Genomic DNA, 133,632 nt, shown 5'->3' on the forward strand with positions numbered 1-133,632 from the left:
TTATTTGTATTTTGGTCGTTTTTGCCTTTTTTTTTTTTTAGTCATGGCGTTGACGGTTTGTTTTCGACTTCTGAGATTAAATAACCCTTTGGTATGTTTTGCCTATCTTTCTATGTTTTCTACTATAGTAAAACAGCATACTGAATGAGTGACACTATTTCAATTGTTATATTATGAAACAAAATTCACGGCTACTTGAGAGGAATGAATTTTCAGAGAAGAATTAAGCGGCATGAAATTTAAAGCAGTATGAACAATTTGATTTTGAAAACCTTAGGACATGGCTACGACTAACTTGGTGAGTGAGGGCACTGTGCAAATCGTATATATCCATGTAGGCTACCAATTGTTCGCCAATTTTTGTACATCAATTCGTATCTATTGATTTAAATTCTAGGAGATATAATGCTTTTCCTATGCAAATATCAAACAGCAAACATCAGTATTGCAAGGATTTAATATACAAATCCTTGAATATTGTAAAAGGGTGAGAAAGTATATACAAGTTTCTATTGTAGTTCCCTGGTTTCCATATCGGATATTGTCCATACACAATAATTATTGATCTATTATGTTTCTTATATACGTTTTCTTTCCGTTATATAAGAAAAGATACAACGAAAATGACCAATACAGAACAACGCAACAAGATACACCACATCATTAATTTTGTTTTTTAAGGCAATTAAAAAAGAAACAAAGAAGAAAAATGATGCAAAGGATTTCCCCAAAAGTGTATTACTTCACAACCTATTTATAGAATCGCGGCCGATGTCAATCTTTTATTGGCCCATAGAGATTTTTTGTGTTGTTGGGTTGCTATCTTTTTGACATTGATCAAACTTTTTTTGTAAGAAAAGTCAAAGAGACTATCCTGAATCAAGAAAGTAATACACTTGACCATATAAAATATTTCAAAAACATAGTCTCAATATCTCTTGGTAATTATTTCAATACTTCATGCTTTAAAATCTTTTATTTTAAATTCATTTCTCTGGGTTTTTTTCTTGTGAACATGTGTAATACTATATAAAACATGACTATGTAGATAAAATAACCAAAAAGAAAAGATGTTAATTCTTTCTGTTTCCGTTTTCCGTTTCCGTTCCGTTTTCCGTTTCCGCCGTTTAGCAACACCCGATAATTGCTTACTGTAATGTTTACTATAGTAACAATTTTTAAAGTTAATAGAAAAACATAAAACGACAATTTTCTTCTCAATTACGAAGTGTTTTATTTTAAAAACATCATTTGCATAAGTTTTCAATTTACCTATTACATAGTTAGGCAGAACAATTAAATATCAAGTCGATGACATGGATACCTATCAAATTGGATGTAGAAAATGCATAACCTCCGATTTTTTTTATCAATCTATTAGTTTAGTAATTTTCGTGTCTGCCCTTCCATTTTGTGACTCAAGAAAAAATTCCCAAAGATGGGTAACAATTGTATCGAAAAGAGAAAATCGAGTGCACCTTTTTATTTTAGGGCGTGTTTGAGTTGAATATTTTGTCTTGAAAACGTACAAAGCAAGAATATTTGATACATCATCTCAATCAGATTCTATCATTTTTATATATCAAAGCTACAGGTTGCCTTTATAACATAAAAATCACAGTACTAAAAGATGAAATATATGGGTCAAGTGAAATACCCATCTAATGAATCACAAAAACAGAAACAGTATAGGCGTGTTCGAATAGCTATTATTTTTTTTTAAATAAAAGTACTTGACGACAGTCTTTCAAGTATCTAGCCAAGCAGCAATCTGTATAGTTATTATAGCCAAGCGGCAATCGGTATATTGTTATTCTAGCCATGCGTCATATTTTAAGCGTTACTCTTCCCAAGCGGCTATCGGTATTCTTATTTTAGCCAAGCGGCAATCTTTTTTGTTTTTTTTAGCCAAGCGACAATCTATATTGTTATTTTAGCCAAGCGGCAATCTGTGTTGTCATTCTAGCCAAACGGCATGTATATATTGTTATTCTAGCCAAGCGGCATATCTTAATCGTTACTCTAGCCAAGCGGCATATCTATAATGTTATACTAGACAAGTTGAGTAGGAAATACCTAAACCATAACCAACTACACAAAACAAAGAAGATTGTTTGTAATGCATTTTTATCATTATTCAAAATCCAATCAATTATATCAATAATAGGTCACAATACGTACAGTAAGTACAGTCCCTTTAAAATCATCTAAACCAAACGTTAGAACCATGAATATAACTGTCTTTAGCATCATTGAATTCTAAATGTATAGGGGGGACCAATTGTTGTCCTCCTTCCAGTCAAACTAAAAAGCAATTACACCTGATGAACCTGGTATATAACATCTAGAATTAAATATTTCAATTTTCTTGTTATTTCTGTCAGCACATTTATCAACTGAATGAGTTCCATGCATGTAATCTATATATTCAAAAAACGTACTCAACACTGACGCCCCAATCGTCAAAATCAAAAACCTTGCTTATAGCATCTGCTTTAACATTTTTATCTCTAGGTATCCATTCAATATCTATATTGATAGAATTCATTACATAACTAGTAAATATTGAAATCGCCAAACTGTAATTGCGGTTAACCACTACCTGACTTCACTACCAACACAATTCTTACAGTCCGTAACCCACTTCAAGACTTTCTCTGATAACTGACTTTGAAAAGAACTGTATCTATACATAATTATATAGCTTTATATTCTCTCCATGTCAAACTTAATCCTGTCCCTCTATGCACCAGTCCACATTTTATTGAAAAATTTGATTATCTAATAGACAAGAAAGAATAAGCTCGATTAGCAAAACTGATAGCATCCGAATACACAATTATAGATAGAACCTTCTACTAGCAAATGTATCTCCCCTTGACCACTGACCCTTTTCTCATGCATTTGAACTATTATTTTATGTTTCTTTAATCACTGTAATGTTTATGGCATGTTGTTATTAATATTATGCTCTTTATGGGCCCTTTAATTTGGAAAAATAAAATATTGTATTGTAATGTATTGTATACTCTGAAAAGCATTTAGAATTTAAAGCGGAAATTTCATGTTTCCAAAACTGTAACTCACCTATGACTTCTTGATCCCTCAAGTTTAAACTATAGTCCCATGAAAAACGTGACTCAATAAATCTATACAAAGAACTAGGAACGATAAGGCCTGCCCCCCCCCCCCCCCCCCTATTTTCTCATTTTCTAAATTTTGCTTAGGAAAGCTACTTATCACGTTAAAATATTTCTTTAGGTTCGAAGTTTGTTTGGATGAACTTAAAAACCATTAATTTCAGAAAATGGGTGAGGTTAGGGGATAAAAGGGCATCAAAAACGCCATAAGAAGAAAAAATAACGATTTTGGAATAAAAAAAATCCTGGGTCACGTTGGCGCAGGCACGAAAAAAATAACAATTTGTTGTAAAATCATCTGCAAAATGAATAATAATTACAATATTTGAATATAAACAGAAAGTGAACCCCCTCACCTAACCCAGTTACAAAAATTAGTGGTTTTGAAGTTCATTCAAACAAACTTCAAACATCAGGAATGTTTTAACATAATAAGCTTACCAAAACAGAATTTGAAAAATTAGAAAATAGAGGGGCCAAAAACAGGCCTTATCGTACCTTGTCCTTTCTAGTCATTAATCTGGTTACATTAAAGTCATATGAAACGAGTGAGTGGTGAAAAATAATGTTTATCTAATTCTTGAACCAATGCATACAACTACAACTACATATATATCATAAACTTAGTCCTCTGTGCACGAATTTCTCATTTTTTACGCAAATGTATCGTTTAATCGTATGTTTATTTGTTTTAACAAATATGGCTGCTCATTAAATGCCGTGTTTTGAAGCTGCAGTTTACCGATTGTCACCTTATAGTACAAAATAACAAAAAGCCAGGGTATTGAGCACGTGTTTAACATGTACAATCAGATAATTGTTTATTTTAATGACAGATCCATGCGTATTGAGATCACCGGATTTTTACGAGGAGGGTTACGCTCAGGTCACTATGCATACGGAAAATATGTCGGCGAATTGCTTCCTGGAAGGAAGCAATAAAAAATAAGTAAACTTCTTCTAAATGTGAACAAATTAAAGAATTTTCCTCAGAAAAAAGTATATGTTCATAAGTTGTATAATGAAAACTATGTATTTAGTTATAAAAAACATATGAATAATTTTTTTTTAATTTGAGGTTTCCTATGACTAACTATTACAGGCGATATAGAAGTTACTCTGCCGGTAACCCCTGCTTAAAGCGTGCACTAACAAAAGGCAAAGAATGTGTCGAAATTGTTAACGGATTTATAACAAGAGGTCTGGTCTTACCTTCTTCAATACAATCATTCTCTACGGGTATTAGGAATAGTCTCTTCACTTTCAGAATTTTCCATACTAGGTTGAATGTATTAGTTGTAAGAATTCGAAAAAAAGCATCTAGAGCACTTGACTGCAATGACTCGAATGACTTAACTACTATCAAACCACCCGTGCATGAAATTCTACCCGCATACTTTATATATCCAATCCAACAGACCTTTCTATAAATAGCGTAAACACGTGTAATTTACCAAACATAACAATATATGTACAACTTTGATAAATACAAATATCATTGTATCAGATGTAAGAATTTGAGTTATTATTGCGATACTCAACCATCAGTCGCATTAATAAAAACTTTGCTATACTAATTTTTGAATTGACAGCAATATATTCAAAAGTAATAGAAAAGTATTGTTGTTGGTCCTTATTCACAGATGATAGCGGATATAATCCTATTAATGACGTAACTATAATCCCAACCCCTTTACCCGAAAGTGTCCTACCGAAATCGACTTACTACCGGGTTTGTAAGTATCATGAGCAACACGACGGGTGTGGCATGTGGAGTAGGATCTGGCTTATCCTGCCAGGGCACCCGAGTACACGCCCAGTTGTCCGTGGAGTTCGTGTTGCTCAGTCTTAAGTTTTCTATGGTGTGTTTTGTGTACTAATGTGTGTCTTTTTCTTTTTTAACCATGGCATTGTCAGTTTAATTTCGACTTGTGAGTTTGAATGTCCCTTTGGTATCTTTCGCCTCTCAAAGAGATCCATTCACTGACTTATTATAAAGTTATCTGGAAACCAAATGTCTTAAATTTTGACGACGACGCAGACAACGCATCGTCATACCATTATACGGCAAAAAAAAATCGGTCGTATAAAAATACTGTATAGTATATTAAGTCGATAATTGACAAAAAAACACTTTCATGTAAGAAATCCTGTTTCGGGGCGGCTGTATTGAGTATACATGAAACTCATAAAGCGTCATAGTGTTAAACTTTGAGCAGTTCTATATTTGTAAGATTATTTTCAGTCAAAAGCTATCTAAGTTATAGTTCTGCAAGTTCACCTGGGGCCCCCTTATGAGAATTTCTAGATCCGCCACTTCTTATCAAATGGCAAAATAAAAAGCTCAAATACATCAAACGAATTGAAAACTTACAACTTTCATATATGCCTGACTTAATACAGGCATTTCCTTAAGTAGACTGATGATGGGATGAACCTGAGTGTCCTCGTTTTATTTTTTTACAAAGAAATACCTTCTTAAAAGGATATATCATAGGGTAACAAAACAGTATTCCGATGGGAAAAAATGTTTGACTGAAAAAAAATAACTTTTTTTTGCTATTTGTGTTGTTGTTCGTCATTGCTCCTATTATAGACATGCGTCAAAGTCACCGAAAGGAAATTTGTGTAACGTGCAGAGAAGAGAGTTGTGATTTATAATCGAACCGAAACTACGTCCATGCCTGGCATGCCTTTCTCTAAGTTATATGAGGTTGCAATTGCTGCAAGGAATAGCATGGTACTATTTAGTCCAAATAATTATGACGTCTGGTAAGGCTATTTTATTTTATTTTCTTGGACGCTTTACTACGATTTGTCTTTTTCTGACATTTCAGTTATGCCGATAGGCGAGACATATCTCTGTGTCAACAGTTTATAGAATTTAACTTGGAGTTCGGTGTTTTTTGTAATTCTTTATTAATTTGGTAAATGTTTTTTTTTTTAATTTCCAGTGGCAGATATTTAATCGGAATATTCATAACGAACTTCTATTCTTTAAATGCTATTTGCTGATGACGGGACATTATCCCACAATGTTTTTATAATTCCAGGAATGGTAAAGCAATCTATAAAAATATAATGTTTCTTTTATTATCCAATTTTATAACACGCAATGATGTAATTAAGCCTTTTATGTTTATTTTTTTCTCCCGTATTCTCACATTTAAAGTGTGCTGGTTGTTGTTTTTGTTGCTAGACAATGAACGTTATTTGTTGGATTTCAGTTGTTCTAGTAATTGGTTGTTATTGTCATAAGGCGGATTCAGGATCGGTATGTATGTTATCTTAAAGGTTGATAGTCCTTTGTTATATATATGTTCATTTTGTCATTTTGCTAAGTTTCTACAGTTACTTTAATCTTACATCGGACACGGAATTCGTTTTAACCGAGTTTTACTGTGTGTATTGCTGTTTTTATGCCCCACCTACGATAGTAGAGGGCATTATGTTTTCTGGTCTGTGCGTCCGTTCGTCCGTCTGTCCCGCTTCAGGTTAAAGTTTTTGGTCAAGGTAGTTTTTGATGAATTTGAGGTCCAATCAACTTGAAACTTAGTACACATGTGCCCAATGATATGATCTTTCTAATTTAAATGCCAAATTATAGTTTTTACCTCAATTTCACGGTCCACTATACATAGAAAATGATAGTGCGAGTGGGCATCCGTGTTCTATGGACACATTTTTTTTATTTAACATTGGCTAGAGGTATAGAGGAGTGTTGAGATCTCACAAAACATAATTAACCCGACCGCCCGCATTGTTTACGCCTTACTAGTAAACCTTTTTTGATAATTTCTTTTTGCTGCAGCCCGCCTTTGGGTGTAGGATCTTATAGCTGTGTTGAAGACCTAATGATGGCCATCGGTTGTTTACTGCTCTTTGGTCGGGTTGTTTTCTCTTTGACACATTCCCCGTTTCCATTCTCAATTTATCATGCTCTACAAGCAATCACAGATAGCTTTAGCTATAGTTTCGACATAATGTTTTGAAATTTTGGGTTTGCACTGGCTTTCCAGTAATTTTAGTCGAGTGCCACTAATGAGTCTTATGAAACCGAAAATCACGTATGGGATACCAAAGTTAAAGCCTAAGTACCTTCTGTGCATTTATTTTATGAAATTCATATAATTTTAGAAAAAGAAAAAAAAAATATTTGCATGATATACTAATCTAAAGAGGTACAAATTAAAGTGGAGCCGAATCAAGAAAAGGAGCCGAATAAAGAAAATAATAATGAAAATGATTAAGTACATTTAAATAAATTATCTAAACACGATTGAGATCATGAGCAATCGAGTTAAGATCTCTAATTTGTTTATGATCATTTAATGTTCGAGCATGCGATTTAAAATAGGTCTGAATTTTAATCTGATTTGATCATAAAGAGATGCGAAAGATACCAAAAAGGATATTCAAGCTTAGGAGTCGAAACAAAATGACAATATCATAGAGAAAAACACGAACCCCACCAAAAACATGAGTGATCTCAAGTACTCCGGACGGAAGGGTTAGTCCTGTTCCACATATGGCACCCGACCTGTGATTCATGCAAGTATACACACGGTGATAAGTCTTATTCGGTAGGTCACATTTTAGGAAAGAGGACGGGATTGTGGTTACGATAAATGGGACATATCCGTCATCTAATGTTAAACAAATATTCTATATCACGTTCAACCAACTCATAATGGCGTCCATCATTGAAAAGTTAACTTAACCACTTGGAACTCTTGGTTTTGATTGCTTCCTTGTTTTTTTTAGATAATTTTAGATACCATACAATACCATATTTTAGAACTGATAAGAATGATTAAGTTTGATATGTATTATATACCCTGATATTCTAATATTTATTATTGTGTTTTTTCTTTAATTTCTTGTTTGACCTTTCATGTGATTTTTGTTAAACAGAAAATGCCAGTTTTGAAGATCTTCATCTAGGTAACTCATATACAGGCTGCATATACAAACATTTTTATTGTTTTATGATGACACTGAAGTAATGTGTAACTATTATTTAATTTATTTGGTACACCTTTTTTGAAATAGGGATAAACCGATGAACATGCTTTATTTACAATTAAACTGTGTTCGGCTGTGTTTTTATGCCCCATCTACGATAGCAGAAGGGCACTATGTTTTCTTGTCTGTGCGTCCCTTCGTCCGTCCGTCTATCCCGCTTTAGGTTTAAGTTTTTGGTCAAGGTAGTTTTTGATGTAGTTAAAGTCCAGTCAACTTGAAACTTAGTTCACATGTTCCCTATGATATGATCTTTCTAATTTAAATGCCAAATTAGATTTTTGATTCCAATTTACATAGAAAATGATAGTGGAAGTAGGGCATCTGTGAACTATGGACACATTCTTTGTTCAATATAATCTATAAGTGCAACTCTAATAAAATAATTTCATAATAGATTAGCGGTGTCCTACCTCTCCGAATAATAATTTGCTTCATGTCCTTTGAATGTTAACTATGTTTTTTTTCCAATTCTTTCATGTCACAAATATGACTATCATAAAAAAGTATATGAGATTTTCAATATTTTTTCTGTACAGGTTTGAGTCAACATGACAAAGTATTTTCAGCCTTTGCAGCTTCTTTAACTGCGTCAAAAACTTTTTTTTTGAAAATAAATAACTCAGCCTTGATAATCACAAAAATAAATGGTTTGTTCTGTGATAGTTTGAAAATAAATTACCTGACTTGCAATGTATTGAAAATAAATAACTCAGCAGTTAAAGTATGAGATAGCACCAGATTCTTCATAAATTCATCTTTTTTTCCCCAAAAAATCGTGAAACACTTCCCATTTTTTTTAATAATAAAAGTATAAATATTATTTAATATACTTAAAATGTCTGAAAATTGGTTTCATTTAACTTGAGGTATATTGTCTCAGGAAACCTTACCTCACTTTTATTTTAACAGGGCCATAATTTCAAAACCAAACGCTTGTCTCCATATAAAATCGTGTTCATGGCAAGTGCCTTGCAAGAAGCAAGTTCTGTTTTCCCTCAGACGTAGCCCTGATTTTTCAGGATCAATGTTTCTTATTTATTTCTCTTTTGTTCAATGATTGCCCTTCTGTATTCTGTTAGTGTTGCATTCCTTATGTAATCTAGTAATTTTGTTATGAACTTGATCACGAGTTTAAAAAAATACAGCAGACACAGACTTAACTATGTGAATTCCATTTTTGCTTAATAATGCACATTGGTCTTTTGATGTTGTCCCTAGAAACTTACACTGAATTTATACATTTTGCTTTAAGACCAAAATATTGTCAAAAAATTATTCAAACAAAACTTGCATTTTCAGATTAAGAAAGGGTCTTTGGAACACCCAGCAAGCATGATTCTGCATCATTTGTTCTATAGCTTCTTGGGCTTTCAGTGGCTCCAAAACCCTTCATAAAAAATATTGCCTCGCTCCGCTCGGCGAAATAGGTTTGCCAATTGAATACTTTTATAAAGAGGCTAGTTACAACCAAACTTTAATACTATATATGTAAGCAGTCACATGTATATGCAGTTGGGAATATAAAAGATTCATTTCTGCAGAGGAGGCGGATTAATTCTGATTAAATAGTACATAATGACTTGACTATACATGTATTATTTATAATAAGCAAATCATTTAAAAATTGTGTTTTCGAATATCATAAATATAGTTGTGAAAATGAATAATCAGTCCCTTGCTTTAATGAAAATAAAAAATCTTGCTTCAAAAGTGCAGAAAATGAATAATCTGTACTCTTAGTTTACAAAAAAAAATAACCGATCAAAAACAAATCCTCCTGCCCCCCCCCCCCCCCCCAGAATATCAAATGGTCGTCCCCTTAGTTTATTTATAAATCACAATTTCATGTTTTTAATTATGATGTTTTCCTTGTAAGTACGTTTTGGATATTGTGTTATGTATTATCGATAGTAGATTTAATTCTGTATTTTGGATACAGATATCACATATGCCTTATTTGTCTGAAACTCGTGGAACTTCTACACTGTTTATGTTGTTTGATTTGCAAGTGTTTTAATGTTTGTTCTTACATCATCTTGCCTTATATTTCAGTCATTACTTTTTTTGTCTATATGCATGTAATAGTTAAGATAAAACATCAGCTATTTCATCTCTATCATTTAAGTTTAAAGCAACTATATATGCACTGGGTTTTATTTTGTTTATAGACGTCTAGATATGATTTATAAAAAAAACCGACATGATGAGAAAATACAAATTATAACACCATTACAAACACAATTCCATCTAAATACTCTTTTCATGGTTAGAAAATACGTAAAATAACTCCATTACAAACTTAATTCAAATTTAGTATTCTTGTACGTGTCTTAGATTAAACAAATCTATGATGTGTTGTTAGAAATTTACTTGTCCCAAAAATACGTCACTTTTTTGTGGCGTTGGTACATTCATGTGACGCACAGTTTATTTCTCGTTTATGGTGTCCTTGTATGCTGTCGTAAATTCATGAGGGGTATCGGTTGTTAATCTGCAGTTTACGTGTTGTAGTGTACTATTATTATATTATGTATTTATGTATTTCTCTGTGATGAGTGTTCTTTCGTTTGTTTGTTCTGTATTTCTGTCTCATAGTAATGTCCATTCAGCAATATTTTTTACATTGCCACATGATCGGGAGGTTTGGCTAGCCATAAACCAGGTTCAACGAAAACCATGTCATGAATATGTCAGTTGCTATATAAAAAAAATCATTTCTTTATGTATGTTGGCGTTCGTATTTGTTGCAGATTAGTGTTTCTATTGTTTCCTTGATTTCCTTTTATAGTTGATGTGTTTTCTTCGGTTTTAGTTTGTTAACCGAATTTGTTTTCGCTTAATCGATTTATGACTTTTGAACAGCGGCACACTACTGTTGCATTTATTCAGCACTATTGGCTATTTCGTTATCCTAGTCAATAAAGCTCCGAACTATTGGATTCGAACTCACAACCTCAGTGTTGACATGATTGTGATACAGAAGACCTTTGTCAATGACGAATGAAAGCCACTAATGAATAAAAGACCTACTAACAGATTCTTGACTCTTGACAGACATGCGTGTTTATAACCTTGATAGAGTTTGAACGAGTTGCTATAAATTATCAAACCCACATGACCTTGACCATGACACGAGCTTGAAAACTGATCAAATAATACATGTCACTAAAATTAATAGAGAAACATTTAACAGTTGTTTCAAAAAGTAATTGAGTGTATCTCTTCAAATCTAAATGCTACATTGATAATTTTCTTATATCTAGTTGGATATCAAATATAGTTATGTCTAAAGCAACTTGCGAATTATAATAATTCAATAAATACATATTAGTAACATATTTTTTTGTGCTTTTTATCTCTAACATAATTTATGTATTATACACTACAATTGAACATCGAACTTAAAATTAGATATCAGATAAAATCTTATTTTACTGTATTGGTTTACCATGATCTGTGGTGAGGTATTATCTAGAGTACACTCACTGTTTGTATTTTTAAGTGTGCATGAGTTTGAGAGTGCATGGCTACAAAAGAAAAAAGACAAACAGACAAACAATAGTACAAAAAAAAAAAAAAAACACAACATAGAAAAATAAAAACTTACTAACACGAACCCCACTAAAGACTGGGTATGATCTCAGATGCTCCGGAAGGGTAAGCAGACCCTGATACACATGTGGCACCCGTCGTATTACTAATGATATTATTCACCAAATAAATAATATAATTTAGTAGGTCAAATTCGAGAAAAGTGGATAGGATTGTAGTTTCGACATGAAGAACATATCCGATATCATCTGTGAAACGGATACTAGTATTTCTTAACGGTCAACCAACTCGTGATGGCGTCCATAAAATTAACATAAGGATGATTTCAACTTCATCATTTGAAACTCTTGGTTTAATAGCTTCCTTTTGAGCAGCAACCATCTAGCAAGGAAATCATGACAGGAAATACACGCCCGGGAATATCGTATCAATTGGGAAATATATACTCCCTATGCATGCTCTGCTGGAAAATGTTGCTACATAGAAATGGAAAGTTAACAATTGGGAAGCTAAAATCATCTCTTTTGTCGTAAAGTTTTGTTTTCAACCGACTCTTATTGTCAATTTCTAGATGTAAGTCAAGATATGAGGCAGATTTAACTGTATCTGTTGTATACCCTTTATCTCTAGTTCGTTGGGATAGAAGCTTTCAATATAGTCACCGAATGTTGTATTATGAAATGAGCGAACATCATCTTTATGGCGGAAAGTAAAGTAAAAGGATATTGCTAACTTCTTTTGTTTCTTCTTGAGAAGTTGGGGCCTCGGTGGCCGAGTGGTCTAAGTAGTTACTACTGTAATCACTAGCCAGTCAACACTGAGGTTGTGAGTTCGAACACCGCTCGTGCAGGTGCACTCGACTCCAATCTTAATTGACTAGGAATGTCAGTTTTCCTATCGAAGGTCGGTGGTTTTCTCCGGGCACTCCGGCTTCCTCCACAAATAAAAACTGGCCGCCACGAAATAGTCTAAATGCGGTGCTTTAGAGTGGCGTTAAAACACCATAAATCTAATATAATCTTAAGAAGTTCCTGTATGAATCCAACCTCAAAAGAATAAAGGAACTTATTAAGTCGGCAAGAAGAGGGCAATTGGTTCCAATGTCAATAGTATGTTGAAAAACACGTCCTCTAAACTGAGGAAGGACAGTGTTTTGCAACATTTACGTTTTTAAGATTGACGTAGTATGGGTATTGATAGACCCATTCAGTTTCTGAATTCTGATTTTTATCAACGACCTTACAGCCTTAACCCATTCGGGAAGACTATCCACGTCTTTTTTTGCGCGCGCGTTTAACTCGATTACCTGGCAAAATCCTCGACTGAATTCTTCAGTATTTTGAAATTGTGTTTCCAATTAATGGATTTAGGCTCACAATATTTCGGACCTTTGGATAACACCTGTTTTAGGGGAGTGTAATGGACTATGTTGATGTCACCGGTTGTAACGTGACCAGTCGGATTATATATGAGTGGGGAACTAGCACAAGTACAATCAGGAGGTCAAGACTTGAAGTCGTCAATATTGAGATCCTGCAAAACGTGTTTGTAATTGAAAATTTTAGTTGCAATTGGTTTGGTAAGATATAAGAAATGATTGGTACAGACTGATCTTTAAAGTAGGAAGTTATTTTCGATGGAAATAGTTTATGATGAAAAAGATTGCCAAAGTATAGATTTGTACGTTCCGCCTCTGTCATGCACTCCACCAAACGGTGTGTTTTAGATTTGCTAAAAACACACTCGAACTTTGTCATTATATAGGGATTGCCACTACTAAATGAAACCAATGACAAAAAAAGTGTCTAAAAGTATTTTCCCTTTGTAGTAAAAACCCGCGGAACGGATTCAAGCAGAAATATTTTGTAAGCAGAGAAAAACGTGCACCTTATAATCAGCATGAATTTGTCATATTCAAGTTACAATACGAATACTTCAAATCCAGGCTGAACTTAAGGCGTAGGAACTTTAATTCAGTCACGGACCCATGTCACGGGTGTGTTCTAGTTTTTAACTATACTAACTTGCTAACAGACTTTAACACCACATAATTCTTATATTACTTGTAGATCTACAAATACTTGAAAGTTATTGGTCCGTTCGAATTTTGACTATTGTTTGCTATTTGGTTGACCTTTTTGCCGAACCCACTTTCTTAGAATTTCACTAAAGATACCGAGCTCATAACTTGTACGCCAGACGTTCGTAATCTTTGAAAACATGTCGATTTGACTGCGATCTATTCATAAGCAATACATAGTAAATGTTTGGGTTGAGGATTAAAACATATTGTTTTTGAATTTTACTTATGTGTGCGTAGTCTGGACAGCTAGCTCACGAAATTTACATAATTTACGGCAAGCGGGACGACTATTCCTTTCTAAAAGAAAAAAAACCCTTTTTTTATGTTACTTGTCGTTGTCTATTTAATACGGAATGTTAATTTCTCAGTTTATAGTTCGATATACGAAGTTTTGCAGTAACGTCTCTTATTAAAATAAAACAGGGGCATATGTGTTCCTCTAGTGATAAAATTACATCATGAATTAAGCAAGTAGTCATTTTGATCTAAAAAAAAAAAACCCAGAAGGTTGGAAAGGAAAAAAAAAACTCTTTTTATCCAACCATCTCATTGTCCCCCATGTAGGGGTCTGCGTTGATAAGTGGTTATTCTTTTGATTGTTATATCTGATTGTTTTTTTGTTGTTTGTTTTTTGATATTTTTTTGTTTTTTGTTTGTTTTTTTTTGTGTGTGTAAGGAATCTAGTCTTTTTGAAAGATGGTGAATTGGATAATTCATTGCATGTTTTAGACTCGGGGCGTTGTTTTGCATATACACTGGACTACTGTTGATTTTGTATATTGACCAATATATGAAGGTTATCTTTTACGGTGACCGTAAAATTGTATTGCTGCTTCACTGAACTATACGGTAACCATACATACCCTTCATAACATACAAATGTTTTATCATACAGATTTAAAAGCTGTATTTACTTATAATCGTACCTATTTTTATTTGGTGATAATTTCATGATTTTTTTTTAATTATGATAAGAATTAGTAAACAAGATATAGAAAAAAGACAGTGGTACGTGAACACTAACTGTCGTTGCATTATCTAGTACAGTCACCTTTTGGTAAATTTGTCTTCCTGTTTCATTTGAAGATTTTGTATCGATTATGGAAAAAAATTATAGTCTGTTGAAAAGTAAAGATGCATATCCTCTGTTGTGTATCGATATGATTAAGGAACCAATCTTATACATAGTAATTTACAACACCATCTGAAAGAACTGTCTGGGGCCATTGAAATCACTGTTTTCATTCCACGATTCCTTCTTCTGACTACATATAATGACCAGCATGGTAAAAAGTGCAAACAGTTGTTATACCTTTATGTCGCCTTTTTAAAGTTTTAAATGTTTGCCGTCTAAAAAAAATATTGGTTTACTGAAACTAGTTATATACTCTCATTACAACTCCGATGTGCACAAAGCATGACAGAATTCAGTAATATCTAATCACGTCAATTAAAAATATTTCTAAGAGATTTAGAAATTCACAAAGCACAATTTATATAGGAGCACGTTACGTATTTATTACAGTCACAATCAAAATAATACGCATAACTGTTGACCGCAATAAATAAAGACAAAAGTAGTAAAACTGCTGTTCAAAAGTCATAAATCGAATGAGAGAAAACAAATCCGGGTTACAAACTAAAACCGAAAACACATCAACGATACGAGGAAAACAACAGAACAACAGAAACACTGAATTGCAACAAAAAAAGAACACAAAAACAAACGCAAACATACATAGGAATGGACAACAACTGACAAATCATGACTTGGTACAGGACATTTTTTGGAAAAATGATAGATTAAACCTGGTTTTATGGCAAGCCTTGCCACCGGCTTATATATCAATGTGAGAAGAGATTTAAAAGACGCTGTTATTTGCAAAAACATTATGGAGGATTATTAAACTTGTGTAGGGCAACAATTACATGCCCATTACCTAGCACGAATGTGACCTACCGAATTAGATTTATTACCGGGTTTGTACTAACATAAGCAACATGAAGAGTGCCACATGTGGGGCAGGATCTACTTACACTTCCGGAACACCTGAGATCAGCCCCAGTAATTGGTGGGGTTCGTGTTGTATAGTCTTTATTTTTCTATGTTGTGTTACTGCATGTGTGCTAATAATTGTTTGTTTGTCTTTTTTTCAGCCATGTCGTTGTGAGTTTATTTTCGATTTACGAGTTTGAATGTCCCTCTGGTATCTTTCGCCACTGTTTTACACAAAGTGTGTAAAATCATTTGTTTATTTAAAGCGATTGTTTCAATGATTTTTTTTATTCATTATGTTTATTTCATATGCAAACACAAAAAACATCAATGAATAGCGTAAAACTGAATTATTTTCCTGTCTTGATTTATCAAAAGAAGCTCCCTCTTTTCCCGATTATAAGCCATCCCTCTTGGATATTTTATACCGTCCTCCTCCTCCGTTAGAATAATTGATAATAGTGTTCCGTCTTGACTTAGTTGATGAACATTATTAGAACTTAGTCCTGCTACGTACACATGTCCGTGCGTATCCACTGCAACTCCTGTTGGGCCAATAAGTTTTGGGTGATTGTAAGAAAATATGTTTTTACCGTCCAGGTTGATACAATGAAGAACATCGTCATCATCAGAAAAGTCGGAGTAGTATATTTTGCCATTAAAGACTGCAGAAAGAGACCAAACCAACCCAGGGTGATCTATATGACGAATAAGTGTGCCATCTATTGTGATTAACTTCAGCTTATCATCAACTGCAACAATAACCTTTTTATTGTCACGAGTAACAGCAGTACATTTACCTCCAAGGTTGATAACTTTCCCAAGAGGACGTAGTGATACGATGTTTAACGATTGTATTCCATCCTTTCCCAGAGCCACTATGAGTCGTGTTTTGTCGTAAACCGAAATGTCAAGAGGTTCTTGTGTTAAAGGCACCTTTTTCAACTGTCGACCTTTTTCGTTACATGACATAACCAATTTACCGGTAGTATCAATTAACACAAGTTTTCCATCTGGTAAGTAACAACATTCTGTACACGTTACATTAGAACCTAGTACAGATAGTTGGAGTATGTGAGTAAGGGAAGCTTTTGCTGGTCTTCGTTCTACATTCATCTCAGTGCTTTTCTTTCTGTCGTTCTGTGAATTCTGGTCCCCTGATATCGAAGTTTTTTTCAATTTTTCACTGCTGCCTTTGTAAGTGTTTTTCTTTTCTTTGTCATTTGAAGTCGTTTCACATTTTGTATCACACCCAGTTTTGTCCATCGAGTCAGATTGGAGGCTTTTTCTATCATAGATTATTTCATTTGTCTTTTGGCACGGAATTTGGTTATCTGAAACGTGACGTACATCACTTATCTGGGTGATGCATATTTCTCCTAAAGACTTCACATTTGTTTCTAATACAGACATTACGTCCACTGGTTTAAACAAGAATTGGAAGGCTTGTTTGGTTGAACTCGAAAATTTGTTATAATGATTTTGTAATTGCTTTATCATTTCATTTCGAAACTGAAACGAAATTTCAATCGGTATGTCATCAGATAGTACACCCATAAGTTCTTTCATAATTTTAATTTCATGGCAACATTCCTCAACACTATAATTTTCTTGGTGAACTAACTTTAAATATGATTCATGCTGAACTACCAAATTTTTCTTCACCTCTTCTTCTAAATTATCAAAATATTTGTCAATTTCTTTTCGCATCTGCTGAACCTTCTGTACAACTTCTTCACCTTGACTTACGAGACTTTTTCGTATGGTTTCTGTTTTGATTTCCAACAATTGCTCCAATGACTTGATTTTCTCCGCAACATCATCGTTGGTTGTGGTAGTGACGGCCTCGGTCAATGTTATCACTTGTTTGCAGTCCGCATGAGACGTATTTACACACAACTTACAACAAAGATCGCGATGTGTTGCACAAAATAACACTAGTGATTGGTTGTTGTGCATAGGACAACTAGTGTGGATATAACTCAGTAGCACATCAAAATTGGGAATGTTGTTAAAAACAACAATTTTGTGATGTCTGGATGGTTTTTGTTTTCTATGGTATTTTGCACACTCTGTACAAAGACCTTCCATACAGTTCCAACACCATTCTGATGATGATACGTTCTCATCCTCTTGAAGACAAGATGCGCATATTTTGAAATGAGTTTCCATTTCACCTATGTGACTTGTGAACTGAAAGTGAAAGTACGATAATGGGTATTTGGATAGTATAAAATCAATATGAAAACAACAACATTAAAGTGTTTTCTGAAACATTCAATAACATTATACCCCTAGATCATAGGTTCCTTACTCCGGAACAATATTAGTCATAACCCACCCATACCTCATAGTCAGCTATAATGACCAGTAAAACAATTCAAACGGAAAACGAACTGACTGCCATACTTATATAAAAAAAAAAAGAACAAAAAACAAAGTGTTAACACATCAACAAACAACGTGTTTATCGATATTCAGTAAAAAATCTCTTCAAATACGAGCACACCTTGACACTTGAGGATTTTTTTTCAGATACAAATCCTATCAGTAGATAAATCAGTAGGTAAATAATAAAATATGAAGCATTATAATGTTAAAAATATTTTCTACTAACACGAAAAAACTAAGACATGGTCAACGCAATGTTCAGTAAAAAATATCCTTTTCATATTCTATGGATCTACCTCAGGGTGCACTGGGATACTTCAGGGAGTTAAAATATCCATATCTACTGATATAAACGTAGAAAACTTATATTATAATGCTAAAAAAATATTGGGTACGACTTAGTAGAAGTACGAGTTGGTAGAAGTACGAGTTGCCGAAAGTACGAGTTGGCTGAGTACGAGTTGCCGAAAGTACGAGTTGACATGTATCCTTTTCATATTCTATGACTTTTCTAATCTTAAAAAAGTGTCCCCCATTCCAAACTAAAAGACAAATTGGGCTTGTCCTGCTATATTTCTTAAAAAAAGAACAGCCAAGTAGATATACATATCTTATCATAGGGAGGGATAAATGTTGGTATTAAAAGTAACTCTTCAATAAAAATGTCCCCCATACATTTTAAGACTAGTTGATGAACGAATACTTGAGACTTTGGTGTCGATATGTCACACAGTAGCAACCCAGAAAAACAATAACATAAGGTGTTTTATCAGTAAACAAATGCCATTTAGGCGAAGTTAAAACGAACTACATGGTTATGAAATACTCACCGTTTTAGTTCTATGGACTTCCTTAATAGTGGGGGTATTTAAATATTACACTGATAATTACATAACCTTGTACAGCAAAAACAATTAAAGCTGCACTTTGCACCTATATGATAATATTTTATCAAATTGGGTAAGTCTGTGGGGGTAAAGAATAAGACAGAGATAACATTATTTTATCATCTCTCTTCGTCCTTAGACAACTATGACACATGTGTTAAAGTTAAAGAATTCTGATCTCCGTCTTTCAACACAATTTACATACAAACTAGAAAATCATATAATCACAAGAATCCTTACGTGGAAACCTCTTTCGTTTTAATGAAGATCTGATATCTAAAACTTGTTCATCGTGCAATAGTATGAACATATTTGACTTTTCTAATCTTAAAAAAAGTGTCCCCCATTCCAAACTAAAAGACAAATTGGGCTTGTCCTGCTATATTTCTTAAAAAAAGAACAGCCAAGTAGATATACATATCTTATCATAGGGAGGGATAACCGTACTTTGTCAAACATCACTGAATCAAACAAAGCAATCTCTGAAACTGACAATATCAAGATGCTTCATTTATTGGTTGATAACATATTTGTTCCGCTTGGAGTACATATATTTCAACAAACAATCGGTTTTATCATGGTAACGTACCGTGCTCCTCGTTTTGTCGTCTTTATTCAAATATGGCTGACTTCATACAAGAAACTCGTTAAGAAGAAAGCAAAGAAGTTAGCAGTATTCTATAACTTTACTTTCCGTTATAAAGATGATGTTTTCTCACTAAACAGTTCATAATTTTGTGACTATGTCAAAAGTATCTATCCCATCGACCTTAAGATAAAGGCTACAAATACAGTTAAATCTGCCCTCACATCTTGAATAACATCTAGAAATAGACATAATGGGCCGCTTGAAAACATAATTATACGACAAAAGAGATAATATAAGCTTCCCATTTCTATGGAGTTAATTATCCGTCATGTTATATCTACAACAGAGACATCTTCAGAGTTTGAATGTCCATCGTGTATTTTTCGCCTTTCATTTATCAGTTTGGAAGGCTATTATTTACTGTTAATTGAAAAAGTAAAAATCACAAAAATACTTAACTCTGATGAAAATTCAAAACGGAAAGTCCCTGATGAAATGGCAAAACCAAAAGCTCAAACACATAAAAACGACTGCTCTGTTTTAATTAATTGGAAGGAAAAATATTTAAAATCACAAATGGTAACACATTTGTTCATATACATTTACATTTCAAAGCTATGAGACACAAGTTTTGTGAGTCATGCCACATGGGAAAATGATGAAATGTATTTTTGCAATGTTGATTTTAGTAATTATTATGTTGATGAGATGCCATTCTTGTGTGTGTATAAAGGATTGTATGCACTTGTTGTATCACACAGGTTAAAAATGAAAATTGCACTTCTATTTGTACTATCCACGGTTTCATTGAAAGTTTAATAATTGTTTTTGCCTATTTTGTACTTTGTTTAACTACATTCAGATAGGGAAATATCTGTGACTTGAAAGTATTTTATGTTGTTTCTATTTCACCTGGCATGCATGTGAATTGCATCTATTGTCAATATCAGTGACAAAATCTGTATTAATAGTTGCATGGTCTTCAACCACTAAAATATTTTGATATCCATGGGTATATCACACATATAAATGGTAGAATCTTCCATCAAATTCTATATTCCATTGCTAAAGAAAGATATTATTCAATTCATTTGAAGTATGTCTTATGCACAACACTACTACACATTCAGTAAAAGGAATGTTAAATTACAAAAACAAATCAACTTGCATGACATTGGAATGAGACTGACATGTTAACTTGCATGACATTGAATGAAGACTGAACAGATATTTTATCTGAGATGTTGCAAGTAGGGAGGAAAAAATTAACACCAGAAATAAATGTAATATTACTGTTTAATTATTTTATTTACAATTAATGATAACAATACTATAACATAACATCTTTATAAGGAAATGTAGTAGGAGGAGGTAACTCTGTCATGAATCACAGACATTCTAAAACACATATCACATTTACAACAAATAATTCCATTCATACATGTGTATCTTGTTAGGTTAACAGAACTGTAAGGGAAGTTATTGTAGCACATGAATGGTGTGATAAGTAAACAGTTGGCTCTTTAGAATGAGCTTCTCTCAATATCTGTATGTTACAATGTTAACAATACAAGTATTTATAAGAGTTCACAAAATAATTTCATTTGGAAAAGAATGACATTCAACAGCTTGAATGAATCAGTTTTATCAACAACACTATTTATATATTTTGACAAAGAGATCATTGTGTATCCATTTCATTTAAAATATCTAACTTCTAAAATTCAGTTTAAAAAATAAGCCAATATATAGTAAATGAAATTGATTTCTGTTTTAAAAATATCAAATATCTCATATAGTATTACATATCTTGCACAGATTACGTCTTTTGTAGCCAGAAATTAGATGAGAAGTCTTAGTTATTAAACCTACTTTTCGCATCCTATACATATTTACCTAAAGATTGTTCCTATCACATTTCTAAGTACCTAGTACTTTAAAATATATGTTTTTATCATACTGTGTCTAGATCATCTAAAATAACATTTTGATTTTGCATCATGTTGTCTAATACTACATATAAAAATGTCTGTAGTTTGTAAATATATAGTGAACATCAACATATTACATGTACCATACAAACTTTCACCCTATTGCTTATTCAAGAAATCCCACATATGATGTTCAACACTGGATCCAGCCTTTTTTAAAAGGAATAGGGACCTAGAACAAAAAGGGGTTCCAACTATATGTCCCCATTCAAATGCATTGATCGTCAAAAAAAGGGGGGAGTTCTAACCCCCAGAACCCTCCCACCTAGATCCGCCACTGGGACATATTTTATCCAAGGTTTGATTTACAACATGCTAACTTACTAACAGTATTTATGAAGATTAGTAGTGTTCAGAAATAAACTTTAAGAACTATACATTGTCTTTTACTCTTAAAGTTGTCAATATTTTTCACTAAAAATATGTTGGATATGATCAATACTCTGCAGTGATAATAAGTATACAAATAAACAGAATAATGGTTGAAATCGTGTGTCTATATGCTATGATGTTGAATGACATCTAACTAAACAAGAAAATGAAGGTACAATTTTGTGCCAAATAAGCCCTAAATTTAATGAACTTCAAACTGAATCTGATTTGAATAAAGAATGTTGAATATATGTACATTGCAGTTGGAGTTTAACATATACCTTTTAATGAGTAAAGACAGCCACATATTGATGTGAATTCAGTTAAATGACAAAATCTCATAGTCTTGACTAGCACATACTTACGAAATAACAAAGAATTAAAATCATTGTTCAACAGTACATATTCACAAGTAACTGGAATTTTGTTTTTATCTATTGACTGACAAAAAATTATTGTAGATGAGGTCACTTTAACTTAGCTAGATTGTCCAGACAGTGGACTTTTTTGGCTAATAACCTATAAAAATAAAGATCTTGCAAGACAGCATTTGTCAAGTCTAATTATGTCAGCAACACTAGACTTATATTCACTTTCTAAAAAGCTTTCCTCTAAAGTAAAAAAAAATTGATAACAAATGAAATTTTTATTTGATATGGTGAAATTATGGAGCAAGAAAAAGCCACATAATGTTCCTTCAAATGTAATATCTTCATACTTGATGTCTTTAAGTGGCAAGAAACTCAACATAAAAATACAATTATATGACTACAAAATTTAAATGAATCTGACCCTAATTTGATATAATATTTATGGGAAAAAATGTGCTAAAAGTTCATAGTAAAAGTTACAATATATATATGTTAATATAAACAGCACCAGTGCTTGTGATTATTGGTCTAGAATACATGTATTTAATCATACTAGGGATATTTCTTTTAAAAAAAGTTTCAAATGGGGGTGTTTTTAGTTATATGGCCATAAGTGGTTTTATTCTACTACTACATTGTTCGAATGAGTATATATGTGCTTTATATGAATTTTATCTCATTTTATATAATAATGAATTTCAAAATTCAGGTCAAAACCTCTCATAGGGGATATTCCCTATAAATCAGAATATAACTGGTTGTTTTCCCCCCCAAAAAAAATGTACTAATATTTGAGCTTTTCAGCTATGATAAAAAGCTGGCAATTTCACTTTATGATGAATTATGGAAAATGATTATAATTTATGAAATATTAAACCTTACTGCGATTCATTAGGGCCAGAAATACTTATTTTACTTTTCTTAAATAACCTTAAAGACTTAATGGCTTTTCTAATTAAAAAATTGCAACAAAACTTAACTTACATGAACTGATTACTATAGAATATAGTAAGCTAATGTCATGAAAACAAGACATTTCGTTGAAATTCAAATTTATATACTTAAGGATATAAAAGCCTACAAGTCAATGCAACTTGCAACAATTAAACATTTAAAGAAAAATAAATAATGAATATCAAGAATCTCATTCTGGCCAAATGTTCTTGTTATATCTAAAGTAGTAAGCTTCCTACATTTAAGCTAAGTTTAGATGAAAAATGTTTTTATTTAAGAATTGAATGCTTCTTTTTGTTAATATATTGGGTTGTAAACGTGTTGTATGAAGCGTGGAAAAAATGTGTGCACATAAAAAACTTTTACAACTCTATAAAATTACTGAAAGAAGCTAAGCATTCAATACTTAAAATTACATTTTTTTTTTTGCTAGGATCATGAAAACACAATGACACAAGATTGATGTTAGCCAATAAAAATAAAGTGTTAAAATGAAACATACATTTAATGTCGTTATTGATATGTATTTAAATGTTTTTAGGGTCTGATACCATTGGTCCTCCCAGAGACTCATGTATAAACTATAATTAATAAGTGTATTACGAGTAGCCTAACATTATCCATGTATGTGAAATGAAAATCATACCAAAATATTTGACATTCATTAACCAAATTCAGCTGAGGACTTGTAGACTAATATAAATGTAAAATTCTGAAAAAGGGGGATAGTTTGAGCAAGTTCTGAACTTAATTGGAATTCAGATTAATGCCTTAACATTCTTAATACTTTAATGTTCCATCTGGATTAAGTACAGTCACATAAAAATTATACAAGAATACACAAAAATACATAGAAGCTAATTGAAGTAATGTTATTTTTTACAAATTAATATGGCATGCCAAATGTATTGCACTTTTATTGTACAACATATGGTACATCTACTACATACAAACTAACAAAGAAGAAATTCATAGCACTTTTATTTTCTGTGTAATTAATCATAGTGTGCACACCAAAATAACTAATGTATCATACTGCAGCAATGTTAACAATCATAACAAATTACAAACAATTCAACTTCCTTGTTATCCATCTTATTAAGTAATATCAATAATATATATTGCTCATTTGGCTTATGTTCAATTGCACATTATTTCAATAAGATAGAAAAACCTTATTAGAAATTAAATCCTCTGCATAAATTAATCAAATTATAGGGAAGATTTAACAATTTTTCAATCTATAATGTAAATCATCAATTTTGACTTACAACTATTTGTAACAGTATGTTTTCACATTAACACAGAAACTATTCAAAATGTTGAAAGATAAATGCTACTTCTCTTATGAATGTGGCATGTTATCTATTTCTTGTATGAATAGATATTTCTTGTATCACTGCATGGAGCGTGATACGAAAAAGTCACACTAAAAAAATATTAAAGGCCGGTTTATTACAATATTGAAATTAGATAACTTTAGTTGATATCAAGTGATATCCCATTCTCACTCGTTATGAAACCTATAATTTAACAATAAAGACAACAAGATTTTAGTACTAAGAAATCTGTAATATGAATATCAACCATGTTATCCAATTTTCTCAGTTCATTTCATCTTAAAACTTTTATTGCTGAGAACAAGCGCCCATTTTGTTTGGGACTTCATTGTCATATACAATAGATGTAAACAATAACATATCATTCTTGAAATATCAAAGCACTTATTCTCTATTTGTGAAACAATTATATTATAAATTATACAAAACTAATTGTATTTTACATTCTGCAAAAAATAATTTACATGAAGCTTAATAAACAAAGTTTTCTTTGATATAATTTCTGAAGCAAAAAAACAAAACTCATTACATTAATGTTAAAAGACACAATAAATAATTCATGAATTCAACTAGAAGAGTAGAGTCTCAATCACACATTTGCAAAGATGAACAAACATATTTTGCATTAAACAGGATGTAAAAAATGGCAGTAAATATCAAAACCTTCTTCCAAAACTTCAATAAAATTTAACAAGTGCAAATAAAAATGATGTGGGGTTTACACTTACGAGTTAACAACTCAACACAAAAAAATAGACATTTAGAGATGAACATATGTTAAACATACTGGACAAGTATCCATATAATATGTGTAACTTTAAAATGTCCTGTGTTGTGGATAAGTGTTTATCAAATAAGAAACAAGATTCTTACTCCCTTTTGTAAATAAGAATTAATGTGGTGAAACCTAAAATTCATTTGGATCAATAAATAGAGTTCCATATATTGGAAATTCAATTTTTTAAAAGTTTGAATGAAATCTTGTAACATAGAAAGGTGGAACAGATGAATGAACATAAGGATAGACATAAGGATGGACAAATGAAAAACAGTTATTACATTTTACTATACCATATAAGCTCAAGATATACAAATCTGCTTCAGTAAATGGATATATCATATTACATGTTTCTCTTGCAATCCCACATACATAAAAATCTCAAAAGTTATAGTATAAACAAGAAATGAAGAGAAACAATAATATTTTTTACATTAATTGATAAATGTTACAGAAAATATGTAGTAATGAAAATGGTTGAGTTTCAAATTTGACCTCAAATAATAAATATTCAATTTTGTGACAATTGCAAGTAGAAATAGCTGTACTGTACAGATATCTGGGTTAAGTTCAAGTCCTTACTTAAAATCTTTCGAGAAGATTCAACAATTTTATAAGCCATATTTCACTCTACAAGCCGTGATCAATAAATAAATAATTTACAATAATAATAAATCCTTAGAACCTGACTTGTTTCTATGCATAAATAACAAATCACATATAAGGAAACTTAACAAAACAACACAACAATCACTACAATCCTCAATTTACATTTAAACTTTTCTAATCTTGAATCACAATTGGCCTTTTTAGAATCTAAAGGACTATGGGTAATCTCATTGTTTGTATACCAAAATGAAAATAACGTCGCATCGTTTCGGTGCACACTTTTTTGAAAATATTACCCAGAATGCATTAGATTCTGAAACAGCAAAAAATTGTTATTAAAAAAATACTTGCTTTATACCCAATTTGTTTTTTATTGCCCTATGCCCTCGTCCTCACAATTTTCATACAATAAATGAGTTGTTGTTGGACTACCTAAATCATGAAGATAATTAAATTAAATGAAAACAACATCTTATAGATTTCATGTGCAGTACTTTTCTGGTTTTGCCTTCCTTTATCAGGACTGCTCAAACCCCCTAACATGTAATTACTTAAGTGATCACAATACCTTGCCTTGTTTCCTGTTTATAATTAAAATTTCAACATTTAAGCGTAGATGTGTTTTTATAAAAAACATGCAATACCAAAGATGTAAATAACATTGTAATCTGAATTAATGAAAAGGTAAACAGTACTTCAAGTATATGGAAAATGATTAAAGGGACATGTGGGGTAAATGTCAATGAGACAGACACCAACAAACACATGTTAGACCAGAAAGACACTATGGTTCTTTGGCATAATATGATTTGAATATATTTCCAGATGATGTTGTTCCTTTTAAAGCAGGAAGGTTATTTTAACATATGTCATATACTGGAACAACTAATAAATCTATAAATACTATGACACAGGTGAATAATTTATTGTTCATCTGGTCCCCTGTTTGACCTTTGTTTAGATAGCCTGGTTAGTTTCTGTAACCAAGACTTACTATTAATAATAATAAGTCGATTGAAGTTGTGAGTATGCAGCAGAATTTTTTTTACAGAAAAGTTGACCAAAACAAGCATACATAAAGAAACATTTGATTAGCTGTAGATAAAGTGACTTAAACATGAACAAATTTTTCTCCTAACATCTAACACTATGCCAGGTTTGGTTTTCTTGGTAGCTTGATATATCTCTGGAAGAACCTTGATGTCTTATGTGATGACTCACAAAAGAATATTGTGTAACCAATGAAATGACAGATGACATCTTAGTCTAGTTTTCTATCCAATGAGACATCAGATGACTTGTTAAGCTGCTAGATATTGGTCCTTCACATGTAATAGCTGTGTGCCCTTGACTGAATGTGCCATAACCATGATAACACATTAACTAGATATACACTGATGAAACATTTACTCATCTGCAAAAGTAATATAACAAATTTAACAATCATTAAAACAGTTTTTATAAGAGTTAATCATATATTTGGCTTTCATTTATCACAAATCAGTCGAAGCTTAATTTGGAGTTGTTGGTTGAATTTTAATTTTAGTTCAAATATTGAAATTAAAGACAAGAATTTTTTAAAGAACCCATCCTGATCTCTAAATCTGTTTTTCTCACCTACAAAGGTAAAGTAAAGTAATTTATACAAACCCAAACATTTCTTTACAAGTGTTTAAACAATACAAATATCAATATTACAGTTGATTGATGATTGTTGATTGCTTAATGTCCAGTAACAAATAGTTCATACATGTTCAGGATGAGAACAAATTTACAGTAACTATAACTATTTTATGAAATTTTCCTTTGATTTTACTGACTGATAACTTCCTTTCTCAGCACAGTAGAGTGATATGAAAAATTATAGATAGAAACTAAGGGCACACTTGCCATTGTCAATGAAATTAACAAAGCCGTAAAATAGCGATAAACAGATTATCATTGGTCATCTCAGCATCTATTGCTTTTGTTACTTTTGCCATAGCTGCTCAAGCAAGAAAATCATTCTCGTTGAGATGACCAAGGTAACTTATAAATATGATAGGTAGGTCCTGTAATAGAAGCTGTTCCAGATGAAGGTTGGGAAAATTTAGACTGCCACTGGAAAATGAGGGTATATTGGATAGGGATAGAAATTTGACCTTGCAACATGCCATCAATGGATCCCCCAAAGAGTTGTTGGGTTGGTTCTTAATATGCATAAAGGATAGCACTTTCTTTACACAATATATCAGATTTAACTTCCCATTTGTAGCTGAATCCACTTTTATGCTTTTATCACTAAGGAAATAAACTGCATTGCAAAACATTAATATTTCAATTTCATTTTCATTTCCGATCAATAAAGAAGCTTTCACACCTGAATACACACAGTACAGGTAGCTGTAAGCAGAAGACCAACAGTTTTATTACCTAGTAATTATCATTCTTCCATTTCTTTTTCTTCATGTATGCGATCAAAACAATCTTTCATATATATATACTGCAAAAAACAAATAAAAAATTCTGTCAATGCATGCAATAGACATGTTAAAAATATAAATCAAAACACAAGATTTTTTAAAATTCAAAATTTAATGTTGTATGTGAGAAACTTTCAGATTGATTGGTTGTAAATTTTTTCTTTATGTTATAACCTTTGAATCTTGAAATAGAAAAGTTGTATCAATTAAAAAATCATTTCATTTTTAAACATTGATTTGAAATTAAGTTAATTGTTTTATTAATTGAATTTCTAAGCTTCTAAAGGAAGAGATATATTGCATTTAGCTGCATCTCCTCTGAAAGGATAAAGTTGAAAATATTTGTGATATGACGTATAAATGTAGTGTTATGTTCTTCTTAAATTTGTCTTTGAATCAATCTTTTTTTCCACAGAAAATGTCAATTATTGAGAAACTAACTCAATTTCCGAAACCATTATCCATCCAGGTCTTAAACACTTTTGCGCATGCTCAGTCAACATACTGCCAGTGAAATTTAAAAACTCTTTTTTTTAACACTTGCCCAATTCTACTGCAATTTCGTGGGCATCTTCTAGTAAAATTTTAAATAAACTACTATTATCTTACATAAGGAGTTAATATCTGAACAACTCGTGATTTCTTCCCTGGTCTTTCATACTCAAAACTAAACGTCATTCCTTCTTCTTCAACATCATAACCTTTTATATCATTCCACTGAAACTCAATGCATTGTGACTGAAACATAAATATCATATATATTATCATATAATTTAATACATTGTAACTGAAACATAAACATCATATACATTATTATAAAATTTAAAACATTGTAACCGAAACATAAATATCATATATATTATCATATAATTTAAAACATTGTAACTGAAACATAAATATCATATATATTATCATATAATTTCATGCATTGTAACTGGAACATAAATATCGTATACATTATCATATAATTTAATACATTGTAACTGAAACATAAATATCATATATATTATCATATAATTTAATACATTGTAACTGAAACATAAATATCATACATCTCAATACATTGTGACTGTTGAGTTATATTCAACCAGGCCAATAGATAAGGCAAATATCAGATCTTTAGGTTGTATCAACTTTTATCAAAAGTCAACAATTGTTTCATTATTTGACTTTTCAACCCATCTCCAATTGTCTGGAATTTGCTCAAGATATTTAGTTTCTCCTTGTTTTTGTAGCTAACTTTTATACTACAGATTTTTTTAAATTTTTGTTGAAATATATAGTACATTGTACTATGTTTTTAAGAGTTATGTTTATCTTTTTCCTGGTAACCTATAAGTCTACATCTCGTTTGTAAAATTGTTAATTTCATAAAAAAAGCTTTAGTTGTTGGTGTCATATTAATATTTATAAACAATAGGAAAGTATGAATGTATTTCCCCTCTAATTAAAGATATAATCCTTTTTAAAAATCTTAAATGTGATTATAAAACAATCATTTGAAGTCTGATCAGTATTCTACATGAAGGTAGTAATGCCCTTTACCGTCAGATGTCAAACAGTGAATTTCGGTTACTGTTAGCGTCAAATTGTTTGAAATTTTACAGTGATTAATCAAAATATCCTTATTGTGATTCGTCAGACATGTCAGATGTCTCAAATTATTATTGTTAGCTTCATTTTTGGGAAAATGTGATGCCACAAAATCAGTAAGTTTTTATTGTCTAAAAGAAAGTGTACACATTGTCAGGCACCAAAAATTACCTTTAATGTATTTTAAAGAATTTTTACCGTTATTCATGAAGGTATCCCCATTAATACCCTTAAATATAAACTTTCATTCCTCACCTCTAATGTACCATCAGCTTTACAGGCTTGTAATTTGAAACAACTGGTTCCTACTATAGCAATCACATGACCATCCTTCCTGGAGTCACATGCACAGTGGGGAAACATCACTTCACCATAACCGTCTAAATGCCGTGCAATTTTTAAATACTGAAAAATAAGACAGAAAAAAAAAATTAACAATATTTTACTATACATGAATTGTTGATTATTATTCTTAATATTTTTTTTTCTTTTCTTTTTTATTATATAAATTCGCCACTTAGTTATAAAAAACATATGCATCAATCTTTTTTTAGTTTGAATTTCATTTGAGTTTAATGTAAATGGTCATCAAATATCCTATTTACCATAGGAACTTTATCCTAAATAAATGGATTTAAAACATACCAGTGTAACAAATCCAAAATAAGCAGGACTGAAGGAGAAAATACTCATATTCTGATTGTTAATGAAATATGATTGCTTTTGTAACAGCAAATAATACTTCAATGGCCTAAGTTTTATAAACACTCTTTGTGAACACAACATTAAAAGCAATTGTTTATACATCATTGAACTGCAAAACTGAAGGACAGGGCTTCATATTCAACATTTGAAATGTATGTTACAGCAACTTTAGATCAATGATCAATTATCTATCATTAATACTTAATCTGAGTTTGATCTTAGCAGAGAACATAACATTGGATTTTGATGAATAGTATGACATATATATTTGATGCATTTGAGACCCAAAAAAATAGAAAAACCAATAAGTATGTAATTATCACAAGAGGAGTATTTTGTATGGGAGTATGACATTTGCGCCGATTTTAAAAAATTTCAGCTGATGGTCTGACTACTGTCAAACCACAGAACGATTATAACCATTATGGCAGATGATCAAAAGACAGAGGCTAAAGAACTACGGGTACGGTCAAGGAAAAAGTCTGGAGATGTATCTAGTAGGCATTCTTCCACCTCCCCGTGGTGAGCAGGGGACAACAGTTATTACATGTTATGATTGACAATTCATAACATTTGTACAACTGGATAACGGAAGAGGTCTATAATGATAAATGAAAAATAACATGACTTGGATAGTCAGTTGTCTCATTAGCACTCATACCTCATCTTCTTATATCTATTCACCTGTAATTTAACTGTAAAAATATCGGCGCAAATGAAGAAAATTTTCAGCGCAAATGAAAGAAGTAATCGGCGCAAATGAAATGCAGATTGGCACAAATGCAAAACACTGTTTGGTATTGCTGTTTTATTTGTAGACAGTAACAAACTAGAGGCTCTAAAAAGCCTGTGTCGCTCACCTTGGTATATGTGAATATTAAACAAAAGAAGCAGATAGATTCATGACAAAATTGTGTTTTGGTGATGGTGACGTGTTTGTACATCTTACTTTACTGAACATTCTTGCTGCTTACAATTATCTCTATCTATAGTGAACTTGGCCCAGTAGTTTCAGTGGAAAATGTTAGTAAAAATTTACAAATTTTATGAAAATTGTTAAAAATTGACTATAAAGGACAATAACTCCTTAGGGGGTCAATTGACCATTTCAGTGATGTTGACTTATTTGTAAATCTTACTTTGCTGAACATTATTTCTGTTTACAGGTTATCTCTATCTATAATAGTATTCAAGATAATAACCAAAAACAGCAAAATTTCCTTAAAATTACCAATTTAGTGGGAGCAACCCAACAACGGGTTGTCCGATTCATCTGAAAATTTAAGGGCAGATAGATCTTGACCTGATAAACAATTTTACTCCAGTCAGATTTGCTCTAAATGCTTTGGTTTTTGAGTTATAAGCCAAAAACTGCATTTTACCCCTATGTTCTATTTTTATCCCTGGCGGCCATTTTGGTTGGATGACCGGGTCACTGGACCCATTTTTTAAACTAGATACCCCAAAGATGATTGTGGCCAAGTTTGGATTAATTTGGCCCAGTAGTTTCAGAGGAGAAGATTTTTGATTACAAAAATTTACCAAAAATTGGTAAAAAATGACTATAAAGGGCAATACCTCCTTAAGGGGTCAACTGACCATTTTGGTCATGTTGACTTATTTGTAGATCTTACTTTGCTGAACATTCTGATGTTGATAGTTTATCTCTATCTATAATAATATTCAAAATAATAACCAAAAACTGCAAAATTTTCTTAAAATTACCAATTTAGTGGTAGCAACCCAACAACAGGTTGTCAGATTCATCTGAAAATTTCAGGGCAGATAGATCTTGACCTGATAAACAATTTTACCCCTATCAGATTTGCTCTTAATACTTTGGTTTCAGAGATATAAGCCAAAATCTACATTTTACCCCTATGTTCTATTTTTAGCCATGGTGGCCATCTTGGTTGGTTGGCCGTGTCACGGGACACATTTTTTAAACTAGATACCCTAATGATGATTGTGGCCAAGTTTGGTTAAATTTGACCCTGTAGTTTCAAAGGAGAAGATTTTTGTAAAAGATTACTAAGATTTACGAAAAATGGTTAAAAATTGACTATAAAGGGCAATAACTCCTAAAGGGGTCAACTGACCATTTCGGTCATGTTGACTTATTTGTAAATCTTACTTTGCTAAACATTATTGCTGTTTACAGTTCATCTCTATCTATAATAATATTCAAGATAATAACCAACAAGAGGCTATCACAACGACAGCAAACCGGATTTATTTACATTTATTTGTGTCCTGGCAATATCACAAGAACCATTACTGATGAATGGTGAAAGTGAAAATCATCAATATCAAATTTGACCTCCATTTTGTCATCAGTATCAACATTTTGAAATAATAATATTTGAAAAGCTTAGATTGAATGGTTCATGAGTAAATGCAACAACGTGAATGGAAACATCATTTTACGATCTTTCAAGAACCATAACTCCTGAACAGTAAAAGTCAAAATCGTCATTATAGAACTTGACCTCTATTTTGTCATCAGTAACAACATATTAAAATTTCAAAAGCTTTGGTTGAATGGTTCATGAGAAAATGCACGGACACGACGGGAAACACCATTTTTCAATCTTTCAAGAACCATAACTCCTGAACTGTAAAAGTCAAAATCGTCATTATTGAACTTGACCTCCATTTTGTCATCAGTAACAGCATATTATAATTTCGTAAGCTTTGGTAGAACAGTTCATGCATAAATGCACAGACACGACTGGAAACTCCATTTTTCAATCTTTCAAGAACCATAACTCCTGAACGGTAAAAGTCAAAATCGTCATTATTGAACTTGACCTCCATTCTGTCATCAGTAACAACATATTAAAATTTGGGAAGCTTTGGTAGAACAGTTCATGAGTAAATGCACGGACACGACTGAAAACTCCATTTTTCAATCTTTCAAGAACCATAACTCCTGAACGGTAAAAGTCAAAATCGCCATTATTGAACTTGACCTTCATTTAGTTGTCAGTAACAACATATTAAAATTTTAAAAGCTTTGGTTGAACGGTTCATGAGTTAATGCACGGACAACATTTGATTGCCGCCTTTCAAGAACCATAACTCCTGAACGGTAAAAGTCAAAATCGCCATTATTGAACTTGACCTTCGTATAGTTGTCAGTAATAACATATTAAAATTTTAAAAGCTTTGGTTGAACGGTTCATGAGTTAATGCACGGACAACATTTGATTGCCGCCCGCCCGCCCGACCGCCCATCCCCCGCCCACCGTACATCCCCAAATCAATAACCGACATTTTTGTCACAAAAATCTGATTAAAAACAGCAAAATTTCCTTAAAATTACCAATTCAGGGTCAGCAACCCAACAACAGATTGTGCGATTCATCTGAAAATTTCAAGGCAGGTAGATCCTGACCTGATAAACAATTTTATCCCTGTAAAATTTGCTCTTAATGCTTTGGTTTGTAAGTTATAAGCCAAAAACTGCATTTTACCCCTTTGTTCTATTTTTAGCCATGGTGGCCATCTTGGTTGGTTGGCCGGGTCACCGGACACATTTTTTAAACTAGATACCCCAATGATGATTGTGGCCAAGTTTGGTTTAATTTGGCCCAGTAGTTTCAGAGGAGAATATTTTTGTAAAAGTTAACGACTAAAAATGTCTAATTGGTCAAAATCTGGTCAAGTCTTGCTTTAGATGCGTTCATTCATAGTCAATAACCAAAATAATAATCTATGTGTAAGCAAAAGAGAATTTATTTTTAAGTATCATTGATATATTTTTTTCCTTTCAGCACTAACTGCAGTTTTTTCTGTTTTGTAGTTCCTAAAAAATGCCTATTCAGCATATTTTCATATCATTAATAACAATACTGGTATTTAGCAAATGAACTTTCATACAACTTTTATTTATATTATTTAATATTAAAAATATCAAAACAACTTTTAATTTTATTTTGTTAAATGACTTACAGAAAGCACTTTTGCTTAGAATATAAGTGTAACTTTAAATCTGTTTACTTATCTATTTAATATCAATAATGATTACATACCTCTACTTTTTTATTAGATTCTTGTAATGATTTGAGCTCATATAATTTATCATCTGCTTTGATCTGACCAGTATTTACTTTGTCCAGTGCCTATAAAAACAAAATTTTCATCAAAGTTATAGGTCAAACAAGGTTAACAAGTAAAAAAGTTGGCACATCTTCCTGTGCTACCCAAAATGCACATGATTTGATGTTCACTTACATACCAAATGATATTGAAGCACAATAACATAAATGGGTAATGTGTCCATGGGACACAGAAGATGCCCCTGCTTGCATATCATATACATGTATAAATGAACACATTTGTACTTGATCTGAGTTTTGAGGTATTAAGCATTGTGTATAAGGTTTATAACCATTAGTTGAGGCAAACTAAAGTTATAGAACAGAAACGAAAAATTCAGCAACTTTTCTATTTGTAAATGGGCATAAACCTAGAGCAGTAAAAATGACGATACCAAAATTCAAACTTGATCTGTGTTTTGTGGTAATGAGCATTGTGTATAAGTTTCATACGATTAAGTATAGACAAACTAAAGTTAAGAGAACAGAAATGAAAAATTCAGCAATTTTTTCAATTTGTAAAGGGGCATATCTCTAGAATGGTGAAAGTGACGTCATCAAAATTCAACCTTGACCTCAGTTTTGTGGTAATAAACATTGTGTATAAGTTTCATAACATTTAGTTGAGGTAAACTAAAGTTAGAGAAAGGAAACCAATTTTGGGACATATGGATGGATGTACAGAAATACAGATGGACACAGTTAAAACTTAATGTCCCCTCCACATGTACAACTGCGAGGGCATAAGAAAAATTATGGTCCAAGCAAGCAAAATTTTCTAAAATAAAATTCACAAGACATCAGCTTAAATTTTAAATGATATAGATTGTTTTTACATGAAATATTGAATATTTCACTGATTTCGGCTGAAATAAACAAAAACAATTGATCTTTTCACTTTATATGCACTGCTTTAGTGTATAAATAGTTGATTGACATATCATAAAATAAAGAAATAATGTAAACATCCACACTGCGTTCCTTACCTCCCAATATAAAAAGTTGATTGCCAGATCATCAGAATTAAGAAAGGACTCTTGTGTTAATGTGAAAACCCATTTTCGTAACGTTATACATGTTGCTGTGGCAGTGCTATAGTTCTGGATATAAATATTATGAGGAAATTCTGTTGGTTGCAATTTTCTGTCTGTAAAAGAAAATTCATGTTATATTTAAAAATTTGATAGTCCTAATGTGTATTATACTATGCTCCAAATCTACAATGTACCTCTCATTCTGAAACTATCAAATATTATGCTCAACTAACCTTTGCAATATGTTGTGATCGTTCTAACTTTGCAGTCAGAATGCTACAATCTATTAGCAAAATAAAGGCAGAAGATATGATAAATTTCTTGCATTTTATTTCTTTATTGCATGTTAGAATTTACCTTTAGTTCACATTTAGTTTGAATCCAGAATAAAATCTTGAAATGACCACATTCCTATCTGTAGCAAAGACAGACAAATATATTATATTACATGATTTTCGTATTATCAGAATTTTTTTAACAATAATCTTTTTTCAAATAAAAGAAATTTACATGTAAGTCCGCAATTTTTAATCTTTGTATGAATTATTGTTAATTTTTTTGTTGTTTGTTTGGTGTGTCTTTGATAATCATCTCCCATCATTCATAACTCCAAGACAAATGTGTTATAAATTGTTTTTAGTCTTTGCAGCTATATCTGATTCAATTACAACTGAAATCCAGCATATGTTTTAACTGATTAGTTCTTGTCATTTTCAAATCTCTGATGCTATTAGAAGCAATTTATTTCACCACTTCTAAAAATAACATTGAAGACCTACAAACATTATATAACACTTTAATATAAATTACATAATGTTTTTCTGAAGCTTCACAGGATTATAACTGATCACTCAATTGCCTTGTTCAATCAGTCTCAAATTTGCACTAACCATTGATTTCTAATGTCTAAACTGCAGACAAAATTTGTTACTATCAGGGTTTCTAAATCATACAAAATTCAAGCAAGTCCAGAATGCTGATTTGTAAACTATTAGGATATATTCATCATATGAAGAAAAGAAGATGTTTATTTGTTAATTAAACTTTAACAAGACAATATTTAGAAACCTCTCAATTACATCAGACAAAAAAAAGACGTCTAAATATCATTTTTACAGACAAGCCAGTCCTGATGAAAAAGCTTCAAGTTCTAGGATGTAGGATGACATTCATTTGTTATAACTTAAAGATATGGGTCTATTTATAGCCTGATATAGTGTATGGACCCCATGTTGAACACTGTATATTGACCTCTACTCTAGATGTGTTTTTTTTTTTTTATTGTTGTTGGATTGCTGTCTCATAGATGTATTTTCACATCACCTTTCATACAAATGCCACAATAATAATCTCTGTGTTTGTGTAATGAAGTGAGACAGAATGAATTATTTCTGTTTCAATGCAGCCTTGAAGGGGCACTAGCTACAAGATATATAAAAAATCTAAAGTTTGATTTTTTTTTGTTCAATCAATAATGAAAGTGAAATAGTGAAATAACAATTCATTTTTTGCAGCCAAAAAGGGTCAATTTTGTCAAATTACGCTAAGAAACATTGATAATTAGTTATTCACTTGCAAGTGAATGAGTCGACCTCTTCAAATCCGTATTCATGTGAACTTCAATTTGACCCCTAGCTAGAAATTGACAATGCATGCATTGTATGTGTACTGATTATTTAAAGAAAAAAAATGTCAACAATGAAAGTGAAACTACGGTAAATCATTTGATTACTAATTCGATGCACATAAAATCATTCTTATACGGTTAAAAGCAATGAGAAACATCTATTTTTAATCTATAAAATAAAATCAAACAGACCTATGAAAATCCAATTGCACGTGTTGGTTTAATCTATTCATATCTTTATTTATGTTTACATCGTTTATATGGTCATCTGAGGCCAAATCGATAGTTAATTAGATGGCGTCTGGACTAAAATACACACCAAACAAACCTATATATTATCTACCCCATGCTCTGTAAACTGTTTATTTTAGACTTTTGATAAATTGGATAAATGTTTTACATTGTTATAAATCAAATATGAGAATTTAAGTCAAATCAGTGACCATGAATTTGACAGCTAGTGCCCCTTTAAGTTTATCTACATAAATGATCATACTAAAAATGTTGCACCTTACATATTGAAGAAAACGTAACATTTATTCCAAGACAAAATTTCATTATCATGTAAACTTACCAAAATTATATTCTACAGTTTCAAATAAATAAAAACAACAAGCAGCCTTATCTGACATATTCAACTTCACAACCACAGCCTGAAAATACAAATATAGAAAATAATTCACTGCTTTAGAATCTAATGCATCATGGCCAATATTTAATTTTCAAAAGTGTACACCAAAAAGTCATAATTGGTTACAGATGTCATAAGCAATGTAAATTCAATGTGACTTCATTTTCATTTTGGGGTACAAACTATGAAATTACCCATGATTCTTTAGATTCTGACACGGCCAATTCACCACAGAGATATCACTTTTTGTAGTTTGGTTGTGTAGTTAGATTCTAGATATTTACATTGTAGTTTAACAGAGCTATCATATATATATATATAAAAGATTTGTTTTCTAGGGTATCAGTTCTTATGGACTTATGGTGACCTGTAATTGTTTACATCTTTGTCCTCTGGTTTTTAATGAGTAACTGTCTCCTTATTTTAATATTCATGGCCAACTTATTAGGATTAAACACTGCATGATAAACAAGTTCTTTCCTATGTTACAAATAAAACATTTTACTAAAATGCCTGAAGATACCATTCATGTATAGAAATCAAATTTCATTTTTTTTTTATATTATCTTAAAACAGTTTACTGGAAAAAGAGAGGAGATAAAAAGTGGGAAACCTAAAACTAAAACACCATGGCCAAAGGAAAAAAGATAAGCAGACAATCAATAGACAGTCAAAGAAAACACAGGAGACTTGATTTAGCAATAAGAACTCCAACAGAAATTAATGGTAAACTCAGATGATATAGAAGGGGCAATCATTAGAGTTTTCAGAGGACACACAAAATTTACAATGTGTAAAAACATACCATAGTAGTAGATTTAAGGGTAGCAATTTATATTGACAATCACTTATATTTCAGTAAAATTTTCAGCTTTATGTTTAGGGTTTAAAAAAAACTTTTCCCTAACACATGAACAATTTGTTAAACAAAACATTGTGCTTTTTTTAAAAAAAAGAATGATTCTCATAAAAATAGATCAGTTTATCTAAAAATAAACAAAAAGAATAATCATTTTGATCCATCCTGTCTTGATTGTATCTATATATACATGATAAAGTCAAATAAGTTTATTTCTATATAAAAAAATATAAAAAATAAAGTACTTGAATACTCTTCCTGGAAAACAATATAACAACATAACTACAAATAAACTCTTCCTGATAAAGGTAGTTTACCGCACAAATTGCCATCTGTATTACTATTTTTTCTACATTTATTTACTAAATATCTGCTTAATTTTTACAGGGATAGTGTTTTTCTACATAAGAAAATGCCTGTACCAAGTAAGGGATATGACAGTTATTATCCATTCGTTTGATGCATTTGTCTTTGAGCTTAGGTTAGGGGATGGGAGGGGTAACCCGCTTACATTTTTAACCCGCCACATTCTGTATGTATGTGCCTGTCTCAAAGTCAGAAGCCTACAATTCACTGAGTGGTTGTAGTTTGTTGATGTGTTTCAAATATTTTGTTTTTGTTTTTTGTATATTTTTTAGACTGTTAATTTTCTCATTTGAATTGTTTTGCATTTGTGATTTAGGGACCTTTCATAGCTGACTATGTTGGCCTTGTTCATCGTTAAAGGCCGTATGGTGATTTATAGCTGTTAATTTCTGTGTCATTTGGTCTCTTGTGGTGAGTTGTCTCATTGGCAATCATACCACATCTTCTTTTTTATATGTCAAACCACTGAAAAAACAAAGGACAGTCAAATGGAGACCAGTCAAGTGAATGACACACTCAAAAACAATCAAATGGAGACCAGTCAAGTGAATGACACACTCAAAAACAATCAAATGGAGACCAGTCAAGTGAATGACACACTCAAAAACAATCAAATGGAGACCAGTCAAGTGGATGACACACTTAAAAACAATCAAATGGAGACCAATCAAGTGAATGACACACTCAAAAACAATCAAATGGAGAGCAGTCAAGTGAATGACACACTCAAAAACAATCAAATGGAGACCAGTCAAGTGAATGACACTCAAAAACAATCAAATGGAGACCAGTCAAGTGAATGACACACTCAAAAACAATCAAATGGAGACCAGTCAAGTGAATGACACACTCAAAAACAATCAAATGGAGACCAGTCAAGTGAATGACACACTCAAAAACCATCAAATGGAAACAAGTAAAATGAAACACAATTAACTTTGGTCCTAAGAAGAAAAGTCCATGTTCTGTGAACCATGAAATCTAGGTCAAAATCCTAATTTGGCATACATATTAAACAGTTCACTTCATAAAGAACATGTGTACTTAGTTTCAAGTTGATGTGAAAACAATCTACCTTAAACAAAAAATTTAATCAACCTTAAAAAATAACTTAAATCAGAAAAGGAATTGACGGACACATGAACTGGAAAACATACTAGTATATATTGCACATCCGGTACGTCTAAACACTGCTAAGGACTCCTTAGTGCACTAAGGACTATGCAATGCCACTAAGGACTAGAAGGACTACTGTTATACGTGTTATTTTTACATATTATGTTAGAGATTGATATTTAATGCATAAATTTCAAATTTTATAGAAAAATAATCATAAATGAAAAAGATATTCAACATTTTCTAGGCACGTGCCTATTTTTCTTTGATATACCGAAAATCAATGAACCGATTGACACGTGCCAAAAAATATAACAACTGATTAAACAATCATATTCTTTAATTTAAGTAATAAACAATTATATCGAAAAGATTAATACTTGATTATCATAATAAAATGTGTTGTTTTTATTTAAAATTATTAAAAGGACAAATAATTTTGCTTTTGTTTCATTTATTTCCCGACAAAGTTATTTGCCATAGGTTTTATCCTTGATGTGCGCCAAGTAATAAGAAAGAGTGTGGTCGGCTTGGTAAAATGTTTATGTAAGAGACATGAAGACAAAATGGATATATATATTTATAACTTTTTTGTTTTTATTTTAGTTCCGACAAAGATGCGTGTATATACACAAATGGTTTCACTAAAACATGAGTAAATTCCGAAAAAAAACTATAAATAATGATTTTTATTTTTCCACTTTCTAATACTGCTTTATACGTTCTAGTACGATGAACGATTGAATTGAAAAAAAAAATCATATGGCGTCCTCGGGGTTTATCAAAATCACCAGTTTTCAACCAGTTTGATATCAGTTTACAAAGGCTTCATACGGTACTTATTTATTTGAAATTGTTTGACATTTTTTTTTAGTTTTCAACCAGTTTGATATTAGTTTACAAAGGCTTCATACGGTACTTATTTATTTGAAATTATTTGACATTTTTTTTGAAGAAGTTGAAAATAATCATTTAACGAATTTTAGTCAGATTAGGTTTTATTTCAAATATATAAATATGAAAGCAATAAATGTTTTTTCAAAATGTTCCACCAGAGACATATATACACAGAGATTGGCAACTCCGTGAAATCCCGGGGCACCCAGGGCAAAAGGGGGGGGGGGTGCAAAACATATGTCCCGATACAAATGCATTGATCGGCAAAAATAAAGGGGGGGGGGGGTGCGCACCCCCGGAACCCCCCCCCCCCCCCCTGGATCCGCCACTGGAACATATTATAATTTCTTTTCTAAAAAAAAACTACTTGAAATCGTTATATTCATTTAGAGTTAAAGATATAATGTTGACAGAAAAAGAGAATGCTTTGTACAAATGCCTTGAAAATATGCCTTAACCACATGATTTGAAAATTAAAAAAAAAGAAAAAGACCAACAGAAATATTTTCAAATAATATTTCTTTAATTCAGTTTTCTTTAAGAAGATCTTGTTTGTTAGAAGGGAATCCAAAGTGTATTCTTTTTTATTACAAAATTATTTGTTTAACATATTGTAAGAAATAATTTATGAAATAACGACTATGTGGTATGTGCATTATTCACTGTTGAAGGCCGTAGGGTAACTTATAGTTATTAATTTCTGTGTCATTTTGGTTCCAACGACAAAGAACGCTACGAAGTATTAAATCCAATTTTCGGTGCTACTGGACTTATCACAGCCCAAGATCATGATGAGTTCAACGAAAAAAAGCAGCAAACATATCTGTCTCTTACCCAAATTTCGACACGTACTTTCAAAAACTTAAAGAGCGATTGTACGAATATGTATTAAAACCACGTAATCAGCTTCAGCATTGTGATTTATGGACAAATAACAATTGTGAATCAATAAATCATGTGTTCAAAACGGCGATTAACTGGAAACCAAAAAGCACACCAGAACTTGTTAAAATTCTCCACGAACTAGTCAAGCCGGAGTTTGCCGACTTAAGACGAGCACTGTACAGCCAAGGCAATTACCTGCTGTTTGGATACTATAAGCGCCACCAATTATTGTATCAATGCTGGCTTACAAAATCAGCTGACCAAAAAGATCGTCTTTTTCATAAACTTATGAAAGACAGTGACAAGTCAAGATTGACTGCAGAAAAAGAAAAAACTGTGACAAGTACTCTGTATGACTTTACTATGCCATTACCCCAAAGACTTGCCAAGAAACTATGCCAGACAAAAAGACCTAGGGTTGCCCGAACACAGCCGCGATTTTGAACATTTAACATATATATAAATGTGAATTAAAATATTTAAAAGAAATATATATATTCTGTCATTTATTAATATGAACATAAAATTAAACAACCTTCATTAGATATAATATGTTGCTCTGGAGACAAATTTATTATTTACAAAAAATAATTACAAAATACACTTGAGAAAAAATACTTCTTCATTCTGAAAAAAACCTCACATTAATAGTATTTCAACAACAATTCATTTATTAGTATCCAACTTTACCAATCTTGTCCATTAAACACAACAAATAGCATGATTCCCGTGTAATCAGTTATGTAATTTGACACGTGTCAAACGGTTCATTGATTTTCGGCACATCAAAGAAATACAGGCACGTGTCTAAATAATGTTGAATATCTTATTTATCTATGATTATTTTTCAACAAAAATTGAAATTTATGCATTAAATATCATTCTCTACCATAATATGAAAAGAAATTACATGTAACAGCACCCCATCTAGTCCTTAGTGGCATGTTATAAGTCCTTAGTGCACTAAGGACTCCTTAGCAGTGTTTAGACGCACATCTACTGTCAAAGGGGGGCATAAAAATGCATGAAAGGTTTCAAACTGTTTTGTTAAAATTACCTCATATACTTGATCAGCTGTATCATTCCGTCGTATCGTCACTGTCGAAACTTTTCTGTCTGGCAACAGTACTTTTAATTCTACACCAGAATTTGAACTATCCTGTAAAATTGTAAAGATTTTTTTATCTAAATTCATTCATTTGTAAAAAACATGTCTAAAAATTTCCTGTTAAAATAATAGGAATGCTGCGGTGAGCAGCATGATATGGTTGCATATGTTTAATCTGCACCAATAGCAACTACATTTGTACCTGTAGTCTGATGCACCAGTCTAGTAACTTTCATTCAGGCTAGTAAGTATTTCCAAAACTATGTCTAGTAACATAAGAAAAGTGTAGGAATATGGGTCTTCTATTTAGTAGTTGGAAAAGATTTTGGTGCAGACTGTCAGTTTTATCTGACAAGGTCATTGTCATAGTTACAAGTTTCCTTTTAAGAATTGTAAATATATAGTTAAGAATTATATATATGTAGTTCAAAATTAAATTCAAAAAGATATATATGGTTAAAAAGAACATTAATTCGTATTCTGCATATAACAGATCCACAAAGCAATATAAATAGATGAATACTGAATTTATAAAGGCTAAATCATAAAATTCTCTAAAGCACTATACCAAATAGGCAACAGAGAGTATAGAGTGTCCCATATACAGGAGCTGAAGTTTCAAAGAATCAACAGTAGTTATAAAATATTAAAAAATAAATGTGGAATGCATCCATGGAACACAGATGATGTACACCCTTGTCTATCAAATAAAATTTTAAAGGGACATAACTGAAAAACCATAATAGTGACACCATTCAAATTTGTACTTGATCTGGAGTTAAGTGATAATAATAATTGTGTATGAGTTTCATAACATTTGATAGAGGTAAACTTAAATAAGAAAACGGAAATGAAAAAAATCCTTTGTAAAGGGGCATAACTCTAAAACAACTTAAATGAATTCCACAAAAATCAGACTTGATCTGTATTTTTTTGTGATAATAAGCATTGTGTATAAGTTTCATAGCACTTGGTTCAGGCAATTTCAAGTTAGAGAATGGTAAACAACTTTGAGCATACGGAAGGACAGACATACATACAGACGGACATGGGTAAAACATAATGCCCCCTCAGCAGCGGCTGGGGCATAATAAATATAACAACTTCATTCAGAACATAATCCACGTCTATAAAAGGTCACGAGAAGGTTGGTTTAATTTGCATAGCAGGCTTATAGGGTAATGTAATTAGGTATTGGTTAGGTTTTTGAAAATAACATAAGGTTGGTGATATTTTGTACCTAGATATAATGTGAAGGCATGTAGACAGTGGAGGATTTGAGAGGGTGATTGTCCTAAACATGCAAAATGATAGTATTCAGAAATAATGTGTGTAGCTTATCACTTGTCTGGTTTTACTCTTTTTTTATGAGCATGCTTGGAAAATAAATACCAGGTATCTAAATCTCAAGGACTTATAACTTGATTATAAGAAAATCCTAAAGTAGTACAAGTGCCAAATCTATAAAATATGTGACTGATTCTACAGTGTGTTAACTAAGTAACACATAAAACAAAAAATGTGACAAGTTCATGCTGCTACCATGTAACGACTGATTGTACAATGTGTTAACTAAGTTACACATAAAATACATAAAATGTTAACACAGAGATATGTCTAGCCTATTTGTTTATTTGAAAATGCAAACAATGAATTTAAAATAGCAATACTTTATTATGGAAGTTATGCCTATATTCGAAAGTCAATGAACCATGACTGAAGGTAATGGGCTAAACAATCTCCATGGAAATGAGGTGTGCCAATACTAATACAACTGTATACCAAATATCATTAACTTATCATAAGTCGTTCCCTTTAAACAAACCTAAACACAAACATTAATTGTAAACTATGTAAAAATTTCAAAGTCAATGAACTATAAGGAGGGTGTGGGGTTATATAATATAATGGAAATGTTCATCTTAAACTGACCTAATCACACACTAATTGTAAACTACATGTAAACTAAGCAAAAGTTTGACTGAGGGGTAGGATCAAATAAACTCCATGGAAATGAGATATGCCAATGCTTATTCAACTGCATACCAAGTATCACTGACCTACCACTAAAGGTTCCCCATAAACTGACCTAATCACAAACTATTGCATGTAAACTAAGCAAAAGTTTCAAAGTCAAAAGACCATGACAGAGGGGTTTGGACCAAATAATTTCCATGTGAATGAGATATGCCAATGTTTATACAACTTCATACCAAATATCATTGACCCATCATTAGTGGTTCTGCATAAACTAGACCTAATCACAAACTAATACATGTAAACTAAGCAAAGTTTCAAAGTCAATTGATCAGGACTAAGGGTGCGGGGCCAAATAATCTCCATGGTAATGAGATGTGCTAATTCTAATACAACTGCATATCAAAGGTTCACAATAACCTAGACCTTATCAAAAACTAAAACATTGTTGCTGCCACTGCCAGCGGAAACAGCATACATATGTCTCCCTTTTTGACTCCATCAAGGCGAGACAAAAATGAGAATTTACCATGATGGTACCATGTAAAATGAAAACTATTTTTAAAGTTATTGCACATTTTTCCCTTTTTTTTTTGCATTTAGCTAATTAAGTGCTCAAATATCTAAAAATACTATGTTTATAATTTGTAGAGACAACTTTGACAAGGAGAAAACTGCAGATTTTATTTGTAGGAATGAAGCAGTTTATACTATAAAGGAGCCAGGGTTGTATATATATACATACTTCTTCTTGGTCTACAGAAAGATTCTAAAAACAATATGTATATACATCAATGTTCAAGGATTTCCAGGAAATATTAATATTTATCTCCTACATTGTGAAAGGACAGTAATAAATCTTCTCTTTAACATTTCGCTGTAATGTCTAAGGCATTGCTGGTTTTCTTATACAAACATTAATACCGGCGTCACACATCAGTGTATAGTCCCGACATACGCCGGGCGTGTTAAAAAATTATGTACGCTGCCAATACGCTAGTAATTTTGGATGCATTCCACCTGTCAATCATATCTGTAACGTGTGCACAACGAGCTTTAAGAGTGTATTGGGCGTACAAGAAGAGTACCTAAGCGTTATTCGGGTGTTCAAGAAACGTATGGTTGCATATGCCTGGCGTTTGTCTAACGTAGATGGAATGCACGCTACAAAGGAAAAAACTTTCTTGAACGTATTTGAGACGCGTCTCGGTCGTATCTTGGACGTTCTATTATGGGGTGTTTGTTACAAAAACACCTGCATACGTTTTAGTTAAAGTAGGACGATCTCGAGCGTATATAACTTGCCCAAAACATATCTCAAACTTATCTGTAGCGTGTTAAACGTGCTTGTAGTGTATGTATAACGTGCGTGTAGTTGGGCGAAAATTTTTATGCATTGAGTTGTAGCGTTCACCAAGCGTATATCTTTGTACTTCGACATACTTCAAACTTATGAACCGGTGTTTAACGATTGCTAAGCGTTCCTCTGGCGTTCAACTAACGTATACTGACTTTGTCAATTTTCTCTGTATGTTTGGTGCACGCCGGTGTTTGCACCAAGGTGTGACGCCAGCATTAGCAATGTTAATAATTTGTACATGTATCAAACATTCTTAGGGCACTTTTCATTAATTTTCTTTCATATTCTCATATCCTTTGACTAATAAATTTTGATTTCCCCTTTGGTGTCTTTATTATTTTTTTTTTCTCAAATACCAGAAAAGCAATTTTTATCTAAATATAGATATAGACAGAGTGTAAATGTAGTAAATATATCTTAACCTTAGTTCTCAATAGTAGACCAGGGTAAGTTTCCTGCATTTTTGTAATAATAATTAGTGATATTTCAACCTAAAACCATATTTTGAAAATTCAAAAAACAAAAAATTATTTAGTATGGCTGAAAATTAAATATGCTTTCCCAATCATGTGCAGAATATTACCTTCAAATCTTATATCTTTGCTAAAAAATGCCTTTAATTGTCTTTTTTTTTAAATTATTTAAAACTACTACATTTGTACTAGGATGAACCTTTCCAAGGTTAAAAGGTACTATGTAATGTACAAAACCTTTTTTCATAAATTTTAATATTGTCCAATAGTACAATGTACCAAAACAACTTACAGAGTCAACTTCTGGAGATGCTAAAAATTCCTGCATAATATCACTTTCTCCTAGCACTCTTACAGCACATACTGAAAAAAAAATCAACAAATTATTGTTAAAATTCCAATATAACATATTTTTTTTCTAAACACTAATAAAGCATCAACTACAACAGAAATATCAACTAATCATTGCTAATTCCATATATATATATATATATTACCGGAACATATTTTTTACATCTTCATAGTTAAAACTGAAAGAATTTAAGAGAAATGTATTGCTGTTAATCCAAATTTCTTCATTTTTTTCACTCTTCATTGGACTACTTTTTAGTCAGCTGGTCCGAGACCACAATTATTTCGTAGTGCATTTCTTTTAGAACATAAATGAAAATAAAAAAAATCCCACTTGCGCTTTCTCAAAGAAACTTTTACAGTGTGTTGTACTACTCTTGGGACAAATTATATCAAAATTATAGAAAACGTCATCGCCTCTAACTCAAAATATGGATAATTTTATGTTTAGGGCGTCTTGAAATCTTTTGACAGCTTCCAAAGTGCTAATTTTAAACCTTTTTCAGCTGGACCAAATCACTTTTTTCCATTAAAATTCTGGACCCAAATTTTTTACAGTGTAATTTCACCCCCTACTTGCAATTTGAGGCATTAAACATGGAGAAATAAATTTGGAAGGGGTATAAAAATTAATGGCAAGTAACCCACTGTCAACACTAGGGACTATATTTGTGAACAACGAAAATCAAGGGACGACAATGGTGGTCTCGGACCAGCTGGACAAACTGAAATAACAGATAACTTTAACACAATATAAGTATTAAAAGCTGTTGCGAATACATCAATGAAACAGCATACTAGCAACACTAAAAGACATCTAAAGCACACAAAATCTCAAACCTGAACTAACAAGTAATATTGCTGATTCCAACCTTTAACCAACTTTATGAAAAAGAAGATGTGGTATGATTGCTAATGAGACAACTCTTCACATGAGAACAAATGACACAGAAAGTAACACTTATAGGTCACTGTACAGCCTTCAATAATGAGCAAAGCCCATACTGCATAGTCAGCTATAAAAGATCCCGAAATGACAAATGTAAAACAATTAAAATGAGAAAACCTGGGCCTAATTAATGTACAACAAAAATGAACGAAAAAATAAATATAACTATTATGAATTTAACTTGCGTTTTCATGGATATAAGATTCCCGGTTTTGCCCATCACTGCATACAAAGGCTAGTATTCATTGAACATTTGAATACTTGGTTCATCTGTTTTCACAAAAAAATTGGAATCCAACGCAAAATAAGGAATCCACAGTATGTATTTCAGATATGAGAATGTTAATTCTTATTATTGCAAGAATTTCTGCATATACAGTATAAAATATCCTTACTATAATAACTATGATAAAAAAAAATCAAGAATAAAACGATTTCTTTTTCTCACAAAACATGCACTCATTAGTCTAACTAAGTAGTGAGCTAATAATAAATAATAACTTATATCAAATCACAATTTCTTAAAAAGGCAGTCAAGGTATTTCAGCAAAATGTTACTCCATTAGTGAAAATGTCTGATGCCAAAAGCTGAGGTTGAAAATATGAATTGGTCAAGTGAAAGTGACACACTATAAATATGGTCAGAATCTTTCTTCTATTCATTTAATCATACTTTAAATGCAACGTACCAATGAGTGGATTCGTTTTTTTTTTTTTTAGAAATAACCTATTTGTACCAAAAAAAGATTGGGTGTTTAATCAAAAACAGTGAGTGAAATCAAATACCTTTCAAAGTATGTTACACTAAAGGAATGAAAACAATAAAATATTACAGAGCATTTAACATTTGAAAAACATAGCTGAAATGATTAGAAAAGAAGCATTAAACTTATTTCTACAAGGAATAGAAGTTATTTTATATGTCTTACAGTCTATCACATTATGCCTTTGTCACAATCGTTACATCCTTAAGGAATTGTCAACAGATGTGTTCCGTGATAAATTAATATCATCAATGTCATAACACTGGGGTCAAGTGACTTATGCTCTGTATAGCAGAGTAATAGAGATTAGTAATGGGAAGATAAGTGGGGCTCTATTAGAGTACATCTTAAGTGTCAAGGACACATTTAAAATTTCCTCGCGTCACTAGGTCACTTTAAAAGCATATTTGAAAGCAACATCAATCCACATAACAAATTATAAAAAAAATAAATGGGAAATGTGTCCATGGGATACAGATGTTGCCCCTACTTGCAAATCATATAAAGTTATAAAAGGATATAACTGATGAACGGTAATAGTTGACACATCAAAAATGTGTAGTTGATGTGTGTTTAGTAGTTATAAGCATTGTGTAAAAATTTCATAACATTTGGTAGAGGAAAACAAAAGTTAGAGAACCTAAAATAAAAATTCAGCAATTTTTTCATTTATAAAGGGGTATCAATTTAGAATGGTTAAAGTGACACTACCGAAATTCTAACTTGATCTGCATTTTGTGCCCATAAGCATTGTGTATAAGTTTAATAACATTTGGTTGATGCAAACTAAAGTTAGAGAATGGAAACCAACTTTGGGAGGTATATACTAATGTACAGACGGAAAAGGGTAAAACTAAAAGCCCCCTTCCTACAGCAGGGGCATATACTAATGTACAGACGGACAAGGGTAAAACTTAAAGCCCCCTTCCTACAGCAGGGGCATATTTAAAATTTGCAAGTCCTTAAAAATGAAAGGCCAGGTTGCAAGGTTGTAGGTCGTTAATGTAACAGGTTGTATCATGAGACTGTTCCTTCCATGCAGGTCATGGGGTCCAATCATAGTCATATTGGAGTCCTTCCATGTGACTGTTCCTTTTCTGTGAACATTCAGTACCTTTTCTATCATGTGACCCCTACTAACATGTTAACATTCAGTACACATCCTATCATGTGATTCATGTTTCCTGTTTAACATTCAGTACACACTCTATCGTGCGACTCCTGCTCGACTTTAACATGCAGAACACATCCTATCATGTGACTCATGCTTCCTTGTTCACAGTACCGGTACACATCCTATAATGTGACTCCTACTTCCTTGTTAATATTCAGTACAATTTCTATAATGTGACTCCTGCCTCACTGTTAACATTCAGTACACATCCTATAATGGGACTCCTGCCTCAATGTTAACATTCAGCACACATTCTATCATGTGATTCCTGCCTCACTGTTAACATTTAGTACACATCCTACTATGGGGCTACTGCCCCATTGTTAACATTTAGAACACATTCTATCATGTGACTCCTGCTATCTAGTTAATATTCAGTAAATTCATATCATGTCACTCCTGCTTCCATGTTAACATTCAGCACACATCCTAGCATGTGACTCTTGCCTCATTCTTAACATTTAGTAATCCCATCATGTAACTCTTACTTCCATGTAATCATTTAGAACACAGTCTATCATGTGACTACTGTGTTCCTGTTAACATTTTGTACACATCCTACCATGTGACTCCTGTTTCCTTGTTAACATTTTGTAAACATCCTATCATGTGAATCCTGTGTTCTTGTTATCATTTAGAACACATCCTTTCATGTGACTCCTGCCTTATTGTTATCATTTAGTACACCTCCTATCATGTGACTCCTGCTTCCTTGTTAACATTCAGTATAGATATATCATGTGACTCTTGTTCCTTGTTAACATTCAGTATAGATATATCATGTGACTCTTGTTCCTTGTTAACATTTAGTACACATCCTATCATGTGACTCCTGCTTCCTTGGTAACAGTTAAGTATAGATCTATCATGTGACTCCTGCCTCATTGTTAACATTCAGTACGCATCCTACCATGTGACTCTTGTTTCCCTGGTAATGTTGAGTATAGATCCTATCATGTGACTAGTGATTCAGTAACATACAACAAATTTAATATGTCTCAAAGATGTAAAGTTATTTACATTGTCTCCAAATTAACTTTCATTACTAGGTTATAGACATTTTATTGTGATTCTTGATTAAGAGTCTGACGATCATAGTAATGTTCCGTATCATCTTGGCAGTTGATAAATGGTAATACTGTCTAGATACAATTGATCTGTTCAAACCACTGTTGTGAATCAAACCATTTATTACAAACAATTAATTATATCTCATGGTATAGGATATTTAAGGAAAAATGTTTAAACATGTCTTTAGGAAAAAACATAACTCTTCCTTGTTCTTTAGAAATGAAGAAGATATTGTGAATTCAGTGTTATCTCTGATAATGTAGCAAACTCGTTCCATACAATTCATCAAAATGTCTCAGAATTGCACAATCAATGTTCAAATGTGAAAAAGATGCAGTTTTGAAGTTTATTTCTGTATGTCTTAAAAGCTTGGACAGTGAAAAATGTAACTAGAGGCTCTTAAGAGCCTGTGTCGCTCACCTTGGTCTATGTGCATACTAAACAAAGGACACAGATGGATTATGACAAAATTATGTTTTGGTGATGGTGATGTGTTTGTAGAACTTACTTGACTGAACAATCTTGCTGCTTACAATTATATCTATCTATTTAACTTTGCCCTTTAGTTACAGAGGAAAATATTTTGTTAAAATTTACCAAATTTATGAAAATTGCTAAAAATTGACTATGAAGGGCAATAACTCATTAAGGGGTCAACTGACCATTTTGGTCATGTTGAATTATTTGCAGATTTTATTTTGCTGCACATTATTGCTGTTTACAGTTTATCTCTATCTATAATAATATTCAAGATAGTAACCAAAAACGACAAAATTTCCTTGAAAATTACCAATTCAGGGGCAGCAACCCAACAACCAGTTGTCCAATTGATCTGAAAATTTCAGGGCAGACAGATCTTGACCTTATAAACAATTTAACCCATGTGTCAGATTTGCCCTATATGCTTTGGTTTCAGAGTTATAAGCCAAAATCTACATTTTACCCCGGACGACGGACAATGACGACAACAGACAAAGGACGACAAGTGATGAGAAAAGCTCACTTGGCCCTATGGGCCAGGTGAGCTAAAAAAGTGTTAGTTGTAGAAAGAAATTTGGTCTAGCAAATAATTAATTCACTATCATGTAAAAATTGTTGTTAACAGAAACATTAAAATCGCCTTTTTATTAGGATATTTCATTTATCACTGAAAATCTTCTTACAATAATTACTATTCTTAGAAAAGATTGGATTAATATTAGAGCTATGATTACATCTCTGTACATTAACAGTATGGATGTTATAACGGTATATCTCTTACATATATACACAATATCATGATGACTGACACTTTCTGTGTTTTTCTCTAAGATTGAACTAAATTAGCCCATACCACAGTCAGCTATAAAAGGCCCCCAAAGACAAAAGTAAAACAAGATTGGATTTAATTCGCTATGATAATCAACATGAATATTTTAATAAATATATAACAACACTCGTTATTGGGGTCATATTATAAACTAAGTTCATGTAAAATGAGTTGTGGTAAGTGTTTGTCATCTCAGCTGATCAAGGTCTAATTCAATAAAATCATGAGCATATCTGTCAGAAACAAAGATGGACATCCTTGGACCGTAGTATAGTTGAGGCAGGGCATAATTCCCTCACACATTGTGAAGCTATCAGTGTGACCTCTAGAGAGGCAGGGATAAAATCGATATTTTCAAATTGTATTGAGGATTTGCAGTAAAAAATTACAATTTTTCATAAACAAAATGTTTAAACTCATTATAAATGTTTATGCATCAACTTGAAACATTGTTACTGTTAAATAATGGACTTAATATTGGGGACAAAAAAGAGCCCTAAGTGCAACTACTCATTTTTAATCAAACTCAAAATCAGTCCTGGACAATTTTACTTACAGACATTTGTTTGTACATGTACATAATTTATTCAAAAACAATATTTAAAAATTTAAAATGTCAAATAAACCATTTCATAGGTAAAGATCAATTTGTAAAAAAATAGTTATAACAAATTTTATATAAACAGAACTCCAAGGTGAATTTAAAAAAAGTTTTACATTATTAAAATAAAAAAAGTACAAAATTAAGAATTGTGTATTATATATTCTCAGCGAAAGATTCTTACAACAATGCTTTAGAAATAATGCTTGTTTTATTGTGACCATTACTAGAGAAGTTCTGTCAATTCTGGTTATAAATAGGCATAGCATGCAGGAAGTCAATTAGTTATATGATATTTTACTACATTAATGAAGCTACTTTCTCTTCTGTCGGCTTTATAGTCTAAGACTCAATAATTACTGTCAAAGGCAAATCATACAAGACTTATGTTACAATGTTTACAATGTTAAAAGACAGAAAATCTATGGAGAATTCTTACTTGATACAAAAGTAAAACTACTTAACATGGTATATTATTGAATTATATAATTACTGCATGTTTACAAAGGTATTCCCTTTGATATCTTCTTTACAATAAAACAAATTTCACAGTAATTAATAATAATTAGGTTGGTCTCAACAATATAAACTGCTCCAGAAGTATTGAGTAATGACATGATCTCTTTAGAAAACAAAACCTTACAAGAAATAAGCCTTATAAGTCATAAGCATTTCAATGTAACCTAAAAAGTTTTTTGAAAAAGTAAGATTTTTGTAAAAAGTTCACAGTTCACCAAATTTCTGTTCAGGATTTTGTGGAAAAAATATAAAACCCGTAGTAATAGTTTTGTTAGAAGTTATGTACAATCATTTAATTTATTTTAGAAATTCTACTGAAGCAGTTTATATATGTTCTTCAGGTTAGGGTGTATATCTCTTTATAAGTACATTTCAAGATTATCAGATCATTGTTCTTAGATTTGATCAGGTTATCTTGACATTAAACAATATAAAATCATTTCAATTTTTTGTATACATTTTTTTTTCTATTAGTATATATGGATTAAAAGATACATCTCCAAAAACGGGTTTCAGAAATATTTTTGGTCAGACAATTTCATTAATGTGAAAATTAAGTAGTGTTATATGAAGCTCTTGAGAAAAATATTAAGCATTCAGAGTATTATTTGGTGAAAATTTTAGTTCGCAGATCATTCAGCCAAATTAAATAAAAGAAATCTCCTGACAATATACAATCATTTTAATGGTCTATCTAACAACCAACATTGAATGGCTTAACAAAAATGAGACAAATCATCCTCTAGTTTAAAATGCACTCTTTTGGACCATTCCAAAGCAATTCTTGATTACAGTAAAACCTATTGACTGTGTTAAGAAAAGCATAGCTCCGACATCTGATATATTAGTTATCAATATTTCATGAAGAAATATAAATATATGATCTAATTCTTCTACTATTATTTAGTTTATAAATTCATTATGTGTCTGAGGTCGGGGATATAATTATGACAAACAGAAATAGAAAATTTAATATAAAGAAAAAAATGTGGACACTAATAGTATTAAGGCTGAATTTATTGGACATTTATTATATCTATTGTATACGGCAGTTGAATACACTGTGAAACAATTCACAGCAGTTATAAATAAAGAAAAACTCCCAGCACAACATGTACATCACCAGAACTTGGATCTTGTGTTTATCACAAAGGTTTTGATTTTTTCATGTTTAAATGCCACTTTAAAGCACTGCTTTTTTAGCTATTTCGTGTGGCCAGTTTTTATTGGTGGAGGAAGCCGGAGTGCCAAAAGAAAACCACCAATCTTTGATAGGAAAACTGACAATTAAGATTGGAGTCAAACGAGCAGGATTCAAACTCACAACCTCAGTGTTGACTGGCTAGTGATTTCAGACAACTAGGCCACTGAGGCCCCTTGATACCAAGAGATGCTGGGTCCGTTTACTCTGATATTGGACAATGTGGGGAGAAGCAGTTGACTATGAGGGATCAATTCAAATTGGTAAAGTGGTGGTACTTATGTAGTTTTAAATTTCAATGACACCATAACTCAGTATCCTTAATATATATAATCAATTGATTCTTATATTACAATATAAAGTGCAAAAAACTGATAAAGCAATATTCTGTCTTAGGACCACAACGTTCACAAAATTTAATCACCCAGAACATAACTCAAGTTACTCAACCTTAATCTGTAAGTTTTAAGGATATGAAATATATAATTACTTTCTAATCAATTGACCTTTATTGGCATTACAGGAAAATGTAAGAAAAACTAAATAATGGTCAATTACCATAAGCTACAATTAATGCAAAAATCCCTCAATCAGACAAAACATTAACTTGAACTGAACCATCTTAAAAAAAGATGACATTATACAAATATCTTATAAATTGACACCATAAGAAAAACATAATATATATATAAAAGAAGATATGGTATGATTGCCAATGAGACAACTCTCCACAAGAGACAAAATGACACAGAAATTAACAACTATAGGTCACTGTATGGCCTTCAACAATGAGCAACCAGATGCTCAGCAGGGCACAGCTTTATACAACCGTAGAGGTCAAACCCTGAACAGTTGGGGCAAGTATGGACACTACATTCAAGCTTGATATATAGCTCTGAATTTGGATTGTGATTAAATAGTGGACACAGCATAGGTTTCTAACACAGAATGAATGTGGTCTAATAAACTTAACAATTTTTTTTTGGCTTTTGAGCAATATACTATGCTGTTGAATATTAATCTCCTGAAAACAAATATTTGAAGAAATTTTCTTTTTAATTTCTAAAATCTGAAATGAGACAAATTGTAACCCTTTTGGCCCTTTATTCCTTGACTGTTTGCCCCATAACCCTTAAAATAAATCCCAACCTTCTACTTATAATATCAAACATTGTGGTACAGAGCAATTGAAATACTTATACAAAACTTATTGTCCTGAAACTAGATAAATGCTTGTTTTGGGCCCCTTTGGGCCCCTTATTTCAAAACCTTAGGGACCATAACCCCCAAAATCAATCCCAAGCTTCCATTTGTGGTTATAAACATTGTGTTAAAATTTTATTCATTTCTATTTACTTATACTAAAGTTATTATCTGGAAACCATTCATCTTCAGACGAAGCTGATGACACACTGACGACATGATACCAATATATGACCTCAAAAATTTTGCAGTCGTATAAAAGTAACGCTATATATATCAGAAAAAAATAATAAGGCCTTGATATAGTCATTCTGCATACAATAAGATTGACTAAAGTAAAACCTCTAGTTACTTAGTAAGAGAGTGTTTAATGGTCTTGAATGGGTGTTTTAAGGTGGTACATAACACCTTTACTAAAATTAATTTGGCTCGTTTAATTTTCTTAAAATTTTGATAAAGTATTTACTTTGAACCTTTGACAAAAATATAAAAATTTCAAAAAATTTGAACCAACCGTTTAATCAGAAAAAATACACTGGTTATATAGCAGTTTGACAAAATCTTGTTTTGATCATTGAGAAGCTTAATATTCCTTTGAGAACAATATGTCATTAAAACGTTCTGCTGGTTTTACAGAGTTGTCTCCCTGTAGTGTTAGGTACCACCTTAAAGCCCTTTTTCAAAAATTTTGCAAACCAAAATAGTTGATTTCCAAACTACAGCTGATTTGATTATACCTTTGAACTATGGCCAAGTTTTTAAAAGAAATGTAAGAGACAAATTTGAACAACAGAAGAGATTATTGGATGATGGCATTATGTCGCATATAATAAGTTAAAGGTGGCAATTATCAAACATGAGATTAGTGACCAATGAATTCCTTAGTGCTCCATCATGTTGGCCTTTAATATAAGGGGTTGCAACCTTATTGACAACCACACATTATCGTTATTCAAAACAGTTAAACTAAATTGCTTTACTGTTTAACCTTACACTCAGTGAAGAGTTTAAAGTGCAAACTCTTAACCAGGGTGTTCTTGTTGAAATTATTTATCAAGTGGACATATGCTGTTAAAAAATCAATAAATATAGTGGATTTTATATTTGGTAAACTTCAAAAACTGGTTTCTGTTTTGAAAAAAAAACAGACCCAGCTAAGTCTTGTATTCAATATTGCTTTACATCTAGAAGGTTGAGGCTCATTTATTAATTTTTTATTATTATTATATACAGTCCTTTAACCCAAATACATTTTGTGCCTGTATCAAGACGACGCTATCTGGACCAAGTGTTGGTCATTGTTGTTTGTTTTTGTTAGGAGTCAGGTGTTGGTCATTTGTGTGGTCTGTTGTACCATCCAATTAATTTTTGTTATTTACCATCATCTTTATTAGGTAGTACTTAATTTTGTAGAAGACTTAAGAGGCATCCTTTAGCTATAAGGATTGGGGATTTGTCAGTACGGCCTAGCCAAGATCAGATGTGCATTTCATATTGGGTCTATGTTATAGGCTTGTAAAGACAAGAAGATAAATTTTACATAAGTAATACATCTTTGAACTGAAGAAGAGAATGTAGGGCTTCACAATGAATATCAAATATCATGTATAGGTGTTACCGTTTTGAAAAAAAACACTAAAATACACGCTGAAAATGGGCAAAATTTCACGTTATGTTGTTTCATTTAAAATTTCGCTGTTTTTATCAATTGATAGTTAATAAGTGAACTTAATCTGAACTACATTATTGTTTCATTGCTATAGACAATTTATTCATCTTTCTTTTACTGTTTGTTGCAACAAAAAATCTTCAGTGGTTACAAAGTTATGATAAAAAGTTGAATACTATGCGCTTGTTATGAAATTTTGTACTTTTGTTTTTAGCTTGCTCAGTGTAGTGATAAAAGAGAAAAATAAATCAAATTTATGCTATTATGTGTTTTGTTTTCTCTTCTAGTATATACATTATCAAAAACTACCTCATTTATCAAAATTGCAGTACCCTAGCTGGAGATATATGCCATCAAAGTTGGATATACAAATAAAGTGAAAAAATGTCTTGTCCGTAGACATGCATTCCCTAGTAAACTGGAAGCATAATTACAATAATGTTGCATTGCTAAGTTCCTGTTCTTTTGTAGATATGTAAACACTACTAACATTTTTTTCTACCATCTATTAATAGAGGAAAAAATTCAAAAATATGTCAGAATGTCTTGTCCGTAGACACATGTCTTGTCCGTAGACATGTCTTTTTATCAATATTGCTTGGCTTTATGGGTCTTAATTAGTCCTGTGTGTTGTTTAAACTTAGAAATATCTTATTTTTAATAAATAAATGGTAATTTAAGTGTTCTCAATTTTTGTAAAATTACTTTACAGGAGTGGATTTTAAAAAGTGTCAGATTATCAGTCATAAAAAGCATACCTTATTTTACTTCAATATTGTTTATTCCAGTTGCTGCATACCTTAAAAGATTAACTAAATCAAATGAAGACAAAATATTTCTCTCTCTCTAACTTTCTCTTTTGCATTTCAGTATTAACAGCATATGAGGAAGTGTCTACGGACAAGACACTTGTACATAACAAGTATTAAATTCCATTATTTGTCTGCTATGGAACTTAAATCTTATTTATAGGTGATGAAAGTTATCTATTCAAATTAAAACTCAGTATTTTCGACATAAATATAGTCACAATTAATTCTAACAGATTTTTTTTTAACTGAAATTGTCTTGTCCGTAGACATTACCACAATATATTTGTATCCAATTTCCTTGAGTTCAGCCTAATTTGATAGGTAAAATGTATGTTATTTTTTCAAGAGAACACATTCAACTATGTCAAAATTGAGTTTTAATGATAGTTTGATTGTTTTAAACAGTCAAATATATGGATTTCAGTTAAAAGAATGTGTCTTCATTTTGGCTTAATCAATAAATTATTGAGATATGTAAAGAATTATGGGTACATTTTTATATTTTCCAAAATTAAAAAACACCGCTTAAAACTTAATTAGTAACTTTTAATCTTAACTTTAACAATCATCTTTGAAAGCATTTAATTGAATATCAATAAAATGTCTTGTCGGTAGACATTATCAAAATGTATTTGTTTCCATTTTCCTCGAAGTTAAGCATCATTTGATAGATAAACCTGATAAAATGTTGTTTTTTTTTCAAGATAACACTTTCAGGCTCAGCTATATCAAAATTAGGTTTTAATAATGCATTTAATTAAATATGAATACATTTGTCTTGTCCGTAGACAAAACATATAAATTGTATTGCTAAGTTTGATTGTTTATTGTAAGAATATGCATTAAGTTATTTTAATGTTCTATACACCAAAAGAAAGGGTTCTTTTGGAAGTTTTGTTATTTATAAATAATTTTAGATACAGTTTTATCAGATAAGATTAATGATCAAAGAAAGCTACTGTTGTTTGAAATAACTGTGAGTCAAACATGTTCTTGTTATTTTTTTTTTCAATTAAAATGTTTGATATTCAATAGTTCTAAACATATTTTGTTGTCTTTGTCATTGACCAAAAATCTGTCACGAGTGACCATGTCTTGAAGGCAACCATTAAAGAAAATTATACAGTTTTTAAATACCATTTATTTAATAAAAATATTAAATATTTCTTTCAAAAACTGCATGTAATTATATAAATGCTTCCAGTGTTAGCCTAACGCTGGCAATTTTTCATAATTTAAACCATTTTTGAACCAAAATATCAAAAGAGTTTTTCCCTGAGGTGATACCCATTTTTGACTTCATGTGAAACACAAAATGCACATCTGATTGTGGCTAGGCCGAGTAGTATTTCATTTTGTAGAAGAATTATGAGGCATCCTTTAGCTATAAGGATTGGGGATTTGTCAGTAGTATTTCATTTTGTAGAAGAATTAAGAGGCATCCTTTAGTTATAAGGATTGGGGATTTGTCAGTAGTATTTCATTTTGTAGAAGAATTAAGAGGCATCCTTTAGCTATAAGGATTGGGGATTTGTCAGTAGTATTTCATTTTGTAGAAGAATTAAGAGGCATCCTTTAGCTATAAGGATTGGGGATTTGTCAGTAGTATTTCATTTTGTAGAAGAATTAAGAGGCATCCTTTAGCTATAAGGATTGTGGATTTGTCAGTAGTATTTCATTTTGTAGAAGAATTAAGAGGCATCCTTTAGCTATAAGGATTGGGGATTTGTCAGTAGTATTTCATTCTTTAGAAGAATTAAGAGGCATCCTTTAGCTATAAGGATTGGGGATTTGTCTTTGAGATGCTGTGTCTTTTTTCTAAAATGTACATTAACCTTATCACTCAGTGGCGGATGCAGGAATTTTCGAAAGGGGGGGTGCTAGCCCAGGGCAAAGGGGGGGTGCAGGGGGGGTGCAAACATATGTCCCGATTCAAATGCATTGATCGGCCAAAATAAAGGGGGGTGCGGACCCCCGGAACCCCCCCTCTGGATCCGCCACTGTCACTACCCATTTAATAAGCTAAACCAAGGCTATCACCACATTATATTGTAACAATGTCCTATTAACTATATTTAGTATAAGAAGTCTTATATCACTAATAAATCCTACAGAGATCTTAGTAATTATATTCTATACTGATAATGATACAATTTTCTACTGATAATGATACTAATAAGATAACAAAATGTGGTTAATGCAGAAAACTTGTTATTGTTCTCTAAGATCAATATTTTTCAATAAGGAAGAGTATAAATTAAACTGCTGTGAAAAGTATTATAACGTACATTTTCTTATCCTTTTACGGTTTAATGCAGTAATTGGATAGCTATGCAATCTATCTTCTTTACCTGTTTAAGTACATATGACTTTCAGTTATAAATATTCCCCCAGGAAAATTTTACATCCAAGCATGATATGATCAGATACCTGGATTCTTAGTCAATTAAATTTTTAACTTGTAAGTTATGATACTGAATCATTCTTCATAAAAACAATACATTAATTTCAAGTTATTTACATATTTCGGAGTTTAGTATGAGGTCCATTATCACTAAACAAGTACACATTTTTGTTTGGGGCCAGCTGAAGAGGGGGGATAGGACCTTTATCGGGACTCCGGAATCGGGTGTTTTTAAGCTCGGGATTTCGGGATTGATCCTTTCGGGATCCAGGAATCCTTTTTTTCGGATTTCGGGATGTCGGGATTTGCTTTATTTAAATTCGGGACCTCAGGATTTCGTTTTTTCAAGTCCGGGATTTCGGGATCAAGACCCCTCCTATCCCCCCTCAGCTGAAGCATTCCTCTGTGTGCTTGATTTTCTGGCTGTATTGAAGACCCATTGATGGCTTTCAGTTGTTTTATTCTCTTTGGTTGGGTTGTTGTCTTTTTGACAAATTCCCCATTTCCATTCTCAATTTTATAAAATACATCAAGCAAGGTAGCTATTTGACAACCTACCTTTTTCTAAATACTGTTCCAATCCACGTCGTCTAGCATCTAACTGTTGCTCTGACAACTGAAATAACTTTTTCCCAGGTATTTTAGGAAAATTAAAGTCTGGAAATTCTCTTTTTAATTTATTATGTAAACAATCAAATTCTCTGTATCTTCGTGAACACAAATGTCTGCCAGCCATGTATATATTGAACACCTAAAAGAAAACACAAATGGTAGCAGTTAATTATAACAATTTTATAATGATCAATGAAATATGGCAGAGTCAAAAATCATCTATGATACACTATAAGACATTCTCTTAAGGGGGCTCGCGGGTCTAAATGAAATTTTTTTTTTAATATAGGATTTCTCTATATTTTTCTATAAATGAACTTTATCTTATACTTGATAGAAAAATGAAATAAAAAAATGGGGTCACCGTTCATTTACGCTCACAATCTACCTTCGAAAGGAGCATACATTTTTATTAATGTCCTTTTTTCCTGTTGAACTAATAGGAGAAATAGCGGCAATATCGAAATAAAAAAAGAACTAAATTACAGAAATCGCTACAATTTTACAATTATTTAGTCTATGTACAGCTTATTCGAAAACAACAATAAAAAATATAGGTCACCGATGAGTTAAAAAAGATATTTCAAGTTTTATGCCAAAAAATGGCATTTTTGCACCAAAGGGAGATAATTTGAAGCTTTTTCAATGACATCTACATTTTAAAAGTCCGCTGGGGCCAACACAAATTGAGTTTTTGGAATGATTTTTGTACCATATGATAAAGTAACAGCTACTTAAGGTAATCAATAAAATTTGTAATGAAAAATTAATGTTTAATTTTTTTCTGAAAATCCTTTACCCGCGAGCCTCCTTAAAGTTAATTTTTTTTTCTTCTTGTTGTTGGGTTGCTGTTTCCAACTATATTTGAATGTTTTTTACTGACCGACCTTTGTAAATGACATTAGTCTATTATAAACACCTATTTTGGATTCATGGCGGTTGAAGTAGCATTAAATTTATTTTTCCTATTCTTTTTATCTAATTTTCAAACTGTCCACATGACTTTGGAACGTAGGCAAATTAGAAACATGGTATATGTAATGGAGTGGGATACATAGATCATCAGTTTTGTTTTGATCTGAAATGTATTTTATGTAAAATGTAAGATAATATGTGACAGACTGATGAAATAAGACTGATAAATCTTGTATCTTTAGTATTGTGACACATAAACATGTAGTTCCCTATATTAATGATTTACAGAAAACTTTCTATCAGACAATTTACATTTTTAACAAATAAATTGCTATATTTTCAACAACCAACAGGATATTTGAAACTTTTTCTTATGTCATCCATTATAAGAATGGTAGGTTGTTTAATTAAACAAAACCTATGAAATATGAGGGCCTTCAGTCCTTCTACCTGATTTGATTTCAGATTGTCAATATTTGTTGTCTGAAGCAATAAGAGTCCTTTCAATATTGGTAGCAAACCTACCCATTTGTTTTAGATATGCATTAAAATGATCAGAGAATGAAAGCATCACAAACAAGCTAAACAACAACAAACAAAAAGTTTTCTTTGCTATTTATTTCATTTTTTTATGACAAGGAGTTTGTGATCATGTTGCAATTGATGGTTGTTGAACAATAACATATACCTACTCAGTTAATTTTTATTAGCAATATTAATGAGGTAACAGGAATTTCGGTACCCAATATTTCCAAAAAATTAACAACACTATCTCTTGGCCTGGGGTCTTGATAATATCTGTTATAATTTGATAAAAAGTCATCCTATATCATTTATAAAACATTCCTGATTGCACCATAAAAAAAGAGTTTTTTTAAAAACATAAATAATTTCATTATAAATAGCTAACATGATCAACAGTAATACATAATGATCAATGTAAACACTGGAAATCAAATTTACCAAGTTTATTCTAACAAAGTAACTAAATATGGATATAATTTTATCTCTTTCCCTGAATAATATCATCATTCAAATTCAATATTCTAGGCACATTTACATGATAAATCATGTAATCCGATTCTTGATAGAAACTTGATTAAATTGTTGATCTTTGTAGAAGTGTTTCACATAGTTGTCAAATGGAAAAAGAAATGGGTAAATTATTTAAGGAGATTGAGGTACTTTTGCACCATTAATACTGACAATGCAACAGAAAACCTGAGAATTAACAGTTGATACAAAAAAGTTGCAACCCTCATTATATCGTGTAAGAGAGCTGTAGGGATATATAATATTATAGCGATTGATCACAATTAGGGTAAAAATCGTAACTAATCAAAGTTGTGAAAGTTTTAAATGATGATTAAGGTCAAATGAATATGCCATGACACTTAAAAATGAGACCAATATCAATGAAATTAAAACTGAGACTCTTTTGAAGAAATCAGAATATAATTTAGTGAAATTGGAAAAATGACATTTGACAATCGGAAACTGAGACAACTATTAATGACAATTGGAAACTGAGACCATTATCTGAAATTGTGTGTTAAGGTACTAAACATTGTAAATTAGCTTAAGCTTCATAACATTTGGTTGAGGCAAACTTGTTTAGAGACCACTCTTCCTTTTGTTAGTCTTGCATGATTTTTAATTTTAGTTAGTTTATAAGTTTCAGAGTTAATTATCATGTCCATTATCACTGAACAAGAAAACATTTTTATTTAGGAGCCAGATGAAGCACGCCTTTGGGAGCTACATTTTCTCGTTGTGCTGGAGGCCTTTGGCTGTTTTCTGCTCTTTGGTCGGGTTGTTATCTCTTTGACACATTCCCATTTTCATTTTTAATCTTATTTTAAAGTGAGAGATCTTAAACTAATTTTTGGGAATACGTATATACAGATGCACAGACAAATAAGTTGCATCAACTCAAAAACCACAAAACTAAATTTTACAAAAAACTTTTGATCTAATGCTAACCAGATGCTCTGCAGGGCACAGCTATATACGACCGCAGAGGTTGAACCCTGAACAGTTGGGGCAAGTATGGACACAACATTTAAGCTGGATTCAGCTCTAAATTTGGATTGTGATTAAATAGTTGACACAGCATAGGTTTCTGACACAGAATGAATGTGGTCTAATGAACTTAAAATATTTTTTTTGCCTTTGAGCAATTCACTATGCTGTTGAATATTAATCCTCTCAAAAAAATGTTTGAAGAAATTTTCTTTTTATTTATGAAATCTGAAATGAGAAAAATTTAACCCCCCCCCCCCATTTTTTTTCACATCCCCTTTCCCTTTTTCCAAAACTGATCTCAATTCAAATTCCTAATGGAGTTTGCAACAATAACTACTCATTTAAATACATCATAAAATATTAAAATGTAAAATAAAGTGCTTGTTATCACTGAATGGTAAAGATTGTTTTAATTTATCAGTTGGTAGTAAAAGTGAATATACATTGTATATTGTATAAAACAATGATTTAAGTTGATTCAACTACTATTCTGGACAAAGAAAGATAACTCCAATCAATTGAAAATTTCTTGCTATTGCACAATATTGTGCAATTAGATATTTCTTGCTATTGTGCAATACTGTGCAATTGAAAATATTTGCTATTGCACAATACTGTGCAATTGAAGATTTCTTGCTATTGTGCAATACTGTGCAATTGAAAATTGCTTGCTATTGCACAATACTGTGCAATTGAAGATTTCTTGCTAATGCTGAATACTGTGCAATTGAAAATTTCTTGCTATTGCACAATACTTAATATAATAATTTTGGATTCTGATTTGAACCAACTTGAAAACTGGGCCCATAATCAAAAATCTAAGTATACATGTATATGTTTAGATTCAGCATATCAAAAAAGCCCAAGAATTCAATTTTTGTTAAAATCAAACTAAGTTTAATTTTGGACCCTTTGGACCTTAATGTAGACCAATTTGAAAACTGGACCAAAAATTAAGATTCTACATACATTTTACACAGTTAGATTCGGCATATCAAAGAACTCCAATTATTCAATTTTTGATGAAATCAAACAAAGTTCAATTTTGGACCCTTTGGGCCCCTTATTCCTAAACTTGTGGGACCAAACCTCCAAAAATGAAACCCAACCTTTCTTTTATGGTCATAAACCTTGTGTTTAAATTTCATAGATTTCTATTTACTTATACTAAAGTTATGGTGCGAAAACCAAGAATAATGCTTATTTGGGCCCCTTTTTGGCCCCTAATTTCTAAACTGTTGGGACCAAAACTCCCAAAATCAATCCCAACCTTCATTTTGTGTTCATAAAACTTGTGTTTAAATTTCATTGATTTCTATTTATTTATACTATTAAAGTTATTGTACGAAAACCAAGAATAATGCTTATTTGGGCCCTTTTTTGGCCCCTAATTCCTAAACTGTTGGAACCAAAACTCCCAAAATCAATCCCAACCTTCATTTTGTGGTCATAAACCTTGTGTCAAAATTTCATAGATTTCAATTTACTTAAACTAAAGTTATAGTGCGAAAACCAAGAAAATGCTTATTTGGGCCCTTTTTGGCCCCTAATTCCTAAAATGTTGGGACCAAAACTCCCAAAATCAATCCCAACCTTCCTTTTGTGGTAATAAACCTTGTGTTAGAATTTCATAGATTTCTATTCACTTTTACAAAAGTTAGAGTGCGAAAACTAAAAGTATTCGGATGACGATGACGACGACGGAGACGACGTAGGACGACGACGGAGACGACGTAGGACGACGACGCCAACGTAAAAGCAATATACGACGAAAAATTAAAATTTTTGCGGTCGTATAAAAACCTGTTTGTAAACTTGCAAAGTACTGTTGAATAATTATTTAAAAAAATGAGATGAAACTTACCACAAATTTGTCTCCAGCATGCTCTATGGTTTGATAATCTGGTATTGAGATTGGTAGTGAGCGTCTTTCAGAATAATCTATGTATGAAGGACCAGAAGAATCATCACTGGGTTCCAGTCTTTCTGCAACTTGATCTGGTACTGATATTACTGGAAAGAATTGGACATAAATGAGTGCAAATATTGAAGAAAGTTGGCAAAGCAACAGATTCTCACTGAATTCCAACTTTCATTAGAAAATTAAAAACCTAAATAAAAAATACATTTATCTGATGATGAGCAGACTCGGAGCAGTAATGTACCAAAATAAGAAAGGTAATACGTGTACTGAAGTTACAATCAAGCAATCAATAATTTTCATGCTGCAATTCCAATAAATCCAGGTGTGAAATAAATTGAGTCTCTGAGCACATGAGGATACAACAGCAGAGGATCAACCCTGAGCAGTTGGGGCAAAAATGGACACAATATTAGCACTTGATACAGGTTTAAATTTGGATAGTAATTTGACAAATAATAGGTTTCTGACAAAGAATAACTGTAGTCAAAGAACTTAGAATTGGTTATATGGTTTAAATTTATATTCAATGTTTTTCTTTAGTGCAATACACTACATGTATGCTGTTGTAAATTGACCTTGTCCCCCCCTCCTTTTCACCTTTTATTGCAAAAAAAACAACAAAAACATTTAAAGAAAATTTCTTTTTAATATCTGAATTCTGAAATGAGAAAAAATTATCTCCTCCCTCAATTTCTTATCTCCACCCCCCCCCCTTTCCCCCAAAACAATCTTTCCCTCAAAATATGGTCATAATCTTAACTAAAATTTCTAATGGAGTTTGCAACCATAATTACCCACTTAAATACATTGTTCTTTAAATGTGATTAGATTACCTCCCTTACAAACTCTAATTCAAAAAAAAAAAATTCTCTGAATCTGACATTATGAAGATGCTTGATTTCTTGATTGACAACATATTTGTAACATTCGGGGGGGGGGGGGGGGTTTCAACAGATTGTCAGCATTCCAATGGGAACCAATTGTGCCCCTCTTCTTGCCGACTTGTTTCTTTATTATTATAAGGCTGAGTTCATACAGGAACTTCTTAGGAAGAAAGATAAGAAGTTAGCAATATCCTTTAACTTTACTTTCCGCTATATCATGTATATAGATGATGTTCTCTCACTAAATAATTCAAAATTTGGTGACTGTGTTGAATTCATCTATCCAATCGAACTAGAGATAAAGGATACAACAGATACAGTTAAGTCGGCCTCATATCTTGACTTACATCTAGAAATTGACAATGAGGGTCGGTTGAAAACTAAACTTTACGACAAAAGAGATGATTTCAGCTTTCCAATTGTGAACTTTTCTACATGTTCTAAGTAGCAACATACCAGCAGCACCTGTATACGGGGTATATATCTCCCAAATGATACAATATTCCTGTGCTTGTATTTCCTATCATGATTTTCTTGATAGAGGGTTGCTGCTCACAAGGAAGGTATTAAATCAAGAGTTCCAAATGGCGAAGTTGAAATCATCCCTTTGCAAATTTTACGGACGCCATCACGAGTTGGTTGACTGTTATATGGGATAACTGTTTCACAGATGATATCGGATATGTTCCTTACGTCATAACTACAATCCTCTTCCCTTTCATGAATGTGACCTATCGAATAAGACTATTTACCAGATTTGTTATAACATGAGCAACACGACGGGTGCCACATGTGGAGCAGGATCTGCTTTAAATACCCTTCCAGAGCACCTGAGATCACCCCCAGTTTTTGTGGGGTTTGTGTTGCTTATTCTTTAGTTTTCTATGTTGTGTTATGTGTACTATTGTTTGTCTGTTTGTCTTTTTCATTTTTAGCCATGGTGTTGTCAGTTTATTTTCGATTTATGAGTTTGACTGTCTCTCTGGTATCTTTTGTCCCTCTTTTAATTTTACACTGCTTTAAATTTGTCTTAATTGTCCATTAACCAGGAAACCCTTGTTTTTCCCCCTTTTAGTCCCCAATTCCTAAATGGTTTTGTGTCATAACCCCCCAAAGTCAATCCTATAATAACCATCCTTTTCTAAACACAAGTTGTTGTCTGGAATCTATTAAAATGCTTATTTGGGCCTTTTTTGGACCCCTTATTCCTAAACTGTTTGGATCATATCCCCTAAAATCAATCCCAACCTCCCTTTTGAAGTTATAAACCTTGTGAATAAATTTCATAGATTTCTATTTACTTATACTAAAGTTATTGTCAGGAAACCAACTGTCTTCAGACAACTCGGACGACAACGATAGAGTGATACCAATATATGACTGAAAAAATGTGTGCGGTCGTATAAAAACTGTTGACACAAGAACTAAAATTAAAATAATATTTAGGTGATTAGCAAAACACAGATACATGTACTGTAATATAAGTTATTCAATTTGTCAATCACAAATACAATTTCAGTGCAATAGACCAAACTTCATAAAATCATCATGAACTTTTTGAAAAATTTTGAATTTGAGATTAATGCAGTTCGAGTAATGTTTAAAAGAAAAACTGATAAATTGCTAGGCTTATCCTTTCAAAATTTATTTGATCAATTTTGATCACAACTCCTTTAAAACCAGATGCTCCGCAGGGCGTAGCTTTATACGACCGCAGAGATTGAACCCTGAACGGTTGGGGCAAGTATGGACACAACATTCAAGCTGGATTCAGCTCTAAATTTGGATTGTGATTAAATAGTTGACACAGCATAGGTTTCTGACACAGAATGAATGTGTTCTAATGAACTTAAAATTTTTGTTTTCTCTTAGAGCAATTCACTATGCTGTTGAATATTAATCCTCTCAAAAAATGTTTGAAGAAATTTTCTTTTTTATTTATGAAATTTCAAACGAGAAAAATTGATCCCAATTTTTTTAATCACATCCCCCTTTCCCTTATTCCAAAACTAATCTCAATTAAAATTTCTAATGGAGTTTGCAACAATAACTACTCATTTAAATACATCATAAAATATTAAGATGTAAAAAAACTGCTTGTTATCACTGAATGGTAAAGATTATTTTAATTTATCAGTTGGTAGTAAAAAGTGAATATACATTGTATATTGTATATAACAAAGATTTAAGTTGATTCTGGACAAAGAAAGATAACTCCAATTAAAAAAAAATCTTGCTATTGCACAATATTTTGCAATTAGATATTTCTTGCTTACTATTCTGGACAAAGAAAGATAACTCTAATTAAAAAAAAATTTGCTATTTCACAATATTGTGCAATTAGATATTTCTTGCCATTGCGCAATACTGTGCAATTGAAAAGACTTGCTATTGCACAATACTTAATATAATAATTTTAGATCCTGATTTGGACCAACTTGAAAACTGGGCCCATAATAAAAAATCTAAGTACATTTTTGGATTCAGCATATCAAAGAACCCCAAGATTTCAATTTTTGTTGAAATCAGACTAAGTTTAATTTTGGACCCTTTGGACTTTAGTGTAGACCAATTTGAAAACAGGACCAAAAATGAAGAATCTACATACACAGTTAGATTTGGTATATCAAAGAACCCCATTTATTAAATTTTTGATGAAATCAAACAAAGTTTAATTTTGGACCCCGATTTGGACCAACTTGAAAACTGGGCCAATAATCAAGAATCTAAGTACATTTTTAGATTCAGCATATCAAAGAACCTAACTGATTCATTTTTTGTCAAAATCAAACTAAGTTTAATTTTGGACCCTTTGGACCTTAATGTAGACCAATTTGAAAACGGGACCAAAAGTTAAGAATCTACATACACAGTCATGACAGTTAGATTCGGCATATCAAAGAACCCCAATTATTCAATTTTGATGAAATCAAACAAAGTTTAATTTTGGACCCTTTGGGCCCCTTATTCTGTTGGGACCAAAACTCCCAAAATCAATACCAACCTTCCTTTTATGGTCATAAACCTTGTGTTTAAATTTCATAGATTTCTATTTACTTATACTAACGTTATGGTGCGAAAACCAAGAAAAATGCTTATTTGGGTCCCTTTTTGGCCCCTAATTCCTAAACTGTTGGGACCTTAACTCCCAAAATCAATACCAACCTTCCTTTTGTAGTCATTAACATTGTGTTTAAATTTCATTGATTTCTATTTACTTAAACTAAAGTTATTGTGCGAAAACCAAGAATAATGCTTATTTGGGCCCTTTTTTGGACCCTAATTCCTAAACTGTTGAAACCTAAACTCCCAAAATCAATCCCAACCATTCTTGTGTGGTCATAAACCTTGTGTCAAAATTTCATAGATTTCTATTAACTTAAACTAAAGTTATAGTGCGAAAACCAAGAAAATGCTTATTTGGGCCCTTTTTGGCCCCTAATTCCTAAAATGTTGGGACCAAAACTCCCAAAATCAATACCAACCTTCCTTTTGTGGTCATAAACCTTGTGTTAAAATTTCATAGATTTCCATTCACTTTTACTAAAGTTAGAGTGCGAAAACTAAAAGTATTCGGACGCCGGACGACGACGACGACGCCGACGCCAACGTGATAGCAATATACGACGAAAAATTTTTCAAATTTTGCGGTCGTATAAAAATATTGACTTATTTTTTTATGACATTTTAAAAATGAACAGAGCTATCAGGAGAAAAAACTCCAGAAGCAACAAATAGAAAAGTTCATCACTACTAAAGCATGTGTACATGAACAAGACTTAGGCTGTGTTCCCATTGACCTAAACTCGGTGTTGTGTTAGTGTAATTCACAATAAACACAATTACGTTCTAATTGGTAAAACTCAATGTTTACATGTAGTTTAAATAGTGTTTTGTCTACATGCAGTCGATAGTCATGACTCAATGTAGAACTTGTGTTGGTAAGTGTACACAACACAAGGTATTTAGAACATGAATTCTACCATGATATATATTTAAAGAAGAAACGTGTTTTGAATAAAACTGATATTTATAATAATTATTAATATAGTTTTTTAACGAATAATTTGTCTTAACTCGTTATTGCTTTGTTATACCAAAAAGCTTTTCCATAACAGTTTTGAATGATGGCGGAAGACAATTTAACGATGGCGTGGGTCATTTGACGATGGTGCAAGATATTTGAAAGATGGCAGGGCGCCATCATTAAACAGGCCATGGAGATCCCTGGCTTTATAAGCCAAGGGTACCACTATTCAACTTAAAGCTTTTTGTTTGAATCAGAATATTTTTTTCGCGCATAGCACAAACATTTTTTTTTGTTTTTCAACGCTTTCAATCAAATTATTTTGTTCAAAATTTAACACTATAAGGTTTTGGAAAAATCTGGATTCAAAATATACTCTTTTCCATCATTGTACAGAATATTATTTTTCATCAATTTTAGAATTAGAATATTTTTTTAGGAAAAAAACACTCCCCTTTGAAGTTCCCTTACCCGCTTTCCAGACTAAAAGCTTCATCATTGCCAAACACATAATTCATTTAAAAATGTCTTCCCGAATCGACTGTACCTTCACAGAAATATTTGACTCTGATCTTTACTCAATCAATGATTTACTCATAAATGCATTACGAAAACATCCTAAACATTTCAATCAATGTTCTTCATCTGTAAGCACACTGCTGCAGCCTATGTTTGTTTATTATGGCATCATCAGTGGCGGATCCAGAGGGGGTCCGACGATTGGAACCCCCCTTTTTTGGACAATCAATGCATTTGAATTGGGACCTATGGTTGAAACACTCCCCCTTTTAATGCTGAGTTTGGCACCCCCTTTTAAAAATGCATGGATCCGCCCCTAGTAATCGAGACATCTTTATAGTATCTTTAAAATACTAAAAATCATCAAAATGGCTTTTAAAACTGCAAGAAAAGTTGTCCAAGAAATATTAATTCGATTCTATTTAATGAGCATTTAAATGACATATAGTTTATAAGTGTGAACAAAACTTATGCACAGTTAACTAAACCAGGTGTATATATAGATGTGAACAAATTTAATGTAAAACCAGTGTACATTACATTAAACTAATTGTAAACATGTTTACTGTACATGGCGTTTGGTGTGAACACGGCCTATGTGTAGTTGTGTACCTACCAGTAAGTGTCAGCTTATCACCGCCTGATTTTATCAAGTCTACTACTTGTTTATGTGTAGAACCCTCCACACTTACACCATTTCTGTAATAAAATAAATTAGGATAGACATTGTATATTATATATTGATGACAGTCAAACCTATGGTCAATCAGGACACAGGGAAAGAATGGTATAACATTTTGGGTTAAGCAGTGATATTGTTGTCTTTTTTCAAAACTACCTCTACCGTTTTTTATTGGGAAAAATGAATATTTTGTATTGAAATTGGGAAATTTGTATATTTCATTCTTAACACATCTCCGATTTTTTGCTGACCTTTGCTGTCTTTTTTGTACTGTTTTTTCATGTATATTTTGGTTGTCAACATTTTCAATCTGAAAGGTACTTTTCGGAGAGGGGAAAGAAACAGAAGCAATGATGGTACTTAATGCATTGAAAACTTCATGTGTTACAAACACCATGATGATTCTGATCAGAAAACCGGATCTCAAAAGTGCTTTCTACTATCAAAATAATAACATGAGTACGATATTTACAAACATTACTACCAATGCCATAAAGTACAAGTGAGTTGTTTACTAGAGTGAAATATAAATACACGCGAGATTTAAATAATTACAAGGGAGACAATCCAGTGTCAACAGCGACACCTACAGAATACAGAATACATGCCATCACTGTTTGGGGAAAATGTAAAACTTTTTGGGAGGAATTTTAAGCCATTTTTTTTAGTAATTGGGAAATTTCTCTAGGGGAAAAGGCCGAATTTCGGCTGTAATTTGAGGCAAACAATATCACTGTTAAGTTATTGCATCTTTAAATAATTAACTGCATTTTAACTATTTCAAATCCCTAAATAATGGGGGAAGGGGGGTTAATCCATATGCACTTTCGAGAATGGTATATAGTTTGATATAAATATAATAAAATGCTCCACAGGGCACAGCTTGATACGACCGTACAGGTGGAAATCTGAACAATTGGGGCCAGTATGGAAACAAAATTCAAGCTTGATACAGCTCTGAATTTGGATTGTGATTTAACATTTGACACAGCCTAAGTTTCTGACACAGCATGAATGTGGTCTAATGAACTTTAAACATTTAAATTTACCTATTATGGTCCAATCTGTCACCAAGAGCCAATGCACGTCGAGTTTAAGGGGGGCTATCGAACATGCACAGCCCAAGGCACAGGGGGTCAGTCTTTCGCAAGACTTAAGCAATGGCAGTCAAAACTATAAAGCAAGCAGCAAGTTGTAACAATTTTATATAGTAACTGGTCCAAATAATAATAATGATGTCGAAACAATTTACAAATAAATAAAGTTCAAATGTTCCAAATAATAAAGTCACTAATTTCACTAATCCAATTCACAGTTTAAAGTTAAAGTCCAAAATGTTCCAAATATTCTAAGTTGATGTTGTCTGGTTGAACGATTACAGTTGTGTTGAGCTGTCTTTTGAGTTAGCGTTTCTCCTGAGTAGCTGAGCCTGGTTGGCTTTGGAAGCACTCCTTTCTGGATCACACCGACGAGACTACACTGACGAATAACTGTACATGTTCGACTCCGATATTTAAGGCGAAAGCTGAAAACTACTCATAAAATGACAGACATTGACAATTTTGATAATTGAGATAATTTGAGTATTAATAATATAGGGTTATTGCATGAATATTGGGGAATATTGTCCCGAGTAGAATTTTATATTGCACGAGCTTGCGAGTGCAATATATGTTCTACGAGGGACAATATTCCCCAATATTCATGCAATAACCCTTTTATTGTATAGTAATATAATATTTAAAAGTATTAACTGGTTTAAACTAAGATTTTGTCGTTGATGACGTCATGAATTTTGAGGATTTATTGCACTAGTGCAATATTAGAATTTATTGCACGCTAACTTTTGGTTACTTTCTGTTGGAAATATTATATTGCTATACAATAATATTGTTTACAATGTCCAAAGGTGAAATATGAATAATGTCAATTAGAGAGATACAAGTTAATTACATTTATAATCCTAATTAAAACATAATATTGCTCAGATTAATTAATGACAATTGACAAGGTACCAAAGTGTTGCTCAGAGCAATTATTTACAAGCAACATGTTTAACAAAATTTACCTGATTAATTAAATTCAAATTTGTAATAAAATATTTCATAATTTCATATTTTCTAAAATAATATATTTTCTCAATAAAATTCATTTTAAAAACTTTTACCTAAAAGAACACCTATGACAAATATCCAAAATCAGCATATTAAAAAAATCCCAAGAATTCAATTTTTGATAATATCAAATAAAGTTTAATTTTGGACCCTTTTGACCTCAATGTGGACCAATTTGATAACAGGGCTCAAAAATCAAAAATTTACATACATGGTTAGATTTAGCATATCAAAGAGCCCAATACATATGCATTCAATTTTGGTTGAAATCAAACAAAGTAAAATTAAGGACACCAAGTTGGACCAACTTAAAAACTGGGCCATAATCAAAAATCTAGATTCAGCATATCAAACAACACCAAGAATTCAATTTTAAAAAAAACCTAGATTCAGCATATCAAACAACGCCAGGAGTTCAATTTTTTTTTAAACCAAACAAAGTTAAATTTTTGACCCTTTTGACCTTAATGTAGACCAATTTGTAAACAGGACTAAAAGTTTAATATCTGAAAACACAGTTAGATTCGGCATATCAAAGAATTTTTGATGAAATCAAACAAAGTTTAATTTTGGACCCTTTTGACCTCAATGAGGACCAATTTGTTTAAAGCCCAAAAATCAAAATACATGGTTAGATTTAGCATATTGAAAAACTCCATAAATTCAATTTTTGTTGAAATCAAACAAAGTTAATTTTGTACCCCAATTTGGACCAACTTGAAAACTGGGCCCATAATCAAAAATCTAAATACATGTTTAGATTCAGCATACCAATGAACCCCAAGACTTCAATTTTTGTTTAAATCAAACTAAATTATATTAAGTTTGTTGAATATTATATAGAATTTTTACAATTTTTTGGTTGTTTATTGTTATTGACAGGTAACGAATATCTATACATCAATAGGGCTCTTCTCGGTTAGTTCGGCCATATTTGATAGGGGGCAGATTTTCATAATGGAGGTAAAAATGGTGTGAAAAATATGGGAAAACATCATTAAAACAGAGCAGTTGCTTGGAAACACACAGAAGATTTCCCATACTTTCATACTATTTCCACCTCTTTCTAAAAAATCTGCCCCCTATCCAATATGGCCGAACTAAAAGTGAAGAGCCCTATTGAGGTATAATCCACCAATTTTTTTTTAATGTTTATTCCTGACCCGACAAACACCAATCATTGAATAACCAACTCCTGCCAAGTGACAAGCACATACAGAATGTAGCAGGACTTGTAGGCTTTTGTAAGGCAGAACAAATGAATAATCGGTTTACAGCAAATTTGTAACTGATTACCTCAAAAAGGTTTTTGAATATCTGATTATACGTCTACAAAAAGCATGTTTGAATATCAAACAAACAAACATGCAAAATTCACTTTACACCAACAATCTTCTGGAGATCATCATGCACAAATAAATGAAGATCTTTTAAAGACTACTGTTAACTGGCCTGAGACCACAATTATTTTGTAGTGCATTTCTTTTGGAACATAAATGAAAATTAAAAAAATCCCACCTGCGCTTTCTCAAAGAAACTTTTACAGTGTATTGTACTACTTTTGGGACAAATTATATCAAAATTATAGAAAACTTCATCGGCTCTAACTCAAAATATGGACAATTTTATGTTTAGGGCATTTTGAAATCTTTTGACAGCTTCCAAAGTGCTATTTTTAACCTTTTTCAGCTGGACCAAATCACTACTTTCCTTTAAAATTCTAGACCCAATTTTTTTTTACAGTGTAATTCCCCCCCCCCCCCCCCCCATACTTGCAATTTGAGGCATTAAACATGGAGAAATAAATTTGGAAGGGGCATAAAAATTAATGTCAAGTAACCCACTGTCAACACTAAGGACTATATTTGAAAATCAAGGGACGACAATTGTGGTCTCGGACCAACTTTACTGTCTATAAACATAAGAAAAATAATGTTAACAACATTTACTCAAAAATACACGAGACACTTCTTCTTCTTCCGAATACCATATTGACATTGAAGGGGATTGAAATTTCACATACTTGTATGAAAAAAAGACAGAGAAAGACTTACACTTCTAATATTCTGTCTCCTTTTCGAATTCCAGCTTGTTGAGCTGCTCCACCGTCGAGCACGGCACTAACGTGCTGAAGTGGTGCATATAAAGTTCCGTTTATTGATTTCAAAACACCACCTTCGCTAACCTGTCCTCTGACATTGAAGCCAAACCCAGTTTCTGTCTTTGTTATGGTAACAATACGTGGACTACACTCTTCACCCGGGTCAGGCGAAGAGGGTGGACTGTTTTCATCGCTGTCAGCCATAATGGTCATGTGACCAAACTAAATTCATTTCCGGTTTACTTTTTTTGGCTTTCAATTTGTCTCAGAACCAAAAATCTACAAAACAGATAAGTACATGGAAGTACGTTTTCAGTATTATACTCCAATTTTTTATCAAAGACTTAAAATTCACAAACTTCATTGGTCTTTTTATTTGCTCACCTGGCCTAAAAGGCCATGTGAGCTTTTCTCATCACTTGGCGTCCGTCGTCGTCGTCGTCGTCGTCTGTCGTCGTTAACAATTTTTCAAACATCTTCTTCTCTGAAACTACTGAATGGATTTGAATGAAACTTAAAATGATTGTTCCTTAGATTATCCTGCACAAAATGTGTGCTTCGATTTTTGATCCGTCAAAAAACATGGCCGCCGTTACTTAAAATAGAACATAGGGGTCAAATGCAGTTTTTGGCTTATATCTCAAAAACGGAAGCATTTAGAGCAAATCTGACATGGGGGTAAAAATGTTCATTAGGTCAAGATCTATCAGCCCAGAAATTTTCAGATGAATCAAACAAACCATTGTTGGGTTGCTGCCACTTAATTGGTAATTTTAAGGAAATTTTGCAGTTTTTGGTCATTATCTTGAATATTATTATAGATGAAGATAAACTGTAAACAGCAAAAATGATCAGCAAAGTAAGATCTACAAATAGGTTAATATGACCAAAATTGTCAATTGACCCCTTAAGGGGTAAATGACCTTTAATGACAATTTTTCACAATTTGTTCATCATATTTGCTAAATTTAAAAAATCTTCTCCTCTGAAACTACTGAATGGATTTGGATGAAACTTAGCATGATAGTTCCTTAGATTATCCTGCACAAAGTGTGTGCTTCGATTTTTGATCCGTCAAAAAACATGGCCGCCCTTACTTTAAATAGAACATAGGGGTCAAATGCAGTTTTTGGCTTATAACTCAAAAACGAAAGCATTTAGAGCAAATCTGACATGGGGTAAAAATGTTCATTAGGTCAAGATCAATCAGCCCTGAAATTTTCAGACGAATCAAACAAACCATTGTTGGGTTGCTGCCACTTAATTGGTAATTTTAAGGAAATTTTGCAGTTTTTGGTCATTATCTTGAATATCATTATAGATAAAGATAAACTGTAAACAGCAAAAATGATCAGCAAAATAAGATCTACAAATAAGTTAATATGACCAAAATTGTCAATTGACCCCTTAAGGGGTAAATGTCCTTTAATGACAATTTTTCACAATTTGTTCATCATATTTGCTAACTTTAAAAAATCTTCTCCTCTGAAACTACTGAATGGATTTGGATGAAACTTAGCATGATAGTTCCTTAGATTATCCTGCACAAAGTGTGTGCTTCGATTTTTGATACGTCAAAAAACATGGCCGCCCTTACTTTAAATAGAACATAGGGGTCAAAGTTAACTTTTTTAGTTTTGGTCTATTTTTTTAATACTTTATGCATTAGGTCAACTATATTTGGTGTATGAAAATATTTTATGATCTATATGTCGGTTACGCAGGTTTTATTTGAACTTGACCTAATTTTCACAGTCAATTGCTAAGTTTTAAGTGTTTGTGTTTTTGTCTCATTTTCTTTATTTATAAACAGTAAGTTATATATATTTGTAATATTGAAGAATTGTTAGCTGTACATGTTTGCCTGGCATGGTTCAATATGTCCAATAAGGCATTGTTTACCAGGTGAGCGATTCAGGCTCTTGAGAGCCTCTTGTATGATTTAAGTGATATTAATTAATATCTTAGTGTGATTTTCAGAGATTACACAGCTAAGTTTTTTTCTCAAAGTCAAGGAACTAAATAGAGAATTAAACCGGTTGCTAGATGATAATTTAAAATCTAAAATGAGCCTCAATGTTATAAGTGTAACAAAATTATAATACATGTTAAAATAAATTTACAACATGAATTAATAGGTTTTTTTTTAAGATCTAATGAGGAACCTCGATTGATCTTAACTCTTTATCATCACTGCCATATATGAACCTTAAACATATTTTTATCTTTTAACAAGTGGACTCTTATAAACTTATTAACTTTAGGTTTTATCCATTTTTTAAATTTTAAATCTAAACAGTGTTTTAATCTTGTGACAGTATGCTCTGTACAGTGTAAATACAAGTTTTTACCTTTTATCCTTATTATTTTGTTTTACTAAAACTAAGTTACATATTTAAACCTAACAATTTTAATATTTTATAAATAACTACGCATTTTTAATTTTTACCTAAAACTAGGATAATTTAATGCGGTGACCCTGCAAATAGGGTGGACTTCCGAAGAAGAAGAAGAAGAAGAAGAAGAAGAAGAAGAAGAAGAAGAAGAAGAAGAAGAAGAAGAAGAAGAAGAAGAAGAAGAAGAAGAAGAAGAAGAAGAAGAAGAAGAAGAAGAAGAAGAAGAAGAAGAAGAAGAAGAAGAAGAAGAAGAAGAAGAAGAAGAAGAAGAAGAAGAAGAAGAAGAAGAAGAAGAAGAAGAAGAAGAAGAAGAAGAAGAAGAAGAAGAAGAAGAAGAAGAAGAAGAAGAAGAAGAAGAAGAAGAAGAAGAAGAAGAAGAAGAAGAAGAAGAAGAAGAAGAAGAAGAAGAAGAAGAAGAAGAAGAAGAAGAAGAAGAAGAAGAAGAAGAAGAAGAAGAAGAAGAAGAAGAAGAAGAAGAAGAAGAAGAAGAAGAAGAAGAAGAAGAAGAAGAAGAAGAAATGGTTTATGACTACAGACATTTTTTGAAACTGAAAAAATACTTTAATATATACATCAATAGAAATTTTTAATTAGAGACAAGTGATTTTGGCTATGTCATGGATTTTAGTGACATATTGCACACAAAACCGCTTAAAGCATTTGCCACTTTCCGGCATTCTTTGAATTGAGTATTTCGTAGTTACTCATTGGGTATACTTTAAAAAACATGTGAACATTTGTATAGACAGCACGTAAAATTGTTTTTTTGTTTTCTTAAATTTGTCTTTACAACATAAAATCTTCAATTTCAAATCATGCCTTACATTTTTCTTTAAAAAAAATGGTGGTACCGAACACCATAACCTGCCCCCTCCAAAAATCCCTACTACAAGAATCCTAATACTAACCAATGTTTACAATGAGGTGACGTTGTGCTAACTTCGTCGTTTTAAAGAATTTTTGTAAATTTTTTCAGCTAGAATACCACTGGATCCGATTGTTGACGATTACTTAGCATCCGTCGTACTTAGTTAGTTGTCGTCAGACCTTCGTGAACCTTTCATCTGATCTTGAGAAACTACTTAATTGCGGTAAAATATCCTCAAGAAATCCTTAAGGTATCTAGTATAGGTTTTTTTGTCGATCAACAAACATGGCAAGCAAGGCTATAAATAGAACATTAGGATAATTACAATAATAGTCTTATATCTTGACACCCGTAATAGATTGAGAAGTCTAGCAGCGGGAAAATACTCCGAATGTAAAGATTAATCTTTCACAGTACATATTTTCCCGAAAATCTTGTTCGGCATTAGATTGAATGAAGTTTACTGTAACTAAACGAGGTCAATGATTTTTTCATTCTCTAAAGTACTAATTACGAGTTAACAAATTCCTTGTTATTCTCCAGCAAGTCTTTCTGTATGTTTGATTTTTGTCTATAATAGCGCATAAGAGATCATAAGCAAGTGATCATAAGAGGATGTACTGAGGGGACAAAAATAGTATTATACATGACTCGTTACATTTTCACGATGTCAGTACACGGTCAGTCAATAAAATTAAAGTTCCAAACTAAATTGAGGTCTCCAACCCTGTACTTGGAGATTTTTTGAAATTATGTTTAATTGAATATTTGCATATCCGGCATTTTTTTTAGGGTTGTACCTTTGAGTGAACGCGAATGATGCAACATGTGGAACTGAACCAGCTTACCTCCCGGAGTTCATCCGCTGTTTGGTGGGTTTTGTATAACCCAGTCTTAAGATTTCTATATTTTTCCTTATTAAATATTAAGCGTTAGAATTTAAGAGAAATGTACTCTTTTGTGATTTAAGTGATATTGTTCCATCTTTTGTTAATATGTCTGAACAAGATAAGTTTATTTTCATTTTGAAACGTAATGATACGGACATAAGTACCGTATGTGTAGATAGAATAAGCGATATGTATGATTTGAACATTCATTTAAAGCAAACGTAATGTTGCTAAGAATTTTATAATATTAAGCTTATTATAATATCTTGAATTAATAATTAGGTGTGAATAACACCTCCACGCTATGTAGATATAAAATATGTATCTCTTATATTAAGAAAATACGTTGTTGGTTTTTTTTTTTGTTTTTTGTTTATTTTTGTATAAATTTGTGTTTGTATTTGTATTTTGTAAATGTCAGCTGGTATCATTCCTGTAGAGGAATTTACACCAATACAATTATTTGATTTGATTTGATTATGTTGTGTTTTGTGTACAAATATAACTATTGTTTGCGTTTTAGTGGATTTTTATTGCCTAACAATGTCAGTTTCAATTAGGTTTGTGAGTCTGAATATTCCTTTGGTATATTTCGCCTCTCTTCTTTAATTTATGTGCCGTCCCAGATTATATCCTTCTTCAAAGTAGTGATTGTTCTGATCATCATGAACATTGGAGTGTAATCTTTTTTAGCTCACCTGGCCCAAAGGGCCAAGTGAGCTTTTCTCATCACTTTGCGTCCGGCGTCCGGCGTCCGTCGTCCGTCGTCGTCCGGCGTTAGCTTTTACAAAAATCTTCTCCTCTGAAACTACTGGGCCAAATTAATCCAAACTTGGCCACTATCATCTTTGGGGTATCTAGTTTAAAAAATGTGTGGCGTGACTTGGTCAACCAACTAAGATGGACGCCACAGCTAAAAATAGAACATAGGGGTAAAATGCAGTTTTTGGCTTATAACTCAAAAACCAAAGCATTTTGAGGAAATCTGACATGGGATAAAAATGTTTATCAGGTCAAGATCTATCTGCCCTGAAATTTTCAGTTGAATGAGTCAACCCGTTGTTGGGTTGCTGCCCCTGAATTGGTAATTTTGAGGAAATTTTGCTGTTTTTGGTTATTATCTTGAATATTATTATAGATAGAGATAAACTGTAAACATCAATAATGTTCAGCAAAGTTAGATTTACAAATAAGTCAACATGACCGAAATGGTCAGTTGACCCCTTTAGGAGTTATTGCCCTTTATAATTAATTTTTAACCATTTTTCATAAATCTAAGTAATCTTTTACAAAATCTCCACTGAAACTACTAGGCCACAATCATCTTTGGGGTATCTAGTTTGAAAAATGTGTCCGATGACCTGGCCATTCAACCAAGATGGCCGCCACGGCTAAAAATAGAACATAGGGGTAAAATGCAGTTTTTGGCTTATAACTATGAAACCAAAGCATTTAGAGCAAATCTGACATGAAGTTAAATTGTTAATCAAGTCAATATTTATCTGCCCTGAATTTTTCAGATAAATTGGACAACTGGTTGTTGGGTTGCTGCCCTCCAATTGGTAATTTTTAAAGAAATTTTGCCGTTTTTGGTTATCTTGAATACTATTATAGATAGCGATAAACTGTAAACAGCAATAATGTTCAGCAAAGTAAGATCTACAAATAAGTCAATATGACCTAAATGGTCAATTGACCCCTTAAGGAGTTATTGCCCTTTATAGTCAATTTTTAACAATTTTCATTAATTTGGTAAATTTATGTAAATTTTTACCAAATATAGTTCTCTGTTACTAATGGGCAAAGTTCATTATAGATATAATTGTAAGAAGCAAAATCGTTCAGTAAAGTAAGAACTTCAAACACATCACCATCACCAAAATACAATTTTGTCATGAATCCATTTGTGTCCTTTGTTTGATATGCACATAGACCAAGGTGAGCGACACAGGCTCTTTAGAGCCTCTAGTTTACTTTACGACATAATAATTCAAACATATTTATTTATAGTGGATTGGGAAACAAGTTTTGCAACTTAAATTAATCCCTTTCCACTTTGCCGGGTGCGACTGCTGCCTTGTAGCGGCATTAGCCTGCTCTTTTTCGAAACCAACTTTGCGACATTTGTAAATTAGGTTTGTCATTGTATTCCTCAGTTAGTTCTTCACTCTTCTCATTGTATACACTGAACGAAAATTAAGCTGCATATGCGAAATTAGATTATTTTTCTGATTAGAAGACAAATGGGGAAGTTTAACAAGTTTAACCACATTGTGTGTCTGTGCTTATAAGTACGCCAGCATTGGTCATGTATTGTTAGTTATTGTTTTTCTGTGTATAAATGAACATATTTTTGGAGATTTTCAGTGGTGTCTGTTGTTTGTGTGCTGTGTTGTTCTGAGATTTATATCATTTGTTTGCATCAGAGACATGTATACTAGTTTTATTTCTATGTCTCTGGTTGCATGATATAAACTTTTGCCTTTCGTGTTTTATATTTGTGCATGTTTTGATTTATATTTACTGTCTTATATTTTCTTTGTCAGTTTTGTATTTTAGGATGATGTCTTCGTGCCATGATTACATTTTTAGCAGGACAAACGTATTTTCATAATTATATCTTGACTACAAGTACAAGATTTTTATAATTTCTACATGATTTACAAAAAGGCATTTTTTAGTATTTAGGTTAAAATAATATTTATATAACTATCCTCAGTAAAATCATGTTCTTAGTATTTTAGCAGTATTTGTCCTACTCAAGTGAGTGATGTATAAGTTGTCAAATCCAAACGTTCACTGAAACGGCCGTGTATGCTGAGATAAGCTTTTCTCTGTACGTGAACTGACGGCCTAATCAATGGAAAAAAAAGAGAGAAAAAAAAAAAGAACGAAAAACAAAATATGTAACACAGCAACAAACGACAACGCGTAAGCAGGACCAACCCACACTAACCTGGGACAGTGGAGATTTGTTTTTATTTAATATGAAATCAACTTCACTCTCACGTTGTTTCTTTTTATATTATCAGCACTGAGTGACGTATGCGCCGAGGGAAAAGATTTTTTTGTAGGTAGGTCTAGGAACAATGTAGATGTTCTTTGGTGGATCAACTGTTTGGCAATATTTAAATTAAAAAAAACTTGAAATCACATTTCTAGATATTTGGCTATAGAAAAGCGTTTTTCTTTGCTTGTCATTTTCCAGACATTTTCCTATCTAATAATTTTTAATCAAGTTAAACTGTCTCAATCAGTAATCAGATTTGAATTTATTTATTAATCAAAATAAATAAGCAGCAATACATAGTAGTTTAACTGAAAAATCCCAAGATATCTGAGCGAATACTTAAAGGGGAAGCTGTCAAATTCGTGTCCACCTATTTGATTTGAATTGTCATATTTGATTTAAAACAATGTAAAACATTTATTAAAAAAAAATCAAAAGTCTAAAATAAACAATTAACAGCACATGGGCTCGATAATATGTTTCTTGGTTTCGTGTGTATTTTAATCTAGACGACATACAAGAGATATGAACATAAATATAAATATAGATAGATCATAGTAAGCGAAATCGTGTTATTGGATTTTTCTAGGTCTATTAAATTTCCTCAATTATGGATTCAAAACATATGTTAATCATCGTTTTTACCTGTCTAAAAATGTTTCAGTATTTTTATGATCGAATCAATCAATCAAATGATTTATATTTGTTTCACTTTCAATGTTGACATTCTTTTCCTTTAAATAACTGCCAGTCACGCCACACGATTCATGCGTTATAGTTAAAGCGTTAATTAGATTGAAGTTCATATGAAAACGGATTCAATGTGGTCGAATTATTCACTTGCAAGTGAATAATTCATCATCAATGTTTCTTAGCTTCTTTTGACAAAATTGAAACTTATTTGCTGCGAAAAGCGAATTATTATTTCACTATTTTACTTTCATTGATGGTTGAACAAAACTTCACATCATTTTAGATTTTTATTTATCTCGTAGCTATACAAAATTATCGCTGTTTGTCTGCCATTATTGGTCTTCACAAGGGTTCCAGTAAAATGTTGACGTCATTATAATACAAATTATCTGACGCCATAAAGTGATTGTTGCATGACGTCAATAGTTCAAGCGGGACCGGTTCTCGGGTCACTGCGGCCGGGAATAGCGATAAGGTGTAACGTGACGGTACCCAAATTGCACCTATTTTGACAGTTTTTTCAACTACGTTTTTTTATGATCAAGACAAACATTTCCATTTTCTGTTTATTTTGTAGCCGTATCCTTCTTTATTATATAGGTACACCAATTTGATTTTCAATTTATATGGAATCATAGAAAAATTGGTCTGAACTAACCTCCAAATCATCAATGATTCTGTAATGAGGAGTACCCAAATTGCATCCATGCTTAAATTTGCATCGTCAAAAGTCGAATAACAGAGCTTTTGTTTATTTTTTTCAAATATTTTGAACAATTGGATATTTGTCCATGCTTACCGTCTTCTTTTTTTAAGAAATGGATACTTGAAACATATTGTATTTGCTAATTTTAAAAAGATGACGTTTTGGTGACGTCGCATGGCGACGTTTCAGTACATTTTGCTTTTTCAGTAAACACTTCATCTGTTGATAAATACTGTAAACGTTTTGTGTATATCTAAATATATTTACCTATGTTGAAAGACGTGCATACTATCGGATCATAAAATTACAACGTGTTTAGTCTCTAGGAAATCTTGTAAGATTTCCACTGCTATTTTTGCTAAATAGGTGCAATTTGGGTACTCGTTGCAATTTGGGTACCGTTACGTCAAATACATTTAATTGAATTAACTTATATAATCAGTTGGCAATTACAATCCAGTCAAAGATTACAATGAATTGCATGCACTTTTTTATTAAACAATACAAAATCTCAGATAAAACTAGATAGCTGAGATCACCAATCTCCCGGTATCAAATCATTTGAAAAAATAACAACAATGTATTGCAATATGACCTATAATATTGAAGGAGTAAACTTGTATTAAGTCGTGTTCTGACCCTTTATAATAGAAAATAAAGGAACATGGATTAACCTTGCACGGGCATCGAACACAAAGTTACTTTAGTATAATACTGCACTGTCAAAAAGTGAGGCAAAATATATTCGCCATTCGGTGAGGGATCTGGCGGCCGTGCAAGACCCCCAGAAGCTATGAAAAAATATTACGCACAATCGTGAATCCTGAGAGTTTCGCGGACTCTTAGGAGGCACAATTATTTGAGTGTCCCTACCCTTGGAACCTCAGGCTCCAAAAACACCAGTCAAGTAAAAGACATCAGCCAAGTTGAAAACACCAGCCAAGTTAAAAACACCTTCAAAACAGAAAATTGTCCGGCCAATACAATGCGCATGTCACTATAATATTTGTGTGTGCGTGTAATATTATCTTCAGAAGCACCAGGGGGTATCACACGTTTGTAATGATCTTTAGTGTTAGGGCCTAATCTTGTTAATAGTAATTGAAATAGTTGTTTTCTTCATACTAGTACATAGTCCAATGTGCATAACGAATAATTAGAAAAAATCATAAACATCCCATATTTTTTTTTATATAAGAAGAGATAAGAAATTACTTGTAAAACAAACTTGGGTTGTGTTTGACTCGTGCATTTTAAGTTAAAGTAAAGGATTTTTTCTAGCTGAAAAAGGTGCAAAATCATTATGTCTGTAGCTGTCAAAAAGAATTATAGACCCCTTGACATAAAGTTATCCATGTTTTGAGTGAAAGGTGAGAAATTTGTCTATAATCCCCCCCCCCATTTTTTTAATTCTCTTTACGTGGTGAGGGGGTCGGGCTGACACGGTGTGCTTCTTTCTCCAAATTTCTCCTTTCTTTTTTTCTCCTGATCCCATCTTTGTTGTCCCGTGTATTTCATTACCCCACTTTTTTTTACCCCACTTTTTATAATCCTACCTCCAACATCCCCACCTCAAGCCAGTTTGTAGCCTCCATCCCCCTCCCTGATATACCACCTCGAGGGCTACTTGCAAGATTCATTTTTGGAATATTACTTAGCTAAATTTCATTTTGCTATACATGCAATTGTAAAGGCCTTTCTCAACTACTCTTGCTTTGAACATATTTTCCACCATTTACACAGCTGTAGCGAGTCGAATAATTTTGTAAAACCGATCAATTATCTTTATTTTCCATTTTCCTTGTGATTTCAATTTTTAAGAGTCCCTTTTATAAGATTATATCATTCTTAGAAGTTCATTATATCGTGTTCCATTGTCAAATTCCGAAAACTGCAAAATTTATCACAAACATTGATAACACCGTTTTCACTGAGTCATGATCTTAAAATTGAAAATCAGTGATCAGATTACACGCGCCCCTTGGTGCTTCTGAAGATAATGATTACACACACTTCCGTACGCACATTATATGACATGCGCATTACAATGGCCGGACAAATAGCCCTGACACTATTCATCCGGCTAGCCGGACAAATAGCCACTCAGTCCGATTTATATTTTCGTATAATTTATTTATAAATCTCAAAGATTCCTGAATTTCTTGATCAAATATTATAAAACAAAAGAGACCAGTTGAATATATGTATAGCGTATAACGGCGTGTGTGAATACCGTCCGGTCAACTTTATTTGCTCAAAAATATTTTTTTTCACTTATTTTGTTTGATTTTCATAAAACTCATTTTAATATCTTTAAGGTCTACAAATATTTAAACAAATCTACCGAATAACAAAAAAGTTATGACTATTTATATGTCGTCCGGTCAACCGTCCTGTCACTATCCGGGCAGTCGTCCTGTCACTAGTGCAACCCGTACGTGTCACATGTGATTATGGTATTACGACAGCGTAGTATTGCGAAGTACTTTATTGCAGGTATTTGGTCATTTTGAAATATCCGGGATGTGGTCGATTGCGACTGCGCATCTGATACAGTAAAACATCAACACAACTTGTGCTGTAATATTATCCAAGTTTGTTGATTTGACAGTGAATGGCACAATTTACCAGAACTTATGGGTTGCAGGAGCGATCAGTAAGTTTTTATCAGTTGAAGCCGAGAAGTTGAAAACGCTTGAAGCGATGTCACCACATGATTTTTCTCAAAAAAATATATAAACAGTGATACGATGATCGAAAACTGTACCCTCGCCCTCGGGTAAAAATTTTGGGAGGGTGCTTAGCCAGGCGTAAAACGGTCATTTATTGCTACCGTTAGCGTCAAATTGAGTAAAATTTAACTGGGATTCGTCAAAATTTCCTTTAGTCCGTGGTGTCTGCTGTAAATTATGAAGAAGCAGGCTAAATTTCTAAAGTCGTAAAGAAGCCTGCAAGTCAATGTGGAAGGATCAGCAGTCCACGGGGACTATCTAGCTAGTTGCCCCATCAGCCAAGTTTCTGGGGAACTGTTGTCCGCAAGATCATAGTCCCCTCCAGCTTGCCTTTTGCTGAAAAAACTTTGTATGTCCATAAAGTTCAATGTTTACAGCTGACTTAAGTATCGACCACATTTTCTAAGGGAAGCAATCCTGTCACTTTCCCCCACCTCAAGAGTCATCATACAATTATGACTCTCACACAAGCATACTCTACACTGACGCTAGAATTCCTCTCTAACAACCATGGCCATGTTTTTTTTAGTTAGGCGCCAATGTAACTGAAGAGCATGAATTTCCTTACGAAATTGCTTGTCTCCACTAGGGCCTCGACCCTTGGACTTCTGTTACAAGGCAGGGCGTTTACCTACTGAGCTAAAGAAGTACTTCCTTAGCTCAACCACTTATGGCTGACAAAGTAGCTACCACATTTGCTAAGGGAAACACTTTTACAAAATTAACATTAAGATGGTTAATGTTATTTTTGGAAAAAATTAACATGATTGGTCGAAGTCATTTGTGCTGTCTTCGATCTGACAGTAAGTATAACCACAAGTAAGTACAAGTCCATAAAATTTTATTCTATAACATCGTACATCGAGTTGTGTGGTAAAAAATTAAGGTAGACTTTTAAAGGTAGAATAAGCTAAATAGACATCTGAATAAATTCACGTGATGTGCGTCTCAAAATAGATTGAAAAAAAGGGAGGTAATAAAAAAGTATCTATGGAAACCACGATTACGAAAAATGGAGTACAGTACACTCCCCACCTGACATTACATTATGTCACTATTATAAAAAATGAATTGTTACAGTCATTGACATTAACAGTTTTTCCAAAAGTTGTATGAATGAACAGTCAGTCTTCAGTTGTGAGAAGGACCATTTCGGAAATAGGTCTCGTGTAAAGTGTTGTTTTACCATCGTTCGTTACTCTAATCTCGGCTTTCCTTACAAGCCCATCGTCACTTTTTATTGCGTTAATAACTAGGCCGAGTGGCCAATTGTTGCGATGTGTTGTCAGATCTTTTAAAATAACAATGTCACCATTCTTAATATTAGGCTAAACGTTCTGCAATTTTCTCTTAGATTGTAAAGTTTGGAGATATTGCGTTCTCCAACGTTTCCAAAATTGGTCTGCTAACCCTTGCGCTCTTTTCCATTCTGATTTAAGCATGTCTTTAAATGAAAATGTTCCCAAATCAGTCGCCTCGAAAGAATTTGGAAGTTTCTGAGTTAATAGTTGGTTTGGCGATAGAATAAACGGTACGTCTGGATCGGATGATACAGCTACAAGTGGTCGTGCGTTTACAATTGCCGAAACTTCGGCCATGAAAGTACAAAGTATGTCATGAGTTAAATCTGTTTTGTGTTCGGATAACATAGAATTCAAAACACGCCTAATTGTTCCAATCATTCTTTCCCATACCCCTCCGAAGTGAGAAGCATGGGGCGGGTTAAATATCCACTCAGTTCCGGTATTATACATGTGTTGCTTTATCGCACCATCTTCGACGTTAACGGCATCAATTTTGAGATCGTCGGTAGCCCCAACAAAATTTGTTCCTCGATCTGAACGATATATTTTAACCTTTCCTCGAATGGCTTCTAATCGACGAAGCGCATTAATGAAGGCACTAGCACTCATAGATTCAATGATTTCTACGTGAACAGCCCTAGTTACGATACAAGTAAACAGCACTGCCCATCGTTTAGATTCGGCGCTTCCACCTCGAGTTCGTCGTGTAACTACATGCCAAGGTCTGAAAACATCTACTCCGACGTTTGTGAAAGGAGGACACGGTTGTATTCTGTCGTTCGGTAAATCTGCCATTCTTTGAATTTCGAACTTTCCTCTCGATTTTCTGCACGGCACACACTTGTGAATAACTGAATTTATGATTCTTTTTAACCCGATTATCCACAGTCCTGCTGATCTGACTGCACCTTCGGTAAAGTGACGCTTGGTGTTTATTTAGTTGGTGATAATGTCTGACGATTAATAGGGTGGCGTGGTGATTGTTAGGAATGATTAATGGATTTTTTTCGTACTCATCGAGATTTAAGTTTCTGAGTCTTCCTCCTACTCGTAGCATTCCGTTGGCATCCACAACGGGACCCAACGCTGCTATTTGACTATTCTTTGAAAGATGACGATTCTCTTTAATACACTGGATTTCGTCTGCGAATACGTCCTTCTGAATTAAACTGATTACGCATTGTTCGGACTCTGAGAATGTAACAGCTTTTGTTGAGCATTTCCTGAGACGTATACTTTGTTTCATACGACGGATCACATTCACAAGACGCTTCCAGGTCGAGAAACGTTCCAACCCTTCGCAAAATTTTGACCTTGTCGTTTGTACATTATTAGCACATGTCGTAATAAGAGTTTTTCTTATCTCTTTGTCGCTTTCTTCGTCTATCAAGGGGAATTCAACATTATCACTTTCTTGGTCCTGGATTTCGTAGTTTTTGCACAAATATGTTGGACCGTTCAACCAAATGCTATTTTGAAGATCTTTCGAGTTTAGGGCTCTTTTACCTAAATCGGCTGGATTCTTGTCAGTCGGTACGTAAAACCATTGTGTAGGTTCTGTAGATCTACGGATTCGTTCTACTCTGTTTGAAACATATATGAAGAAACATCGTGTTTCATTCTTGATATATCCGAGAACGACTCGGCTATCGGAATAGAATTTTATACAGTCGAATGTTATATTGATATCGGAAACAACAGTCTCTGATAATTCAACGGCTAACGTTGTCGCACACAGTTCTAGTCGGGGTATCGTGTTACAATGTGTTGGTGCAACCTTTGCTTTGCCGATCACAAATCCAACTTGTTGATAATTATCGCCTTGAAATGACCGAATGTATGCAGCTGCGGCAATTGCGTTTTCTGATGCGTCACAATACACATGGAGTTCATTACGAAGGCTTCCGGTAAGGCCTTGTGGTACGTATACACGGGGAATTTGAATGTTTTCAAAGTCGCTCAGAGATTGACGCCACATGTCCCATGAATTTCTGTGTACTTCTGACAACGGTTCATCCCATTCGGTCGTTCCTAAGGTCAACTTTCGAAGAATAAGTTTGCCTGTTATGAGTACAGGTGCTGCGAAACCTAGTGGGTCGTAGATACTGTTGATTACGGAAAGAACACCACGTCGAGTCAAAGGTTTTGCTTCTTGGGAAATTCTAAACGTGAAGACGTCTGTATTTATATTCCAATAAAGTCCTAAGCTACGCTGAAGCGGCAGTTTGTCGGATGAAAGTTCTAAATCATTAAGATCTTTATTCAGGTCGTTGGCGGGTAACGCTGTCATAACATCCTTACAACTTGATGCGAACTTGTGTAAACGAAGGTTGCCGTGAACTTGTAGCGCTTCCTGAGTTCTTTTCATAAGATCGATTGCTTCTTCAGGAGAGGGAAGCGAAATCAAACCATCGTCAACATAGAAGTGATTCAATACGAAATCTTTAACATCAGTTCCAAATGTCTCTTCGGCAGAAATAGCAGTTTGATGTAGTCCATAAATGGCAACGGCTGGAGATGGTCGGTTGCCAAACACGTGTACCTTCATCCTATATTCGACTATTTCTTGATCGAATTGGTTATTGCGGTGCCAAAAGAACCTCAAGAAATTCCTATGATCTGGTCTGACGTAGAAGCAATGAAACATCTGTTGTTTGTCTGCTGTAACTGCAATTGATTCCATTCTGAATTTGAGAAGAACGCTCAAAAGACTGTTGTTTAAGTCCGGTCCAGATAGGAGTACATCATTCAGAGATGTTCCGTTGAATATGGCAGAAAACGCCTCTTATTTGATCTTTTTTACGAGGGTGATAAACACCAAATACGGGAAGGTACCATACTTCTTCGTCCGGTTTAACTGGCGGTGCGAGTTCGGCATGCTTGCTATCAAACAACTTCTGCATGAAGGCGATGAAATGATCTCTCTTGATAGGATTTCTGCGAAGATTTGCGTCGAACATAGTAGCGCGATGAAATGCCATCGGTTTGTTATTTGGTAGGTGAGGGCGATGTTCTTTGAAAGGTAAAGGCGCTTCCCAATTGCCAAGTTCGTTTTTAGACAAGTCCGTTTTCATTTTCTCCAAGAAAAGTTTGTCTTCTATTGACAATCCAACTTTGTCGTCTTCTTGTGTACGCACGAAAACTTCGTCTCCGATAGAATCGTAAATCGGTCGGTTTATAGCATCGGGTTTATTCTCTGCTCGCATAGTTTCCTTTACGACAACTTTACTATCGCATGGCTTAAACACTGATGGTCTTCCATTTGGTAGGACGTATGTTTTGTATGCATTTATTTGACTATTTACTTGATGACTTCCAAGACAAGTTTCTCCTACTATTGTCCACCCCAATGGTGAACGTAGAGCTATAGGGAATTTCGGTTCGCCAGTTCTTTGTTCGAGCACACGGTGTACATACGGGAGATCCCTTCCAATTAATAGCATGATGTCGCAACCATCGTCGATCGGTGGGATTTTTGATCCAATATCGTTAAGATGCGAATAATATTGTGTCACTTCCGGTGTAGGTATTTTTTGGCGATTGTCTGGAATGTCATTGCATTCTATAAGGGTTGGTAAATCGATTGACACTTCTCTATTATAACTCCTTAAGGTAAATCCTGACGCTCTTCGACCGCATTGTGTTGTTTTGCCGTTGCACGAAGACAAGATGTATTCTTCGGGTTTGGATCGAATGTCGAAGATGTCAAAGAAAGCGCTTTTGGCTAAAGATCTATTACTTTGATCATCTAAGATTGCATACATTTTCACAGAATCGCCTATGGCATTTTGTGGATGGATAAAAACAGGAATAATCTTTGCGCATGAACGACCGCTGAATGGTGCTTTGCATATCTGTGTGCAGCGTGAATCTACTGTTGTCTGAGTATCTTGCTTCTGTACTATTTGCGATTTGGCGGTTTCGTGCCTCTCCCCACCGTAAGATCTTGACGGAAGATCACCGTGCATCGCTGTAACGTGTCGGTTACTACTACACTCTTCACATTTAATTTTCTCTTTACAGTGTTTGCTTTGATGTTTAAAGTCACAACATTTGAAGCATAAACCATTTTCTTTCAAGAAATTCTTTCTCATCGGGAGAGATTTTGCAAGGAAAGTTCGGCAGTCCCTAAGCTTATGATTCGTATCGTGTATAGCACATTTTAATGGTGTAATTCCATCGTTTTTGTTTGATGAATCAATGTCTGTTCTCCTAACTGACACTCTCGGAGTATAATTTTGTTCCGTTTTTGGTTAATAACTTGAGCTTGTGAAGCTGGGGTCGTTTTTAATGCGGCTTATTCTGATATAAAATCAACAAAGTACTCAAAAGGAGGATATGCGACAGATTTCTCCAATTTGAAGCGAGCTGCTCGGTTGGTCCATTTCTCTTGTAGAGAATACGGGAGCTTTTCCACGATAGGTTTAAAGCCAACGGAAGAATCAAAATAGGCTAACAGCGTACTGTATGCAGGTTGTGATTTTACGCAAAGAATTTCGGATAATAAATCTGCCAGCTCGTACAGTTTTACATTGTCTTTGTTAGAAAGTTTTGGAAATGATGAAACTCGTGTCTTGAGAGAGCTTTCTATTTTCTCTGGTGAACCGTATCTCTCATCTAGTCGTGACCATAATTTTGTTAAACCTTTCGAAGGATTGATGATGTTAGATGCTCTTATACTGATTGCGTAGTTGCTGGATTCGTGACCAAGCCATTTCACCAATAGATCTAATTGTTCGTGATCGGTTACTACAAGTTCTTTCATTACACTTGTGAAGCTTGACTTCCAAACTGCATACATTTCCGGTTTGTCGTTGAAGTTAGTGAGTCTCGAAAATAATAGATCCTTTTTAAGCAGGAATTGCGATAGTTCAGTACTTGTATTGTGTGTTCTCGCGTCTTCATGTTTTGTTTCTTGTTTAACATGTTTTACTTCTAATTTCCTCTCAAAGACGGGCGCATTAACGTTCAATGTAGGTGGAGGTAAGGTAGCCTTCGGTAAACTTAGAGGATCTTGAGGCGTAATTTGTTGGAGTACGTAGTTTGCTGTTCTTTGGACAGGGTCAACTCGCCCAGCTACGTTGAATTGTTTTTCCACCGGTTCGGCTATATCAAGCTCTCCTAGTTCTAGTGCCTCTAATTCGGCTCTAACTGCCTCTGCTTCTTTCTCATTTTCTAGTATAGTTAATGTCGCATTGAGTTCGGCTTGACGTCTTTGTGAGGCTGCTTCAGAGATTTTCTCTTGTTCTGCAAGACGTGCTTGCTCTTTACGAATATCTGTCTCCTTTTGTGAGAATTGTAGCTTTACTTCTGCTGCTTTAGCTCTAGCTCTTGTACGTTGAATGATTGAATGATTAGATGAGTGGGAACCATGTGACCTGACAGACTTTACAGATTTCGAATCTGTGAGCAGCTTCTCGTGTTGATCAATTTGATTACAAGTGAATTGAACTAGTGATTTATTTGATCTCATTATTAAGGTTTGATTATCAAATGCGTCCACGGATTCTTTAGTTCCGGTTCTGTGAAGAAATGATGTGTAGTCAAGTGACAAAGCTTCGTATGCCTCATAGCGATCAGTGAAATTCTTTTTATAATCTTGCGATTGTCTTAGGTCGTTAGGTATACTTTTTTTTAACAACTCCTCTACGTTTTGCCAAGTTTTTTCTATTTTGTGTAACCATTTTGTCTTCATCTGGTCGTATAGTTGTTGTCCTTCTTCTGTAAGTGTTCGTAGTCTTCTTGATCTTACTTCTTCAATACCAGCTTCGTATTTCGGATTGTCTATTTCGTCGTTGTTCAGACTCATTGTGAGATTCCTTTATCGATCTTTTCTTAATTTTTTACTGTGCTGTCTTCGATCTGACAGTAAGTATAACCACAAGTAAGTACAAGTCCATAAAATTTTATTCTATAACATCGTACATCGAGTTGTGTGGTAAAAAATTAAGGTAGACTTTTAAAGGTAGAATAAGCTAAATAGACATCTGAATAAATTCACGTGATGTGCGTCTCAAAATAGATTGAAAAAAAGGGAGATAATAAAAAAGTATCTATGGAAACCACGATTACGAAAAATGGAGTACCGTACATCATTCGTTATTTTTATTTTCTAAAAGAAAGTGCACATTTTTTTATTGTCATGGACCTAAAATTGCTGTTAACGTCCTGAAGGTACTCCCATGTCATCATATGCAGCTGATCATATGGTATCGCCCCACTTGATCAGAGAATCTGCACCTCTTGTACTAATGATGTTAAACAACAATCAACTTTCCATTGTGGCATTAGACATGTTAGATATTTTCTATTACAACGTAAAAATTTACCGAAAACTTTATGATGTAAATCATGTCCAGTAATGACAAACAAATAAGGCTAAGATGTAAATGAAGCAGGTGCTACCTGATGGTATTGGGTTTGTTGCTATTGAAGGTTAAAATTTAGTACATTATTGTTTATTTTGTACCCACCGTAGAAAAGGGAGGCTTTAAGTTTTATCCTTGTCAGTCTAATAGTCCAAAATTGGTTCTGTTCTGTGAAGTTTTTTCTCAACTGAATGTTATGAAACTGTAAGTTAATAACTCAATATAAAAAAGAAGATGTGGTATGATTGCCAATGAGACAACTGTCAACATTCCAGGTTTATTGCTTTTAATTGATTTTGAAAAAGCATTTGATTCTCTATCTTGGGACTTTTTGTTGTCAGTGTTGCAATTATTTAATTTTGGTGAATCTATTATTAACTGGGTTAAAGTATTTTATAATAATATCTCATCTGCAGTCATTCAGGGAGGAAATCTTTCAGACTTTTTTCAAATAGGACGTGGCTGTAGACAAGGGGATCCCTTATCACCCTACCTTTTTATACTTTGTGCAGAAATTTTGGCAATTAGAATACGAGGGAATAAAAATATTACTGGCATAACTGTGGCTAGGATAGAACATAAGTTATCACAGTTTGCAGATGATACTTCACTTATTCTAGATGGAAGTGAACACTCCTTAAATCAAACTTTAAATGAATTAGATTGGTATGCAAACCTCTCAGGGCTAAATATAAACTTTTCTAAAACACAGGTAGTTTGGATTGGGAGTAAAAGATACTGTAGTGACAAACTTTGTCCAAACAGAAATTTATCCTGGGGTGCAACATCTTTTAAGTTATTGGGTATTAATTTTGACGTAGATCTTGATAAAATTATTAACATCAATTATAGTGAGAGAGTTTTGCAGATAAAAAATCTAATCAAAATATGGTCTAAAAGAAATCTTACAGTAATTGGTAAAATTACAGTTGTGAAAACTCTGATTTTACCTGTCCTTAATCACCTTATAATTACATTGCCAAACCCAAATCAAGAACTTGTGAAAAAGATTAACGAGCTTATTTTTACATTTATTTGGAATTCACCTGTTCATAGAGTCAAGAAAGATCTGTTACAAAAGGATTACAGTGAAGGTGGATTGAAAATGATCAATCTTAATTCCTTCATCATAGCACTCAAATCCACATGGGTTAGAAAACTTTTTCAATCTAACAATAAATGGAAAAATATTTTATTTTCCATAATAAATCAAGAAAAATTATTTAAGTTTGGAAATGGTTATCTGTCAAACATTAAAGTAAAGATGAAAAATAAATTTTGGCAGGATGTATTCCATTCATGGGACAGTATTGTTGATAAAGAAGAAAAGAATATGTGGGAATATTTTTTGTCAAGTCCACTGTGGATGAATAATTGTATAAAAATAGAAAATAAACCTGTATTTTATAAAAACTGGTTTAATAAAGGTATATTTTTCATTAATGACATTGTATCAGATGCTGGAAAATTTTTCAGTTTAGAACATTTAGTAGAAACATTTAAAGTTGATAGAAATGTTATGAAATATAACAGCATAATTTCTGCTGTAAAGAATGCAAGAAAAGGATATGTTTTTGATAATTATAAACTAGTCACACCTTTTATTCCTTCATTTGCCAAGATTTTTTTTAAAAGCTCAAGGGGAACTAAAGACATGTATTCACTGTTAATTAAAAATAATATAGTTTCAACAGGCCAGAAAAAATGGGATCAAATTGTGAAGGTAGATGAAGAGGAATGGAAATTAATTTTCAAGTTACCTTTTAAAGTAACAAAAAATACCAAACTGCAGTGGTTACAATACAGAATAAATCAACATATTTTAGGTACAAATAAATTTTTGAATAAAATTAAGGTCACTGACAACCCAAATTGTACTTTTTGCCAAGAAGAAGTAGAAACTATTGTACATTTATTTTGGAATTGTGAGATTGTTCAAACATTCATTGATGAAATTGACTCATGGTTATTGTCAAATGGTATAAGCGTTCCATTTACCTTAAAATATTTTCTATTTGGGGATACTACAAAATCATTTAAGGGGAATGCTGCAAATTTGATTTATATGCAGATAAAACAATATATTTTCAACTGCAAATATTTTAAGAAATCTCTATCAATGCAGGCAGTGCAAAGTAAAATAAAATCTTTATACAACACTGAAAAATTAATTGCTGTTAAAAATAAAAGAGTAGAAATTTTTGACAAAAGTTGGAATGCTTTTGCCATTCTTTTTGATGAATGATCAGATATTTTGTTTTACATTGTATATGTGTACATAAATTAGTAGAAATAGAATTGTCATATGATATATTGGTTCTAACATGAGAAAGAACTACATTATTCATCTCTGCAACTAACTGAAAACAAACAAAAAACTTATAATTTCCTTGAAATTGAATATTTATCTTTCAATTATCTATTTACTTATTTATTTTTTTTTTTTAAATTTTTTTTTTTTTTTTTTTTTTTTTTTTTCATAATTTTGAAAATAATCTACAGACATACCTAAAAATATATAGCTTATATATATTTATTTTTATTACTTCAACTACTCACATTATATATTTTTTTCATAACCTGTGCATTTGTTATATTAGATAATTATGGTTGATTATCTTAATGGTAAACTTCATTTTTTGATATTACTGATATGGTATATAATATTTTCAAATATGGAAAATTGTATGTATAATACTAACAAAAACTAACAGTTGTATATATATGTTATTTACTAATGTTAACGAGGCCGGGATAAGGTACCGGTACTTGATGTTTGAAAACTAACAAATGTACAGATTTCAATAAAATATGATAAATTAAAAAAAAAACATTCCACAAGACACCAAAATGACGCATACATTAACAACTATAGGTCACTGTACGGCCTTCAACAATGAGCAAAGCCCATATCGCATAGTCAGCAATAAAACAATTCAAACGAGAAAACTAACGGCCTTGTTTATATAAAAAAATGAACGAAAAACAAATATGTACACATAAACAAACGACAACCACTGAATTACAGGCTCCTGACTTGGGACAGGCACATATATAAATAATGTGGCGGGGTTAAACATGTTAGCGGGATCCCAACCCTCCCTCTAACCTGGGACAGTGGTATAACAGTACAACATAAGAACGAAGTCTAAAAATCAGTTGAAAAAGGCTTAACTCATCAGATGGACAAAAAGCAAGTAGACGTTGCCGGGTACTTATACATCCAGACAACAAAAAGACAGTAGGAACAGATCTGAGAATACTCACAGTTATCTGACAGCTAGTTCAAAGCCACTAACAACTAATAAAAAAATCATGCATCTAAGACTAAACTATCAATCCGTACACATCCAACATCCAATGGATTTAGTGTAAAGACGTCATAAACAGTCAGAAAAAAACATGACCTGGTGCAATGCCAAGTTACACTAACAGGTATCGACAGATTGTAGATCCATGAATGTGTGTATTTCTATAACATACTAGTAATATTAAGTTTGCTTTTAATTTACTGATAACAAAATCAATATTTATACCAATAAAAACAATATTCAATGATCTTATTACAATGCTTATTACCACAATTTGTATCAAAACACAGATCAAGTTTCAATTTTGGTGGGGTCATATTAACCGTTCCAGAGTTATGCCCCTTTACAAATGGAAAAAGTGCTAAATTTTTCTTTCACGTTGTTTAAATTAAGTTTGCCTCAACTAAATGTTATGGAACTTATTCACAATGCTTATTACCTCTACAAATAACACAGATCAAATTTGAATTTTGGTGGCGTCACCTTTACCATTCTAGAGTTAAGCCTCTTTTCAAATGGAAAAATTTCTGAACTATTTGTTTCTGTTTTAACTTTAATTTACCTCTACCAAATTTTATGAAACTGATACACTGTATTTATTACCACAAAAAACAGATCAAGTACATATATTAGGGTTGTGTGACTTTTATCCTTCTTGAGATATTTCCCTTTATACATTAACGTTATATGCAATCAGGGACATCATCGGCTATAATTTTAAAGTAAATGTTATTTTTTCTTTCTTATCAAATATATGATGAATAAGTTTAAAGAATGAAACTAAAACTTTGGTTTGAAAAATGAATGAAATTTTTGCAAAGATTCATTCTTTTGAGAACTTTTTTTTATGAAAAAGATGAATTTCCCATTTTGTTTTATGGATGACCAGCCCCAATGGACCTACAGTAATTTTGGGAAAACACACCAAGGGACATTGTTACTTAAAGTTTTTGCTTCGTAATTTTTTTCCCCTGGATAATCCATTAATTGGAAGATTGTGATTGTATCATAAAGATAAAGATAAAAAAATCTCAAACTAATGTTAACACTTGATTATCACATTGAATGTAAAATTACATTCCAGATGTTTATTTATTTTAGTAACTCTAAATGGAACTTATTAAATAGGTGTTAACAGTGACAATGAATGATAATAGTATAATGGCCTAGCCAGTTACTTTCATATATCGATTTTCTCTGATTCCTGAATTAGCAAAGTACATGTGTAACTAATCAATAAAAAACCCAACCAATCAATCACGTACATGAAGATTTTGGAGCATGTTTTTGTTCATACATTGCTCAAGAAGGTTCAAGTTATTTTTAACTTTCAATAATAAAAGTATGATTAGAATTTGTGTATTTGATAAAATAAAAAATATTTCAAAACCTTCAACCCATGGAACAATAAAAATATTGGTCCAACATAAAATTTCCATCATCACCAGTGTCTTACCTGATCCTGTGTTTACGTAGAGGTTATTGTGTATTTCTAAATACAAATCCATGACAACTCACACCACTGCCAAATCCAGCTGATTATCATTATATATTAAGTCTATATGTGCAATGTTAATCTGTGGTAGGAAAATGATGATGTTGATGAATATCATAATTTGTTACCGTGGGTTGATAAATATAAGGACTAATATTTTATTCTCTTTATTTTTAGTCAGATCCTCCTGGAACCACAAAGTTACTTCGTATTAAAGTTATTAAAGGTGAAAATCTAGCCAAGAAGGACATATTTGGAGCAAGGTATTGTTATAATGTATTAAAGTCATCATTTATTTAACTGTTTCATTTCACTCATTTGGTAAATGTAACTGAAAAAAGTGTATACAGATTTCACCTGTAATAAGTTCCAGTATTTATAAACGATAAAACAATCTTAATATAATATATCAAATTACAGTGAGTTAAATAAATTAGTTTATGACAAAACATAGAATTTAATGTCACTACGTCATAATTTTTATACGACCGCAAAAATTGAAATTTTTTTGGTCGTATATTGGTATCACGTTGGCGTCGTCGTCTGCGTCGTCGTCGTCCGAATACTTTTAGTTTTCGCACTCTAACTTTAGTAAAAGTGAATAGAAATCTATAAAATTTTAACACAAGGTTTATGACCACAAAAGGAAGGTTGGGAATGATTTTGGGAGTTTTGGTCCCAACATTTTACGAATTAGGGGCCAAAAAGGGCCCAAATAAGCATTTTCTTGGTTTTCGCACTATAACTTTAGTTTAAGTTAATAGAAATCTATGAAATTTTGACACAAGGTTTATGACCACAAAAGGAAGGTTGGGATTGATTTTGGGAGTTTTGGTTTCAACAGTTTAGGAATTAAGGGCCAAAAAAGGGCCCAAATAAGCATTATTCTTGGTTTTTCGCACAATAACTTTAGTACAAAATGTATAAGTTAATAGAAATCTATGAAATTTTGACACAAGGTTTATGACCACAAAAGGAAGGTTGGGATTGATTTTGGGATTTGAGGTCCCATCAGTTTAGGAATTAGGGGCCAAAAAGGGCCCAAATAAGCATTATTTTTGGTTTTCGCACCATAACTTTAGTAAAAGTAAATAGAAATCTATGAAATTTAACACAAGGTTTATGACCATAAAAGGAAGGTTGGGTTTGATTTTGGGAGTTTTGGTCCCAACAGTTTAGGAATAAGGGGCCCAAAGCGTCCAAAATTGAACTTTGTTTGATTTCATCAAAAATTGAATAATTGGTGTTCTTTGATATGCCGTATATAAAAATGTACTTAGATTTTTGGTTATTGGCCCAGTTTTCAAGTTGGTTCAAATCAGGATCCAAAATTATTATATTAAATATTGTGCAATAGGAAGAAATTTTCAATCGCACAGTATTGCACAATAGCAAGAAATCTTCAATTGCACAGTATTGTGCAATAGCAAATATTTTCAATTGCACAGTATTGCGCAATAGCAAGAAATATCTAATTGCACAATATTGTGCAATAGCAAGAAATTTTCAATTGGAGTTATCTTTCTTTGTCCAGAATAGTAGTTGAATCAACTTAAATCATTGTTTTATACAATATACAATGTATATTCACTTTTACTACCAACTGATGAATTAAAACAATCTTTACCATTCAGTGTTAACAAGCACTTTAGTTACATTTTAATATTTTATAATGTATTTAAATGAGTAGTTATTGTTGCAAACTCAATTAGAAATTTGAATTGCGATCAGTTTTGGAAAAAGGGAAAGGGGGGGGGGGGGGGGGTTTAATTTTTCTCATTTCTGATTTCATAAATAAAAAGAAAATTTCTTCAAACATTTTTTTGAGAGGATTAATATTCAACAGCATAGTGAATTGTTCAAAGGCAAAAAAAATATTTTAAGTTCATTAGACCACATTCATTCTGTGTCAGAAACCTTTGCTGTGTCAACTATTTAATCACAATCCAAATTTAGAGCTGAATCTAGCTTGAATGTTGTGTCAACTTGCCCCAACCGTTCAGGGTTCCACCTCTGTGGTCGTATAAAGCTGTGCCCTGCAGAGCATCTGTTTTTTTTTTATGAATAACACTTCGAATTAGTAACTGTTTTGTTTAGTATTAAAATGTATGAATTTCTTGTATTGAATAGTTACTGCCATATTTAAATACATATATGACAAAGAAAAGACTAATCATTTATTTGTTAAAAGCTGAAATGAAAAAGCATATAAAGTACCATGATGATGATGGTAAATTTTGTTATTTTACAGTGATCCATATGTAAAAGTAAGTCTGTTTCGAGGAGATAGAGATACAGGGTATATAGATTCTGCAAGCACAACAGTTATAAAAAAGGTAGGTGATATGTAACATTTTGACAATGATTTGACCAGAGATAAATTACCATTGTATATCAAAATTGTTAAATTTATAAGTTTTGATCACTTACCAGAAGGTTATACATGTAGTAGTACAATAGCAGGTATACATCTATTGTACTTATTTCCCCCTTTAATTCTTATGAAAAGTTTTCGATATTTTTACCCCTGCTTATGAATGTTTGGTAGTTATTGTCCGTTCCCCTATCAAGACTGCAGTATGCATCCATTACATCTAGTAAACCAGTGCTCAGATTTCAATGATGTTTTCAAAGAATATTTGGTATCTAATGACATATCACAACTATCTTATTTATAGGTCTAATACATTTTGGGGCATTTCATAGTAAACCATGGATTTTGCCTATTTACAGAAGGTATTATTATTTTATTTTATTTTAAAATTAACAATGTTTTGGGGTTTTTGATATAGCAAAATATAGAGTTAATTCTGTACAAATAGTGTTGCAGGTGTACATATGTTTTTCATTACGGATCATTTCAGTTATATATTTATACTTACTTAAGCTATGCATCTAATTGTTTTCTTTATATTGTAGTCACTAAATCCATTATGGAATGAAGAATTTGTATTTAGGGTAAGTACATCACTTATGTTTACAGCGAAACCTGTATACATTAAAGGTTCATCTCTCACACAGAAAACTTTGGTCAATATTTTTATTTGATTGTACAGAAATTTGAAACAAACATATTTGAATGGTTTTACACTAGTAATTTTGGGGCCCTTTATAGCTTGTTGTTCGGTGTGAGCCAAGGCTCCGTGTTGAAGGCCGTACTTTAACCTATAATGGTTTACTTTTTAAATTGTTATTTGTATGGAGAGTTGTCTCATTGGCACTCACACCACATCTTCCTATATCTATATGACTAAAATTGAGATGAGGAATGTGTCAAATAGGCAACAACCTCACTAAAGAGCATAAAACAAACGATGGCCACTAATTCAGGGACTAAACTCAACTCTTTTTCTTCAGGGGCCAGCTGGGCCCCTAAAATGATTTTTTTCAGGGGCCCACTTGAAATTTTAGGGGCTCAACTAATTTCTATACTAAAAAAATTAAACTTAAATTTACTTTTCATATACTAATAAAGCCTTTTTATGTAATCCTATGTGAATTTTTTGAGTCTGGAAAAGATTATTTGTGATAACTTCATAATATTTGAATTATTGCCATTAGAAATATATCATAAGATTTGACAGTATTGATTTTAGAAGATTTCCCACCAAAATTGTCTCCCTTCAATTAGAACTTCCTGTTGACAACAGGGCTGTTTCCCTAAATCATTAAATGTTACTTTAAATCCAAACCATCCTCTTATAGGTGTTGATCAAAAATATTATTCAATTAATTTTCATCGAAGATTGGTTATCAACTTATCATACTAGATATAAAGATATGTATTTATGAGATTTTGCGTTTTGTTTTTTCATTGAAGAACAAGTTGTGTTTACAAGTATTTGTCAAAATCGAAATTTCAATAACTCCCTAAACAACTTGGATGTATCTTTGAAGCAATTCAGTTTCAAAGGCTTAAAGAAAATACTTTAAAATAATAAATTAATCGTAGAAGCTTTAAAAAAGAGATCAATAAGAAAACGTGTTTAGAGAGGGGGTGACAAATCAATGATTTCACATCCCCGACTGGGTTTTAGTTATTAAAATGACCTTACTGGTTACCGGAAATCCTCTGTTCCTTGTTCCCGCCTTAAATAGACAATCAGGTTTCTGTTTGGGAACAGTTTTTATACGGCTTTTCGTTTCTATCGTGGGGAATATAGGGTTAGGATAGACATGGGATTCAATGCAAAATATTATTTGTCACCAGTTGGGCAATCAGGATGATAAATATACTCGCTCCGCCGAAAATCTGGTCGCATTGGGCGACTTGGCCACCGTTAAGTTTAGTCCCTGTAATTGGTTTCAACACAAAAAGTTATTCCCCTTTAAAAACTTAAGTTTGCCATCACAAAATTTTAAGACTCTTATACACATTACTTATTACCACAAAACACAGACCAGGTTGTGAGAATTTTGGTGGCATCACTTTTGCCTTTCTCGAATTATGCTCCTTTACAAATGGAAAAATTATTGAAAGTTTTCCTCAACCAAATGTAATACATGTACAACTTATATGCAATGCTTGTTACCACAAAACTCCAATCAGGTTTAAATTATGTTAGTGTCACTTTTTGAGTTATGTCCCTTTAAAACAAATGCAAGTGTGGACGTCATCTGTGTCCCACAGACACATACCCTATTTATTTAATTACCAATGTTAACAAAAGAATAGAAGAAAAACTGATGGTAGATTAAGAAACGATATTGCTTAATTGAAAGGAAAACTTTTAATAAAAAACATGAGACTTTATGATTATTATCTAATGTATTGTAGGTGAATTCCAGAGATAACAGGCTGTTATTAGAATTATTTGATTCTAACAGAGTGGTAAGTCAAATTCAGTGTAATGAACAACTATTCTACAGTATTTATAAACAATTTTTCAATATGGTCAGTTTTATTTCACTTTATTCAAGAGCTGTTAAAACTAGCAGATGTTGAAACCAAAATTCCTAAGTGGATGATAGTCACCTCAAGAAAGATGTTTTTACTGGATTTGATTGATTCCACTGCCTATTTATGTTAGATATCTCAATTAAATTGAAATTAAACTGATCAGAAATCCTTAAATACTTATTGATTTATTATATAAGTTGACATAGAAGTAAAAATAGAATTATTAAAGACATACATGGTTTATCATTTAGATAGAAGATATGACTGGTATGTACAACATGACAATATGTGTTTTGTCTTATGTGAAAGTTTAAAGAGGGTATATTCATCTTGGCTGATACTCATAAAATAACTTAGGTTAAGATTTCCAATCATAGTACTCATATATGGTAGAACATGAAGAAAAATCTGTTCATCCCATTTTCGCTAGCAAAGGGTTACGATTCACTTCCCTCCTCTCCACCCTTGGCGGATTGAGACAGAATTTCGGAGACACAAGGGAATGATTTTCATTGGTTGCAGTCAAAACTCCCTGCATCCAATCAAAAAGTGCCTATAACATGATCACATGTAAATGTAGAAAGTGTATGTAAACAATTGCCACGTGCTTATTGTGCAACAAGTCTTTACATCCCTAAACATTACAACTATATTTAGTGACAATATGAATGTTTTTAATCGACTTATAGCAGTTCCAATGCATTTTTCTTGCACAAATGTATGAATGGCAACGTATATTTTCGTTTCCTGCTTTTTCAAGTGTGTAGAATCTCGAGTGTGTTTTTACCTCCAAATTTCAAGTTCAAGTGGTACCATTGGTCAAAATTAATGTATTCGGAATGGGTGTGACTTTAATCTACCAATAGATGGGACAACATTGTTATCACAAATGTTGGCTTAATCTGCCAAGGGTGGAGAGGAGGGAAGTGGATTGTAACCCTTGGCTAGCGAAAATGGTTCATCCAGGCAAAATATAATATAAGCTGTTATGCTGCTAAGGCCTAAGGGAAAGAAATGTTATGATGAGATTCATTTTCATTGGCCAATAAGAAGAAAAAATACAGTGTTCATTTTTGTTGTTGAGTTTAGAAAAAACAGTTTATACAATATATAATCTATGGCAGACTAAGGATGAATTCCTTGGAAAAATTAAAATGGCATTACATATATTTTAAGTAAAACAAAATCACCATGACAATTAATCTCAGTAGATATTTATATTCTTTGACAAAATTAGTATATGTAGTGGGAAGTATTAATAATTTGCATATTATATGTATTTTGTAGACAAGAGATGATTTTCTTGGATTGGTTGAGATACCATTAGGTATTACTGGGGTAGCAACAGAATCGCCACAGGTTGAGATCTCAGCTAAAAGTTATATCCTCAGACCCAGAAGGTAGTGTAGCTTTAGATATTATATGTCTTATTATTGATTGACAGGATTCACCAGATTTGACATATTTTCATGGTTAAATGAGCAGTGTTAAGATTTCAAGCCTACGCTATTTTGACTATAAGTAAAATTCAACTATTTTGGGTGTATAAGTTACAAGTGGCATTAAACACTAATCAATCTTGGCAGAGATAAAACTGTAGAAATGTTTTGCTCTCAAGTCATTTTTTTTTATCTTTGATAGTAAAGGGGCATTATGATTCCGGGTCTATGTGCCGTCAGTTCTTTGGTCTATTCGTCCGTCTTCAGGTTAAAGCTTTTGGTCAAGGACCAATCAACTTGAAATTTAGTACACACATTCCGTATGACATGATCTTTCTAATTTGAATGCAATATTAGATTTTTGACCCCAATTTCACAGTCCACTGTACATAGAAAATGATAGTGTGAGTTGGGCATCCATGTACTATGAACACATTCTTGTTTAGTACTTAATTTTGATTGTGATAAAGCTGTGTTTAATATTGCTGTACAAGTTATAATTGTTTTATAGTACAAAATCTCGAGTGAGAGGAAGTCTGTGGTTATATATAGCATACTTACCATCCCCAGGGGAGGATGAATCAGAGGATACAGCTGCTGGAACAACTGAGACCACTAATGAAACTGCACCAGAGGTTTGTTTATGCCATCTAACCATTGGTATAGTAGTAAAGTTAAACCTAAGAAGAGTCACTTAAGTGAGCAATTTAATTTTAAAAATTGAAGTAAATAAATTATTGAAACTACTGTGTGCTCTCATTATTTTTCAGTATCACATATATTTATTTGGAAATTTCATATACCGGTAGATTCCAAAGAATGATGAGTTAATTTTGTAGGAATAATTATTTTTATACTCACTATTTGAGTCAACATTATTCTTTTCACTAACAGCAGCAATTGCAGGCGAGACATATAGAAAACTTTTATTTTAAAGATTAATTTGATAGTTTCATCATTTTTATACTATAATATATATTTATCTGTTTTAGAATCCAGGTTGGGAGATGGTGGACATGAACAATGCTTTGAATGAAGCTGGTGCCTCCGGACCAGTCATTGATGCTCCACAATTACCACCAGGTTGGGAGATGAAAGTAGATGAAACCTCAGGCCGAAAATTTTATGTTGATCATAATACCCATAAAACTTCCTGGGAAGCACCTGCTATGTAAGAATTACGTCTACATGTTTTAATATGGGTAAAATTAGAACCAATGAGAATCATTACATTAATTTGTTAGATAGTATAAAATATAAATATGAGCTATGTCTGATTGTTATAGTAGACCTTATGCAAATGAAAAGCAATACATCTTTTATCCTATTTTGGGTTTAAAAAATATCTCAATGCAAAGCCTGTTACTGTTAAAACTTCAGTTGTTATAAGAACCTTACAAAATAGGCCAAAATTCATCTTTCATTTCATATTTGAAATTTCCAAAATCAATAAAAAAACTTATACATGTACATGTAAATGTTCTCTTGCATAAGTTCAATTTTTATCCGAAGCAGCTCATATCTTAATAACCCCAGAGACAATTCAATAATACAATTTATCAAATTGGATTAAAATCTACTTGTGTAAGTATTAGAAAAATGTGTAATAAATAATATTTAGAAGATGAAAAACCTTGACAGTGTTTCTTACATATTATTTCAGGCCGGCAAGTGGAAGCACTCTTCCTGAAGGCTGGGAGGAAAGAATGGATGGCAATGGACGTACAGTTTATATCAACAAAATAAACAGATCAACTCAGTGGGAAATACCAACACAGTAAGATACTACATTGAACTTTTTATACAAATTTGCAGATATCTATAATACTAAAATTACGAGGTCCAATTTGTCAGCCGTCATCATGTAAAAACGACGAATCACAGAATTCAACTTTATATATAATTATATAGTACAAAGGTGTAGATTAAAAATTACACCACTCCAGGCCCTTTTGTTTTCCACGTAATTAATATTGCCAATAATTAAGAAGTTCCGGGTCGAGTCCGCTACCGATACCAATAGTATATTCACCTGTTACCTATTACCTTATCTGTGCGTTCCGCATCTGACAGGCGCACCACCAAACGTTGTATTCAGGACTAATATGCTATATACACGGGTCATAACCACAGGGTTGACACTACTAAATTGTCAAATTGTTACCTATTGTAGTTTTTTAATCAGTTAGACTTTCTAAGATAACAATACGAATACTAAAAATCTGGACTAAAAATAAGGCGTATAGGTACAGTTTTCAATTTGTTAGTGGGCATGACGTAAAACAGCAAAGCAAAGAATTCAACTTTATTTATAACTTATATAGGACAATGCTGTTGATTAAAAAATACTCCATTCCAGGACCTTTTGTTTTCAAAATAATTAATATTACCAATAACTGAAAAGTTCCAGTTCAACGGGTTCAAACAGAAAGACTTGAAAGCAGAGAAAAACTGTGTATCTTATAATCGACATGACTTTATCAGATGACAATACTAATACTAAAATAAGGCTTGCGCATAGTTGTATACTTTAATTCAGTCACGGACCCGTGATATCACGGGTGTGTTCTAGTAATTTATATAAGATCAACTAATCCTGGCTAAATATCTTATTCACTGAGAATAAGACAAGATAAAATCAAAATGTTATGTTTTAAACAGGAAAGAAATATCAACTTTAAATAAAAACAAACCTATAATACCAACATAATTGGGAGTATATTTTAAAAGTGTCTGCTAATCACTGTTCAATAAGAAACATATTAAAGTGTTTCATTTTATTTAAGAAATTTAAGAATTGTTAAACTGCTATGTATTAATTAGGCCAGCAGTAAGAGCAACAACCCAGGAAACCAGTGATGCAAGAAGACGAGCCAATAGAATGTACAGACGACATATCAGTGTAGAAGATACAATCAGTTTAACCGACACCTCTCCAGCAGCCTCTCCGAGTGCACCCGAGAGACCACCACTCCCAGCACGTAGACCAACAGAGGTAATAATAAATATAGCACCTTCAATAGGAATATTATGTTGTACTATGGGATAAGATTGATTTTGAATGTGGGGCTCTTTTAAACTCAGCTCTTTAGTGGTAAAAATTCATATTTGAAGTAAAAAAAATCTTCTTGATTTTGGTAATGTGACATCATGAAAAAATGTTCTTGCCATTTGTGACGATGTCATATTATATTATTATAGAAAGAACACATCTTTTTCAAGATCATTTGAAAAGGAAGATGAAGTTAAATTTTACCATGGAATTGTGTGCATATATATATTTCCATTCTCAGCAGTTGAATTTACACATTCAACTGTCTCAAGTGGAGAAATATTTATCACACTCTATGAAGTAGTTGAAATTAAATATATACAACTTGTTATTGGGAATGGTGTATGTGATCAGTCACTATAATTGTAAATAATTTACAGTAGTGCATGTTTGAAAAAAGAATTTCAGTGATAATGTTAGAAGAATTTTAATAAAAATTTTAACAAAGAGTTTAGAGTCTTGAATGCCTGGTGAGTAGAAACATTAGACTCATATTTAGATGACAATGCATGTTGCAGGGTTTGCCACCTAGAAGTGGTTCTCTGAGTCTACGACCTACTCAAGTGAGTAACTACGCTAGTCTTTGTGTTGCTTGCTTTGTGGTAGCTTATTAACAGGAGAAACTTATGCATGGTAAAGAATTAATTTGTGCAGAAAAGAATATAAATAAAGCAAATTCATTACTTGGTCTTAAAGGTTATAAGAAAGCAATTCAGTAAATAAAATGTTTGTCATTTATTTCTTTAACATTTACTTTAGTCTATTCTATTTGGTGGTGCAAGTGTTTTAAGAAAAGTAGTTGACTAATAATCCTGACATTTTGTTCATAATATTATTCTTATGCTATTGCTTTTTACAATTTCATTGGATGCAATAAAATTTTGGGTTTGGTATGCTTTTTGTTTAAAAAAAAAGAAAGAAAAGTTTAAACAGTGGTATTGTAAGAAGGAAGATATCTTGTTTAGTGAAAGTGCAGGATTTGAAAAAAGGGTTAGTGGTCTGGTCCTGGCAAACCAACTTTTGGATAGATTCTTCAAAAAGGTCTATCTGAAGGGGAAGGGGGATAGCTTGTTTATGAAATCTGCTATTTTATGCCCCATTTATGAGCATAATGTTTTCTGGTCTGTGCCTCCGTTCGTCAGTCTGTCCCGCTTTAGTTTAAAGTTTTTGGCCAAGGTAGTTTTTGGTGAAGTTGAAGTCCAATCAACTTGAAACTTAGAAAACATGTTCCCTATGACATGATCTTTCTAATTTTAATGCAAAATAGAGATTTTCCCCCATTTTGACACACTGAACCAGGGCTCCCAAAAAATATCTGATCCTGATTTTAATCCCTTAAAACTAAGTTACAAAAGGCAATAATGTTAATCAGATGGCCATCCCAGTGATTGACATTAGATTAAAAATAACCTATATTAAACTTTACTTTGATATGAATTTGATGCTCTTCTGTAAACTGTTAAATTGGCAGTGCATTATTCAAAGTGTGCATATCAGCATGCTCCTATCTGCATTAGACTCTTTATTTGTGCAAAATGACGTTGTCAAAAACTTTAATTTTGTTTTCAAAATCACATTCTTAAACCGGATGTTGACTTGACAATGGTAAACCATGGACCAGAAATGGATACGTAAAATCCTTGTACGTTTACAAAGCACGACTGAGTGAAGAAGCTCTTTCCCCGTTATTTCTTCAACAAAATATTTGAAATGAACGTTAGATACAGGTATCAATGATAATTTTAGCATTTTTGAAGAAATGTAGGATGCAAAATTGAATTTCCCACATGTGCACATGCGCACATGGGTTCTCGGTCATACAATGTAGTTCTGACGATTTTTCATTTAAAACTTTAAAAAAAATTTCATCAAATCATGTGTATAAACGTATTTCTTTTACTTTGAATCTGTTGGACTAAATCAATTAGATAAAAACTGCTGAAATGTCAGAAAATAACTTTGAATAGACCGATTAATTTATACGATGTCCGGTAATGAAAATAGTTTACCTGTCACCTGAACAGGTAGATTTCAGCTGTCCAACAACTAATTAGCCTTGATTAAAATTAGAAAGTATTGAAGTAGGGGTTGTTTTGATAGTAATTAATGATCATGTCACTTTTATGACCGGAAATGTGTGGCTGTTGAAGGCAAAATGTTTGGTCAAAAAGATCGCCAATTATGTTAAAATGACCGTCTCTTAAGAAAGCCTTGAAAACAAAAAAGTATATGACCTTTTCATGCTTTGCCAAGCCGGACTTTTATCGGACATTATACGTATGTCCAGAATATATGACCGTTTTGGAAGCCTTGCACTGAACATAGAAAATGATTGTGCTGATGGGGCATCCGTGTACTAGGGACACATTCTTGTTAATTGTATATATTTTGTAGGAAGTGCTTTATTAATTGAAAATGAGAACTACGACATTTCTTTCTTTATGCTATTTTTTTTTTTCACTACTCAGTAAGCATTTATAATCAAGAGATAACATAGGAAACATTGGTCACATCATATAAGCTATATACAAGATTTTAATGTCTTCAAATTGCTTAACAGTTTTTAGTTAAGATTGCATGAAATCAAAACCTGATGGGACTGACTTGATATCTAAATCCAGAAATTTATTGATGTAATAAATGCTCATATATTTAAAGCACAAAATAATGTTACACTCGTCAAGAAAATTAAATTACTTTTGCCAGGTGCAGGAATTGAAATCTGTTCTAAATCTTTAAAAATTGGAGTTATCTACCTTTGTCTAGAAATTGCTGTGAAATCAATTACATCCAATGTCATATTTAATTTTACTTCCCACTGATAAATTGAAGCAATCTTTACCCTTCAGTGCTTACAAACACTTTGATTAACTGCTTACTGCAATGCTAATAAAAAGATCCTTTACAAGATTTTTTGTGCATGTGATATGAACATTGATTTAAAGGATGGATTTGCATGTTTTCTACCATTTTAGAAACATGGAAATTTATAAATGGTCATTGTGTCATGTTTAATGTAAATGATAGTATGATCAATATAATTAAAGCTGATTTGTATATTTTGAAAGTACATGTAGCGGCATATAAATTAATAATATCTCAATTGCTAAAAATGAATAGGTGATGGAAGTGTACAACTTTAGACTGCTTTATCAAACTAAAAGAAGTAAATCTTGACAAGTTATCTTGAGATATAAATATACAGACACAACGGTTCATAATACATATAAGGAACTTATATTGAAAGATCAAATTTACTAACAGAATGAGAAGTCTGTCAAAACAGATCCAACTGATTAAGGAGACAAAGGAAAGAATAACAAGAATTTTAAAAAGTGTAATCATATTCTTTTCAGTAGAAAGAAGTCATATTAACCATGAAGTAATATTCAGTTTTTGTTATGTTTTTTTCATTTTCAGTAGGACAAAGTCATGTTAACCATGTTTTTTGTTATTATGAAACGAATATTAAGTTAAGAATTGTATTTTATAGCGCCATAACCACAGAACTGCAAGTGCAAGTAACAGTAGAGACAGTTCCCCTGCCAATAATGATGAAGAGCCACTACCACCTGGATGGGGCATGGGAACAGCACCAAATGGCAAAGTCTTCTATATCGACCATAACAATAAGACAACGTCTTGGGTATGTCTATTTAAGTAGCAAGAGATAATACTAAAGTATCTAGAAACAGTCTTCTTTTTCTCGAATTAAATCCTGCATTCTGCAAATCTTTAATTAAAGTTTTCATTACAATTGACACAAAGTTAAAATGTACATGTAGTTTGAATAGGAAACAGTCTTCTTTTCTTCAATCAGTACCTGCATTCCACAAATCGTTATGTATAGTTTTTATTTAAACAGATACAAAGTTCAGCTATGCCATGACTTCTAGAGGAGTTTGAAGAAATATATCAGACTTTCAAGTCCTCAAAAACGACCAAAATCATTTGACAAATGAGTAAAGTTAAGTCTAAAATTCGATTTATAAACAGACAGTTTTTGAATTCTTTTATTTTTTAGTAGTATGATAGATGAAAAGAAATTATAATTGCTTTATAAATAGATTTACCAATTATTTTAAAGAATATGAAAAAAAATATGATTGTGATTAATAAAATTTTAGGAGGATCCACGAAGGAACAACAGATCAGGGGGAAGTATGAGGCTCCATTCTCTCAGTGACTCACCTGGTGTAATGCAAAGACCATCATCTAATGAAGATCTTCTACAAAATCTAGGTCCTTTACCTGTAAGTTAAATGCTTTGACAAGAAGAAATTGTTCTATGGAAAGGTTTCACAATAAGTTGAATGTTTTGTAGTTATTACAAAATTTAGGTCCTCTACCTGTAAGTTGAATGTATTGTGGTTGTTACAAAATTTATAAGACCTTAATCTTTATGTTAAATGCATTGACAAAGAGGAAATTGTTCTGTGGAAAGGTTTCACAATAAGTTGAATGTATTGTGGTTGTTCCAAATTTAGATCCTGTACCTGCAAATTATATATGACAAGACTAACAACATGGCTCTTGACTTAATTAAAACTATTGTTTGTTCACATTTCAGAAAGAATTTATGAAAATCCTGAATTTTTTGCAAACACGGTAAAAATAGAATGTACACAGAACATTATGTCATTCTTTTTGTTATATGTCATGTTATATTGTTCTTTGGGTAACATTTCATGTTATATTGTTCTTTGGGTAACATGTCATGTTATATTGTTCTTTGGGTAACATGTCATGATGTACTGTTCTTTGGGTAACATGTCATGTTATATTGTTCTTTGTGTTATATGTTATGTTATATTGTTCTTTGGGTAACATGTCATGTTATATTGTTCTTTGTGTAACATTTCATGTTATATTGTTCTTTGGGTAACATGTCATGTTATATTGTTCTTTAGGTAACATTTCATGTTATATTGTTCTTTGGGTAACATGTCATGTTATATTGTTCTTTGGGTAACATTTCATGTTATATTGTTCTTTGGGTAACATGTCATGTTATATTGTTCTTTGAGTAACAAGACATAAAATATTGTTCTTTATGTAAAAGATTCATTGTTCTTTGTGTTATATGTCATGCTATATAATTTGGGTAACACATCAAGCTAAACTGTTCTTTAAGTAACACATCAAGCTAAACTGTTCTTTAAGTAACACATCAAGCTAAACTGTTCTTTAAGTAACACATCAAGCTAAACTGTTCTTTAAGTAACACATCAAGCTAAACTGTTCTTTAACACTTCATGCTATAGTTTACATTGGGTAACAAGATATGATGTATTGTTCTTTTGGTAACATGTCATGATGTACTGTTCTTTGGGTAACATGTCATGATGTACTGTTCTTTGGGTAACATGTCATGATGTATTGTTCTTTTGGTAACATGTCATGATGTACTGTTCTTTTGGTAACATGTCATGATGTACTGTTCTTTGGGTAACATGTCATGATGTACTGTTCTTTGGGTAACATGTCATGATGTATTGTTCTTTTGGTAACATGTCATGATGTATTGTTCTTCAGGTAACATGTCATGATGTAGTGTTCTTTGGGTAACACATCATGCTAAAATGTTCTTTATGTAATAGGTCAAGTTCATTGTTCTTTGTGATGCAATGATATTTTATTCATGTGTAATTTGTCATGATTTTTCTTTTCTCATATACATATTTTTTTTATGTTATATGTCATTAATCTTTTGATGTTTTATGTTGCAGCCTAGTTGGGAAGAGAGAACCCATGCAGATGGTAGAGTGTTTTATATAAACCACAGTAAGTAATATTGACCTGTTTGAAGTGTTATGTCCCCAATTAAACAGTTTGATAGTGTAGAAATACAAGATAAAGTTCATTAAGAGCTTGCATATTCATCATGCAATAAAAATTCAATATGAACACTTGAAATGGATTTATGTGAAACTGTTGATCAATAGATGAAAATTTACTATTTAAATCAAACAATTAAAATAGAAGTTATTGTAATACTGAGATATAAACACAGCAAAATCTAATCTTTTAAAAATATTTATTTTCTGCATATTTCCTAAAGATATATAGGTTTGTGGTTGAAAATAATAAAAGTACCAGGCATAGGATAGCAATTTTCTTGGTAATTAGACAAGATATTTAAAAATGACATAATAAAAAAATGGATAGATTCAAAACATCTATTAAACATTCACAAAATAAAACAAAAAAAGTGTTACTATACTGTGTATGTAAAACAGACTGGATTGGTCCTCACAAACCTATAATAGATGTAAATCTTTCATAATAAAAACTTACCAATGCTATGCAAGTTCATTTTCTCATTGTATATTTGAAGTGATTGTGTGCAATGAAATGTTTATTTTTTTTACAGACAATAAAACAACACAATGGGAAGATCCCAGATTAAAAAAATTAGGTGGGCCTGTAAGTATTTATTACATAAAATACTAGTAATGTTTTGATTCTTTATCAAGAATACCTCTCACATTAAAAACATACAACATACTGATTATTATTTTTTTAAATAGAAGGGCTGACAATATAAATGTAGTAACATTTATTTCTCCATCTTTGAAAGAAAAATAGGTTTTTAATTTTTACCAAGTATTGGTGTGATTAACTCATTTGCATTTGAAAATGGTGCTGTTAAGGGCATATGATACAGTTACAGGGGAGGTAATGACGTTGTTAACGTAAATTTTTTTTTTCGTGACGTCAAACTATGACTTATCGGGAAAAGATTCAGTTTTCCACTGATTTTTATCATTCAAGCTTATTTAACTCAAAAGCTTATTTAACTCAAAAATGAGTTCATGGACCCCTCTTTTTTAAAATGCCATTTGGTTTGATTACGCGAGAAGATCATGTGTACCAATTTTCATGAAAACGTAAATAGTGCAATTTTTTTAAATTTGACAAATATACAGCAAAAAATTACGTTTTTTTCTACATTCATGAACATTTGATAAATATGAGTTATTTCTGAATTAAAAATGTATAAATTTTTAGGATACTTATAAAATACAGAAATTAAAAACTATTTAACAAAAAACAATTTGTGTTTATCTTTTAAAACAAAAAAGTTATGTTTTTCTTTAGAAAGGGAAAATACGGCCACAAATCCGAATTTTGGGCAAATATACAAAATTTCGACCTCATTTAACTCAAAAAGTAGCACATGAAGGTTTATTTTTTATTACATATTTGATTTAATCAGGTAAGAAAAAGTCTATATGTAAATTTTTATCAAAATGTAAATACGGGATCAAAACTGTATCTTATGCCCTTCAGTTGTGGTCCTTGAAGCAACACCCTGACATAAATACAAGAAAATTATGATACATCAAAACTTGAAAACAGATGATTTATTGACAAAAATTTGCAATGCATGTATTATTTGAAGTCTTTATAATACTTTTGAAGAGTTAACCAACAAAAACAGTATGTTATTGTAAATTGATATGTTTGAAAAATACTAATTATAATTTATTGGCTTTGTTTTATAGGCTGTTCCATATTCTAGAGACTACAAAAGAAAACATGATTACTTCAGGTCAAAACTTAGGAAACCAGTAAGTACTCAGATAAGTAAGCACTTAAGATAATAGCTCAGAAAACCAGTAAGTATTCAGATAAGTAATTGTTTAGATAAATTCTGAGGAAACAGTATGAAATTCAGTTGATAGTCAATCAAATTTTATTAATACTGCGATACTTCAGTCTTCAGAAAATACCTTAGGAAACCATTAAGTTAATCAGATCATAAAGTAATACATCCATATATACTTGATATAATACCAAATGAATCTAGTAAGTACTTCAGATAATAGCTAAGTAATGCTAGCAAGTAGAGATTATGTTAGAAGTATTTTAAATTTTAAAAAAAGAAGACAAATAAATAGTGAAATCGGTATAACTTGATACCATTTAGGTATGAAGAATGTATAACACTGACAATTTTAAAGTGATGGACCAATGACATGCACTTCCTCAAACCAATTAATGAATGGCTGTTATTTATTTTGAATTTATTGAACCATAAAATTAATTTTTGACTCTTCACAATGAATAATCCGCGAAGCGGATTATGTTAAATGTGAAGAGTCAAAAATTAATTTTATGGTTCAATAAATTCAAAATAAATTATTGCCATTCATTATAAATAAATTTCTATCAAAAATAAGGCTCAAAGATATATATTAATACGAATAACAACGTACACAGATGTTTGTGATGAATACACAACGTTAGAGTGGGCGTGTCGCCATAAAAATTGATAACATTGAAAATAAAGCTAATTATTTTAACCAATCAGAAGACAGTAAATACACCAAATTTATTTATAACAAAATGTTAGAAATGTTGGTCTTAATTAACCAAGAATCACACTTTGTTGTATTGTCATACCACATTATTTCTAAATCTGATTAGAACCATGTATATGTGTTATAAAATATTCTTTATATTTCAGCAAAATATACCTAACAAGATAGATATAAAAGTAACAAGAGAAAGAATATTTGAAGATTCTTTTAGAGTAATTTCAAGCATTAAAAGAATAGATTTCTTAAAGGCGAGGTAAGAATTCCAGAGTTTCATTTTCATATCATACTATATCTTAAGGTTAATTAAATATCACTATGGCATCGTAACAGCCAGTGGCAAATATTTGAACTCAAGCCAACCAGTGTTTATTCTAATTTCTAAATGGCACATGCTTGATTAGAAACCCTAACCTCCTACATTTGTGAAAGGACATTGCCTATGTAGGGGATTGATATTTAAATGAATTGTGAGTAAATGATAATTAGATTATTGTGACACACTGATAGTCAAATATTTAGATCTTATTGCAAAAGTTTTAATGATGTCTTCTGTAGCATAAATGATTATCAATTTGATATTTTGTATATGTAACCTGACTTGAAAAATAAATTTGATTGTACTTTTTTCAGTTGATTGTACTTTTTTCAGGTTGTGGATAGAATTTGAAGGTGAAGTAGGATTAGATTATGGTGGTGTAGCTAGAGAATGGTTTTATTTATTGTCTAAAGAAATGTTTAATCCTTTTTATGGATTATTTGAAAATTCTGCAACGTAAGTATACACATTAAACCAGCCTTCTTACAAAATGTATTAAATTAATTTTTCATTTAAGAATGAGGTGTTCATGGCAGATCTTTAAAGTCAATATTATTATTCACAAATTTTCAAAACTTGACAAATTGAAAAGATATTTGCTATTGTTGAAAGATGCATATTGACCTTTGGATGTCTTAATTTGTGTGCTAAAAAGTTACTATTCGTAAACTAGCTCCTTTTGTCATGTTTTCAAAGTTGGTCTGTCACAGTATAAAAATAAGTTTTGTTTATATTTCAGAGATAATTACACATTACAGATTAATCCTTTATCTGGATTATTTAACGAGGAACATTTAAAATATTTTGAATTCATTGGAAAAGTAGCAGGAATGGCAGTTTATCATGGCAAATTATTAGATGGTAAGTACTAAGAAATTGTTAATATGTAAAACATGCAGTCATCTCCCCTTTGTGTGTGAAGAGCAGAAGCGTTACTTTTTTAAAATGTGCCCACGGTTAATGCTTTTACAACCTTATAAAATTAATAAAAGAAGCATTCAATACTTTTAACTCAATTTTTGTACTAGGATCATAAAAACACCATAATTTTTTTTCTTTATTTACCTGTGCACTTTTTTGTGGCAGCTCGTGTCATCATGAATGTTACATTTCATTTTGAAATGAAGGTTAATGTCAGATTGATGCAGGATTGCCAATCATAATAATGTATTGTAATAAAACATAAATGTAATGTAACTATAATTTGTTATTTGTTTTAAGATGATCATTCAATTTGACATTAAAGAATAGTCTATTTTTAAGAGGAAATACATTTGTGGGGCCTTCATAAAATCTGAGAACTGACATACCAGCTGTTTCATCTCTTGAAATTACGTTATGCCTTTTTTTTTCCTACAGGATTTTTCATTAGACCTTTTTACAAAATGATGTTAGGAAAAACAATGTTATTACCAGATATGGAATCTGTGGTAAGTGTCACTGTTAAACACATTTTTTCATCGATTGTTAAATCAGGACATATTTTACATCTCTAAAGCAGTTAAAAAGTGTCACTGTTATTTTTATACGACCGCAAATTTTGAAAAAATTTTCGTCGTATATTGCTATCACGTTGGCGTCTGCGTCGTCGTCGTCGTCGTCGTCGTCGTCGTCGTCGTCCGGCGTCCGAATACTTTTAGTTTTCGCACTCTAACTTTAGTAAAAGTGAATGGAAATCTATGAAATTTTAACACAAGGTTTATGACCACAAAAGGAAGGTTGGTATTGATTTTGGGAGTTTTGGTCCCAACATTTTAGGAATTAGGGGCCAAAAAGGGCCCAAATAAGCATTTTCTTGGTTTTCACACTATAACTTTAGTTTAAGTTAATAGAAATCTATGAAATTTTGACACAAGGTTTATGACCACAAAAGAACGGTTGGGATTGATTTTGGGAGTTTTGGTCTCAACAGTTTAGGAATTAGGGGCCAAAAAAGGGCCCAAATAAGCATTATTCTTGGTTTTCGCACAATAACATTAGTTTAAGTAAATAGAAATCAATGAAATTTAAACACAATGTTAATGACTACAAAAGGAAGGTTGGTATTGATTTTGGGAGTTTAGGTCCCAACAGTTTAGGAATTAGGGGCCAAAAAGGGACCCAAATAAGCATTTTTCTTGGTTTTCGCACCATAACGTTAGTATAAGTAAATAGAAATCTATGAAATTTAAACACAAGGTTTATGACCATAAAAGAAAGGTTGGTAATGATTTTGGGAGTTTTGGTCCCAACATAATAAGGGGCCCAAAGGGTCCAAAATTAAACTTTTGTTTGATTTCATCAAAATTGAATAATTGGGGTTCTTTGATATGCTGAATCTAACTGTCATGACTGTGTATGTAGATTCTTAACTTTTGGTCCCGTTTTCAAATTGGTCTACATTAAGGTCCAAAGGGTCCAAAATTAAACTTAGTTTGATTTTGACAAAAAATGAATCAGTTAGGTTCTTTGATATGCTGAATCTAAAAATGTACTTAGATTCTTGATTATTGGCCCAGTTTTCAAGTTGGTCCAAATCGGGGTCCAAAATTAAACTTTGTTTGATTTCATCAAAAATTGAATAAATGGGGTTCTTTGATATTCCAAATCTAACTGTGTATGTAGATTCTTCATTTTTGGTCCTGTTTTCAAATTGGTCTACACTAAAGTCCAAAGGGTCCAAAATTAAACTTAGTCTGATTTTAACAAAAATTGAAATCTTGAAGTTCTTTGATATGCTGAATCAAAAAATGTACTTAGATTTTTTATTATGGGCCCAGTTTTCAAGTTGGTCCAAATCAGGATCTAAAATTATTATATTAAGTATTGTGTAATAGCAAGTCTTTTCAATTGCACAGTATTGCGCAATGGCAAGAAATATCTAATTGCACAATATTGTGAAATATCAAATTTTTTTTTAATTAGAGTTATCTTTCTTTGTCCAGAATAGTAAGCAAGAAATATGTAATTGCAAAATATTGTGCAATAGCAAGATTTTTTTTTAATTGGAGTTATCTTTCTTTGTCCAGAATCAACTTAAATCTTTGTTATATACAATATACAATGTATATTCACTTTTTGCTACCAACTGATAAATTAAAATAATCTTTACCATTCAGTGATAACAAGCACTTTATTTTACATTTTAATATTTTATGATGTATTTAAATGAGTAGCTATTGTTGCAAACTCCATTAGGAATTTGAATTGAGATAAGTTTTGGAAAAAGGGAAAAGAGGATGTGAAAAAAAAAGGGGGGGGTTAAATTTTTCTCATTTCAGATTTCATAAATAAAAAGAAAATTTCTTCAAACATTTTTTTGAGAGGATTAATATTCAACAGCATAGTGAATTGCTCAAAGGCAAAAAAAATATTTTAAGTTCATTAGACCACATTCATTCTGTGTCAGAAACCTATGCTGTGTCAACTATTTAATCACAATCCAAATTTTGAGCTGAATCCAGCTTAAATGTTGTGTCAATACTTGCCCCAACTGTTCAGGGTTCAACCTCTGCGGTCGTATATAGCTGCGCCCTGCGGAGCATCTGGTTTACATATTCTATTCTAACATCAATGGTTAAATGAGAACATCTTTTACTTCATTAAAGGTGTATAAATTGAGTATGACTGTTTATTTTAAGTTTAGTGTTCTAGATAACTAGTTCAATGATAATGGACGTCATACTAAACTCCCAATTATACACAAGAAACTAAAATTCAAAATCATACCAGACTAACAAAGGTCAGAGGCTTCTGACTTGGGACAGGAACAAAATTGCGGCGGGGTTAAACATGTTTTTTGAGATCTCAACCTCCCCCTATACTTCTAGCCAATGAAAAAAAAGTAAATGCATAACAATACACACAGTAAAACTCAGTTCAAGAGAAGTCTGAGAAAATAAACAAAATGACAATAATACATAAATACCAACAGACTACTATGACTGTTTATGTTAAGTTTAGTGTTCTAGATAACTTGTAGTTTGACCTCCAAATAGTGTCAAGAAAAATCAAAGTCAATCTCTGGAATTGGATTTCATTACACTGCATTTGCGTCACACTAACAACCTTGTATTAGCTATGAACTAAACCTTTCACAAATTCATCACTCAGTTTGAAGAGAAAGTGACCTAACATCGTATTTGTATAAATGTTTACCATGTCTATATTGTAGGATTCAGAATATTATAATTCATTATGTTGGATCAAAGATAATGATCCGATAGATTTGGACCTAAGATTTTCTGTTGAAGAGGACTATTTTGGAGAGGTAGGTTTAATATCAATATCTATTAAAAAAGCCTTCATAAAATTCAAATGCCAATACTGTACACATAGATATATATTAGTGAGTTATTATCTTTGTGCTTTCCATGCTAGAAATTTATTTCTTTGAATAAATTCCAATACAATAATAGTGGTGCATTCTTGTCCTCTGACAAATTCTTCTTTTATTCTTAAATATATTTAATATTCTCTTTTTTTTTTTTTTTATCTTATACTTCTTTTTGATGATTTAAACAGACAAGTATTTAATAATACAAAATGATTTATAAACATTTGATTGGTCAAGTATCAATTGTGTTTAAAACATCCAAACAAAAAATAACATTCATCTAAAATAATGTGGTGAATTGAGTAGGCATTTTTTCTTATTTGACAAAATCTTGTTACAAAGAATTACTATACTTCTAATACAATTTTATATAAACATGTTTGGAAAAAAATACTTATGATATGTTATAATGTCATAGTATTTAAACATCTGAGAACATGACTTTTACAGGTGACGGAAAGAGAATTAAAGCCTGATGGAGCAAACATTGTAGTAACAGATCAAAATAAACTTGAATATATTCAGTAAGTATCATTTCTTTCTAGATACTTATAAAATGTGATTTGACGTTAAAAAAATATCCTAAATGTTTGATAATGCATCTATCAACAAATTATACTTAGATATATATAAGAAGATGTGGTATGAGTGCCAATGAGACAATTGTCCATCAAAGTCACAATTAATAAAAGTTAACCATTATAGGTCAAAGTACAATCTTCAACACAGAGCCTTGGCTCACATCGAACAGCAAGCTATAAAGGGCCCTAAACATTACTAGTGTTAAACCTTTCAAACAGGAAAATCAATGATCTAATCTATATAAAAAAAGAGAAACACTTATGAACTACCGTAGATTCATTTTTAATCGTGGTATACCAATTTTTGTGGGTTTCGTGGGTCACAGCGAACCACGAATTTAAGAATTCAACGAAGAATAATCCAGAGAAATGTGTATGGAGTCAGATGTTTATTTCCGGTTATGTTATGCAGTTCTAGTATAGTGTTGACTAGCGATAAACATTGTAACATAACACATGTTTTTTATTGAAAGAAGATACAAGTATTTTGATTAAATCATTATAATAAATATATCGAATATCAGTGATAATTTACTTTTTAAAATTGATTAAAACTGTTCATGGAAAATAACTGCAAGTTGTTAATTACCGTGTCATAGTTTGGTTTACCAGTGATTAAAAATCAATAGGATTAAGTACAGGGATATTGCCCGTAGGTAATATTGTTTATGACAGAAACATTTATTTCACACCTTATACTTATATCACTGTTTATTATATCGTGATTAGGGAAATGAGCTTTCAATCATAAAGTTTTGAATGCCTTATAGAATTCAGACAAGAATTTATAAATTGTAAAACAAACAAATAATTAGTTGTCTCTGTCCATTATTGTAATCGAAGTTATCAATGAACACTTTAACCTAGAATGACCAGATTTTGACAATTCAAAACTTTTTCAATGAATTCCTTCTTTTTTGTTTTGTTTCATTATTGATCAAACGAAGGAGGTTATATGATCTCCTAAATCAAAAAGAAATCCACGAAATTACGTATCTAATTTTTTGTTGTTGTAATCAGCAATCCACGAATTTACGTATACCACGAAACGTCTTTTTTTCTCTATCCACGAAAACTGATACCCACGAAAATAAATGAATCCACAGTATATCAACAAATGACAACTACTGGACATCGGATTCCTGACTTAGGACAGGTGCAAACAATTGCAGCGGGTTTAAAAGTTTAATGGTACCAAATCATTATTTAGAGTTAGTTTTTGCTAATTTATCAGTTTTAGGTTCAAAGTACCTCTATATTTTAAAAACAAATTGAAAATGTTTTCATCATTATGTAAATAGTTTGAATATAGTATTTATGACTTTATTTACAGTTTGGTTATACTATGGAGATTTGAATCAAGAATCCGTGAACAAATGGGAGCCTTCCTGAAGGGTTTCTATGCTCTTATACCTAAAGATATGATTCAGATATTTGATGAAAATGAATTAGAGGTACATTATTTTTTATTTTGTCAATTATTTTTTTGTCAATCGACTTCTGTTGTGTTTTTTATTATCAGTCAGTTGACAACTTGACAGTAGATGTCACATATCACCTGAGAACCCAGGTCATAGAATGTTCCGTCTTTTTTTCGTAGTAACAAGTATGTGAATTGTTTGATGCTACGCATTGATAATCTGAATTTGTATTAAAATGGCAACAAAAAAAAAAGAATAGCAAAAATCAACTTCAGTCATCTTTGCCTGAGTAAATTTGGACCTTATTTTCTTAACAATTTCTAAGTAAACAACAGAAAATTTAAGAAATATATGTTATAAATCATGTCAGTGGAGAAGCACCGACTACTAAGCTGATAAAATTCCCAGGAACCAACTAGTAGCATTAACATAGTGTGGAAAATAAATTAACACTTATAGATTTCAAGTGCTATTTATAGATTTGAAATGGTAATTTTTGATAACTTGATTTTCCTCCATGGGAAACACTATAAAGTAATGGGATAACATGTTATCCTTTATTGTAGTTACTTATGTGTGGTTTACAAGATATTGATGTAAATGATTGGAAGTCTAATACAGCATACAAAGGAGAATACAACCCTAATCATCCAGTCATTCTTCACTTCTGGAAGGTAAGTTAATAAATTATGTGGCAAGTTAAACAGCTTTTAAAAGATGTGTACTTTATATGGACTGTTAGTTCATAACTTCTTTTCAAACATACTCGCATCACAGTTTCTTCTGATAGGCATGAGGATGTGCTCTTGCTAATTTTAGAATTTTGATCTGAGTAAATATGTTTGGTTTCCTCTCACCAGAAGATGGAATTAAACATTTGTAGTTGTATAATTTAAAGATGACAGGACACATATCTTCCTAGAAAAAAAAAGATATTGTGTGAATGTAGCGAACACTATATTTGACCTTTGCATTGGGTATTATTTAGGAAAATAGATTGTAGCATAAGTATTTGGGAATCCTTGACCTATTTACAATGTATTGTTTCAATGTGTCATTTGCAGGCTATTTACTCCATGAACAATGAAACTCGTGCCAGATTATTACAGTTTGTGACAGGAACATCAAGAGTTCCAATGAATGGTTTTAGAGAGTTATATGGCAGTAATGGACCTCAGTTATTTACTATTGAAAAGTGGGGCAATCCTAACCAATTTCCTAGAGCTCACACATGGTAAGGCTAATATCTCATTAGTGTAATTAAAGACTTGTTACTTGTTTTGTAAATCAGTATTATATCTTGTTATAAATAGCTCTGAAGTTAAGAGAAAATTAGAAGTTAAGTATTGTTTTCTCAAAAGGCATTTTTGAAAAACATAAGGGAATGATTAATGAAACTAAATACCTGGTTCCAAGAATGGTTCACAGTTCAATGAATAATAAAACAATATGGATCTACATTAATACCTTCTTTACATACATGAATTGTATCATATGAAAAATATACATTTGTAGAGAATCATTTGTTTAAAATTGTACTATGTAAAAAAGAGGGGGGGGGGGGAATCAATAATTGCATGTGAAAGTCCTTAACATCTGAAAATTTTAAGTGAAAATATTAGATGTATCTAAAATAAAGGTTCTACATTATCTTTTACTGTTTTATTTTGACTTGCTAGTCAGTACAAAAGAGACAGACAATGTTTTTTTTTATAAATTGTAGCCCTGAACTCAACTCTGACAGATATTTAAAAAATCCTCTTTTTTCCATTATAGCTTTAACCGTATTGACTTGCCACCATACGATGATTACCATGACTTAAGGAAGAAACTTTTAGAAGCGATAGAGAACACAGAAGGCTTTGAAGGTGTGGATTAGCTGTATATATATAACCATAGGACATATTACAATGGGACCTGACCCTAAGTACTGTTAGTGCTATCCATTCCCATGTTAGTGGCTTGTTTTATGTGATAATTGGGTTGATGGAGTCAGTAAGCAAGATAGGGATGTGATATTAACAACTTACATCACAAATAACTTCTTTTATTGTGTTGTAGATCTTGTACTTAACTTTTACTTTCTTACAAAATTACTATATAATTACCTCATGTGTTTGGAGCTTATTTCCTAATGCATGTTAAGCAAGACTTTGATTGGCTGGCTTGCTTTGTTTGTATATTGTACAATTATTATTGGGATAACATCCAATCAAATTTTACTCTACAAGCATTAGGAAATTAGCTCTAAATCTTTAATTAATATTGATATTGTCGATGGGTATTAAGAAAAGTCCCTGATATAAAGGTTTTCAAGTTTTGGCATTCCAAGAAAATCATTTATGATGTCTATGTGAAAAGTTGCCAAATATTCTACTAATATGGCCAGTAATTAGAGATACGATTCATGGTATGGATGTTTTATCCCTTTTGTAGTAGCTTCCACTTAAAGGATTTCAAGCATTCTGGGTAATTTTTTCAAACGTTCACCAGAACTGTGATTGGTGCAAAACAAAATAAACAATGAATACCAAATGGCATTATAATGTTTTTATTCTGATAAATAAACAATGAAATTATCTGTAGTTGTTTAGATTTTGAAATAGTGAGTTGATTGAGTATTCATATAAATTAGGGAAAGAGTAATTCTTAAGGCTGAGAAACAGGGATGAATGACATTTCAATCCAAAAAAATATATGAATATATTGAAATAACTATTAGGTATTTTTAAGTATATATCTCATTGAATTTTTAAATTAAATTTGATAATTATTCAACAGTTAAGACATTCAAACTGGATTTGTTTTAATGCTCAAAATCATATGGGATTTAGTTCAAATGAATAACTAAGAGTTATCTTCAATAGCACACTAATATATAGGAGTATTTATTCACAGTAACAGTTTGAATCATTCATGAATAGTCAGCCGTCATTGCAGATTTATTTGAATAACAAGGAAGGTTTTAACTTGCTCACATGATATATGGCTTCCTTACAATATAGCTATATCTAGATAATATCTCTGGCTATCAAATGGAATTGAAAATTGATCATAGGATATTAAATGATTCTTAACAAATAATTTATATTCAGATTTGATATTAAAGTTATCCCACTCATTCAATTTTTGAATATTTATTAAACTATATAAGTCATGGACATGATCTTTCAAATAGTAATATTTTGTGAATGGAAAATTATTATCTATTTAAAAAAATTGAAATACAAGTACAACTTGTAGAATATGTTGTTTGTTTGTTGGTGCATTGAATGTTGATGGCATTTACAGAGGGCATTAAATTATCATATTTATTACACTTCATTTTTCAACTTTTTAAAAATGTAATGAGTAAAAAAAGTTGGTAATATCTATGCATTATAAGAATTACCGGTAAGGTTTGACAAAATCTAAATATCACAACCTATGCACAAAGAAATTGTAGATTAAGAAAATCTATTTAACAGATAATCTGCACAGATTTTGTTGACAAATTTATAGACAATAAAAGATATATTACAACCTGTATATATGAAATATATTACCATCAAATATCAGTTTAAACTTACATACCTTTATCTATTTGGGTGTTTAGAAAATTAATGTCAAGCATGATATTATATACTGTGGACTCATTATTATTTGTTGGATACCAATTTTCAAGAATTTCAAGGATCCAAGGGAACCACAGATTTCATAAAGTTTTCATTTATCCATGAAAATTGGTACCCACTGAAGTAAATGAATTCACAATTAGTGGATATTAGTTGTATATTTATAAGATTCTTGATTTTTCCACTACTGATCAACTATCATGTACAAGAGATGTACAGTATAATAGGATAGTAAATAATTATCATTAATATACTTTCTAAGGTGTAAATAAGCTCAATGAGATGTTGTACGGTATTACATACTGTGTAATATAAATCTGTGATATGTGTGTAATACTGTACAGAGGATCTGATCAGAGTTGTCTTTGGTAAGACACATTTATATTGCCTCTCAAAAAATGGAAATGTTTGAGTTTCTACTCAAATATTAATATCTTGCCAAAATAGTACTGCTGTTATGTTGTATATGATTATTATAGGCATTACATATGATATCAGCATTATAATTCTCATCAGTGAGTACAAACAAAAAACATGCAGTTATTTTCCTTATTCTTTTCTTTTTTATTTCACTGTTGAATTTAAACTCCTGTTGATATTATTTGAAAGTAACCTGTGGTGTTGTTCTAACAGTCTATTTTGAGAATGTGTTACTTGTAAAAATATAGGAAGATTGCTAAGAGTAAGTGGGGGCATTATTTCAGTCAATTGGTGTCCTCAAGAACCTTTTCTCAGTTTCTTCTTCAGAGATATATACTTTCTAAAATGGTAGTGTTTCATCTTGCTTTGTGCTTAATAATGCATAGCCTTGCTGGTTAAGTCATACAATTTATATCAGTCTTTTTTCTCTCTCAAATACTTCCCTTTTGTACATTATTTGAATCATTTTGAGAGCCATTTTTCTATTAGCTTCAGAGATATATGTTTTCTTTAAATTTTGTCTTTCGTCTTGCTTGTTGTTTTAAAATGCTTAGCCTAGCTGTTGGTGTTATTCAAGTCATATACTTTTTATTAGTTTTTTTAAAATTATCTCCCTTTGGTACATTAATTGGGTCATATTGATCATGTTTTAATCTATATATATTTGTACAATATCTTTACAGTGTATATACATTTTGTTATTGTTATTGTATATAATCAGATTGTGTATTATACAGAAGTAATGTGTCATTTATAAACCCAGATTATTTATACATGTATGTATGTATTATAAAGTGTCACAATTCATCTTCATGTAATTATGTAATGAATTACTATCAACACACAACTTATATATAGGGAAATTATAAGATACATATAATTTAAATACAATAAAAACAATTAAATTAAATTAATATACAGATGTCTTTTCTGGTTTTACTAAGTTGTTGGGTTACTGTCTTCTTAACACATATCCCTTATCTCCTTTTATTTATTCATAATGAATTTTTAAAGAATAAGCTTAAAATAAGCTCTCCTCAATTTAAGACCAAGCTTCACAATTTATCAATTTTGTAAAAATCACCTATATGGCATTACAGCTGTGTATACACCTATTAGTCTGTTTTACAAATAGAATAAGATTAGCATCCACCAGATAAAGATCTTGTTGTCATTCACGTGTTAAAAACCATCATATGATCATGTGATTAATGACTACCATTTAACACATTTAACCCTTGTAAAAACCAAATGTCTTCTCTAATGCAATTTTTGTGTAAATTTTTTTCTTAGTTTTTACTATTAACCATCAAATCCACAACTGAAACTGAGTTGAACTGACATGTTGAAGTTAAGGAATGAGCACCATATTGACTGTAAAAAAAATCTCTATATAAATGAAAGTAAGACAACACCTAAAAACCTATTCTAATGTGATTTCAAACATGTCTGAACAGTACCAGGAACAGAAATCTAACCTTCAGTTTGACACTTTTCCTTCGTAAGACCTTATGATATGCCATGACATTAATTCACCAAAACATTCATGACAGTTTATATTATTTGAATTTAATACATTTTTGAAAGTCTAATGCATTATTTCCTGTTTGTAATGTATAAGTAATAACATTATTTTAAAAAGTTTAAGAGTTGCTGCTGTCAAGTGCAGATTTGATTGTCTCCAATATCTATTTTACTTTATAGTTTCCACACTGAAAACTCAAAAAAGTTAGACATGCCGTACCCTTCCTGTCAAATTATGATATACATTTAAAATATTTTTATGATGAGTTTGGTGCTGTTAAGATTGATTTTTAAATTTGAACTTTTTGTTTTAGTTATGTTATGATAATTATTATATTGTAAAAGGACTTGTCCACCAAAAAATATTTGATGTATAGAGGAAAGCACTTTGAAAATATTGTAACCACTTGTAGAGGAAATTTTAGAATTTCACTTACTGGTACATTTCACTGTACAAAAAAGTATTTGACACCAATGGTAGTTGACTTTTCAAAGTGCCTTTCTTGGATCCAATGTATGGTGTTAAGGAACTGCTCAAAGAAATAAGATAACTGCATAAACAGTTGATTAATTATCATTATATTTAATATAGATATGAAAAAGATTAGTATGTATAATAACTAGTAACAGAATTCACTCCAAAAAGTTTGAATTTGGAGACAATTAAGAAAAAGTATTCCCATTGATTTAAGTCTATGTTTCATAAACCAGACCAGTTTTCTGTCTTTTCTTTTCTTCAGCCATTCAGTGATTACTCAGGATTTATGCATTTTTGGAATGGTGTTTGCAGTAGACTTAGTAAATTTTTGGTCTTTAGTTAGATTCAGGATTTCTTGAGTAAACATGGCAGCCATCTGATTTGCTCAATTAGTCATATGCATTATATGAATTCAGGTTAGATTGATGGTAAGTATTTCTCATCTTGTCATCCAGTCATACCTCTTTAGACAATGTTACTATTTGATTGGCATTGTTATGATTTATATCCATCTTAATCTTGCATTTTTGTCCACTGTTAAAAAATCTCAACAATCCATGCACTCAATAATTTCATAATTTACAGTATATGGATAATTATCACATATTGATTATATTATAGTAGTGGTTGTTAGCTTTGTAATATGCTTAATTCAACATAGGCTAGTTCACTTCAGACATTTATGTAGTGCATACAGTTGGTGCTTACTATATCATTGTAATAGAAGCAATTAATGGAAATATTAAATTGAGAATGGACATGATTGATTAGCGGTAATTACTAGTGATTTTTTACACAGAAATATTTGAAGCTACCAAATTAATCATGTTTATACATTCATTTGGGACTTCTTGCTTTGTATAATGCAGATGAGATATATATATATTTATATATGCAGTGTACTGTCGGTCATGTGATTTCCTGTAAGAATGTATATAATCAATGTCGTAGGAATTTTGTTATACTATTTATACTGATTTTACTATAATGAAGTAAAAATTAAATTTGTTAAAATTTCAATATTGTTTCTTTATTTTTTTATTTTATGTATATAATACTCCACCTAAAATAGTATTATCTTTCCAATCTGTACATCCAGCCATCCAAGTAAAAAATTGTATAAGAATTGTGTCAGATGACCCAAATCATTCATTGCCCTTCAACAGGACCTGTACTGTTAATGAAAATAGAAAATGGTTTAAAGACTCCAATGGTACAGAATGATTCTTTTATAACTTTAGAGAATGATTACACAACTTTCAAGAATCTGGGTTTTAGTAAGCAGGTAAAGCAGTAAAGCCTTATAAAAATGAGAAATACTAAAACAATGCTTGAATAGAAGTTGCAAAACGGAGAATCTGCTGATTTCACAAACACTTAGCACTGCCCAATGAAACATGAAACTAACGTCAAGCTATAAAAAAGAAGATGGGGTATGATTGCCAATGAGACAACTCTCGACAAGAGACCAAATGACACAGATATTATTAACAACTATAGGTCACCGTTCAACCTTCAACAATGATCAAAACATATCCTGCATAGTCAGCTATAAAGAGCCTGGAAATGACAAATTTAATAAAATCAAAAGAGAAAACTAACGGCCTACTTTATTTAAAAAATGACAAACATACTTAACCTTTTATCTGCAAAACTGATCTAATCACAAAAATTGATGACCAATGAATCATAATTATATGCTTTGCTATGTGTAGCCTGATACGACCGCAGAGGCAGAACCTTGAACAGTTCGGGCAAGTTTGGACACAATATTCAAGCTTGATACTGTCTGAATTTAGATTGTGATCAAATATTTGACAAAATATAGGTTTCTGACATAAAATTAATGTGGTAAAAGATCAAAAATCTATTGCGCTATACTGTGCAATTCAAGATTTCTTCTTGAATTTTTTTTAAAATTTGAAAATTCCTGTGTGACATAGAACATTGTGGGTCAATTTCAGAGTGATCCATACATTAACACACAAGTTGTTGTCTAGAAACTTCAAATATGCTTGTTTTTTTACCCTAAATTCCTTAACTGTTGGTACCATAACCCCCAAAATAAATTCCAACCTTCCTTTAGTGGTATTGAACTTTCTTTGAAATTTTATAGAGATCCATTCACTTATCTAAAGTTATTGTCCAGAAACCAAATGTATCTTTGGACAACAACAGCGACAACATCATACCATTATATGCACCCACAAATTTGTTTGCAGTCAAATAAAAATGAGGTCAAGTTCAGAGGAACCTTGCAAGAGTAACTTGCTTGATGATTATTTATTCTGTACACTGAATATACAGTGAAACCTGCCTAATCCACACCTGAGTATTCCAAAATCAAGCTTTAACAGACACATTTTCATGA

The 133,632-nt window shown here is 32.0% G+C and overlaps 3 protein-coding genes across 5 annotated transcripts; 1 reads left to right on the plus strand and 2 right to left on the minus strand.

Moving 5' to 3' along the window:
• Positions 1 to 16,065: 16,065 nt before the first annotated feature.
• On the minus strand, positions 16,066 to 19,130 carry LOC143071739 (uncharacterized). The gene is made up of 2 exons (XM_076246259.1): positions 19,018 to 19,130; positions 16,066 to 17,989 (listed from the first exon to the last, which is right to left on the minus strand). Exon 2 carries the CDS (start codon positions 17,966 to 17,968, stop codon positions 16,124 to 16,126), a length of 1,845 nt encoding a protein of 614 aa, XP_076102374.1. The 5' UTR covers positions 17,969 to 17,989; positions 19,018 to 19,130; the 3' UTR covers positions 16,066 to 16,123.
• Positions 19,131 to 20,941: 1,811 nt separating this feature from the next.
• On the minus strand, positions 20,942 to 77,333 carry LOC143071740 (sorting nexin-27-like). 2 transcript variants are annotated; one of them, XM_076246260.1, is made up of 14 exons: positions 77,055 to 77,333; positions 72,821 to 72,903; positions 66,715 to 66,863; positions 61,857 to 62,049; positions 47,564 to 47,634; positions 46,184 to 46,207; positions 43,411 to 43,512; positions 38,174 to 38,252; positions 35,925 to 36,085; positions 34,873 to 34,962; positions 30,389 to 30,538; positions 29,150 to 29,278; positions 28,491 to 28,560; positions 20,942 to 27,492 (listed from the first exon to the last, which is right to left on the minus strand). In XM_076246260.1, exons 1-13 carry the CDS (start codon positions 77,312 to 77,314, stop codon positions 28,501 to 28,503), a joined length of 1,551 nt encoding a protein of 516 aa, XP_076102375.1. In that variant the 5' UTR covers positions 77,315 to 77,333; the 3' UTR covers positions 20,942 to 27,492; positions 28,491 to 28,500. The 2 variants fall into 2 exon arrangements, with proteins under 2 accessions (XP_076102375.1, XP_076102376.1); XM_076246261.1 differs by lacking the exon at positions 46,184 to 46,207 and having other exon boundaries at positions 77,055 to 77,332.
• Positions 77,334 to 88,164: 10,831 nt separating this feature from the next.
• LOC143071743 (E3 ubiquitin-protein ligase NEDD4-like) lies at positions 88,165 to 132,281 on the plus strand. 2 transcript variants are annotated; one of them, XM_076246265.1, is made up of 26 exons: positions 88,165 to 88,320; positions 101,052 to 101,137; positions 103,126 to 103,210; positions 103,794 to 103,832; positions 105,652 to 105,705; positions 107,062 to 107,174; positions 107,725 to 107,848; positions 108,206 to 108,384; positions 108,877 to 108,990; positions 110,037 to 110,208; positions 110,784 to 110,828; positions 113,759 to 113,911; positions 114,393 to 114,518; positions 115,995 to 116,049; positions 116,639 to 116,691; positions 117,774 to 117,839; positions 118,739 to 118,845; positions 119,242 to 119,364; positions 119,648 to 119,769; positions 120,268 to 120,338; positions 123,062 to 123,157; positions 123,674 to 123,747; positions 125,138 to 125,258; positions 125,792 to 125,899; positions 126,290 to 126,459; positions 127,002 to 132,281. In XM_076246265.1, exons 1-26 carry the CDS (start codon positions 88,279 to 88,281, stop codon positions 127,102 to 127,104), a joined length of 2,601 nt encoding a protein of 866 aa, XP_076102380.1. In that variant the 5' UTR covers positions 88,165 to 88,278; the 3' UTR covers positions 127,105 to 132,281. The 2 variants fall into 2 exon arrangements, with proteins under 2 accessions (XP_076102380.1, XP_076102381.1); XM_076246266.1 differs by lacking the exon at positions 110,784 to 110,828 and having other exon boundaries at positions 88,166 to 88,320.
• The last annotated feature ends 1,351 nt before the right edge of the window (positions 132,282 to 133,632 follow it).

The sequence above is a fragment of the Mytilus galloprovincialis genome, chromosome 4, assembly GCF_965363235.1.
Source record: "Mytilus galloprovincialis chromosome 4, xbMytGall1.hap1.1, whole genome shotgun sequence".
NCBI lineage: Eukaryota > Metazoa > Mollusca > Bivalvia > Mytilida > Mytilidae > Mytilus > Mytilus galloprovincialis.

Bases quoted from the DNA above. Each gene is read 5' to 3' on its own strand.
- LOC143071739 (XM_076246259.1), bottom strand. From the start codon at position 17,968: ATGGAAACTCATTTCAAAATATGCGCATCTTGTCTTCAAGAGGATGAG.
- LOC143071740 (XM_076246260.1), bottom strand. From the start codon at position 77,314: ATGACCATTATGGCTGACAGCGATGAAAACAGTCCACCCTCTTCGCCT. The intron at 30,539-34,872 runs GTATGTAATCAT...CTTATTTTTCAG, and splicing joins AATCTAATAAAAAAGTAGAG to TATTTAAAAATTGCACGGCA. The intron at 29,279-30,388 runs GTGAGGAATGAA...TTTATGTTTCAG, and splicing joins AAGCTGATGGTACATTAGAG to TCACAATGCATTGAGTTTCA.
- LOC143071743 (XM_076246265.1), top strand. From the start codon at position 88,279: ATGGCACAATTTACCAGAACTTATGGGTTGCAGGAGCGATCA. The intron at 107,175-107,724 runs GTAGTGTAGCTT...ATTGTTTTATAG, and splicing joins TATATCCTCAGACCCAGAAG to TACAAAATCTCGAGTGAGAG. The intron at 108,991-110,036 runs GTAAGATACTAC...TGTATTAATTAG, and splicing joins CAGTGGGAAATACCAACACA to GCCAGCAGTAAGAGCAACAA.